We start from the raw sequence: 144,179 nt of genomic DNA, 5'->3' as shown, positions 1-144,179 counted from the left end.
AGTGATTCGAAATTTGACCCAAAACAACTTAAATGGCAAGCCGCTCACACAAGGAGACTTTACGACAGGCCCGACTTCTAAGAAGATTGACTGACCAGAGAGATCTAAGGCTGGACAACTTTCTACTATCAAAGTCACTACAAAACCTATCCAAAAATCAAACCCTAGGTCTAAACTTCGTCGAAATCCACTAAAACACTCAAAGCTCACAAAACAAGTTCAGGTGAAAATTCTTGACAGGGTACTAAAGGATCTGGGCAGAAAACACTAAGGAAAAACAAAATCTAAAAGCAATTTAAAGCAAAAAAGGAATTTTCTTAAGTTTTACAGGAAGACGCAGGCCACCCGTTGTCACAGGTGCGGGCCCGCTCTGTGCAAACGGCAACAGCGCGTCTAAAGACGCACTGTGCAGTACTCAGAGGGTGCGTCCTTCTGGAAAAAGGAAGAAAAACCAAATCTAACTAAATCTAAAGCTAAGCCACCCAAATACTAATTCTCACAGTCAAAAACCAGAAAATAAAAATGATTTTCTCAAAGCAAAGTTCATATAAAGGAAAAGACTCTCTCATTAATGGATTCCCCAGCGGAGTCGCCAATTTGTCACACGGAATTGGTCAAAAGTGCGGACACGGCTGACCTTCCTAGAAGTCTAAGACGTTCTAATGACAAACAAGACAAAATGGAGTGATCTTTCTCTAAATACACCTTTTACAACATGAAAACTACAAGTGTTTAGGCTTACCTTATTCCAAAACGCTATTGTTGAAGTCCGTTCTTGACGATCCGGGTGAGCTCCTCCTTCATGTCAATTCCTGCAACCACAAACAATCAAACAATTACCAAGCACTTGCATTTCATATAATAAAACATATATTCAACATGCAGACCAAGGAACACATGAAATAACTCATTAACACAAGCTATTGAGAAAAATAAACCAGTTTGTATTAATAACGAGACAAAGAAACTCTTACAACCTGGCCTTGGTGTTGTGCAAGTTCCTCCCAGGGTCCATCAAGGGTTTTCCTCTACTTTGACAAAGCTCACCCACTTCCAAGTAGAATCATGTAAAGACAATCTCTCCTCACAAAGGTTCTAATGGAAGACCTAAATCCTGCAGCACTTACCCAAAGAAAATGTATAGCTCCAACCTCTCCTCCTTCTGGCTCAATGTCTTTATTTATAGTGCTGTAAAGAGGTTATTCAGGTCCACCATCAATGGGATCATCCCCCTCTTTGGGTGGGATAGCTCCCTTATTGATGGGATAAGTTCCCTCTTAATAGAGATACATGAACCAACTGGAGGTGCATCCATTTCATCAAACTGACCTCTAGAATGTTCTAGAAGTAACCACAAGTAACTTTTTCAAGATAAAACTTGCGCATTTTGCCTTTTACAGAAGGACGCACCTGTCCCTTTACATACAGAGCGTCCATGGACGCATTTTTTGTGAACATGGTCAGCGTCCCCGCAGGTAAGGCTAAAGAGAACCTGCGACCCCAGAGATAAACATAGTTTTTACAAGACTTTCTCTCTTCTTTGAGTTTGAGATGGATAACAGAGGCATAGACTTGCCTAAGAGGGTAGCATGACTGTTGATTTGAGCCATACTAACTGTAAGTAGTCAAGGTGACATTTTTTAGTGTAACAACCCATCACCATATGTCACCCTGTACCATCTCTTTACACCTCCGTCACCCACCTGGTTATATGTTGTTGTAGGGAAAAGTATCCGACTCGGATGACCCTATCCCACTCTAAGGGTGACAGTTCCTTAGCAACAACTGTAAAACAAACTACTAAAGGTTTACTTCTTTATGAAAGCAAAAGAGAATGGAGAAATGCACTAACCGTTGCCTTGCGCTTAATGTCGAATCCAAACTCTTCTCTTTGGCCGCTTGCTCCTAACTCTTTGTCCTTCTGCTCGCCCAGCTACAATGAGATCCTGCAAAATAACAAAGAAGGGAACTACAAGAGGCATGCAATCATAACTGGTTCATGGATTAGTGTAAACCAAACATGCAATCATCACAATATATAATTGAAACAAGAGCACATAGAAGAACCTCAATAGCTTTTATTAATGTAGAAGAAAATGTTCTGAGAGTATTACAACCATTGAAGGCTCCAACCCAGCAACACCTCCCAGCAGAAAGAATTGCTCTTCTTCACCTCTCTCAAACAATCACCCAATAACTCAAAAGTGAAACCCACAACATATCATTACTTTGCACAAAATTCCAGCCTCCTGAGCTCATAGGAGAGAGCTCAATATATAGATGAATTGAGAAAGGATGAGTCAGCTTGCAACTGATGTGTAGCTGCCTTGTGTCCTCTCTCTCTTCAGTTAATCTTTAGTTGATCTTCAGTTCTTGAGTCCACTTGGAGAACTTTGCTTCCACTTGGAGAAACAGAGCCTCTGACTCATCACAAGGTGAAATACCTGTTCCAAGTGTCATTTTTGGAAGATTCCAAAGAAATGACTCACTGTGCCACTTGTCCCTTTTCGCTCAGCGCAGGTGGCCTTTGTCCCACTTGCTTTGCAACGCAGGTACACCATGGAGCAACTGAGTTTCAGCGCAGAAACCTAGTGGAGCACCTGCTTTGATTTCAGGATTGCTTGTTTTTGAGTGTTTTCCGGTGGAGAACTGATCTGAGAGCTGTTGGTTTGCTGACCTTGTTCCTCTAGGGGTAGGAACATCATGTTTAGGGAACTTTGGATCCCTTGGATTATTGACAATTCATGCTCGTTGCTGTAAGGCACAAAATTGTCTATAACAGATGCCCCCTAAAGTATGAGGTCGTTTATCGGGTGAAATGCTTTATTGAGAGGATCCGAAGTTCATTCAATCTGCTGAGAAGTGTCCTGTAATAAGATACAATACAATACATTATTTTTCATACATTTTTCATGATCTAGCTGAGGCGGGCATTCCCATGCTCAGCTTTATAAATACATTTTGGTACATAGAACAGACGATCGTCTGATTGTAGACTGATAATTCTCTGCTCAAAATTATCATCCTTTGAGAAGGATGATCATCTGCTGTAATGATGTACATATCAAATGTCTTTATGTCCTGAATATATATCACAGCCCGGATGGATGAAACTAGATCCGGGGTCTTCAATCTCTTCCGATCTTCACTCGATGTACAAGTCGATCCATGTGAGAATTTTTTGAAGTCGAACATGGAAAGACATCGCTTGATTACCGGTCAATGATGTAAACCGTTAACAAGCGCGAGAGGAATCACCGATAAGGATGATGACCCTCAAGGTACGACAGTACAATTCACATGGTGGGAATAAAGGACTTGGCGTCGATCACCATGCAAAATCTTCTGGTCGAAGGTCATTGATATATACCTGTCGCCGGAAGTGAGAAACTTGCCATTGAGGCATGCAAGCTTCAAAGTACTGAGGGGGGTGTTCCTAGATCAACTCCTTGGATAATGAGCTGATGTCGACAAGGAGCGATCCGTCAAAGGAGGGCCTTAATGAATCCCACATCAGTGACACAGAACGGAGCTAGTGATTGTGATGAGGTGAAAACAAACTGTGATGTATGATTCAGGGTGGCGGTCATGAAGTGGATGAAGGATAATGTATGGCAGTGAGTGGAACACGGTTGACTCTTTACAGAACCACATCTCTTGAACATATAACGACACTGATGTGATGGATTGGTAGCATTACCCCAATTGCGGATGGTGTGGCGAGGACCATGGTTATGAGACCGGTGAATGAAACAACCCAACTCGATGTGATACAGAGGACAAAGTGTCATGTTCAAGAGTGACTTGCTACCATTAATGCTGTGAGGTTCTCCCAATTTTTCCCAGTCATTGCTGACCAGTACCTCTTTATTTTTGTCAAGCTTGAGGAGGATAACATATGCTTGTTCTATAACCTGCCCTTCGGGCAAGCCCATCGCTATGTTTTAATGAGCCTAGCGATAGGGAAACTCGTTCTCGTCTAAAGACAAGTTTGTCGCTATTTAATCATTTTAACGAGTCTAACGACAAGGAAAACTCGGTCCTTTTCATTTTTATAGAGTCTGAAAAGGTACGAAAAGTTAACTCCACAATTCCTTTTTCGTCTTCTAATCCCTTAAGTCCGAAAAAGTATAAAACCATACAGAAGGGATGAATTTTCGATTTCTTTAACGAGCCGAACAAGACAAGCGCTCGATCTTTTTGTGCAATAATCCCTCAGGTCCAAAAAAGATTAAAATCTAGAGGAGGGATGGCTCTTCTTGTCCTTTAACGAGCTGGAAGGCCAAAAGTCGGCAAACTTTTCATATTTTACGAGTCAGTGAAAAGAGCTCAAAGAAGACTCGTCTTTTGAGGAACGAGTGATGAACAGGGGTAGCACCAGATTCCAGGTACAGGTTGGAATTCTCCAATCACGGCAGTGTCACAAGGATGGCTAAGTGAAATCACTCTTCGCAGCTGTTCCTCAAAATGGGTAAACAAACATATGGAGGTGAATGATTGGCCAAATGAACGGATGGAGGTGATGGCATATAAACACAACCAAGGGCTTTTAATATGGCTTTCAAAGGTTACATTTCTCCAGGTTATTTACCGGTTCATTTTTTCTGGATGAGCTTGAACTGCTAGGGAAAGATTGCTCACAACTTGTGTTTATTTTTTAATGAGCATGAACTCTGTACAAAACTGCTCGATTCTTGCGTTTATTTTTTAACGAGCATGAACATTGCTAAAACTGCTCGATTTTATGCATGCCCCCAGCATCATAATGACGCATGTCAAAGGAGGGTGCCCCCCCAAGCTTCATTGCATTCAACTTGGTGGTTGGAATGAAGGTTTACCTTTGAATTTTGAAAAGGGGATTTGTTTCATTTTTTAATGAGGTTGACATAGTAAAAGAACTATCCTCATGACTCTTTGTTTCATTTTTTAACGAGGTTGACACGAGATAAGAACCATCCTCGGGGCCCATTGTATTTACAGTATTTCCATTAGGGCGACGATCCATGCTGACAAAATATTTAGGAATCTTCTGAATCCGTTGGATATAGAAGATTTCGTATTGTAGGTTTCCATTGTGGCTACTTCCGCCAGATTACTTGCCGGCGGTAGGGCAAAAGTACCCATTAAGGCAGGGTCTTTTAGGAGACCTACTCCGATATTTTGGAGCGATTGATTACTCTCATGGATCATTGTGCTGCTTCCCGTAACTTGAGAACTGTTGGGGAGAAATGTTTGTTGGTCGACGATTGTAATTTCTCCTTGAAAAGGAAATACAATCCTCCTGAAGTAGGTCGACACAACTGCAGCCATGGCATATATCCAAGGCCTTCCCAGTAGGATGTTGTAATCGAGATTTCCGTCGATTACTTCCACATCAACTTCTACTGTTTTGCCCCCTAGTTCAATTTGCAAGTTACTTAAAATCCCGTATGGAGTGTATGATCATCCATCAAATGCTTTTAATGTCGTTGACGATTTCGACAAGGGTGGTGAGCCTACATTTTTCCAGCAACTCATCGACATAAGACATGTAGATGCCCCCTCATCAATAATTGTTCGATGAACAGTTTTGTTGAGGGCTTTCACTTTAATAAGGAAAGCTTGTTGAGCTGGTAACTTAGGGTCATATCCTTTATGATCAAAGGCCACAAGATTGGAATCCATTGGGCCAATCCCACCTATAGCTGATAATAAAGCTTGCTCTTGGGAGGTGCAATTTTGCGCTACCTCAAGTGTCGACATAGCGGATGACGATTGGGCCAGGTCCTCTATTATATTATAATCCTGTGTTATTTTTTCACGAGGATTAAATGTCGATTTGTGTACTACTCCTTTTGGCGAGTTTATTATTGGCTTAGGAACGATGGGTGGCACAACTTCGTTCAAAGTTGTTATCGAACTACTAGGTTGTTTATCAGCCTTGTTATTCGACCGCTGTTGGTTCCGGTAACCTTTATTCCTTGTCAAAGCATTATTCTGCTGCTTTGAGGTGGACAACATAAGCACTTGGGATCGGGAAGCATTTTGATTAGCAACCAGATTTTGGCTTGGATTAGGGAACGGATCAGTCAATACTGCTGGGGTTTTTGAACTCTTGAAGAGTTTCTTAACTTCAGCTATATGTGGACAATCTTTCGTCCAATGATCCTCATCGCATATATGACACCCTGTCGGGGGTCTCCCTTTCCTTTTCTTTATCTTCTTGCCCCCTGGTTGCTTCAGTTGTTTGCCCTTGTCGGTCGACATGGCATTTACTTCTGAGGCAAGAAGTTCCTCATTTGCATTTTGACTAGAAATTTTGCGTTTGCCAGTCACGCCATTACTGGCGTGAGAGTTAGTATTCGATTCAGGAGGGGGAGGAATTGAAAATTCAGGTCTGGGGGCGTCAGGTATTTTGTCGTAGAGCGTGCCAGACTGAGTATATACTAAGTCCAGATATTGAGCACGAGCAATGACCTGCTCCTCAGTTACGGCTCCCCCCTTGGCCACATCTTCCGTTATAGCCGGAAGTAACGACTTTATAAACCATTCAGCTAACAGCTGATCGGGAACGTAAGTTTTCACCATCCTACGACGACGTCGCCACTCATGTATATGATCAGATATGTGAGTGGCCGTTGTCTATTTGAAGTTGGTAAGGAGTTCTGTTCCCGTTTCATACCTTATCGGTAATTGAAAATGGGTTAAGAAAGTCGTGGCTAAGGAGCTGAAATTGTCGAAAGAGGCTCTTGGCAATTCAATGTACCATTTAGCCGCTGGACCTGTCAATGTCCTCTGGAAGAGGCGAAGTCTTATCGAATCATCATTCAGGGTGTTTGATGAACACCACAGATGAAAAGTCATGACGTGATTCGACGGGTCTTCACCTGGATTTCCATTGAATTTAGGAATGTCCGATGGAAGTTTATGCGGAATCGCTGGCCACCAAGGGGCATAAGCAATTGGATCATTCGTCAGCCGGTTTAGATCTGGCAATTCTAGAGTTGCTACAAAGGGCAACTGTTGGTTCAGGTTAGGCGAAGCATATCCAGGATAAGATGGTATCGCCTGAGCAATGGGTCTTTGCAGACCAGCATAATGCTGACAACTTTGACAAAGTTGATGGGCATAACCATTATAGCATGGTTGCCCATTACTTACAAAGACTTGTTGCTCATGTCCTTGATATGATTGTTGGAATGGTGGTTGTTGAGCTTGAACCAGCTCTGGTTGTTGGACCATTTGCTGTTGACCAATACCGGATGATTGACCAAGATGAGGAGTCACAGTACTTGTTTGAGCCTGAGTCGCTCCAAATAAGGAGGCACTACCCTGAGGTTGTGATTGAGCCGCTGAGACAAGAGGTTGTTGTATTACAACAGGTAGCGCTTGTACTTGCGACGCATTCGCCATAGCAGGTATAGTGGTAATATTCAACACAGGGTGGACTGGTTGCATTGAATATGCAACTCTTGGTTGTTGAGGCGGTATTGGTACCCAACCGCTGGATGTAATTCCAGTTTGACCTGAATTTTGTTGTAAACTCCCATATGGTTGTTCTCCAGGGGGGAACAATGAAAAGGCATACTGTCCTCCATATGGTGGCAATCCAGTACTTAAAGGGTAGATTGGCCTTTGAAGACACGTTGGATTGATTTGTTGAGTTTCAACATAAGAAATACCAGATGATAATCCGGACGAAGAAATAGGAACTAACCATGTCATCGTCCCTGATGGGACTCCGGCTTGTTGTTGACAATTTGTCGGGACAGATGGTATACCAACGAACATCGTTGGAGTAGCAGCAGGTAATTCTGCCGTCGCCGTGTCATTTGACACAGTCCTAGATGTCGACGGTTGTTCAGACATTTTTAGTCTATCCAATTGATTGCCTAGTGATTCTACAGGAACTTCCACTGGTTATGGACAAACTTCTGTTGTAGCAGGAAATAGAGTGACCCCTACTCCAAAATGAATTGGAGTGGATACTTGCGGTTCCTCTATAATTTCCTCTATCGCAATCAGACCAGGTGGAAGAGGAAGACCGTCAGGTCCGTAAAAGATTTCCGGTGCCGAAGAAGGGGTTGTATCGACAGCGACAGATGTTTGAGGAACAAAACTCTCTGGACCGGTTACAGATGGAACTGGTTCAGTCATACAAGTATTTGCCCCTAGACTAGGATCAGTATTACTGTCCCTCTGTGGCGGTTGAACTTCTTCTATGGAGGCAGGGTTTCCGGAAATGTTTGGAGTAACCAGAATCTCAGATGTTGTTGGAACACTTGTTCTAACTTTTAAAGGAGATTTTGAACTGGTTCGACGAGTTTGCTTTGCCCGGATTGTTTTCGATTCCGGAGACAAAGACGGTTGACTCGCAAGCCTCCGAGAACGACGGATATTCAATTGACTTTCTTCCACGATTGCGGATTACTCGATCAACTAAAATATAAAGGGGAAAATTTGTGTTTCCGATTTGAATGAATTTTATTAAACGCTTTTAAACATAACTTTGCTTTTTCATATTTTAAGAGTCGAGAAAAAGCTAAAGATGACTCTAGTCTCCTTCGATGTATTAACGAGCCCGAAGTGACAAATGCTCGGTTGGACCTTTTCAGTTATAGAGTTTGAAAAGGGCCAAAAGAAACTGCTCTGGAGATCTAGGCAGAGGGTGTGCCAAACCTTTCGCGAAACCACAGAATACGTTTTACGGTACGGGTGGTCGATCTTCGTGAATGCTGTGTTCACTGCATCGCGATCAGTAGGGCGGCCGACACGGCTTCCTATGGATAAAGGATAATTTCCTATAGGGGTCTCCCAATATATACGCGACGGTACGTGGGAGCACAAGTCCGTATTAGTGCCACCGACTCTCAGGAGGAATCACCCACCTTCGTAGAGATCGACAGTCACTATGTTTAACGACGCCGGAACACGTCTCTACTTAGACCTCTATGTGTTTGCGTTATGTTTCAAATGCGTTGTTAGGTTCATTCAGTATATTTTAAGTTGATCTTTTTAAAGTTTGCCTTTCAAGGTTCACCACGAGATGTATACGACAAATTCCTAAATGCAGCCTAAGATGAGAAGCAAGCTTTTTCAAATCTTTTTGACTGATGAAAATCTTAACTACTTAGGGAGAAGAGAGGAAAATCTTTTCACACAGTTCATACAGCACAAACTAATGCACTTTCTCCTAAATCATCATGCAAACTTTTTCAAATGCAAAATGCACAATGCATGTATTTTCTTTTCCCTTTCTTAATGTTGATGAATTACAAAAAGAAAGTTGTTATATAACTTTGATTTCGATTTAAAGCAAAAACAAACAAGTTTGTCCAAAATCAAAAGACACCTTAAGATTTAATTGTTTAATCACTGGAAATGCATGAAATCAAACCATAATGACGAAAGTAAAATGACTAATCAGCTATGGACAGCAAACAAGCTAACTCTTTAGACCAGCAAAATGCCTAACACAGGTTCAGATCTAAGAGGCCAAAAGCAAGACTAGTTTACTCTTCGTTATGGGAAATTGTAAATGAGTAAGAAATACAAAAGAACAAGTACAATTTCGTTATATAACAGAGGCAGAATGATGGCAAGTAATATTGGTTTCAGAACAGGTGTAAGACTGGTAACTGGCAGCCAAATCAATAATGAAAACAGGCAAGAGAAAGGGAGGAAACCCCAACAGCACTAGGCAAATTTGGGCCAACGCAGGTGCTGCACAGCCAATCTGGCTCTCAGCGCAGGTAGCCCCTTCGGGACCTGCGTTGCAAAGCAGGTAGCCTGTGTACTACCCGCTTTGGAAAATGAGAATTGCGTTTTCATAGTTTCCGGGTCATAATTTTCTCAAAAATGCACGGTTTTTGCTCAAATCAGAAACGATCAGTCAAGCACACTCAAAGGGATGATTAGGAAGGTGCAAAGCTATCACTAAGAGCTTACAAGGATCCTTGTAGATCAGCTCTTCAAATCATGAACTTGCTCAGAAATGAGCTAGAGTAGCTGCCCTCTACTTCACTTTTGATATAGTCAAAAGCTTTTTGATTTAGTACTCTTTTGTTCAGGAAATGAATAGCAAGATACTACAAACACAATCAAACGGATACGATCCCCAGCGGAGTCGCCATTTTGTTGTAGGGAAAAGTATCCGACTCGGATGACCCTATCCCACTCTAAGGGTGACAGTTCCTTAGCAACAACTGTAAAACAAACTACTAAAGGTTTACTTCTTTATGAAAGCAAAAGAGAATGGAGAAATGCACTAACCGTTGCCTTGCGCTTAATGTCGAATCCAAACTCTTCTCTTTGGCCGCTTGCTCCTAACTCTTTGTCCTTCTGCTCGCCCAGCTACAATGAGATCCTGCAACATAACAAAGAAGGGAACTACAAGAGGCATGCAATCATAACTGGTTCATGGATTAGTGTAAACCAAACATGCAATCATCACAATATATAATTGAAACAAGAGCACATAGAAGAACCTCAATAGCTTTTATTAATGTAGAAGAAAAGGTTCTGAGAGTATTACAAACATTGAAGGCTCCAACCCAGCAACACCTCCCAGCAGAAAGAATTGCTCTTCTTCACCTCTCTCAAACAATCACCCAATAACTCAAAAGTGAAACCAACAGCATATCATTACTTTGCACAAAATTCCAGCCTCCTGAGCTCATAGGAGAGAGCTCAATATATAGATGAATTGAGAAAGGATGAGTCAGCTTGCAACTGATGTGTAGCTGCCTTGTGTCCTCTCTCTCTTCAGTTAATCTTTAGTTGATCTTCAGTTCTTGAGTCCACTTGGAGAACTTTGTTTCCACTTGGAGAAACAGAGCCTCTGACTCATCACAAGGTGAAATACCTGATCCAAGTGTCATTTTTGGAAGATTCCAAAGCAATGACTCACTGTGCCACTTGTCCCTTTTCGCTCAGCGCAGGTGGCCTTTGTCCCACTTGCTTTGCAACGCAGGTACACCATGGAGCAACTGAGTTTCAGTGCAGAAACCTAGTGGAGCACCTGCTTTGATTTCAGGATTGCTTGTTTTTGAGTGTTTTCCGGTGGAGAACTGATCTGAGAGCTGTTGGTTTGCTGACCTTGTTCCTCTAGGGGTAGGAACATCATGTTTAGGGAACTTTGGATCCCTTGGATTATTGACAATTCATGCTCGTTGCTGTAAGGCACAAAATTGTCTATAACATATGTTCCTGCATAGTCATCCAAGAAACCCTGTTTTCCTCAGATTGCCAGCAAGATTTTTCTAGCGACAAATCAAACAGCAATGTCTCGCTCACCCTACCTATCAAATCCCATCTGGACTCTTCAGCAACCGAATCCCTCGCCAGTCATAAAACCCTGCTCGTTTAGCTTTCATCCCAGGAGGAGAAGCAGCTACAGGACATCCTACAGGAATCCTGTAGCAGCTGATCCCTATGGAAGACGTGCTCTGGAGACAGGGACAACAGAAACCAACAAAGGGAACATGCAACAGGCTCCTCTTGAACATGAAAACATCCTCAATAGCCAAAACCAGATAGATCCTGTGCATGCAGCGTTATCAATCGAGGACCGAGTTCCAAAACCCGTGCATACAGCATCAACAAATGAAGGAATGGGCTCTAACACCCGTGCACAAGGTAGCAGCAAGCAAAGCAGTGGTTCGAAGACCCGAAGTCTGCATAATGCATCCATGGCCATGCAGGTAAGTGTCTAACCTCATTTCGTCAATTGCATAAACTATATTTCGAAAGCTGCATGCCTATGAGAATGGTTGGAATTGAACGGGATCGGTGGCCAGTCAACTGGCCACCCTCAACTAGTTACAATGCTTCGTGGGATCCGAACAAGCTCAGCTGCGTTCAAATTTGCCGACGAGACTTGTAGTCGACACGTGTGGAGTGTCTAGTCGAGGAAAATCATCGGGACTAGAAGTGGTGGCGGCGGTTAATGGCAGAGGGGAGGTGATGGTGGTCAGAGGCACGCAGAGAAATGATGGCCGTGACGTTGGATCAACGGTTCGGTCCGGCCACCTCACCCCCTCGCCACGAATTGCACCATGGATTAAAAGATGCTCGGCTGAAGACTCTCATCACCCTCAGTTCTATTGCACTTGCAACGTCCTCGGCTGAAGTATGCGTCCTCTGTTCCAAAATCTATTAACCCGTCGTCCTCCTTCGAGTTCTTCGGCCTGTTTCAAAAATCTCCCGGGTACCGGGCTCGTTCAGAGGCGCAGTAACATCCTACAGAAGCCAACAAAGAGTTCTATAGGAAGTACAACAAAGCCTTCCGGAGCAGAGAAGCCTAGACTTTTCCACGTCGAATTTGGAGTTCCGAGAGAGGTAGGCTCAAAAACACTCTTCCATGCATGGCATGTTTCAAAAAGGTGGTAAATTGAACTGTCTTGAATTGGAAAGTCCGAGAAAAGTCTGCCTGTGAGTTAGCGATAGTAGTTCCCTGTGTATTTGCATGAAATTCTCAGTCGTTTCTGTGTCAAAATTTTCCTCCACAGTTCCTATTTAGAAAATCCTTCTATAGGAAAGATACGCAACTGCGAGGGCTAACTTGTGTATACATTTTTTTTTTTTAAATTTGCACGTTTGTATGTATGCTGGAAGTAAAAATTGAAGTGCTGTACCCTGTCTGTGGAAACCAAATTTCTCCCTCCATAAATGGGCAGTTGAGTTTTGGCTAGCAACAGCCGTAGCACCAAGGAATCGGTGCTAATTGATAGTTGAATCCCTTGTCCGAGGAGAAATCCATAAAGGGCATTCCCTTTTCTGAGCAGACCATAAAACATAGCACTCTCACCATGCCAGGGGGGTTTATCAGGAAGGAACCGTCGGATCCCAGTAAGCTGCACGAGAATCTTGAGGTGGTGGACCTCTTCACCTGCACCAATTGGATATCCTTTTGTGACAAACTTCAGGGTTATGACGATGAGATAACGGAGGAATTCTTAATGTCCCTAAAAACTGAATCAAAGACACAGGCCACAGTGAATTTTAGGGGATTGACCCTGGAAGTTACCCCTGAGCTTATCAGTCATGTTACTGGTCTCCCATTAGGGCTCCCGTGGAGCAAAGAAGAAAGGGGATTGGGCCAGGTAGCCAAGAAAGCATTCTTCCTGCCCGAGGAACATCCTGTAGAAGACAAGAACGGGGTCTAGAGAACCAGCTTACCTCCTCTTTGGAGCGAAGTCAGTCTCCAAATCATGAAATACATTACTTGTGAAGGGAGGTTCAGCATTGTCTACGGCTATCATTTCAGGTTGCTAAGTGAACTGAGACATGGACTGGATTTACCTCTAGAAAAGAAGTTAAGCATTCCCTATTTTCTTCTGCAGTCATTAAGTGAATGTGCCACAAAATTGAATGAAGGGACCCCGGATCAGTTAGTCCATCATGAGCTCATCAAAATTTTGGTCGAAGATGCCCTCCACACCTACACTGTCCCCCTCTCTTGGGAGATTTTCCGAAACATGTCCCGAGATGATGATATTGGAATTCTGGCCGAGGAGCTCACCTCATCCAACAGTGAAGAAGGGTAGCACACTGAAGCAGGATAGAAAACCAGTGGTAAAGAAACACAGGCCAAACAAGCACAAGCAGGACAGAAAGAGAAATGGGAAAAGGGCCAAATTGCTGAGACCAAAACAATGAGAGGAAAAACGACACAAATGCCCAGGGAAAATCGATTGCAGAGTAGAGCAGAGAGGGCTGAACAAGTCCAACTGAAGAATGTCATAGCCAAAGAAACCACACAAAAACAAAAGGAGAAAACACAGTCAGCAAAACAGGCAGAAACAGGCACAAGAATTTCTACAGGAAGGGGGGAAAAGGAGCAGCAAGAGGAGAAATCTCCCGAGATATTGGATAGGGAGGCAAAAACTGTGCTTGATTCCTTAAGTACATCCCCAAAACAAAAAGGGAAGTGAAAAAGGGAAACATCTATGTACTTTAAAGCAAGAAGGAGCACATGGATAAAAGTAGGCAGGCCCAAAACACAGTCCAAAGAGCCAATTATCATTGAGGAAGCCACAACTAAACAAAAGGAGGAATCTCCTCCAAAGATAGCCATCACATATGAACGAAGAAGCCTGAAAACATCCACCTAGAGAGAAAGGATCGAAATGATGGACTCAAAGATAGCTCTACAGGAAGCTGGGATGGTTCTCCAGGAAACATTGGCTAAGCTAAAGGAGACGGAGAAAATGGAGGAGAAGGCCGCTAAACCACTACAGGAAGAAGAAAAGGTTGAGAAGATATTGGAACCAAGCCCTCAGCCTAGCTTGGGTTCCTACTATAACCTGTTAGAGGCTGGGAAGATAATTCCCCAGAAATTCGCGGTGCCACTTTTCTTTGCACTAGAGGAAGAAAGAGTGAGGACTCACACTTGGATGAGGATCGCCAAATCCAAGGGTGTGGCAGATATAGGTCCCCTGGAAGAGCAACTCCAGGAATCAAGAAAGGAATTGGCTATGGTAAAGCATGTGGAAAGAAGCCAACGGGCCAAGCTACAGGAAGAGAATGAGCTGCTAAAACAACAGCTATGGCTACAGGGACACTATAAGGAAGACATGCCCCACACCTTGGGAGAACAACAGCAACAGGGAAAGCCTCCAACAGACAAAGAAACCTTTGATGAACAACAGAGGAAGGATGGGCTGCAGGCTGAGGTGGAGGCACTAAGAAAGCAACTGCAGGAGAAAGAATTGCAGACAACAGAGGAGATACAGTCTCTAAGGCAACATATACAAGAAAAGGAAGCCCAACTGGCTTGCATGGCCAGTTGGGCAATAGAGGCCGTGCAGTGTAGGCAGCCTGCCAAGTCATACGCCTTGTACCTTAAGGATCAATGGCTGCAGTTCCAGATTAACACCTTGGCCCAAAGGGGCACCATGCCATTTTAAAATTACCATCAATTCATGACTCTATGTGACAGTAGCTCATCAGAAGACAAGGCCAAATTGTCAGAGTTTTATTTACATAACTTGGCCCTTCCAAACATGAATTCATGGGACCCCAATGCTATGGTAGGAGATCTGCAACTTATGGCCATGGCCTCTTGGTTGAATCATGAGGAGAAGAGGCAGCAGAGATCCGAAATATTATGAGCAGGGAACTCAATGAGCCACTACTGATCAGAGCAGAACCGGAGGATCCCTCAGCATTGATAAGCACCCACCAACACTTGGCCAACAACTCCCAGGCCCTACCAAATTACATTGAACAACAAGCTAAAGCCATTGACCACTTCGAGGATATGGAAAGACTATTGGGAGATAACTGTGTGCATGCTTGCACAAGGAGGTGGAACAGACTGTCCCACAGCCTGAAAATGAGAGAATATCACTCCCCAACAAGGATGAGGGAGGCCTTGGCAAGAGTACCCCTCTACAAACAGGCAATTCAAAATCTCCAGGCCAATTGGATCGGCCTAAAGTTTAGTCCTCCCTTGCTTTTAGGACTGCTAGAAGGAGTTAAAGAAGAAGAGGAACACAGGCAGTGGGAAGAAGTGGAAAGAAAGCCAGGATTTCATGAAAGTGCAGAAGACATCACCTTAGAGGCCTGGGCTGTGAGAGAGGTGGTCAAGTCAATCAAGGATGATGAGCTGGATTAGTTGCTCAGAGGATGAGCAACCCATTTAGCAGGGGGGTGATGATGAGACCCGAAATTGGGTAACTTATTGGGCTCATTGTTCTCCATTAATCCACCATTTTTCATAGTTTATGCATGTTTTTGAGTATATTTATGTTAATTATATGAATGAGGTTAGTCACTTGTCCATGAGGTTTAACACATGATTATTACAGATTTTTTGACAAATTTTGGACCAAGGCCAAGAAATTATGAGCTAGATGATAGCCAAGCATGAAGGAACAAGGGTGAGGATTCGTAGGAAGGGTGTCCCCTGCATTAAATGGCCCCTTCCTCGAATCCTCCACCCTCAGTTCGGAGTACAGCAGGCCACCGAAAGGATTCCCAAGGGCAGCCGAGCAGTTTTGTGTAAAGTGACTTATCACTGGCAGTTTGAGCAGCCGAGCCCCTTGAGTTAAGGAGGGCTGTTGGAGACCCTCGTAGTGCATAAATAGGAAGGCTTCCAGCCTTCGTAGGTTACTTTTTGAACAATTGTATTCTGCACTATAGTGCTGCTAGTTCCTGAGCTCATTTTTGTAGCTACTGCTGTACAACTTTCTTGTGACATGGTTATTTTTGAATAATGGAAAGAAGTTTCATTTGGCATCAGTTCTGAGTTCTTCTTAGGGGCCTATAGCTCTTGGGGTTGGGCCCAACCCAAGTGCCTAGGTCTCCTTCGTGTACTGTTATATGTGTTTGATGTCTTTAGCAAATAATTTCTGTTAAGTAGATTAACATCTTGCTTGGTTACTTAGGTCATGATTGATGTTTAAAAAGGTTTTTATGTCCAGATTGATTTGGTAGGTTGATAACTGAGAAGATCTTCAGAAAAAGGCTACCAAGCACCCCTGATCTCACCTCTCCCTCCGTGGGACCATGAGCTGAGACCAAGGTGTCCTTGCCGCCACCAAAAACACTGTCTTTGCTTCACCATGCAATTGTTAGTATTAGGTTCTCATTCGTGGAAATTGATACCAGTTGTGTTTACATGCTCAGGTTCATGGTTGCTTAGTTTTCATAGCTATTTCACATGATTTTGTTGCAATAAATTTCTGTTCATTCTCTTTGCTGATATTTAGGTCAGATTAGGTTAAAGTAGCTAGGTCTTTGGTTTTCTAAGTCTTTATTTGATCAATTTGAAAAATGACTTGCAGAGCAGCCTGTGATACTTCTTTGCCTACCCCTACCCCATCTATACTGCCTGCTCCATCCTCTAACTCAGATTCTTGCCCCTCACTTGCTATGTTCCCTCACTTTAACTTAATTTCCATATTTTTGTGCAACATTGCTCTACCCCTCCTTGAACAAATCCAACCATCCTTATCACTCCTTAGTTCCATCCACCAAGTCCTAGACCTCCTCACACCCTTATCCAACCTCCATACCCACTTCTTCACCTTTCTTCACCCATCAACCCTCCAAAATCCCCTTTTGGAACATCCTATAGAAACATCCTGTAGAAGACAGAACATCCTGTAGAACCCCTGCAGACTTCCTATAGAAGCTCACGAAAGCAGTTTCTTGAGATCCAATCACTATGAAACTCTCTGGAAGGGTACTAGGGACCCCTTAGGCCCTCTTCTAACCTTCCCAACATCCTACAAGCATTTCCTTTCGCCAATCCACCTATGCACAGTAAAAAACAGTCAAAGCACATGCATATTAATTCTACAAAATCATTCGAAAATAAAAAAAAGATGTTTCCTTTCAGATTTCACTTCAGAAGTAGCTTAGGCACATGAATTTTACCTTTTTAGAATCAATGGCATTCTTTTATGTAGCTGTTGTCTCTTTTCTTGCACCAGTAGGGCTAGTTAGTAAAACTAGGGTTTGCTAGGGTTTGCGTTTCTTTTTGGCTTTCAACTTCTTTCTGCAAGTAGATTAGTCTCTGGTTGAGTTAGATTTCATCCATCACAGTTAAAAGCTTCTTCTAAGAGCTCATAGAAGTTGGCTTAATCTCCTAGCGGACTTGTGCTAGCTGATCAAGTGATAGCCTGCGGCAAGAGCTAGTACTTGTGCATATAGCACCGTCGCTTCCAAGTTTGTTACGAACTACCAAGTTGATAAGAGTAAAGAAGGGAGTCCCAGGAGTTGCAGCATTATTGTTGCAATACTAGAACCCACCAGAAGCATCTGTGTCAACCTCAAATGGTTGTTGCAAGTTTGGCAATGCGAGCACTGGTGTCGAGCAGAGGTGATCTTTTAACTCTGTGAATGCCTTCTGTTGAGATTCAGACCAAGAGAATTTTTATTTCACTCCTCCCTTGGTGACTTGACTCAAGGGCCAAGTGATAGGAGAAAATCCCAACACGAACCTACGGTAGAAGTTGGCAAGACCTAGAAAGATGTGGAGCTCTGTTAGAGTGGTTAGAGAGGGCCAATCCTGAATGACTTGGATCTTGGTTGGATCCACATGCACCCCCTGTTCATCAATAATGTATCCCAGATACTGAACCTGGGTCATGCCAGAAGTTCATTTCTCCAAATTGGCACATAAATTGTGTTGCCGCAGTGTTTGGAGAACCTGTCGGATGTCGTGGAGGTGCTCTTCCCAACTCTAGCTAAAGATCAGGATGTCATCCAAGTATACCACTACAAATGAGTTGGTGAATGGCCACAAGATGTCATCCATTAGCCTCATGAAGGTTACAAGAGAATTCGTCAATCCAAAAGGCATAACCAACCATTCGAAAAGGCCCTCCTTGGCTTTGAAGGCAGTCTTCTACACATTAGAGGGTCCGATTGGTACCTGGTGATATCCTGACTTCAAATCGATCTTGCTAAAATATTCCCCCCCCTTTCAGTTGGTCCAGGAGGTCATCAATCCATGGGATTGGGTATCTATTATGGACAGTGATCTTGTTCAGCGCCCGATAATCAATACAGAGTCTCCAAGTCCCATCCTTCTTCTGTACCAACATGATCGGGCTCCCACAGGGTGATGAACTAGGACGTATGTGACCTTTCTGCAACAGCTCCTGAATCTGCCTCTTGATTTCATCATTCTCCAGAACGGAGCATTGATAGATTGGTCTATTGGGCAGCGGCGCACTTGGGGTCAGATCAATGGAGTGCTTGACCTGACAGTGTAGAGGAACCCCTACGGGGGAGGTGAAGATGTCCTCGTACTCCTCCATGACCTTGTCCATCTGTAGTTGTCGTGCGAAGGGGCCATGTCTGGAGGTCATGGCCATTGTCTTCTTATTTCCTTGAGGGCGTATCATCAAGAAAACAAATTTCCCGGTTTTGGAAATGAGCTTACTACATTGTTTTGCAGTAACTAAAGAGATGGCGGTTGGCGGTGCTACCTCTGGTATCTTGTACAACTTATAACCCAAAGTAATAATAATGGCACGGGGCCTTAATTCATACACAGCATGTCACTTCCAGAAGTATGGTTGTCCTAATAATACATCACAAACTTCAAGGGGAGCAATGTCACACAATACCTCATCCGTGAAGGGCTTGATGTTGTATGGAAGGCGACATTGTTGGCTCACGCGAAGATCCCATCCTTGGTCAAGCCACCCAATTGTGTACGGTTGTGGATGTACTATGGTTGGTAAGCCCAGCCGCTTCACGACCTCTGCCGAAATGAGGTTCTTTTGGCTCCCGTTGTCGACAATGAACTTTAGCAGGGATCGCTTTACCCACACTGGGAGTGGAAGAGACACTCCTCCTCCTCTGGATCTTTGGGTTCCTCCTTCTGGATCTTCGTGGTGGCAATGGTAGCGCTGGGCTCCGCATTGATAATCTTCTTCCATTTTTCATTCCCCTTGTTGGGTTCTGACTCAGAGTTAGAACATGCATCTGATTCTGAAACCTTTAGCTCAACCACCAATGGCTGCTTGGCTTGACACTCACTTGTGTTGTGAGTGGAGCTCTTATGGAACTCACACCATTTTCCCATGTCCTTTTTTGGCTTTGTGATGTTGTTCTTTGCTTGCAACTTTGGCGGGTTATCTTAGGTCGCCCCACCTTAGCTTTGTCCTTTGTTCTACGGTTTGGGGGCACCTTTCCCTTGCTTCAGATTCGCAAATCCAAAGTCTCGCTTCTTCTGTTTAAAATTTTGCTCGACCTTGATGGCATATCAGTATGTCGTGCTGAGAAAGGAGATGTTCAGGAATTCTATTTCTTCCTGGATGTACTTGTGTAGGCAGCCGCGGTATTCGAGTATCAAATTCTACTCTGAATCCTTGATACCCAACTTTGTGCGAAAGGTATGGAAAATATTGGTAAACTCTGGCATGTCTTCGTCCCTTCCTTGCTGCAGTGTGGTCCACTTTATGTATTGATCCTCATAGCTTCCGACAGGGTAGTACTGCCCCCTGATGGCATCCTAGAATGAATTCCAGGTGGGTGCGGCTGAAAATAGTGAACCGATACTTTCATCCTTTTGTTTGCAGTAGGTTTCCCACCAGTCCTTGACGTGGGGGGCTGCTTTAAGAAGAGCGAAAATAATCTTTTCCCGACTGGAAAAATCATGAACAGAAAAATAACCCTCTAGCAGATTTAACCATTTATCAATGACATCTACGTCTATCTGACCCTCGAATATGGGGATTTCAAAATTAACTTGTACCTTAAATGGTGTGGCATTTCCAGAGTAGCTGTTGGAAGCCGATGCGTCGCCCCTGGGTAGCCGCTGAAGGATCTGGGAAAAGTTGTCCATCATCGTGTTCCTTTGTCGCTCGAGGGCTTCTTCAAGTAAGATTTTGATAGGATCTCCTACCCCCTCGTCTTTCTTTTCATCCTCCATGGGAGGTTGTTGGGATTTGCAATGCTGGTCTTGCAAAGGTTCAACCAGTTCAAGCCCTAACTCCTTATATCCCAACCTCGTTGGGGACATGCAAAGAAAAATAGAGAAAAAGTAGACCACTCTGATACCACTGATCCGGATTTAAACAAGAACACAACAAACTACAGAGATAACCATAAACACAAAGATGCAGCGGAAATAATACTTCATTTCATTAATGTAAAATACTCAGATATTCTTACAAATAGAAAATGGAAATAAACAGCTAGGGCAATGGTAGCTTATCTCTGAGAAGAGATGTGGCAGCTACATGCCTCTGAACTCTGTGTTACAATGAGGCTCGAAGGCCTATTTATTGTTGAGAAACAATGGAAAACCCTAAACATCCAAAAACCTAACCCTAGAAGATGAAACACCAAACTGTGGGCCCCGTTTGGGTAAATTGGTACATCAACTTCCCGGGGTCGTAACTTTGGCATACGATCTCCGTTTGATGTGTACAATATCTCATTAGAAAGATCTATCCGAGAACTACAACTTTGGGAAGAGCAACATCGGTCCATGGACCCATGTTGCTCCCAGTTTTCCCAAAAAATGTCGTTTAGGGCCTCAAAACGGCTCCGAAAGTTTAGGACCCGAAAAACTACTAAAAATAGTAAACTATGCTACAATTAAGGAAAATGAAAATCTGAAAGAAACAATGGTGGGGATACAAGTGGACTTGGTGGGTGGCCACCAATATCCACCTGGATCATCCCCCCTGGAAACGAAACGAGCCGATGGACATTGTTTGGAAGGACATTCCTTTCAATCTAGACGAGAACTTGACTAGACTATCAAAGTTCACAAGAGCATATGCATCGACCACTATGGACAAGACTACTTAGGTCTCTACTTTACTAAGGGAAAAAGAGGAAAGGATTGCGCAGCTCGGACAAGAGTTCCAGACAGAGAAAGCAAGCACAAACAGACAAGTGGCTGAGAAGATTGCACAATTGCAGCAAGACATGGAGGTCCAGAAAATAAGCTAAGAAGCCGATATATCGGCCAAAAACATGCAACTCCAAGAAATGCAACAATCCATGGACAGATACAAGGACGTTCCCACTACTGAAGAGTTTATTAAAGATGCCATGGAATTAAATTCCCTTCTGGTGAAACAACATGAGTATTTCTGCTAGAAGATGTCACACATTACTCCCTATCTAACTACTAGCGACCAACTGACAAATAAGAAAATCGACCAGAGAACGGAGTTTAATGATTTAAACACTAGAATCTCGGAGTTCATTGAATGGTAGGAAACAAAAGATGGAAGGAAAGCCAATCTAACCGATATTGAGGAAACTCATAAAGACATTATCTTCACAGATTGGGATGCGAGAATCAAACAGGTCGAGATAGCAATCACAAGGGCAGCTGGGGTATCAAAGAATATCATTAAGGCAGTGAATCACATCATGTTTGCCACCAATCTCATTAAAGAAGGCAATACGAAAGAAATGCCCAATTTAAATGCTATGTATAAAGGCTGGCAAGAAAAGGCGGGGAGTCAAAGAGAGGCAATTACAAAATTGACCATGACCAACTAGGAGTCATATTGGCAGTATCTTGTTAAGCCACATAGCCAGATTATGACTCTCAACTATTCCCTTCATACGACCCAATGGATGTTGCCACCGCTCACTGATGTGATCTTCACGGGACTGCTCAGGACACATTTCGGGGCACCTCCTCAAATTCAACTCATGATCAATATTTGTGATTTAAAGGACAAGCTGGCAGATAGCAGGTCGTCCTCTTAGTTTTTTTTCATTTAGCCTCTGTTTATTTTTGGATTTAGTTACCTAGTTAGGAGGAAGGTTATTTGAAACCTCCTCAAATTTTGTATAATCTATTTTTGCACATTAGTTAGAAAAGTATTTATACCCTTCTCATGCATTTAGAGAAGGGTCCAAAATTTTATCAAAAACATTTGCAAAGAATGCACTATTGTAAGTTTGTGAATGCTTTGGTGAAATTATGGAACATGATCATTTCTTTTAGATATCAGACTACTTTCCTTTTTTGATGCACTTTTGTATTCTTGGGATACAATTTGATTTGAAGAAAGAACTTGGTCTATGTCATTTGTCAAATGAGTAGGACTTCACACGTATGGTACTATTACCTTGTATGATTGATCCTGTTTACATTTAATTAGTGGAAAAACTTTACTTTCATGAATTATATGTGAGATTTATTGTTTCTGTTAAGAGTTAATTGCACTTTTGTATGATGCCTAGCTGAAATTGTGATTTTCATATATAACTCATCATATATGCGATATATTTTATAAATTCCTTTGACTAACTACTTAGTCAAAGGAATTATCTTTTATGTTATCATTTTTGTTTAGTTGTGTTCAATCTTTATTATCACATGTTAAACAGATATCTTTGTAGATCGCATACCACACAGAAATACCCGGGTTTATATTATAATAAGTTAGTTAGAGAAATTGCATCATAGAATAGGTCACTTAGATTATCATTATTCTATTGCAAACACTCATGAACCACCCACTTTCATCTTAAAACCCACACTAGGAAACTCGTCCCATTATCTCTAGTTGGAGCCACCACTTTAAACGGAAAAGGAGTTGTCTTAAGGTCTAGACCAGGTGGTTATCCCTCATGTTTCGGCAGCATAATTTTGAGGCCGCAACACTGTTTAAACCTTCAGCCCTAAAAATGATATACAAAGCTAAATTATCTGCACCTATAGTCAATTTTTTTGAAATTCAAATTTGATGCTGAAAGAGAAAGTTATGATGATTTTACCTAGGTCACATGTTTGAGATGAAATTCTGGAGCCTGCAAAAACCCTATCTTCCTTGGATCATATCTACGAAAATATAGTGAGACAAGATCTGAAATTCATACACAAAGTTTAGCGATATTGTGGCTCCACATGGTTTCAACTTCAGCTTCACAATCCTCTTAGAAACAAATTATAGCGAAAATTCCAAGATGTCCTATTTGGAGAAGAAAAAACCTAGAATCCAAAGCTCTGATACCAAATGTTATGCAACCAACTCAAAAAATAGAAGAAAATATAGATCAATGACTTTAAAATTATCCTCTTCGAGGGTGAAACCTCCTTTACATTACATAAATGAACAATTCTTGGATGATACAAATGATAAGACCTCCTTGGTATATAGGGGTCTAAGGGGTTACAATATAATCAGAGCGTACATAACAATAATAATGTAAGGGCACAACAATAACATTACTGGGGTTCTATGGGGCACAATAATAACAACATGGGGGATACATGAGCACAACAATAACAACAAGGGGAATACACTAGTACTATAGGGACCTAACATGCTCTCATATTTCTCAATTTCCAAAGCCTCTTTAATATATGTTTTGTAGTAATGATAAACTTCAATGCCGATGATATTGATTCATCCTTTCAAATATGGTGCTTAGAAATATGGCAGTACTCTACGACAACAAACTTTTTATCCCTTTCATAAAATATATTAGTGTTATGTTGTTTCAACTTTGTTTATAAAATGACATGTTTCTCCAATGCAAAATTTCTTGCAGGAACATGGATTGCATATACCCTTTTATGAAGTTTGATTCTAACATATTTCTTAGTTCATTTATATGAGAGAAGGATACCCTTATGTTCCTCTTACCTAACATTTTGGAAATCTTATTAATGGTGCCTTGAATGCAAAGAAGAGTAACTCTAGGATCATTGCCAATTGTATTATGTTCTCTTCTTTCTCTGCCATCTTGCACCTTACCAATTCTCTCTCTAATATAATGTGCACTATATCCATTTCTTGTAAGGACATTTCTAAGATCATTAATTTATTGCTCTAGGTGGTTAGGTTATCTAATATCCTTATTGGTCAAGTCACTAATGTGTTAATTACCTCAATATTCTATGTGGGTTGTGATATGAATCCAATACATGCAAGGATTTCTTAATATTTATTTTATTTTCTTGCATACTCAGTGGCATTAGGATCCATCTTGATTTCTCAAGGAAAGAAAAGAAAGAAGGGAAAATATTTTCTCTCCTATTTTTCCATTGTACCTTTTTTGTGTTTAGATTGGTTATTCAAATGATTTGTAAATTATTCCAATTTGTTTCTCCCATGTGAACAATAACTATATGTCTACATCATCCACATATCTAATCCCCTACTTAGGTTTTAGTGGGAAATAATCAATTTGATTCTTCGCAAAATACTCCATAAATAGGTCAAAAATTGAAAGAGGATAACCCATTACCACACTTTTTGTTTTCTCGTAGATTTCCTCTTGAAAACTTATTTTTGTTGATAATAGATATTTCCATTAGACTCAGTTTCTACTCTAAGACATTTATTATGACCTACAATATTTATTTGTTGATTGAAATCTTCGTGAAGAGAGAGGCTACAATAAAACTAATTAATATATCATCCTCCTCAATGTTCTAATCTTCCATCATGTTTACAAGATGAGTAGAATCTCTTATGAATAATGAGGTGTGACCAGTAATAGGTCTACATTTTCCCACCAAGTATGTGTGCTCATAGGTTGGAGGACCAATTTTGTTTATAGTGGCCCTTAGTAGTTTTATATTTTATGGATATTTGATAGAGCTAAAAACATGTGGCATTATCAGGTTGCTACAAGAGTCTCTTTTTAATATTGTCATCCATGAATGAGTTTTCAATTTCCTTAGAAACTTCCAACATAAGTATTCATGTGGATATTTCTCCACCTTTTTGGAGCTTTCACTTATTGATAAGTGCCCATTCATTCATTGATTATAATCTTTAATTTCATTATCACTGACATGTTACATTCATCCATATTCAAGAATTTATTGTTGTCATTGTTCCCCAATTATTTGAGAGTTATGGGACCTTCATATTTGGTCATTTTTCACTCTTGAAGTTGGAAGAATATTTTGTATGTATGTTCAATGATATTATCAAAAAATATTTTGGTTGTGTTTTTGACACAAAGAGAATGTCTTTGAAGGGAATCCTCGTGGAGGCTACATCAAAGTTGAATCATTTCTCCAACAAACCCATGGTAATTCCATTAAACTCAATCTCTACCAAATTTATAATGCAAAATTGTTTTCCCAAATGACCATTGCTGCTTGGAAAGTGATTGAATTTCCTTTCTTTTCTTTTTTTAATGGAAATGAAAAGAATTCTTTCAATGTTAATAAATTCTTTACATCAATGTTAAGCCATAAATGAACACACAATTCCCTAAAAGGAGTTATTCGCATGCCAAAGAGTGTTTATAAGACCCTATTAAACTTATTCCGTTTTTTCATATTTCCCCTCTAATCAAAATGAGTCTTAGATCAAGGAGTGCTAGGAAAAGCCATATTAATCTTAAAATTATCTCTAACCTTTGAGTTAAATATTTCTCAAAAGGTATTTTTTTCAAATTTAAAAGGTTTATGAGTGTTTCCTTATTTTTTTCCGTATTGAATATTATTTCTAATAATTAGAGCTTTGTGCTATTTTATTTTGATAGTTTTTAGGGATTTATATATTCAACATCTTTAATGTTTTTCTTTATTATACGAAGGGAAATGTTAATTCATTTTTCTTTTTGAAAGACATAATAAAAAGTGCTTGTTTATGCTAGTCGAAATATTTAATGTAACAATTAATCAATATTTTTATTATTAAAAGTGACACTGAAATTATTTATTGAATCTTTTAATAAAAGGTTAATTATTTTTTTATAAAAAGAATGGTTGAATTAATTCAATATTAGGATCCTTTTCATTTGGTTTCCCATTTAAGTCTATATTTAAAGTTAAGAATGAATGCTTATGATTTGAATCAATGGTCATGACCTAACTAGACTCCAAATTGATGTATGAGGGCCCCTTGTTTGCAGGACAAGAAACTCCTACCTGTAACAAATAAATTGATTAATCTATAGAAATATGCATAATCTAAAGTGCTTCAAATTTAGATGTATGACTTTTAAGGAAAACATATTTCTTAATCACTAGATCCACTCATGTTATATATGTTATTATATTCAATACAAAAAACATACAACACTTGCCTCAATCAGTTTTGATTAATATCAAGGAAGATTGTTTTTAATTAATGAGATGAAGTACACCTATTTTATGGCTTCATCCTTGTAACTTAGTTTTTAACTAATATAAGAGTTATGTTATGAGGAGAAAGTTATGCTATAACACTTAAGAAAAAAACTAAATTATATATAGTAATGTATTACAAAACATTCTAGAAAGAGAAGTTGAAACTTCATATATGTTTTATGGTTAGCTCATAGTGACCTAGATTTTCATATAATATAAGAATTTCCTTATGAAGAGAAAGTCATAAGTGAGAGAGAAGGCATTAAAGTATATACATATTAATTTATTGAGAAAACATTTTTAGAAAGAGAAATTGAAATTTCAAATAAAAACATTGGGTGTTAAGAAATTGTTTAAATTTCATAAGTGAGAGAGAAGGCATTAAAGTATATACCTATTAATTTATTGAGAAAACATTTTAGAAAGAGAAATTGAAATTTCAAATAAAAGCATTGCGTGTTAAGAAATTGTTTAAATTTCATGATGTATTTTATTCCTTCATTGGAATGCCTCCAATGTTATATGGGGAAAAAATAAATAAAGTGTAATTTTTGTAAAGGTAAAAAGTTTATAAATTTTTCATTTTATAAATGGCTTAATTAATTTGAAAAATAAAAATATTTTTTACTTTTAAAAAAGAAAATTTAAATTTTAAATATGAAATTAAGTTTTAAATAATATTGAAATCCAAATTTATTAATAAAAATAATATTGAAATTTTGTAAAATTTATACCTTTTAAGTGTTAAATTATATAAAGTAAATTTAAACTAAAAAAACAAACTTATCAAAATATCAAATCTAAAATTATTTATTATTAAGTTAAATATTACTTTAATAATTGTAAATAATTTCATTATAAACTTCTCCAAACTAATATCTTTTATATTCTTTACTAACCCATAAGTATAAAATATCGAATTTACATTTTATTTTTATTCAAATATTTTTTTATATTAAGAATAATAAAAATACAATTAAATTTAAAATTAAATATAATTATTTTTTATCTATATTTTAAATAAATAATTGATATTTTTAATAATGATAAATTAATTTTTTTTAATTTATCTTTGCTTTTTTTTTTTCTTACTATAATTATAACCTGCATAAGTTCTTATTATAATTATAACTTACATAAGGAGCAAATACACAATAATATATAAATTCACGCTACAAGCCTGGACATATAAACAATATATTATATTAACCAAAAGATATATAATCTACAAATTTCTCGAAATTATTTCAGTTATATAAAATAAACTTTCTTTACGAAATACATGATTTTAATATTTATTCTTTGTTGAAATATGTTCGAATGAAGTATAGAAAGTTTAATTATATAATTACAATTTGCCTTTTTTACTTATATTTACACTGCTAAATGAACGAGTAAAAATCACACAGTAACACCACAAACACTATTTTTACAATGTATATTCTAACTAATTACACATCTTCCCCACATTTATTTTCAAGTAATGTTTTCATGTTGGGATCCTCCCATTAGATTGCATCCCACCATTCTCTCGAACCGTCTATGGACTCCAAATGATTCAACTTATCCCATCCCTACACAATCTCTTCAATTTCGGACATCCCGTTACCTATAATAAGGAGTTGTCTTTAGTGTGATTTTTTGGACTTTCTGGTGCCAGAATCCGATGGAAAAATTTGAGGTGAAATCTTGATTTGTGTTATTTAAACTAGTTTTTTTTACTGTATATATGGATTCAGCACCATGGAAAACCCCTAGGGCACTTCGATTGCACAAGATTACCCATCAAGCTTGTGATTTCAATAAATTCCTGCCGGATTTTAGAGAAATTTAACCAGAAAAACCCACCGTAAAAGCTTCCAAAAAGTCACACTAAAGACAACTCCCCCATAATAATGCCTTGAGCATGGGGATAACGGTGATGACCCCTCTCCCAACGCTCCACTTCCACTTGTTGTTCCCACTGCCCCCACGGTCCCCACACACTCCAACGACATTAACCACCAAAGAGTCAACCACTCTAGCTATGGAAAACCCATCCCCAACTCTAACACCTCCCACTTATCGCAATTCTTTATGGATAGACATCTCAAACATGGCAACTCTATGGGGAGCTCTTTCAACTGCCTACAGTAAGATAGACAAAGGTAGGAGAGCTTTCAGAATTGAGTAACACAATTTGGCAGCCGGTGCACATGACAAAGTGAAAGAGTCAAACTTTCTAGATCTTTCATCACTTGCATATCCTCTAGAGGGTAATCTGCTTCCCCCAAGTACAGAGACAAATCTCTCATGTTTGACCAATTTCCCATAATCCCCTCCTTAACTAAAGATTTTATATGTGCACTGAAAACCATGAGACGCCTCAAAATTTGTAGGTCCTTTAAACAACCATTCTTTCTTTCTACATTTGCCTCCGCCTCGAAATCCAATGTAATGTTGTTGTCCTCCATCTTCAATGTTTCTAGTGAAACCAATTCTGAGATTTCACGTGGAAGATGCTCCAAACTAGGGCAATCGCTTATGTCCAGGTCCCTCAAAACGTTTGAGTTCACTTATCCTCTCCAAAAGGCGCCGCAAATCACAAGAGCTACGAACAATCAGGAATTGAAGCTCCTTCAGGTTGACAATAGTTTCAGATTTCCGATAGAAGGCGGCGTGTTATAACTGAGATCGAGGACCTTCAATGAGGACAACTCGCACATGAAGCCTTCAGGAACTTCTTTAATACCACGATTCTCTGCTAACAACAAAATTGAGAGGGAGAAGCATGCAAAGGTTTTCAGCGGAGAGTCTAGAGCATTCCTCACCAACGACAATTTTACACAGCTTTGGTTGACGAAATGAAATGAATTGAATGATTTTAATGACGTCCACTAGGTTGAGTAGCTTAAAGGACACAGAGCATAACAATCTTAACTCATCTTCATATTCCTTTCGATGTCGGATCTTTGGCTATGAGTCTTGACTAGAAAGCTAGCAATCTGATTGATGTTATCTTTTTCAAATAGATGGTGCAAGTTGTCAACCTTTAGATTGTTTTCATATCGAATGCAAATATCCTTAGGAAATCTCCACATCTAGGAGTTAAGCACGAGGGTTTTTGAAGATAACGAAGAGAGATACCCGCTCTCCTACTTGTCGGATCTTACCTCAAGATTGTTCTACCTGGCTTTTGATACGAGTTGGTAACCTTAGTTGCTACTCCTAGGGATCTACATAGGTGGCTGTGGAGGGGAATCCCGTGGCACCTGAGGTCGACGTTGTATCACTCTCAACGATACTACTAGAGGGCACCCTTGCGAAGCTTGGGGGCTTGCACCAGTGTAGGTTGTTGTTAGGAGGTCAGCGTAACTTCCTCTATTACCTTCGTTGGTAGGACTGAGCCGTCATTATCCCAGACTATCTTTGGAAGACCCCTTACTTCACTTTCTTGTATTTTGGTGTCCTGTCCTCATTACCCGGAACAGAAATACTTGAAAGTTGTTTGACTGGCTGATATCTTTTAGGGACTTTTTAGTGTGTACTCTATACTCTTAGTTGGCCTAGCTTTCATTTTTTTTGAGTCTTTAATTAGATCTTAATAAAAAATTCAAAGTGGCTAACCGATCACCTAGACAGTCTCGAAGACTTCGTGGTCTTTCACCACCAAGTTTAGAGCCTTCTCCTAGAAGGCACAGAGGTAATATTGCCGATGGGTTTCATCCCGTGGTAGTTGACGCATCGGGGATTGATCCTCCTCTCAGGGGCATTAATGTTCAGCATAGGCCTGGTACTTTCGCAGAATTAGAGAGAAACACTCCAGTTCTTTCTCGAGTTCTCTTTCAATTGGAAGATAACATTGAGGTAGAAGAATTCTCAGAGTCGTTAGCGGCTTCGAATTCTCCACTACCATCTAGCTATCTAGAAGTATTACAATACATTGGGACTCTGACGCATAGATCATCAAGTCCAGGTCATATTACGCACTTACCATTGATGACTACTACTAGAAGCATGGCTTCTACTACAAGTGCTACAACTATGCAGACTCCAACATTAGTACAAGGGGGAGGAACTATTTCCATCCCCTCTGCTTCTTTATTTGGGTCTTTTTCTAGCACATCCTTAGTTGGGTCTACCTCCATTCCTTCTACGAGTGGAAATTCCCAAGCTAATGCTTTTAGTTCTGGATTCTTCCCGTTTGGCACCCATTCACAGGGTATTCCATCAGTTAAATTTAGTGCCTCCACTTCCATGATGGGTGGATTGATTTCAGTTTAGGGTTTTCCTTTTGGAAGTGGTCATATACCACATTCCAACCCAACAATAGAATCTATGCCTTTTTCTTCTACAGGACAAAGCAGCAATTCTTTTCAAGGTTGGACTAACCCTGCAGTTAGTGGCATGGGGATTTAGAATCCATTTTTCGGCCAACAAGGGAATAGGCCGTACTCCACAGTTAGTTCGTTTCGAAGTATTCCTCCCTTAGCTTCTGCTTGGAATCCTTATCAAGGGTTATCGACTCCTTATAATCTTTTAGGAGGGAGCTTCGCTGGTTATAAGGGTCTTTCGGCTGGAGTTAGTCAAACTCCGAGTTTTGCTAGATCACAAGGTTCGCCTTTTGGTTCAGCTGGTTCGGCTGGTTACTTCAGGCAGCCTGGTGCCTTCCAAAATCTAGGCTAGCCTTTTCACAACTTTGGGAACTCCGCCCAGTCTGGGTGGAATCCCCAAGGTCCTCCTAGGCTTCCTTTTATGGAAACTTTGAACTTGCTAGATCTCACAAAATTAACAAACGATCCAATCAAATACAATCTGGCCTGGCCTCCGATTCCAACCAAACTCCCTTCAGACATTCCAAAGTTCGAGGGGAAGGGCGGTGAAGACTCGGGCGACCATGTAACCACATTCCATTTGTGGTGCTCATCAAACTCCCTTATTGATGACTCGATTAGGTTGAGACTTTTTCAACGCACCTTGACTGGTAATGTGGCCAAGTGGTATATAGAGTTGCCAGGGGGTAGCTTTACATCTTTCGCCGACTTAGCTAATATTTTCTTAAATCATTTCCAGTTGCCTGTCTGTTATGATACCAGAACTAAACTTCTGGCCAATTTTCATCAGGATAGGCAACTCACATTTCTGATCACATTCAGGAATGGAGACGAAGAAAGAGGCTCATTAAAGCCAAAATTCTTCCGGAATATCGTCTCGAATGGTTTTTGAAATCTTTACAACCTGAAATCTCTAAAGATGTCTCCCTGTCCGGAGTCTATTATGAGGAGCAAGCTATTTTTAGGGCTCAGCAATTAGAACTGATTTATTCTCAGTCTGGGATTCTACAAAAAATCTTGCCTGATGCTCTCGGGATTAAGGTTGACATAGCCAAGTCGAAGCCAGGTCCCATGTGGATGGTATTGTTGGATCGGTAGACACAAATGCAGTGAACCTGTTGAGCCAATTGCAACAGTTGTCTTTGCAAACTGCTCCTAACAACTAGGTCACATCGTCTAACCCTTCGTCTTCCCAACCCTCTTCGGTTTATGCCGTCGAATCTAACAACCCCAAAGGAAATCAAAATTCCAATGGGAAAAAGAAAGGATGAGGTAAGAAAAAGAGTCAATATGGGAAGGCTGACGCAAATAAATCTAGCAATAATGCTGGCAGTGGTAGAAATGAGTCTAGAAAGAAAGTCAAGTTTCTGTGCAAGTTATGCAGTGGAGACCATTTAACTCATCTCTGCCCAAAGATTCAAGATGCTTAGCGCTTGTTAGGGTAGCAAGGGACTTCTAGCTCTCAAGTTGTCTTAACCAACCCTTTTCCCCAAGGGCAACAAATGCTTACTAGCGCGAGTTCAAATCCTAGTACCTCCACAGGGGGCAACCTGGAAGGGGAGAAATCATCAAATGTTTTCATGATGGGTTCTAATGTCCATGTGGCCACTCGGTCGTGTGATTACGGTGAAGCTGAAACTTCCAAGGACAAAACTACTCCCGGAAATACCGACCTTCATATTGAGCGACCCCCTATCGAGACTATACCACGGATACCGAAAGGTTCCGCTAAACGCGCGACTATTAATCCTAACGCTAGGGCTGCCCAGAATTACTCCATTGTTGAGGATCTGACTCAGAGTCCATGCACCATGTCCACTTTAGAGGTTCTCCAGTCGTGTCCAGCTCAATGAAGTGCTTTACATTCAACGATTGGGGCAGTTGATTCAACTAACTCTTTAGTGCTCACTTTTGACATGTTAAATGTCAAAACCGACTCCCTCATCATATGGATTTTCAGATAAAGTCTACATACCGGAAAATTAACATTTTTTGTACCGTTATTGATGAAGGAGCTTCCACATGTGTCATGTCGATGTCATGCTGGAAGGCCATTGGACCGCCTTCAGCTATTCCTTCACCTACCCTCCTGACTGCATTTGATGGTGTTGTTGGGAAAAGTATCCAATACGGAATGACCCTATCCCACTCTAAGGGTGATAGTACCTCAGCAACAACTGAATGCAAATCTATTCAAGATTACTTCTTTATGAGATGAGAGAGAGAAGAGAAGGATGATCTACTAACCGTTATCTTGTGCTAATAGTCGATCCAATCCTCACTCCTTGCTGCTTGCTCCTAGCTCCTTGCTCTTTCACCGGCCCAGCTACACAAAGATCCTGTAAAAGCACAAGAAATGGAAACTACAAGAAGAATACATCCATAATCGATTCAGGGATTAACATAAATCAAATATACAAGCATCAATTCATCATCAAGACACATGCATATAGAAGAACCTCAAATACTTTATTAATAGAAGAAGTAAAGTTCTGAGAGGGTTACAACCATAATAGGCCCAATCCAGCAACACCTCCCAACAGAAAGAAATCTTCTCTTCACCTCCTTCAAGCAAATCACCCAATAGCTCTATACTCAAACCAACAGCACTTCCTTACTTGCACAACATTCCAGCCTCCCTAGACCTCATGAGAGAGATCTATATATAGGGTTTTGGAGAAAGGATGAGTCATCTTGAGACTGGCATGAAGCTGACTAGTGTCCTTTCCCACTTTAGTTAATCTTCAGTTCTTGAGTCCACTTGGAGATTCTTGCTTCCACTTGGAGACCAAGACCCTCTTACTCATCACAAGGCGAATTCCTTGACCCAAGTGTCAGTTTGGAAGCTTCCTGGGCAGTTGACACCTTGCAGAATGACTGTGCCACTTGGCCAATCTCGCCCAGCGCAGGTAGCCTTCATTAGATTTGACATTCAGCGCAGGTACAGAGTGGAGCAGTTGACATTCAGCGCAGATGCTCAGTGGAGCAGCTGACATGATCCAGAAATAGCCTGTTTTTGAGTGTTTTCAGGTGGAGAACTGATTTTCAGTGCTGTGGTTTGCTGACCTTGTTCCTCTAAGGGTAAGAACAACATGTTTAGGGACTTTGGATCCCTCAGATTATTGACATTTCATGCTCCATGCTGTTAGGCACAAAAATGTCTATAACAGTTGCCCCCTAAAGTATGAGGTCGTTTATCGGGTGAAATGCTTTATCAGGAGGATCCGAAGTTCATTCAATCGCTGAGAGGTGCCCTGCAATAAAATACAATACAATACATTATTTTTCATTCTTCCTTCATGATCTAGCTGAGGCGGGCATTCCCATGCTCAGCTTTATAAATTCATTTTGGTACATATAACAGACGACCGTCTGATGATAGACTGATAATTCTCTGCTGAAATTATCATCCTTTGAGTAGGATGATCATCTGCTGCAATAATGTACATATCAAATGTCTTTATATTTCCTGAATATATATCGCATCCCAGATGGATGAAACTAGATCCGGGGTCTTCAATCTCGTTCGATCTTCACTCTAAGTACAAGTCGATCCATGTGAGAATTGCGCTGAAGTCGAACATGGAAAGACATCGCTTGATTACCGGTCAATAATGTAAACCGTTAACAAGCGCGAGAGGAATCACCAATAATGACAATGACCCTAAAGGTACTGCAGTACAATTCACGTGGTGTGAATGAAGGACTTGGCGTCGAACACCACGCAAAATCTTCTGGTCGAAGGTCATTGATGTATACCTGTCGCCGGAAGTGAGAAACTTGCCATTGAGGCATGCAAGCTTCAAAGTACTGGGGGGGGGTGTTCCTAGATCAACTTCTTAGATAATGAGCTAAAGTCGAAAAGAAGCGATCCGTCAAAGGAGGGCCTTAATGAATCCCACATCAGTGACATGGAATGGAGCTAATGATTTTAGTGGAGGTGAAAACAATCTGTGAGATATGATTCAGGGTGGCGATCATGGGTGGATGAAGGATAATGTATGGCAGTGGATGGGACACGGTTGACTCTTTCTGAACACATCTCTTGAACATATAACGACACTGATGTGATGGATTGGTAGCATTACCCCAAATACGGATGGTTTGGTAAAGACCATGGTGATGAGACCGGTGAATGAAACAACCCAACCCGATGCGATATGAAGGACAAAGTGTCATGTTCAAGAGCGACTTGCTACCATTAAAACTTTGAGGTTCTCCCAATTTTTCCCCAGTCATTTCTGACCAGTACCTCTTTATTTTTGTCAAGCTTGAGGAGGATAACATATGCTTGCTCTATAACCTGCCCTTCGGGAAAGCCCATCGCTATGTTTTAACGAGCCTAGCGATAGGGAAACTCGTTCTCGTCTAAAGACAAGTTTGTCGCTATTTAATCATTTTAACGAGTCTAGCGACAAAGACAACTCGGTCCTTTTCATTTTTAGAGAGTCTGAAAAGGTACAGAAAGTTAACTCCAAAATTCCTTTTTCGTCATCTAATCCATTAAATCCGAAAAAGTATAAAACAATACAAAAGGGATGAGTTTTCGATAACTTTAACGAGCCGAATAAAACAAGCGCTTGACCTTTTTGTGCAATAATCCCTCAGGTCCAAAAAGATTAAAATCTAGAGGAGGGATAGCTCTTCCGGTCCTTTTAACGAGCTGGAAGGCCAAAACTCGGCAAACTTTTCATATTTTACGAGTCAGATGAAAAGAGCTCAAAGAAGACTCGTCTTTTGAGGAACGAGTGATAAACAGGGATAGCAGCAGATTCCAGGTACAGGTTGGAATTTTCCAATTACGGCAGTGTTACAAGGATGGCTAAGTGAAGTCACTCTTCACAGTTGTTCCTCAAAATGGGTAAACAATCATATGGGGGTGAACGATTGGCCAAATGAAATGGAGGTGGCGGGTGTAAACACGACCAAGGCTTTTTATGGCTAATAAATTTATGATCACAGTGGTTATTTACCGAGATGGGTTCATTTTTTAATGAGCTTGAATGCGCCAAAACACTGCTCAATGCTTATGTTTATTTTTTAACGAGCATGAATTCTGCGTTAAAACTGCTCGAACTTGCGTTTATTTTTTAATGAGCATGAACTATGTGCTAAAACTGCTCGATATACCAGTCATAAGATAAGAAATGTCTCTTGTGAGATAGCTATTTTTTATGGAGCTTTATCTCACGAAGCTATGCTCCTAATTTGGCAAATTTTGACCTTTGCCCCACATCCTTTCTTTATGTAAGTTAGGAAACGATCAATCCAAAAACCGGATAAATGATCGCTCTTCGCTTACACTCCAAAAGGTTTGCATGCCCCAAGGTATAAGGTACAATTTCAAGGCTGCCCCTACTTATCCTTCAAAACATCTGTTTTGATGGGTGAGGCTTGCCTCTTTCAGGTTATCCAAAAAATGGTTTTATTTGCTGCCGCAAATGAAACTCTTTCTTCGGCGATGTCTATCATTAGGTTACTCAAATATGGTTACAATTTGTTGCAGCAAAGGAATCTCTTTCTTTGGAGGCTGCCCCTACTTATCCTTCAAAACATTTGTTTTAATGGGTGAGGCTTGCCTTTTTACCCAAAGATGGTTACAATTTGCTGCCGCAAAGGAATCTCTTTCTTTGGTATTGCCTACCTATTTAGACAAAGGTGAATGACAATCATCAAACACATAACTTCAACAAAAGAATCCTATCCCAGAACAACCCCTCTTCCACATACAGATGGGGTACGAATTAGTCATATTATTTCACGGAAATTCTACCCTATACCCAGGGTTTCCTCTGCCCGAAGCAGACCAGGATGCATGCCCCCTGGGTTCCAGCCCCATCTTTCCGAATCACTCGCATTCATCGGGAATGAGGACTGGGGGTGGAGACATTTCTTGAGTGAAAAGACCATTAAGGGTTGGTATTTGACTATTTGCGATGCGTGATCCCGGAAATGAAAGTTGGTCTACGAGCTTGACCACCCTTCCTTCATGTGGAAAACACATTACTCTAAAGAGTGAGGAGACTATAGCTCCCATGCAATATATATAGTCCCGTCCAAGGAGTAGGTTATAATCCAAGGGTCCTTGAACGACCATCACGTTCATTTGAACGATCTTCCCTTTCAATGTAACAGGCATATTGGGAAGGATCCCTAACGGTCGACTGGTTCCTTTATCAAAGCCCGAGAGGTTTCTTATCTCAGGCAAAAGCGCCGGGGAACCTAGTGCTTTCCAAGCAACAGAGGAAAGGATACTCACAGACGCCCCTTCATCAATGATAGTTCCAGCCATCACCATTCTATAAATTTGGACTATGATTCTGAATGGTATACTGGCTGGTAACCGGGGTCTGCCCAGTTGGTTCCAATCAAAGGACACAACCAGGTTGCTTGGTGGTGGGACCGAATACACGGCCGGATAGGATCCTGACGATGTTCCTTCCTGCGATAAAGGAATGGGCGCATTGCCCCGATGCTCATCAGAATCTGTGTTGATGAAAAGAATCTGGACGGTGTCATCCTTATTCTCTTCGGTGGGGGTGTCATTTGAAGATGAATCTTCAGTGACGGTGTCATTTGAGGATGAAACCTCTGAAGGAAGAACTAGGTCAACTGTCGTATCGACCTTTAGACTTTCATCTGGTCTGGATTCAGTAGGTTCATTTTCAATGACTGACGCCTCAGCCGACTACTTGAGCGGGCCAGCTGTGTTTTCAACTAACGAAGGACTTGGCACGAGTTTTTTGTATCGAGGAGGAAGTCTCAACGGTGAAACCGGACGATCTTCCAAAACTCTCTTCGCTTCGTCTAAGAAGGGACAACGGTGGATGGCGTGATCGCCTTCACACAGTCTACAGGGGGATTTTGCTCCCCCCTTTTGTCTTGATCCTTCACTTTCGTTGGTTGATGGTAAGCACTCAACCTGGCTATCAGAGGTTGAAGCTCCCGAATTGTGCAATCGAGGGGACCAGTCCCTTAGTATCCGGGGAATACAGGGACAATCTTTGTGGAAATGGTCTCCTCTACATATGACACATGGCGATTTAGGCCCGGTCTGTGCTGTGTGTGGGTTTTTGTTAGATGTCTTTTGCTTGCCCCCAATCGCCTTAGGCTCCTTCTTCTTCTTCTCTTTCTTCTTCTTTTCCTTCTTCTCCGTGGGAGCTTGGCTTTTTCCGGCTCTACCTTTTGAAGATGAAGGATTGGAGGAAGGGTTAGAGGAAGTAGAAGGTTGGTGGGAGGCTCTAGACTCATCTAACTGTTGACTCGACTGCTCAGGAACCATGGTGTTCTGAACTACACTAGTTGAGAATAGCCAAATAGGCAGGCCAATTGTCAGTCCTGGAAGCGACAATGTGGCCGTGTGGGGCACACCAACTTCTTCCCAAGAGGAGAAAGGACTAGGATTTCCATCATGTGGAGTTCCTTGGTTGGGGCGTTCCATGTTCTCAACTTAAAGATCAACACGGGAATAGGAGGTGATTATGTTCCGTTGAAAATAAATTTTATAACGACGCTTAGACACAACTTGCTTTTTCACTTTTTAAGAGTCGAGAAAAAGCTAAAGATGACTCTAGTCTCCTTTGATGTTTTAACGAGCCCGAAGTGACAAATGCTCGGATGGACTTTTTCAGTTATAGAGTTTGAAAAAGGCCAAAAGAAACTGCTGTGGAGTTCTAGGCAGAGGGTGTGCCAAACCTTTCGCAAAACCACAGAATACGTTTTACGGTACGAGTGGTCGATCTTCGTGAATGCTGTGTTCACTGCATTGCGATCAGTAGGGTGGCGGACACAGTCTCCTATGGATAAAGGCTTTGATCCTATAGGGGTCTCCCAATATATACGCGATGGTACGTGGGAGCACAAGTCTGTATTGATACTTATCGCTTCACCGTGGAGGAATCACCCAACCACTCAACGCTAAGATATCATGTTTAACGACGCCGGAACACGTCTCTAGCTTAGACCTCTATGTGTTTGCGTTATGTTTCAATGCGTTGTTATGTAAATTCAATTTATTTTAAGGTTGATCTTGTTTAGCAGTTTGCCTTTATGGATCACCACGAGATGTATAGTAACACTCCTGAATGCAGTCTAAGATGATAAGCAAGCTTTTCAATCTTTCAACTTTGAAAACCTTAACTACTGAGGGAGAAGGAAGATAACACCTTTTCACACAGATCCTAGAGCACACACTAATGCATTTTCCTAAATCAACATGCAAACCGTCATAATGCACATGCACAATGCAAGTATTTCTTTTCTCTTTGTTAATGTTGATGAATCGCAAAAAGAAAGCTGTTGTATAACTTTGAATTCAATTTCAAGCGAAAGCAAACAAGTTTGTCCAAAATCGAAAGACACCTTAAGATTTACTTGTTTCGACACTAGAAATATAAATTCAAACCATATAACGAAAGCGACAAGCTCAGTCAGCTATGAACAACAAACAAACTAACTCTTAAGATCAAAACGACACTTAATCACAGGTCTAGATCTAAGAGGCCACAGTAAGACTGGTTCACTTTCGTTATGGGAAACTGTAAATGACACAAGAAATACAAAAGAACAAACACAGTTTCTTTATACAACTGAGGCGGAATAGTGACAAAGAAAGTTGGTTTCAGATAGGCACACTGACTGGAAACAAACAGCAAAAACAAGAGTGAAAACAAGGCAAGAAACAGCAGGAAACCCCAGTAGCACAAGGCAAGACTGGTCCAGCACAGGTGGAACACTGCCTGTTTGACCTTCAGCGCAGGTAGCCCTTTCGGGAACTGCGCTGAAATGTAGACAGCCTTTGTACAACCTGCACTGAAGAACGAGACTTTCGTCTCTCTTGGTTTCTGGGTCACAGATTGCTAAAAAATTCACAGTTTTTGCTCAAATCAGAAGCTATCAGTCAAGGACACACTAAGGGATGGAAAGGAGGATGAAAAGCTATCACTAAGAGCTTATTAGAGTCCTTGTGGATCAGCTCTTCAAATCATAAACTTGCCCAAAAAACTGAGCTAGAGTAGCTGCCCTCTACTTTGTATTTGATAGATCCAAATACAGTTCGATTCGGTACTCCCTTTGTTTATGAAATGAATAGCAAAAAACACAAACAACCAACAAGATACGATCCCCAGAGGAGTCGCCAATTTGTTGTTGGGAAAAGTATCCAATATGGAATGACCCTATCCCATTCTAAGGGTGATAGTACCTCAGCAACAACTGAATGCAAAGCTATTCAAGATTACTTCTTTATGAGATGAGAGAGAGAAGAGAAGGATGATCTACTAACCGTTATCTTGCGCTAATAGTCGATCCAATCCTCACTCCTTGCTGCTTGCTCCTAGCTCCTTGCTCTTTCACCGGCCCAGCTACACAAAGATCCTGTAAAAGCACAAGAAAAGGAAACTACAAGAAGCATACATCCATAATCGATTCAGGGATTAGCATAAATCAAATATACAAGCATCAATTCATCATCAAGACACATGCATATAGAAGAACCTCAAATACTTTATTAATAGAAGAAGTAAAGTTCTGAGAGGGTTACAACCATAATAGGCCCAATCCAGCAACACCTCCCAGCAGAAAGAAATCTCCTCTTCACCTCCTTCAAGCAAATCACCCAATAGCTCTATACTCAAACCAACAGCACTTCCTTACTTGCACAACATTCCAGCCTCCCTAGACCTCATGAGAGAGATTTATATATAGGGTTTTGGAGAAAGGATGAGTCATCTTGAGACTGGCATGAAGCTGACTAGTGTCCTTTCCCACTTTAGTTAATCTTCAGTTCTTGAGTCCACTTGGAGATTCTTGCTTCCACTTGGAGACCAAGACCCTCTTACTCATCACAAGGCGAATTCCTTGACCCAAGTGTCAGTTTGGAAGCTTCCTGGGCAGTTGACACCTTGCAGAATGACTGTGCCACTTGGCCAATCTCGCCCAGCGCAGGTAGCCTTCATTAGATTTGACATTCAGCGCAGGTACAGAGTGGAGCAGTTGACATTCAACGCAGATGCTCAGTGGAGCAGCTGACATGATCCAGAAATAGCCTGTTTTTGAGTGTTTTCAGGTGGAGAATTGATTTTTAGTGCTGTGGTTTGCTGACCTTGTTCCTCTAAGGGTAAGAAAAACATGTTTAGGGACTTTGGATCCCTCAGATTATTGACATTTCATGCTCCATGCTGTTAGGCACAAAAATGTCTATAACAGATGGGCATTCTCGTAAGCGCACAGGATTATCTCGGCCTTTCCCATATGTGTTAGGGGGAAAGTCGTCAATATCAAAGTAGAAGTCATTGATGCTGACCTAGACTACAATCTCCTCTTAGGAAGGAACTGGGTATACGAAATGGATGCCGTTGTTTCCACTCTGTTTCGTGTCATTTTCTTTCCTCATGAAGGGAAAATCGTTAAGGTTGATCAATTGGATTATTGTCCAATCGATCCTCAAGCAACTTCTGACTCTACTGTTCCTTTAGTGGATAACCCTCATTTGCCTACTGAGAATCTAGGAGTTGGGATGTATTCTTCATTGATGGGTACCTTTGATTTTCCCTCTCCTATTGCTAGAATCAATGTTGTTTCATGATCTAAGGAGTTTTCACGAGAAAAGTTCTTCCGAACTCATTATTTTTTAGACCCTTGGACCTTGCCTTCACCTATAACCACATTAGATGAAGGACAAGTTAGTGGAATGGCATTCCCTATGTCTGGAGTAGAGCTTAAATATCAGTCTATCGTCAACTCTGCAGACAACCATTCTACTCCTTTCTCTGAGGAGGAGTTAGATGGTGATGTGGCCCCGGCCTGGACCCTTGATTCTACCTCTGCCATGGACTGCTTAGATACGGTTTTACCTTCTGAAGAAGCAATCCTAGAAGTAATGATGGATGTAGATCGACCTTGGGAAGACTTACACCATCATTCATATTTTCTTCCTCCGTTGTAGGAAGTAGAATCTAGGTTCTCCGAGCTCTTTACTAGTGATGTTTATACGGTATCAAATCCTTTGGCTCTAGCACACTTTCGTGCCAAAGGTAATATGTTGGTGATTTCAAAAATGATATCTATAAACATCTCTAGGAACCCTAATGTGATCGAGAATCTCTTCATCGGAGTCGAATGTTCCCCTGAAGAAATTCAAGTTTGCATCGACCTTTTCAAGCAATTTTGAGATGTATTCGCTTGGTCTTATGAAGAAATTCCTGGCATTGATCCTTCTATAGTTCAACATGAGATCAAGACGTATGAAAATGACAAACCAGTTCGTCAAAGGCTTCGACCGGTTAATCCTAGGAAAGCAACAGCCATTAAAGCTGAAGTAGAGAAGCTGCTGTTGAGCCCTGAAACTGCATCTCTCCTACACACTTTCCTAGACTCTTTGCACTCCCCTGGACCTCCTAAGCTATCAAAATCATTGTATACTGATTCTAAAAGAGCATTGAAATGGTTTTCTAACTATGTTTTTGGGTTTGCTGTTTGAACTAGCTTTTGCTCATTCGCTACGGAATCGGGTCACTTTCCGCAGGTGATTCAACTTTCCGCAGTTGTTTTTGTTAAACTCCAGGTTACAAGTGTCATCAGGCAAAAAAAGCCACATGGGCAAGTTGGAAATGACCTGGACATGGATTAGGTCCTATTGGTTCAGCCGGATTCATCAAGGAAAGCCGTGGTCAACGGTGGTCAAGAGGTGGTCAAACAGAGGAGTCCTACGGCAACAGGACTCTGTTTTCAAACACGTGAATGATTCACGGTCATTCCTAGATCCCTGGGGTCATGTTAATAGCTGTCAACTGCCCCACGATGCAAATCCAATAGCCACCTTTGATAGATTTAATAATCTTGACAACCATTATGCTAAATCCATGGACACTGTCTTTTACGTGTCTTCTGTGGACGTAGTTTCACAGGAAAATAGTTATGTAGTTTTAAATAATGTGTTTCCAAACGCATAGTTTTAGTCTTTGGTTGATGTAATTTCTACTGTTAAGTTTATTGTGCCGTGACACTAGTCCCACTGTGGTACGAGATGATTCTTCCTTTGTTTTGATATATAAAGAAGACTTTGTTTCTATATGATTGCGTGAGCATAATTTTGGACTGATAGCCTATTGACCAAGGTCGTGTAGAGGGCCCTTGAACGCTGAGGTTTCGTTTTTCTTATTGTTGTACAATTTTATGTAGTGTTTATTTATTTCCATTACATATACTTCATAGTTATCCACCTGTGTATATTTCATTTTTTATGGTATTTCAATCCTGTTCATGATTTTACAAGCTTTATATATTGCTGTTAACGCTGATCAGTGTGTGTGTGTGTGTTTCAGGATAGAGTAGGCCCGAACATTTTTACACCATTTTTGTAATAACTAGTGACATGAAATTAGCCTTTCTGCTAACTTTGCTTTTCTTAGTTTTAATTCCAGTTCTGTTTTGATTTCAATCTCATTTACTTGCTTTGATTAATTAGTTTAGATATCAACTTACTCATATCATTGACGATTATCTCCGACAACCATAACTTAGACTAACTGGCGAGTTATCGAACTATGGATGTTGTGAATTGATTTTAGTTTTACTCTTCTGCAAATTAGATATCAGATTGCTCATATCATTGACGATTATCTCCGAAAGCCATAGCTTAGACTAACTGGCGAGGTATCAAACTATGGATGTTGTGATTTGATTTTAGCTTTACTCTTCTACAAATTAGATATCAGATTGCTCATCTCATTGACAATTATCTCCGAAAGCCATAGCTTAGACTAACTGGCAAGGTATCGAACTATGGATGTTGTGATTTGATTTTAGTTTTACTTTTCTGCAAATTAGATATCAGATTGCTCATCTCATTGATGATTATCTCCGAAAGCCATAGCTTAGACTAACTGGCGAGGTATCAGACTATGGATGATGTAATTTGATTTTAGTTTTACTTTTCTGCAATTAGATATCAACTTGCTCATATCATTGACGCTATCTCCGAAAGCCATAGCTTTGACTACTTGGCGAGGTACTGGACTATGAATGATGTGAATTGATTTTACTTTATTAGATTGCAATTTTGATTTGTTTGAGTGCAGTAGCTTAATTCATTTTCGGTATTTAGATAAGCAGCAGAGATAATGGTTTAATGATCAGTAGTTCATTATTTGTTTGATTTGAATAGCAACACATTTTGATTCTTGTTCAAGCATTAATTTCATTACTAGTATGTTCTAAGACCTTCTGAAGTGTTAAGTCTGGAAATCATTATAGAGGACATAATTGCCTTAAAATATATATCCATACTTTCCTTCTAGAGACTTAGGAATAGGATTTCCATTCACATTAGAGAGATAAACAAAGATAAAAACCCCCAAAACAACATAAAAATCGGAAACGACAAAAAGTAAGAAAGAGGTTGTCTTGCACATATAGTGCACCAAACTTCACAGTTTACGACTCCCGGATTGATAATTAATGTAGCAAATTAGGACACACTAAATCGACCAAACAACTGCTCAAGGCAGGTTTTATATACCCTGTTCCTCTTACCGATTGGGTTTCTAATCCAGTCCCTGTGGATAAAAAGCAAGGAACAATCCGAGTATGCATTGACTTTAGAGACCTAAACAAGGCTTGTCCCAAAGATAATTACCCCACACCATTCATTGATCAGATTATTGATGAGTGTGTGGGTAATGAGATTTTCTCCTTCATTCTGGTTATAATCAGATCTCTATCCGTCTTGAAGATCAGCATAAGAAAACTTTTATATGTCCCTGGGGTACGTTTGCATACAGAAAGATGCCTTTTGGTCTTAAAAATGCTGGAGCTACTTTCCACCGAGCCATGTCATATTCTTTCCACGACATTAAACATATCATCGAAGCATACTTGGACAATCTAGCTACTCGTTCTCGAAAGAGAACTGATCACCCTAGTAATCTTCAATTGGTTTTTGAGTGATGTCATTTTTACAAGATCCAGTTGAATCCCAATAAGTGTGTTTTCGCAGTTACATCTGGTCGGTTATTAGGGTTCATTGTGTCAAATGAATTAGGGTTGATCCCTTCAAGGTAGAGGCCATAATCCAATTGCCTCCCCCGTCCTCAATTCGGCAACTTCAAAGTCTTCAAGGGAAGGCTAATTTCTTAAGACGGTTTATAGCGAATTATGCTGAAATCACTAAAGGGTTTATGTGTTTGCTATGGAAAGGAGTTCCATTTGTATGGGATGACTTTGCACAGTGGTCGTTCGATGCCTTGAAAAAGGCATTAGTCTCTGCCCCGCTTTTGAGTCCAATGGATTATGGTAGGGACTTCCTTTTATATCTCGCTGCAGCAAAATCAACCATCGGTATGGTTCTCGTTCAGGAAGACGATGCTCTCACAGAGCATGTGATTTATTATTTGAACTGAGGCTTGTTAGGTTCTGAACTTCGCTATTCTCCTATTGAGAAGTTGGCCTTGGCAGCTATCCATGCTGTCCAGCGGCTCCGCCATTATATCTTGCTACGCAAAACTTTTGTCTTAGCAGCGGTCAATCCATTTCAATTTTTCCTTAGTAGGCGAGTGATTGGGGGCAAATATAATCGATGGATAGTAATTTTATAAGAATTTGATCTCGATTTCTTGTTCGCCAAGTCTAAGAAATCTATGGTTTTTGCCGAGCTAATTTCCGAGCTGCCTTGTGGAGAGGATACTATTTATGAGGAAAGTTTTCCCGACGAACATTTATTCCTCATCTCTTCACTCGACCCTTGGTATGGAGATATCATTGTCTATCTCTAGACTTCGAAGTTTCCCTCTACTTTCTCTAAGGATGAACGTTGCAAATTACGTCACCTGGCTAAAAATTATGTTATCATTGGTGATACATTATATCGTCGAGGGGTTGATTTAATCCTTCGGCACTATTTAAATCTAGAGGAAGCAGAGTCAGTGCTCAATGACTGCCACGGTGGAGCTTGTGGTGGTCATCTTTCAGGGCTTGCTACAACTCAATGTATCTTGTGTGCCGACTATTTTTGGCCTTCGCTCTTCAAAGATTGTGTTGAAGCGGTCAAACGTTGTCACCCTTGTCAAATTTATACTTGAAAGATGCACGCACATCCAGCTCCTCTTTTTCCCATTGTCACTGTCGGTCCTTTTACTAAGTGGGGTATTGATTTTACAACTTGTAATCCGCCTTCAGCAGCGAATCACAAGTACATTATCATGGCCGTAGACTACTTCACCAAGTGGGCTGAGGCCATGCTCACTTATAAAAATGATAGTGAAAAAATGGCATTGTTCCTTTTTAATCAAATTATCTCACGGTTCGATATCCCGAGAGAGATTGTCACTGACCATGGAAGTCATTTCCAGAATCAACTAATGTCTGAATTCGCTCTCAAATTGGGTTTCCGGCAGGAACATTCGTCTCCTTATTATCCTCAAGCCTATGGATAGGTTGAGGAAGTGAATAAAACCCTTAAGACGATCCTGCAAAGGACGATCGACAAAAATCGGTCCAATTGGCATCTTATGTTGTATTCGGCTCTTTAGGCATACCGAACCTCCATAAAGATTGCTACAGGTTTTACACCTTTTCAGTTAGTTTATGGGATGGAATCTATCTTTCCTATTGAATGTGAAATTCCATCTCTTAAGTTAGCTGTTGAGCTCCTTCCAGAGACTTCTAGTCTCGAAGAGTGCCTCCTTCATTTGGAACATCTCGATGAGTAGCGTCGAGATGCTGCCACAATCAATGAGGCTCATAAGAAAAGGGTTAAAACTCAGTACGATAAAGCTGTCCGTCCTCGAGTCTTTTCTGAAGGCGACCTTGTCTTGGTCTATGACCAAGATAAAGATGCCTTGGGGGCAGGCAAGTTCAAGCCTATGTGGTACGGTCCCTTCATAATTAAACAAGTTTTAGAAAAAGGGTTGTATGAGTTAATCAATTTTGAAGGAAACAAGTTGGTGGAGCCCCGAAACGGGCTCTACCTCAAGAAGTACTTTTCTTAAGTAGCAGCTAGGCAATGGCTTCTTTGTACATTTTGTATATTTGTAAATATCTCATTGAGAGTTTGTTGATATCAAATGGTGAAAATGGTGAGTCCAAAAAATATTTTATAGGCTTTGAAAATGAAATTTTTTTCAAAACTTGATTTTGTTTGGTCTCATGTAACTTTTAACTTGAGAGCTTGGAATGTCAAGAATGGTTTGATTTTCAGGACATTTTGGACGTTTTTTCGACAGTTTCGAGACAATTTCATGAATGTTGACCCATCATGGTAGGTATCGTTTTTTCACTGGCATATAGGTTAGGGAAGCCATTTTTCTGTTGCATTATGCATACTAGCATCCATTTGTCGATACACTTGCCATAGGGTTGATCCCATCATGTTATGGTTTGTAAACCACCTTCACTCACTGATTTTTAAATCATGACATGATGGTAGAGCCATCCTTTTCATGGGCATCGTACTTAGCACCTCACTGACATTTGTCGCCCATGCTGCGTCGATCTGAGTAGGTTCGGGAGTCCTTTGTAGTCCCACCATGACTTATGTGATGAAGACTCATTCCTCCTTGCTTTTTCGCTTCATTCTGGCCTTATACCCTAGAGGCTCCTTTGTGTTGAGTTGTACTACTGCATTGCATTTTTACCATTTGCACCTTTTGGCCTTGAGTCGGCTTCACTTGGACTCGTGTTTAAGCCAACTTTTGACCATGACGACTGCAAAATTAAACTTGCATGCCCTTGAATTCTATGACTTGACACACCTTGACCTGTGGAAGGAACACACCTTTGAGAGTCTTTGACCAGTTTTCACCTCCCTACATTGAGCATAGGAATGTTCCAATCCCAGGAACTAGATCATCTATTTCACCGGCACTCGTTCTTTCCACTGTACTATAGCATTCTTTTATTCTTTTTCTAGCTTAAAGAAAAATACAAAAAAAAAATTATATTCCAAAAAAGAGCGGTAACGGGACAATAATTCCACTTATTTTTGGCAGCTAGAGTCAGTCGTGTTGCCCTTGAACAAAGCACTCAAAACAAAGTCTCCTCCATTTGGGAGGGATTTAGTTTGACTTAGGTATGCCTTAACCTTGTTATTGAGTCAGTTCTCCCCCGATTGGTTATCTCTTCCAATCATATGGAGGGTTCGTTCGTGCCTCCTGCACGATGAACGTATACATAGTCATCATATGCTACCACATAGTCACATTGAGTCGTGCTTTTGTTCAAGGGAAGTTAGCCTGAGTCGGTCTCTCTGCAGTGTCTCTTGACTCATTGTTCAGTTGACCATCCCTGCTTGTCAGTGTCTTGTCTATCATTACATCAGCTATATTGGTCCTTTACTCATGCCAGTTTGAGAAAGTCCCCATTGACTTCTTGCTGGTGGGTCTTGTCCTTATCGACGACGACATCTTTCTCTGAGGACAAGCCTAGAGCTGCACCCTGGCCCTATTTTCATTATTGATAGGTCACCTTGTGCTCAGCATCGATCAGTATCATGGGTCTTTGACTGAGTGGTTTCCCTTGTGTTCAACATCAGCTTACATTATCACACATTGGGATTCGTGCAGTACCTTGGTTTCCATTTGACCCTATTGGTGGATAGCTCACCTTTGTGTTAGCTTTCATTATTGGTTGGTTCAGAGGGTTTCTGTCGTGTGCTAGCCACATCTTGTGTACATCAGAAACGTGCTTCGATCGGGTTACTACATCTTTTTCATCTGATTCCTTCCACATTATTGGCCTACAAGTTACACTCGTGCTAGATTAATGAAGGATGCCTTAATGCCTTCCTTCTAGTGGATCTTTCCCTATCGACTACGACTCATTGCTCTGGGGCAAAGATCTAGAGTCCATTTGGCAGTACCTTGGGGTTTGCAGTCATTAGGGGTAGATCCTTTGCTATCAATAGTGGGAAACCATCATTGTCTCCTGATTGATAGATTCTTACAGGTGTTCGACTTCAGCTCATCTATTCACACTTGTTAGATTGTACTAGGTACCTTGACGCTCATTATCATTATTGGTGAGTAGTCTCGCATTTGTTAATAGTATACATCAATGACTGGTAATCAAACGATTTCTCACATGGTCGACTTCAGATCATTTATTCCCATGGTGTAGAAATGTACCATGGTGGTCGGTGAAGACATCAGGTTGTATCAGCATTCATTGGTTCACTTGGAAGTTGCTCCAGTTGCTGCTAGTTGATACCACTCCACCTTATATGTTGTAGTCATTCATGGCGACATTTTGTATGTTGGCACCTGAGTTTGCAGTGTAGTACCATCTTACTCCATCATGTTCATTTGGTACTTTTTTGGATCAGCATTTGATATCAGTGATCCGCTTCATCCTTCAGTGTCATTGACATCCTTATATGTGATATTTAGACATGTACTTGTTCGATCATGATCAGATGATCCATTATGTATTTTCCAGTCTTTTATACTTGTATACTTAGTGTATCTTCTTGTACTTGAAATGTGAACATGCTTTACTTTCTCTGAGCATGGGTATGCCAGCATCAGATAATGTTACTTTCTAATCTCCTTTTGTGGCTTGGTAGGTTGAACTCTGGTGAAGTCCTTCTCAGTTTTTGACAGATTTCCTTTCCATGTACTTACATAATATATTTCGGCCATCATGTACCCCTTTTGACCTCATATATTAGGGGCATCTATTATAGCTCCAAATCTCACTCTTGATATTTGTGATGCTGCACTCATGGCCTAGGCCAACCCCTCCTTCCAGACCTGGTCCAAATACTTAAAAAATAGTGTTTTATTCCCTATACGCGACATTTCCCTGAGCTAAACGCGTGTGTACGTGGGTCTGTGTATACCCAACCCTCGTATATGTCTTAAAACACTAAAAAAAAATTAAATCTCCTTAATTTCGGGCGGAGATCATGGGTTCTACCTGTTGATTACCTATTAGTGCCCGTGGCCCAACTATTCCAAATGAATTCCCAACTAAAAAACTACTTTCAGAGAAGTATAAAGAGGCTTCAATGGGAAGGCCTAAAGGAGGAGAGAAGAGAGAGGAAGATCACTCTACTGAGATTATCCCTGACCAGGTCTGAAGATCCTTGTGCTTCCAACACTTCCCCCATTTACAGGAAACCCTTGTTTCCTTGTGTTATGATGTCTTTCTACTACTTGAGATATCATGGAGTAAGTCATGGAAGGAGTTTGTTGAAGGCTTGAGACTGGACGAACCTGGAGTACAGTTCCGCTTGGAGCCTGCGAAAGGAAGACTCAGGTGAAATAATTCCTTTCTGTAATTTATTTATCTATAATAAAAGAAACACTTGTCTTGTTCCTGATATAAATCTTCTTCATGTTTATGATATCAATGTTATGATTCACATATGAATGGTTGTTTTAATTATGTAACTAACTACCTTTTAATATGCTATGAAGATGATTTCTTTATGATGCTTGGTCCATATACTGCTGTGCTTTCTTGAATTGATCATTTTGTAGGTTGAAGGAGCAAAAGGAACTCCAAGAGGATTTGGACACTAATTGGATCTTCCCAAACGAAGGAGACCGAGGTGCACCTCTCTTCATTTAGTTTGTTTATATCAGCATCATGGCTATGTGGAATGTGTGTTTCTCTGTGTAGATAACCTCCGATCTGCTAAGGTATCAATCCAAGACCCCAGGGGAATTTATCCCTTAACACAAAGAATCACTTTACTATGTTTCAAAACCTTAGCCTTCCCTTATTCCTTCCTCTCTAGATCCCCCCCCCCCCCCCCCCCTGTTACACAGTATTTTGTCAGACCTCTTGTTCACTTCCTATTCCATATCCCAAAGTACCAAAATGTTGGCAACTATGAAGTGTATCAATCATGATACAGAGACAAAAACATCCTTGAGGAACCAAAGGAAAACTAGCCTGAGTAAATTTTGAAGAAGGTTGACTAAAACCCTAAGTTTCAAGACCAGTGCTCTTTTCTCCACTTCCCACCTATGTTGATGGAATTTTTTTACCTAGCACTGCCAACATGGTTTTTTATATGAAAACCCACGTAGAACCTCTTTTGGCAGGTTTTCCCAAAATGGAGGAGAAGTTTCGTATGCTAGAAAATTCGAGAAACAATGAATTGGATGTTGTTGGTTGCAAATATGGTCAAGCTCTCCCATTTGAAGCACTTGATCTTACCTTTAAGGGCCTTCCCCTTGATATGTGGACCTTCCTCCCTATTTTGTGGATCCCTAACTCCCTCTCCCTTCCTATAAATAAACTCCCTTCCATCCCCAAATGGTTGGTCATTGATTGCCTCCATTCCTATATTGGGATTATGCCCAAATGCTGCCCATTCTAACCTAGAGAAGGAGTTCTTGAAGAGTCTTGGCTTGGACTTGGACATTCACTAAATAAGGTCTCCAACATCAAGGCATAGGTTGTATGCTTCCTTTTTTAGTTTATTAATATATACATATGATGTTCACTTTCCATAAATGTGTAAATGTTTATGCATTTAACTTAATACTCCTTCATCTATTAAGTAGTTTATGTTTGATATATGCCATGTATGCTCTTGTATCTTGTATTTCCTTTTGATCCCTTTTGCAGATACTCGAACGCGAAGAACAAGCAAGGAGTGAGCCTGGAAGTGAAGAGATCGAGGTCATCATCAAAGGATTGAGTGATCAACATCAGAGTGAGGTAGGTCTCTCTCTCTCTCTACATTGTTAAACATAAGATATGAAAGTTTTCATTAGTTTATTTAGTTTGTTGCTATACCCACTCATTGGTTTAGAGAGATCACCTCTATTTGTAGAGGGGATTTATCTTCACAGAAAAATGGAAACTCCACTAGGGAGCCTATAGCATCTTGAAACTTCTTTCTCTAATTTGGTATTTGATCAATTTGACCGACCATTGAATTCTCAGTTAGTTTGATCTTGTACATGTCTGCACATTGAATAATTGTTGCCTTAGAGTGTTGAGTCTGGATTTTTTTTTTTTTTTTTACATTTTCCTCACTTAGCGTGCTTTTGATATTGAAAATCTCAATTCCAGCGTGTATTTACTTAAAATAGTCACGTTGAAACCCCTTTGGATTTGGCTATTACAACCACATAGATCTCAAATATTTGGAAAAAATTAGGGTTTCTGCCTTAGAATCTAGTGTGTCTTGGCCCTATGGTATATGTCCTATGTGACTGGATTTACCAATGTTTTGTCTGATTATCTTCATTAATTGGAAAATTTATCTCTTTTGGCTTTCAAATTCTTGAAGTGAAATTGGATTGAGTTATATGGTTTTTAGGTCAATTGGTTCTCACTTTCTACTTGTTCATGTCGCTGAGATATTGATTTTCTAGTTGACTGCATCTTATTTTCTGTGGAAATCATTCAAAACATCTATTTGCATTTGTTTTAGCTTGTATTTTACAAAGTTTCTTTTCGATTGCATTAGGTCATCTTGCATTTGGAATTCATCTTTGTTATTCATCAAGCATATATTACATTATTTGGTTTACAAGCTGAAAAGAGTGCAATGTTTATTTGTTCAAAAGGGAAAAAGTGAAAGGTATTTTCATTTTAGTTCTTTTGAATTAGATTTGGTGTTGCTTTGGTTGATGCATTAGTTACATTAGAAGAATTTGAATAAAATTATTCATTTTGTTTTGGTTGATGATTTAGTTGCATTAGAGCATTCAAGAATCAAAATAAAAACGACATTCATAAAAGTGCATCTTAGTAGAAGTAAAAATCATTTTACTTTTGAAACGTTTCATTTAGGATGGTGAAAAGTGAAGATCGATTTTACTTTTGGGTATTTCATTTGGAAAGTGAAAGTGAAAGTTAGTGGAAGGCATTTTGTTTGATGCATCTTTTGTAGAAAAACCTGTAGATTCACAAACTCATGTAATATACTAAAACAAGAGACAAGAATCTACTTCTACTCTTTACAGTGGAAGCCCATAAACATCGATCAAACAATAATCAATAGAGGAAGAGAATCAAAGGCACATAACACAATAAATATCCTAGGAAAGCCACAACTCAAAATGCCACTATCTGTTTTGTATTAATCCAAAAAATAAAGATGAAACTACAATGCTTGCTCTCTCTAGAACAATCCCAACACTCATCAAATTCAATCTCCAACTCATAAGCAATCTCAAGGCCAAATCTTAGCCTCTTCACAATCTCTCCAAGTCTTTATTCCAATGTGTAATTCCTATGAAGGTGTTGATGCCTCTAAAATCGCTGCATCAACATCGGGGAAAACCACCCGGTCTGGACCTTAGTGCAGCTCCTTTTCTGTTTGGTGTGGTGGCTCCGACTGGATATAATGGGACCAGTTTCCCAGTGATATATGAGTTGATGGGTGATTGGTTTGTAGTGTATAATGAAGGTGATAAGTGTTTTATCCTATAATGCAAAAACATACAAAGATAACTAATCTAACCTCGGTATTCTTTTAACAACACGATTTTTGATTGTTTCTATTAAACAAATAACCATAAAGATGACTTATTCATCAAATAAAAATATGCATTCGTACGATGATTAATTTGTTTAAGTAGTTAAACAAAGTAATAACAAAAAAATTATCACATTAATCATAATATATATCACTGACATATATATCCAAATGATAGCAATTCTAAAACATTCAGAAGTGACAAGCTAAAGAATTTCTTGAAAAACATATATATATCAATAATAGCAATGTTGAGAAATGTTCATTCACATAGAGAAATAAGACAAAAACAGTGATAATAGTATCGTATGCATTTGAATTCTCCCGATGTAAACAACATTCAAATTCTGCTTTCCTATTTGAGAACACCTTCAAAAGATGCAAAAGTGCAAATCTTATAAAAGCCTCTTCCACAAAAATGCAGAACTTTGGTCCAGTTTTTGATAAAAAAATATTAGAAGTACAGTAGTGCAACTCCCAAGTCAAGTTTTAATACAAATTGTGGACCCTTTCTAAATACATGAAAAGGTCTTAAATACTAAAAATAACAACTAATTATCAATAAAAATCGCTATGCACTGGTCTAACTGTAGACATGAAAATCTGGGATTCATTATGAAAATAGCAGTGTAGAAGCGGTTGAATGAGTTCATTGTATCGACTTCTTTTCCTGTGATTGTAGCTGGCAGATTACGAGCATAGGCTAGATTTTTGGAGACTGACTCATCCTGGAGTGTAGATGGGTTATATAGCTGGCATCGAAGAGTTCGGAGATCATGCAGTTGATTGCATCTAAAAAACATTTCATGGCCATCTGCTAGCTATGTGGCTTGACTAGGAAAAACCAAAATGTTTCCCATGTCAAGCTTTAGATTCCTCCAATCTGTTTTCCTCTGTGCGCCAGCTCTTGTTTCCAATGTTGTTCCAATGACTTTGCTTTTGTGAGTTTATTTAGAGAGCAATCAATGATCAAATTAGAAATATGAAAACTGCTATTTGTCAATTAGATTAGACCATTCATTATAGTCCTACATCTAGAAGTTTCTCTTTCATCTTTGCTTAGCTGGGACTGTTATGAAACCAGCTCAAGAAAAGATAGAAAAGAAAGATCAACACCTTAGAGTTCAGCCTCTTCGAGGGGGCAACCTCCTTTACATTACATAAATGAACAATTCTTGGATGATACAAATGAAAATACCTCCTTTCTATATATAGGAGTCTAAGTGGTCCCAATACAATCAGAGCCTACATAACAATAATATTGTAGGGCACAACAATAACAATAGTGGGCTTCTATGTGGCACAATAGTAACAATATGGGCACTACATGGGTACAACAATATAAATAAGGGGTATAACTACAATAGTAATGGGGTAATCACTAGTATTATAGGGACCCAACATGCCCCTCTCCTTCAAAAAAGTGTTGTCCTCAACGCTTGAGTAGTTCAGGATACTTCTGCATAAAATTCTCATCCTCCCATGTGGAATCTTCAGCGGATAAGTTCTTCCACTTGATAAGATACTCTGAAATTGATCGATTTCGTAGCTGTCGAGTTCTTGTTTCTATAACTGCTTCCGGTTCCAATATAATTTTTCCTTCTTCGTCAAGTTCTGGCAATATTGTTTGAACTGGGAGCTTGTCGCCTATAACCTTCTTTAAGCATGAAACATGGAAAACTGGGTGCAATCGAGAAGCTGCAGGAAGCTCCAATTTGTATGCCATAGTACCAATCTTTTGCAACACCTTGTACGGACCATAATACTTTGGTGATAATTTATTATCCTTCTTAGCTTGCTTTAGGGACATTTGCTTATATGGTTGTAGCCGTAGGAATACCCAATCACCTACATCAAAACTTCTTTCACTGCGATGTTGATCTGCCTGTTGTTTCATTCTATTCTGTGCCAACACGAGGTTATCCTTTAAGAGTTGGAGGACTTGTTGTTGATGTTCGATGTGATGTTCCACTGCCTGAACCTTAGAATTTTCTCTTAAATATGATGTGATGGATGGTGGTTGATACCCATAAAGTGCCATAAATGGGGTCATTTTTGTTGCTGTATGGAAGGAAGTGTTATACCACCATTCAGCCAGAGGCAACCATTTGACCCATTGTGTCTGTTTATCAGATACAAAGCAACGAAGATATCCTTCCAAACATTTGTTTACTATCTCAGTTTGCCCATCAGATTGAGGATGATAAGATGAGCTATGAGCTAACTGAGTACCAAGACAAGAAAATAATTCTGTCCAAAAATTTCCAGTGAAAATGGGATCTCTGTCACTTACAATAATCTTTGGGTTTCCATGTAGCTTTTGAACTGTTTCCATAAATGCAGTAGAAACTGTACTGGCTTTAAATGGATGTGATAATGCACAAAAGTGTGCATACTTGGTAAGTCTGTCAACTACCACCATGATGACACTCTTTCCCTCAGACTTGGGTAAACCTGTGATAAAATCCATTGAAACCTCCTCCCAACGTTGGCTTGGAATGGATAAAGGTTGTAATAGACCCGGTGTCTTAATTGTTTCAACTTTATTTTGCTGGCAAACCAAACATTTCGCCACAAACTTTTGAATATCTGATTTAAGGCCATCCCAAAAAAATTCCTTCTTAACCCTGTGGTAAGTTTTTAAAAATCCTGAGTGCCCTCCTAAGGGAGAAGTGTGCAATTCCATAAGAATCTTTTGTTTTAGCTGGGAATTCTTACAGAGGTATAAGCGATCTTTGTACCATAACGAATCATTTTTCCAGCTAAATGTATCAGAAGTACTGGAATCTTGTTGTAGCTTTTGAATAAGTGCCCACACTTCTTCGTCATTCTTCCATTCCTCCCTTGCTTCGTTTATCCAATCTGGTTGGATAATAGAAATGGCACACAACAATGCTTCCACATCCTCATCCTTTCTTGAGAGTGCATCTGCCACCACATTTTGCTTCCCTTTTTTGTAGATGATTTCAAAGTCATAACCCAACATCTTTGTGACCCACTTTTGTTGCTCTTCAGAGGATAATCTTTGTTCTAAAAAGTATTTAAGGCTATCATGATCCGTTTTTACCTTGAAGTGTCTTCCCATTAGGTAGGGTCGCCATTTCTTAAGTGCATGGAGTATTGCCAACATTTCCTTCTCATAAATAGCTTTTCTTAAAAACTTTCCCTTGATTGGACGACTTTCAAAAGCAATGGGTCTTTCATCTTGCATTAGAACAGCACCAATTCCATTTCCTGAAGCATCACATTCCACAATAAAGGTTTTTGTGAAGTCCGGTGTAGCTAAGACCGGTGCTTGGCACATTGCCTCTTTAAGATGTTCAAAGGCCTTTGTTGCTTCCGAAGTCCATGAAAATGAATCTTTCTTCAATAATGTTGTTAGAGGTGCTGCTATTCTCCCATAATTCTTAACAAACTTGCGATAATACCCTGTCAACCCAAGAAATCCTCGCAGATGCTTTATGGATGTGGGGATTTTCCATTCCTTAATGGCTTTAATTTTGCTAGGGTCTACCTTAACTCCTTCATGAGATACAATATGACCCAAATATTCCACCTCCTGGACTCCAAAGAAACATTTGGATCTTTTTGCATATAATTGTTTCTCCTCCAATAGTTGTAGCACCCTGTCAACATGTTCAACATGATCCTTCCAAGACTTGCTGTAGATTAGTATATCATCAAAAAATACTAACACAAATTTTCTAAGGAATGGTTTGAAAATTGAATTCATCAAACCTTGAAATGTTGAAGGTGCATTGGTAAGGCCAAAAGGCATGACCAAAAATTCATAATGACCCTCATGAGTTCTAAATGCTGTTTTCGGAATGTCTTCAATCTTCATTCTGATTTGATGATATCCCGAACGAAGATCCAACTTGGTGAAGTAAATTGATCCATGCAATTCATCCAGTAATTCATCAATAACAGGAATGGGGAACTTATCTTTAATAGTGAGCTTGTTGAGCTCCCTATAATCTGGACACATGCGCCATGATCCATCCTTCTTGTGCACCAATACTACTGGAGCTGAGAAAGAACTTTGACTCGGTTGAATTATACCAGCCTCTAGCATTTCTGCAACCATACGTTCAATTTCACTTTTTTGGACATATGGATATCTGTACGGCCTGATGTTTGGAGGAACACTTCCTGGAATCAGATGAATAGCATGATCATGATCACGCATAGGTGGGAGACCTTTGGGAGTCTCAAATACCTTGGAATGATTGTCCAAGACTTTTTGGAGATCTGGAGAAATAGATGATTCCAATGTGGAAACATCTAGCGAACATAATTGTGCAATTACACCTCTTTGCTCCTTTTTTAGAAGCTTTGTCATTCCATTAGAGCTGATTATCTTTCCTGGTTTCCCTGCAATACCCCTTAATTCAACTTCCTTTCCTTCCACAGAAAATTTCATGAAAAGTTCTTGAAAATTAAAAGCTATTGTACCCAAGGATTGTAGCCATTGGACTCCTAGTACAACATCAGCACCTCCCATTGGAATGGAAAGCATTGGGCTAGTCAATACATATTCTCCCATGGATAGCTTGATATTATGGCACTTTCCAGAACAATTTATTGTTCCTCCATTTGCAATCATCACTTGACACTCTGGTGCTGGATATAGGAAGCAATTCAATTCTTTTGCTACCCTACAATGAATAAAATTGTGGGTGCTTCCTGAATCAATCAACACTATTACCTTTTTCTTCTTGATTTGTCCTTCTATCTTGATGGTTTGAGGAGTGGTAATTCCCGCCAATGCATTACAAGATATGGTTGGATTTATTTGTTCTTCATCTAGGCTTTGTTCCTGGAATATATCCTCTTCTTTTGACCTTTCTTGCTCCTTTTCTTCTTCCTCTTCACAATCTATGTAGAATAATTTCTTCTCAGCACACTTATGACCTTTTGTGTATTTGCTATCACAATTGTAACAAAGCCCTTTTGCTCTTTTTTCTTCCAATTGTTGTGGTGTCAACCTTGTAGGTTGTGGAAGACTATGGGCAACAACACTTCCTTCTTTATAGTTGTGAATGGTATGCTTCCTAGTTGCCATAATTTTGCTTTCCATTTTTCTTGCTAACCTGAATGCCTTCTCTAATGAATCAGGTTCCCAAAGGCGCACATCATGTTGGATATTATCCTTTAAAGACCCTATGAACACATCAATCCTATGCTCCTCTGGAATATCTTTTACCCTTATGTTCAATTTTTGGAACTCCTCAATGTGCTCCATTATTGAACCCTTTTGTTTGAGACTTATCAATTGGCTAAAAAAAGTGTTGCTTTTTGTATCCTCATAATGTGCTATCAATTCTTCCGTAAAAATTGCCCAAGTGATAAATTGTTTACGAGAACAAAGCCATTGATACCATACAAACTGATTTGGTTCCAAATATAAAGTTGCCATACGTACCTTTTGTGTGTTTTGCACATTATTGAGATCGAAAAATTGCTCCATTTGTAATATCCATGTGGCGGGATCCTTGCCATCAAACTTCCTCATATCGATTTTTGGAACATGGTGAGTCTTTGATCCAACATTAGAGTCTATGGAATCATGATTAACATTTCTTTTGTTCTCATCATGAGTTTCCTTTACTACCTTTTCACCATTAGTGACCCTTTCTTGTAGCAACTTCTTCAATTCTTCCATGTTTGTATTCAAATCTATCTTCAAATTTTCCATAGAATTCTCCATCTTAGCTTCCATGCCCTTTATCTTAGATTCCACGCCATTTACCTTAGATTCCACGCCACTTATCTTAGCTTCTGTTAGCTTTTGTGAGCGTGACATTTGTTGCACTTGTTCTTGTAATTTTGATATATCATGTAGCATTTCTTCCTCTTCTTCATGAGTCATGCTAGAGCTTTCAGGTTCCTTACTAGGTGTTTGCATTTTCTTTCCTCGGGGCATCAGTTACCGATAATAATGCTTTACTATTCCCTTTGAATTCCGTTAAACCAAGCTTACACAAAAATTAAAAAAAAAAATACACACCTTTTTTCACTTTATAGAAGCCTGATATTGAATCTGATGTATCTTTGTAATTTCGGATCATCCAATTCTGAAATTCCTACCTGTAGTATCCTTCTGCGTCCTCTTTCCAATGCCACAAGTCTGAGCCAAATTGGATTCTCCAAGGAAGAGTTATGTGAAATCTCCCACGGTGACTTGCTTTTAGACTGGTTCAGTAGAGCGAAGTTGTACGACATGCCACGAGTCACTGTTTCAACCTTTGGATCTGAAAAACACCCACACGAAACTACAGTCCGTCCTCTTTCTGTACCTTCTTACGAAACTTCAATCCGATGCTCAGAAAGAAAGTTATGACTATTTTCCCAACTTCCTGAGATCATATCTCCGAAAATATCTCGCTAAAAGCTCTGAAATTCAGACCCAAGGTTCAGCGCGATGTCTTCTCAAATGGGTTTTCCTTGCGACTTTTGAAACGTCACAGAAAAAAAGTTATAGCGAAAATGCCACAATGACCTGTTTGGAGCAGCGAAACCCTAGAATCCAAAGCTCTGATACCAAATGTTATGAAACCAGCTCAAGAAAAGATAGAAAAGAAAGATCAACGCCTTAGAGTTCAGCCTCTTCGAGGGGGCAACCTCCTTTACATTACATAAATGAACAATTCTTGGATGATACAAATGAAAATACCTCCTTTCTATATATAGGAGTCTAAGTGGTCCCAATACAATCAGAGCCTACATAACAATAATATTGTAGGGCACAACAATAACAATAGTGGGCTTCTATGTGGCACAATAGTAACAATATGGGCACTACATGTGTACATCAATATAAATAAGGGGTATAACTACAATAGTAATGGGGTAATCACTAGTATTATAGGGACCCAACAGGGACTCCCATGCGGAAAATAGGATTTCCTTGTGCGATTCTTGTATTCTTGGCAAGGTGGCAGCCATTCCTTCTGTGGAATCTTGCCAAGACAAAAAATTGGTTAACCTTTAATCTGCCTTTTCCAATTCAAGTCTGGCATCCACTGCCTTCTCAATCAATGATGCAGAGATATCGGATAAAGGATTGGCCAATGATATGTTGTGGCAAAGAATATCCAACTATTGGGACAAGGCTTTAGTTATTTCCAAGGCTTCTATTTTGAATTTTCTAACCTTTGGATAACCCTTGTACCTTTCTATTTGTTATTTCATTTGTGCAATTTGATCTTCCTTTGCCTTCTTTTCTTGCTTACTTAACATCTGAAGCCTACTCAATTCTTCAGACAACTCTTGTTGTTTATGGAGAGTCTGCTCATCAATCCTCTGTTTTTCTAGTTTCAACTACTCTTTTAATCGCTCATTTTGCTGCCTCTGCTCTATTAACTGTTGTTCAAGATGATTTATCTTTTGTTGTTGCTCTACTGATTACACCTCAAGTTGGGCAATCGTCCGATCATTTTCCCTCATCAGATGGTTGACTTTTAAGGCTTTATCCATTGTGATTGCTGTGTAAGCTCCTGCATACTGAGATAGCTTTGTTAAATCCTTAGAGGGATTGACTTCTACTTTCCATACCATGTTCATCATTTCTGCCTGAGGAGTTAAAAGAGGACTTTGATCAATTTTCCTCTTCTTCCTCTGTCTTTTAACTACATCCCTATGCTTCGGACTGTAGAAGACATCGAGAGGTGGTATTTCTTCAGTTTGTAGTACAATCTCTTCAGTAGGATTCTCGAGAATGATCTCTATGTCCTGGTGAATTATGGGTAGGCCATTTGTCCCTTCAATTAGAACAGTAATAACTTCTGGCTTTTGCACCGTAGGAATTTTCAGTGTAGTGAGCTCTTGTGATCTATTTGGGTTATTGATGATTAGGTTGAACTGCTCATATTCCTTGAGTAAAGTAAGATCAATATGGATATTCATATCAAGGGTCTCACTAGTTCCTTCCTGTGTCTGCTCCCTTTCTAGGGTCTTTTCCTTTTGAGGAGTGCTTTCAATAATTTTCTCTTCACAGTTACCTTCTGGTTGCACCATAGAGGTAGTATTTAACAAGTCCAGAGGAAAATTTTTCAATCTCTGTGTCTTGAACTTGCAAAATTCCTCTAGTCCCTCTGCTCCCAATTTGATTTTTGCTAGTTGTTTAACTTGAGAAAATAACTCGGCTGAAGGAAAAAAATCATCATAACTATCCTTCTCATGTTCAAACTTAGTGATTTTGGCTTGAGAAGTGACATTGTAGGCAACACATTTAGGATCATACGGCCTTTTTGGGATGACTGCTAACTTTAACATTTTTATTTTCTCGGCTTCCTTCTCTGCATGTTTGAAGTCATGCAGCATGAAAGCACCACATCGGAGGGGGAATGAAGGCCACATATGCTTTTTGGACTCCTTTAGATTCCTTGACATCCCTTCTACTGTTATCTGATATGCTAACTCTCTGGCAAGTAACTTATCAGGGATGTATAAGGGAAGGACATGTGGGTCAGTAGTGCTATCAAAATGTCTGATATAGGTGAACTTTTATTCACTAAACCAGCTACCAATTGAATTGAGGTCGGCGCAGGCTTTCTTGGACAACCTAGGAGCAGGTTTATTGAATATGGTATAATGCACGGGGAGGATAAAACCATGACAGATTCTATAAAGATGATTTTTGTAATGGGCTTTCCACAATTCCTTATGATAGATATGAATGGGGTTCGGGTCCTGTGGAGTCCATTTCCATCCTAGAATGGGATATTCAGAATTGAAATAGATAGTGTCCACAATATAAGCACTCATATAAAACGGGGGTATTACCCGAGTAGTCACAAACCTATTTTTTCTATAATCAAGTATTTGGTTGGCCATTTTATCAGAAAAAATGGTCGCCCAATCCATGATATAAGAATTAACTGCAACCTCCATTAAAGTTACCATCTCTATAGAAAATTTGGCAAAATCATGGACTTTAAAGAGTTTGCACATCATAGCATCAGCATAATAGTAAGGAGATGCTAATGAGTCTACGGAGTACATACCCGATGATTCATGCTTGTGTTTGCTCGGAAAATTCCTCCACTGTCTGATAGGGTCCGATTCGATGGCATTTTCTTTGGAAAAAGCCTCCAAAAATGCTTTGTTATATCGCTTCTACGGTTTAGGCAAATGGTACATTCTTTTGATATCTTCTGCTCTGAACGACCCGAACATTCTTCCATCAGCCGTAAAGAAAGTTTTGTTTGTGATATTGATGCTTTCAATAACCCATCTAACCAAGTCATTATAGGGTAAAACTTTGGGTTGCTATTCTGTGAAGATAGGAGCTGGCCAAATCCTTAAGAGTATTCTCTGACTTGTCTGTGGAATCTGCTGTTGCCACTTCTTCTTCGATCTCTTCTGGATCCTCAGCTTCCAGTAAATTGTAAATACTTTCCCATGAAGCCTTGCCTAGACCGAGGTAGGTAGTATCAGATATCAAGACCTTCTTCACTGGTTCCTCTTTGGCTATGATGGGGGCCTTTGGTTTCTTTATTTCTTCGTAATTTTTGGTGGATTCATCAACTTAGACTTGCTCTATAAAAGAAAAAAAAGAACGTAACAGAGAAAAACCCATTCAAAGACAACATAGTATAAAAATATTAATGGTAATTCAAGCGTGATAAGCAATATGAACTCAAATATTACCACGAATGAAATCCTTGAAGGATTCAACCTTAAATTCTCTATTAATGACTTCTGTAACCGCCAATCATGATACTTAAATGTCATAATGATATGTCGCATCGCACATATTAGTAACAGTCCTTTAAAGTGGATCTCTTGGCTTTCCCGATCAGCGATTAGTGAAAATCGCATATCGCAGATCGGGAGGTACAAAGGTTAAGCTTTAGCTATTTCCATACATAGCTCTGATTGTGATAAAAGTGAGTTATCATGGGAAGGTGGGATAATCAATAAATCCTTTGTTTTTCGTTTATAATTGATTTAAGGTTTAAACCTGCAAACATTCATTTAACAACCTTTTATCGAAAAGTGCGCTTTTAATGAAATCGCATCGGCGATTGCCAATAGATAGTTATGTGTCTCATGCCTTCAGCGATGGCTGATTGTGATTGGATTATCACATCGGGAGATTTGAGTGGACTATTGGAATGCTTCTTTGATGACTTGCGATTTGCGCTTTCCGATAGCATTATCACATCAGAGATTTGCCAATGAGAGCCTTTTAAGTCTATCCTTTAAATAAAGGATGCGACATATTATTTTACATTTGTTTTAAAAAAAGGTCTTGGTTGATATTTATATCGGATCAGACCTTTTCATAAGGACTTTCATGTGTTATGTGGTTAAATCAAAGTTTGTGATTATTATTGAATTATTGATTTTAACTAAGTCTTAAAAAGGGGACCCATTTCTTGTTAAAGTTTTGGATAAAATTTTTGAAATGGGGAGGGTTGTTGTATAGCACAACAATTGGCGATTCACTGGGAGAAACAGTTATCTCTGAGAAAGTAATGTAATATCTATAACTTTCTTAATTTGGAAACCATTGAGGATAAAGAAAACAAATCTAAGAATAGTTAGATAAAGATTAACTCTGAATATAATAATAAAAAAGTTGTAATTCCTTTTCCAATATTAAAAATAAAAACATTCTGGGCTTATTCAAGCTTTGATTGGTTGGTATAGATAAAGCAGGGTGTTTCTCAAAATTATCTTTTAAGTTTACTTTGTTGTCACAGGTAGTGCCTCTGCTGCCAGTGGAAATTTATAGTCTCGACAGGGTTACCTTTTAACCATTTGATCATTCATTGTCGCATCCATCTAAGAGTATAACTTTTGAGAGATAATTCAAAAAGATATGTTTACACATATTTTTTCCTTTTTGTATTTTCTATTCTTTTTATTTCTTTAAAAGATAAAAGCCATTGTCCTGGTTTGGTGGCCAGCTGTTGACAGTGCCATTCATTGGTTGTAATTGAGCTGAAAAAGCTGGCTCGTGATGAGACCCCTTGTCTTATGATTATAAGCCATTACCCTATTTTGATATGTAGTATTGGTAATTTCAGTTTAATTAGTTCCCTATGATCATGGTAAGCAGGCTCATGATGAGACCTCTTATCTTTTATATCAAACATATTTTAGAATTACACTCTGAAAAATCACAAACTTAATGGATGGGGTGAATGACTTTCTCCTTAAGAGTCTATGGATGACAATTTAAGAGTTGTAGATGCTAAGTTTGGAAAAGTCTTTACTTTTTACAAATAACCTCTCTTGGCTCTTTAAAACTTGGAATGATTTACAATATTTTCAAGGCTTGTGAAGATTTTACAAATTTAGAGGTGGTTCTCAGAGTTTTATATTTATCAAACCTTCTAAAATTTTTGTCATTTCCTTAAATGTTTCCATCTATCGAAAGTAAGTATTTACAATATTTCACTAAATAATTTTCAAATAGTAAAAGGTCAATGGAAGACTATTTACAACCTTATTTCTTACAGATAAAAATTTAAACAACCAAAACTACATATTGAATATTTACAAGTAAGAAGGGGTTACCTCCTTAAGTAAAGAATTTTTTCAAGATAAGCCAATTGACATGAAGAGAATCTCTCTTTCCTGATAGATCTTGCAATATGAACGTTGATGAGCCTATCTTCTCAATGATTTGAAATGGTCCAAGCCACATCTTTTGAAATTTAGTATGTTTTGCGCTTTGTCCCATTTCAAAATAAGATCACCAATTTGTAAAACATTTGGGCCAGAAGAATTTGTATCAAAAGAAAAATTTAATAATCTGTTGATGTTTTGCATGTGTAATTCTGGCTTTTTCCCTTTCCTCTTCTAATTTAAGGATTTGATCATATCTTAATTGAATAGAAGAGGAGGGATTTTCTTCAATAAATTGCACTAGGGCTAGAGATGGGAGTGCTAAGTTTGTTGGTATCACAACTTCTTTCCCATACACTAAGTTGAATGGAGAAGTACCTATTGAGGCCTTCTGTGTTATGCAGTCTGCCCATAATGCAAATATCAAAGACTTGTGCCAATTCTTTTGATTCTGGTCAACAGTTCTCTTAATAATCTTGATAAGATTTTTGTTGGTTGATTTTGCTAAACCATTACCTTAAGGATAATAGTTTGCAGAATATTTCAATTTAAATCCTTTGTTAATAGCAAATTCAAGTATGGTATTTCTAGAGAAACAAGATGCATTATAAAAAATGAGAGCATTAGGCATGCCAAACCTGGTAACAGTGAATTGATCGATGAATTCAATGATTGCATCAGAGTTGGCTATCTTCAAAGGAATTGCTTATACCCACTTTGTGAAGTAATCCGTGGCTATAAGGATATATTTGTGCTACTTGGAAGAATGTGGGACAATCTCTCCTATGTATCCAGTCCCTATTGTTCAAATGGTTGTTCAATGTTGACTGGTTGCAAAGGAAAGGCTAGTTTCCTTTATCTTCCACTGACAATTTGGCATGTTTTTCATTTCCTTACATAGTCATGGGTGTCTTTGAATAAAGTGGGCCAATAATATCCAGCATGTATTATCTTGTGATCTGGTGTATCACCTCCAAAATATCCACCTATTGGACCATCATGTAATTCTTGCAACACCTTTTGGACTTCAATTTTTTCAAGGCATCTTAACAAAATCGAATCATAATTCCTTCTAAATAACACATCATCAATGATTTCGAAGTGTTTTTCTTTCAATCTCAAGGAACATTTGTTTTTGTAAGAGAGATTAGGAGGAACATATCCATTTTTTAAATAAAAGACCAAATCTGCATATTGAGATTTAGAGTTCATGATACTTATCTCATTTATTTGAAAAGCATTGTGTGAGTCTTCATGTTCTGGTATATTAGAAGCTCCTGCTAGCAACCTGCAAAAACCTTGACCTCTTACAATTTTCGCTGGTTTAATATCTAAATCATATTCTTGTAATGTTGTAACCCAGTTGGCTTTCTTCTCTACTACTTCCCTTTGGACTAGTAATTGTCTCATTGCCGAGAATGGGACTATTACTTTTGTATGAGTCTTTAGGAGGAATGGCCTAAAGTGTTTAATAGATTGAACACATCGAAAACTTGTTTTTCTACTTCGGAATAACTAAGTTCAACACCTTGTAGATTAGAACTAAAGAAGGATATGGGTGCTTCAACTTGTTGATCATTGATTTGTGATAACACAACTGCATAATATGTTTCGGATGCTAAAGTATACAAAATAAAATGATTAGAAAAATTTGGAGTATTTAATGCAGGAGCATTAATGATCGCCTGTTTGATTGAATCAAAGGCTTCCTTTTCGTTATGCCCCCATTTGAAAACTGAATTTTTCTTAATCATGGTCTGTAAAGGTAAAACAATCTGCAAAAAATTAGGAACAAATCTTTTTACAAAATTTATTTGACCTAAAAATGATTACATTGATTTTTTATTGAGTGGTAGTGGAATATCAGAAATCTCCTTGATTCTTTCTGGATCAATGTATATTCCATTTTTAGATATGATAAACCCTAAGAGTTTACCCTCATCAAGAGCGAAGAATGATTTCTTGGGGTTTAATGAAATTCCATACTTTTTACAACGTTCAAAGATTTGTTTCAAATCACGTAAATGATTTGCTCTTTTCTTGGAGAAGGCAGTTATGTCATCTAGGTAGACAACAACTGAATTATTAATCAAACACTTGAATGCTATATCCATTTCTCTTTGGAAGGTAGCTCCAGCATTAATCAAACCGAAAGGCATTTTCTGGTAGGCATATATTCCCCATTTGGTTCTGAATGTAGTCTTCAGTCTGTCATCTGGATGCACCAGTATTTGGTTATATCCAGAAAAACCATCCAGAAAAGACATTAATTCAGAACCAGCAACTGAATGAAGAGTCTGTTCCATTGTTGGTAATGGGAAATTATCTTTTTGGCATGCCTTATTGAGATTTCTGAAATCAATGCAAATCCTAATATCACAGTTCTTCTATCTAACAGGTACTAAGTCAGAAACCCATTTCGAATGTCTGACTGGAAAAAATATCTTAGCTTTCAAGAGTTTATTCAACTCTGCTTTGATCTGGCTCTCCAGATTCGAATAAATTTTCCTCAATTTTTGCTGCACAGGTTTCTCCTCAGAAATCATAGGAATTGTATGCTGTATGATAAAAGTATCATACGTTTCTAGATCGTCATAATTCCAAGCGAAGACATTTTTATATTTATTCAAAAATCTGATAAAGGAAAATCTTTCTTTTGAAGTAAGCCCTAGTCCCAGATTAATGTTTTGAGGTTTGGCTTCAGTGCCAAGATTTATTAATTCAAACCTCAAAGTAGAACTTTGAAGTTTTGAAATAGTAACTTGTTTAAACCTATCCTTGATATCATAAAGATCTTCAACTTTGACCACGGATTTAGGTATGGGATTCTCCTCTGGTCTTTTTTTTTTTGAAGATCATGGTCATTCTCATCAATAATCTGGTCGTCATAGGATTTCTCAGAAGTTAAGAAATTAAAAATTTCTTCTTTATGATTAAATACCCGCCAATTGGTGACGTTGTCTGGAACAAATGGTCTAAAAAGTAATTTGACTGAAAACCTATCAGGGCTGTAATTCTCCAATGGAAGGAGCTTAGAAGCAACATTGGGTAATAAATCAGCTGTTGCATTCTGAGATCTAGGAATGGGAGAAATATTAAATGCTAGAAAATGAGATATGAGGTTTTGAACCAATGACTGATAATGCTTGAGGTGTCTAAAAAGGCAATGGATAGTATTCCTTACCTGTTTGATGGTAATATCAGAATCACCAAATAATTTTAGATGTTGAATCTTCAGGCATATCGCTTTATAAAGCCCTTAAATCAATGCCTCATATTCAGTAGTATTATTTGTACACTCAAATTCTAGTCGGCATGATAGTATAGTTTTTTCCCCTTCAGGATTAATTAAAATACATCCTGCTCTTGCACCATCATTGGATTTTGACCCATCAAAATATAAGGACCAAAATATAGGATTATCTACATGTTTATTTACAATTTCTTCAGCAATAGTCACACACCTAGATGTATCTGTATGAGAAAAAATTTCTATCTGTGATGTAAAACTATTAATAGAGAAAGGTGATGATTGAGCGTTAAAATTACCAAATAATGATTCAGCTAAGTAATTTACGAGAATGTTATTATTGAAAGATATGGGTTGATTGTACTACACAAACTCTGTTACAGTATGGGTCATGTGCTTCTCCCGATCGATCTTAATTTGATTTGGTTTCCCTTTATAGGGAAGCCACATATGAGACCAATCAGTAGAAATGTAAGCATAGAGTTCTTTAGACCAGTCCCTGCTTAAAATTAATCCATAAAACTCAGGGATGTTAGCAATCATATATCAATCCTCTGGACTACCCTAGGATCAACTGATAACCTAATGGTGACTGAATTAATCTCCCCCATGACTTGAACCTTTGTTCAATCTAGTTGAACAATATGTACTGCAGATTTCTGGGGTTCAATGTTTAATTTGAGCATACCGAGGCTGGCATTATGTTTGATGAAGGTCCAGAATCTATTAAGCAATTGTGTAGATTTCTATTGTAGATCTCATAGGTCAAGAGACAAGGAGGAGTATGGGAATTAGATCTATCTCCAATGAAAACAACATCAGTAGCATCTACTTTATCTGATGGTGGCTTACCTATTCCTTTAGCTGCCTTGGATAATACAACATTTGGAAGAGTGGAAGAGTGTACTGCATTTAACTCTTTGAGTAGCAATTTCTGTTGATGTTTGAGCTTGCTAAGCTCAAACAAAGAGATATTCGCTCTAGTCTTCTTCATGTCTTCAATAATGTTGTAATCCATAGAGTCAGAGACTACTAATGTCTTAGATGATGAGGGTGGATTGGAAGATGATGGTTGATTTTGAGTTGGCAACACTAAAGATTTCTTCATGGGAGCCTTATCTTTGGTAGTAGGGCTTGCATTTTTCTTCTTTTGAGTTGGTTGAACAGGCTCTGCAGTGACTTTACTTCTAGTATTTACTAGGAGAGCTTCCTGTTCATTTTCAGTATCAGAATTAGGCAAAATGAAATCCCACATACCGTGACATTCAACTATCTCATCTTCTTATGCTTCCTCGGATGACAAGACTGTGCCCTCATCTTCATCATTATCTGGATCTGATTCTACATTAGATATGGAATTAGGTGGTTTTGATTCAACTCTTTTGAAGTTACTAGATGGCTTTTTAGTGGAGGTTTCAGCTACCTGTTTTTTAATCTCTACCATTTCATTGGACATGGTATTTAAAACCTTTTGCAAGCCCTCCATATCGTATGGATCTTTAGTTGCTTTTTTTTTTCGAATCATTTTTAAAAGTAACTTTTTTGTACTTTCTTTCCTCAATAGTGGTTTTCTTTTCTATAGCAATAATGCATTTCTCAACGGTGATCGCTTCTTTCATATTCTCTGCTAAGGTGGGCTTTGCAGCCCTATCAACGAAGATTTCTATATTCGAAGGTAAAGAAAATATATACCATTCGCTTCGAACTTCTTCGCTGGGTTTAGATGTAGCAGGAATTTTATTTAAGAGTTTATTAAATCACGAGTTGAAATCTTTGATGGGTTCTTTTGATTCAGTTTTAAGATTGGAGAGATCATTGATTAATGTCACTGTGGATCTATCATCTTCGAACTTAGTCAAAAACTGCTCTTGAAAAGCATTCCAACTATTAATGGATCCTGGTGGTAGCGAAAAATACCATGATCCAGTTGCTCCCTGTAAGGTGTATGGGAAGAGCCTCACAACAACATCTTCTTCAGTCACTCCATTTAGGTTTATTGACAACATAAAGTTGTTTATGTGTTCTTCTGCTAGTATGCCGATATCTGGGTTAAACTTTGGCAACCACTTTTCAGGGTGGGCCAGTAACTGACTCAAGGGTGCAGGCATTGCGACTACCCCTGGATTTGTCCATGGCCTTGGTTGTGGTTGATTATGTGCCATTGTTGCACTAACAACAGAGGAAGTTGAGGATGTAGATGTAAGTGATTGGGTAGGAGATGTTGGAGTACCTGTACCTTGTTGAACTATGATATGAAGTTGAGGAGTGGATGGTTGAATTTGTAATGGATTGGATGAAATGGATGTTGATGATGAAAGAGTCTCGCTGTGAGACTCTAAAGGTGTCTTCCTAGATCTTTTCCGACTAGGTAGAGGAAATTCTATTGGTTCAATACCAAGATTTTCACTCTGTAATCTTGTAAGAGGCTGAGAAGAAATGTATTGTGAAGTCACACTGCCTTGGGATAACTCAGACTGATCTTGAGATATTGAAAAACCTTGAAGTTTATGAATTAAAGACTAAACTTCAGGGGGTTCAAGAGCGGATTGGTCAGATATGTTCAAGTTTTCAGTAGTGGGTGTTGTCTTTTCAACTTCTCATTTAAAAATTGGAGATTTAGAATGCGAGGGAGAAGTTGGAGGAGATGGCGAGGGAGATTTACTCTCAGAATGGGCTATATATTTTGATTTTCTTGCCATTCACAGTTCATGCCTCCTAGCACCAAAAATGTTGGTGCCTCTAAAATCGTTGCATCAACATCGGGGAAAACCACCCAGTCCAGACCTTAGTGCAGCTCCTTTTCCGTTTGGTGTGGTGGCTCCGACTGGATGTAATGGGACCAGTTTCCCAGTGATATATGAGTTGATGGGTGATTGGTTTGTAGTGTATAATGAAGGTGATAAGTGTTTTATCCTATAATGCAAAAATATACAAATATAACTAATCTATCCCGGGTATTCTTTTAACAACACGATTTTTTATTGTTTCTATTAAACAAATAACCATAAAGATGACTTATTCATAAAATAGAAATATGCATTCATATGATGATTACTTTGTTTAAGTAGTTAAACAAAGTAATAATAAAAATATTATCGCATTGATCATAATATATATCACTGACATATATATCCAAATGATAACAATTCTAAAACATTCAGAAATGACAAGCTAAAGAATTTCTTGAAAAACATATATATATATCTATATATATATATATATATATATATATATATATATATATATATATATATATATATATATATATATATATATATATATATATATATATCAATAATAGCAATGTTGAGAAATGTTCATTCACATAGAGAAATAAGACAAAAACAGTGATAATAGTACCGTATGAATTTGAATTCTCCCGATGTAAACAACATTCAAATTCTGCTTTCCTATTTGAGAACACCTTCAAACGATGCAAAAGTGCAAATCCTATAAAAGCCTCTTCCACAAAAATGAAAAACTTTGGTCCAGCTTTTGATAAAAGAATATTAGAAGTACAATAGTGAAACTCCCAAGTCAAGTTTTAATACAAATTGCGGACCCTTTCTAAATACATGAAAGGGTTTTAAATACTAAAAATAACAAATAATTATCAATAAAAATTGCTATGTGCTGGTCTAACTGTAGACATGAAAATTTGGGATTCATTATGAAAATAGCAGTGTAGAAGCAGTTGAATGAGTTCATTGTATCGACTTCTTTTCCTGTGATTGTAGCTGGCAGATTGTGAGCATGAGCTAGATTTCTGGAGGTTGACTCATCCTGGAGTGTAGCTAGGCTGTATAGGTGGCATCAGAGAGTTCGGAGATCATGCAGTTGACTGCATCCGAAAGACATTTCATGGCTATCTGCTGGCTATGTGGCTTGACTAGGAAAAATCATAATGTTTCCCATTTCAAGCTTTGGATTCCTCCAATCTATTTTTCCCTGTGCGCTAGCTCCTGTTTCCAATGCTGGTCCAATGACTTTGCTTTTGGGAGTTTACCTGGAGAGAAATCAGTGATCAAATTAGACATGAAAACTGTTATTTATCAATTTGATCAGACCATTCATTGCAGTTCTACATCTAGAAGTTTCTCTTTCGGCTTTTCTTAGCTGGGACTCCCATTCGGAAAACATGATTTCCTTGTGTGATTCTTGTATTCTTGACAAGTTGGCAACCATTCCTTCTTTGGAATCTTCCCAAGATAGAAAATTGGTTAACCTTTCATATGCCTTTTCCAATTCAAGTATGGAGTCCACTGCCTTCTCAATCAATGATGCAGAGATATCGCATAAGGGATTGGCCAATGATATGTTGTGGCAAAGAATATCCAACTGTCGAGACAAGGCTTTAGTTATTTCTAAGGCTTCTGTTCTGAATTCGCTAACCTGTGGATAACCCTTGTACCTTTCTATTTTTTCTTTCATTTGTGCAATTTGATCTTCCTTTTCCTTCTTTTCTTTCTTACTTAACATCTGAAGCCTGCTCAATTCCTAAGACAAATCCTATTGTTTATGGAGAGTCTGCTTATCAATCCTCTGTTTTTCTAGTTTCAACTGCTCTTTTAATCGCTCATTTTGCTGCCTCTGCTCTATTAACTGCTGTTCAAGCTGATTTATCTTTTGTTGTTGCTCTGCTGATTGCACCTCAAGTTGGGTAATCATCTTATCCTTTTCCCTCATCAGATGGTTGACTTTTGAGGCTTTATCCATTGTCGCTGCTGTGTAAGCTCATGCATACTAAGATAGCTTTATTAAATCCTTGGAGGGATTGACATCTGCTTTCCCTGCCACGTTCATCATTTCTGCTTGACGAGTTAAAAGAGGACTTTGATCAATTTTCCTCTTCTTCCTCTGTCTTTTAACTATAGCCCTGTGCTTCAGACTGTAGAAGACATTGAGAGGTGGTATTTCTTCAGTTTGTAGTACAATCTCCTCAGTAGGATTCTTGGGAATGATCTCTATGTCCTGGTGAATTTTGGGTAGGCCGCTTGTCCTTTCAATCGGAATAGTAATAACTTCTGGCTTTTGCACCGTAGGCATTTTTAGTGTAGTGAGCTCTTGTGATCTATTCGAGTTATTGATGATTAGGTTGAACTGCTCATATTCCTTGAGGAAAGTAAGATCAATATTGATATTCGTATCGAGAGGCTCACTAGTTCTTTTCTGTGTCTGCTCCCTTTCTGGGGTCTTTTCCTTTTGAGGAGTTCTTTCAATAATTTTCTCTTCACAGTGGCCTTCTAGTTGCACCATAGAGGTAGTATTTAACAAGTCCAGAGGCAATGTTTGCAATCTTTGTGTCCTGAACTTGTAAAATTCCTCTAGTCCCTCTGCTCCCAATTTGATTTTTGCTAGTTGTTTCACTTGAGAAAATAACTTGGTTGAAGCAAACAAATCATCATAACTATCCTTCTCATGTTCAAACTTAGCGATTTTGGCCTGAGAAGTGACATTGTAGGCAACAGATTTAGGATCATACTGCCTTTTTGGGATGACTGTTAACTTTAACATTTTTATTTTCTCGGCTTCCTTCTTTGCATGTTTGAAGTCATGCAGTGTGAAAGCACCACATCAAAGGGGGAATGAAGGCCACATATTCTTTTTAGACTCCTTTAGGTTCCTTGACATCCCTTCTACTGTTATCTGATATGCTAACTCTCTGGCAAGTAACTTATCAAGGATGTATAAGGGAAGGACATGTGGGTCAGTAGTGCTACCAAAAAATCTGATATTGGTGAACTTTTATTCATCAAACTAGCTACTAATTGAAGTGAGGTCGACACAGGCTTCCTCGAACAACCTAGGAGCAGGTTTATTGAATATGGCATAATACACAGGGAGGATAAAACCATGACAAATTCTATAAAGATGATTTTTGTAATGGGCTTTCCACAATTCCTTATGATAGATATGAATGGGGTTCAGGTCCTGTGGAGTCCATTTCCATCCTAGAATGGGATATTCAGAATTGAAACAGATAGTGTCCACAATATAAGCACTCATATAAAACGGGGGTATTACCCAGGTAGTCACGAACCTGTTTTTCCTATAATCAAGTATTTGGTTGGCCATTTTATTAGACAAAATGGTCGCCCAATCCATGATATAAGAATTAACTGCAGCCTCCATTAAAGGTACCATCTCTATAGAAAATTTGGCAGAATCATGGACTCCAAAGAGTCTACACATCATAGCACCAGCATAATAGTAAGGAGATGCTAATGAATCTACGGAGTACATACTCGATGATTCATGCTTGTGTTTGGTTAGAAAATGCCTCCACTGTCTGATAGGGTCCAATTCGATGGCATTTTATTTGGCAAAAGCCTCCAAAAATCCTTTGTTATATCGCTTCTACGGTTCAGGAAAATGGTACATTCTTTTGATGTCTTCTGCTATGAATGACCTGAACATTCTTCCATCAGCTGTAAAGAAAGTTTTGTTTGTGATATTGATGCTTTTAATAACCCATCTGACCAAGTCATTATAGGGTAAAACTTTGGCGCGGGCTGCTATTCTATGAAGATAGGAGTTGGCCAAATCCTTAAGAGTATTCTCTGACTTGTCTGTGGAATCTGTTGTTGCCACTTCTTCTATCTCTTCCGGATCCTCGACTTCCAGTAAATTATAAATACTTTCCCATGAAGCCTTGCCTAGACCGAGGCAAGTAGTATCAGATATCAAGACCTTCTTCACTGGTTCCTCTTTGGCTATGATGGGGGCCTTTGGTTTCTTTGATTTCTTTGTCATTTTTGCTGGATTCATCAACTCAAACTTGCTTTGTAAAAGAAACAAAAGAACGTAATAGAGAAAAACTTGTTCAAAGACAACGTAGAATAAAAATATTAATGGTAATTCAAGCGTGCTAAGCAATATGAACTTAACTATTACCATAGATGAAATCCTCAAAGGATTCAACCTTAACATCTCTATTAATGGCTTCCATAACCGCCAATCGTGATACTTAAATGTCATAATTATATGTCGCATCACACATATTAGTAAAAATCCTTTAAAGTGGATCTCTTGTCTTTCTCGATCAGCGATTAGCGAAAATCGCATATCGCAGATCGGGAGGCACAAAGGTTAAGCTTTAGCTGTTTCCATACATAGCTTTGATTGCGATAAAAGTGAGTTATCATGGGAAGGCGGGATAATCAATAAATCCTTTGTTTTTCATTTATAATTGATTTAAGGTTTCAACCCGCAAACATTCGTTTAGCAACCTTTTATCTAAAAGTGCGCTTTTAATGAAATTGCATCGGCGAATGCCAATAGATAGTTATGTGTCTGATGCATTCAATGATGGCCGATTGCGATTATATTATCGCATTGGGAGATTTGAGTGGACTATTGGAATGCTTCTTTGATGACTTGTGATTTGTGCTTTTCGATAGCATTATCGCATCGGAGATTTGCCAATGAGAGCCTTTTAAGTCTATCCTTTAAATAAAGGATGCAACATATTATTTTACATTTGTTTTACAAAAAGTTCTTGGTTGATATTTATGTCGGATCGGACCTTTTCATAAGGACTTTCATGTGTTAAGTGGTTAAATCAAAGTTTGTGATTATTATTGAATTATTGATTTTAACTAAGTCTTAAAAAGGGGACCCATTTCTTGTTAAAGTTTTGGATAAAAATTTTGAAATGGGGAGGGTTGCTGTATAGCAAAACAAAAGGATACTTTTATTTAAATGGAAATAAAACCTCTAAAAATAGTGCAATCCCTCAAGGATTACTTCCTGATTTCATCCACTATCAGTGCAACTTAGAAAAATATAAAGCAATTAGAACATTGTCCTTGCACTCTAGTCTCAATTGGGTCTTTCTTAGAATCAACATGCATGAGTTTCTGATGGTGGAACCTTTAGTTAACTAGAGTAGCACAAATTAGGTCACTAGTATCCCAACTAACTATTTACTCGCTATTAGTTCCTGAAACTGATTGGAACTAATTTAATTGGGCTTAACTCAATAAACTGAGTTAACTAATTACAACTCATTCATATCTCATCCTTAACTCCTATAAGTTAGGGAGAGCATATACACGTCTTCTAAAAGACTTCCAATTTGAATTTCCTAAATAAATTAAGTTAATCAATCTTAATTAACTATTTTAAATTTTTTATGAGAAAATAAGTCTATTTTAATTCACACTTTAATTCAAAGACAAATTAAACTAGAATTTCTTGTTTCCATTTCTCAACACTCCCTCTCAATAAGAAAGGGATTGTCCACTACCCTAATCTCGTCTCTATGAAACTTGAATTTACATCTTGGCAATGCCTTTGTCAAGATGTCAGCATCTTACTCCTCCTTGGGAATGTAATATAACAATAAGATATGCCTCAATACACAATTTCTGAGATGATGATACTAGATATCTATATGCTTGGACCGGTCATGTAAAACTAGATTTTCAGAGAGTTTGATACAACTCTGATCATCATAATAAATAATTGCCGTATCCATCTACTAACCAAAAAAACCAACCATTATCTTCCTCATCCAGATATCCTCACATGCTTCTTGACTTGTAGCCATGTACTCTGCCTCTGCCAAATTGAGTGCAACCGATATTTGTTTCTTGCTGTACAAAGAAACTGTCGCTGACCCAATACTAAAGATCCCTTTTGATGTGCTCTTCCTGTTAGATGGAATCCCTCTGCAATCTACATCAGTGAAGCCTTGAAGCTTCACTCCCTATGTCCATCTGTACCATAACCCAAACTGAGTAGTGCCTCTGAGGTAGCTCAATACATGCTTTTTCACCTTCTAATATAGCTTGGTAGGCCTAACCATCGCTTGACTAAGCTGGTTAACTGCATAACACATATCTGGTTGTGTGTTCACCAAATACATGAGTGAACCTACAAGCTACCTGTAAACAATAGCTTCCACTACTTCTCCTGAAGTGGCATCCTCCTTCCTCCAGTTAGCAGCTAGAGGAGTCTCCATGGGTTTAGTTCTCTCCATGTGGAATCTCCTGAGTATCTCATTGGCATACTTCCCTTGAGAAACAAACAACTCCCCATCTCCCTGCCATACCTCCATGCCAAGTAAGTAATGCATGAGCCCCATGTCCTTCATCTCAAACTCTCTTACAAGGTCCTCCTTGCAAGATTTGATGAGCTTCTCATCACCTGTCAATATGAGATCATGTAGAAAAGGTATAATGATCAAAATATTACCTTCCACCAGTATGTGATATAGGTTTGCATCTCCTTCTCTCTTTGTGAAGCCCAACCCAATAAAGTAGCTATCTATCCTGGTGTACCAAGCATGGGGTGCTGGCTTCAGCCCATACAACACTTTCTTGAGTCGGCACACATGCGACTCATAGTCCAAGATTTCAAAACCTTCGGGTTGGTCTATGTACACGTCCTCCTAAGTAATTCCATTGATGAAGGTAGTCTTCACATCCATCTAATGGATCTTCCAACCCATCTGTATTGATAGTGCTAATATAGATCTGATTGACGAGTACCTTGCAACAAGAGCAAAGGTATTATCATAGTCAATCCCCTCTACCTGTGAAAAGCCGTGAGCCACAAATATGGCCTTATTATTCTCCACAATACCATCTGCATCTTGCTTTACCTTGTAAAGCCAACGGGAGCTCACAACTGACTTTTCCTCTGATCTCGATACCACATCTCAACAACTGTTTCGAACTATGGAGTCATACTCCTCCACCACCGCATCAACCCAAAATGGCTATTGCACTGCTTCTTGAAAGGAAGATGACTCTGTCACAACACATGCACCCATAAGTGCCATGTATCCAGTGTACCTATCTAGTGGCCTCCTCTGTCTATGCTGAGAAGATGGTGTTCCCACATTCTCTCATGGATCATCCAACAATCTGTCAGCCTCTCTAGTGTGCTTTCTTCCCTCTCTAGAAGACTCTGCTTGAGTGGATGTCTCCACTTCAGGAACCTCTGCATGTGGCTACTCCACATCCATCTAAGGCTCCTAAAACTTACGAACCAAAAGTTACCCCTTCGCATGTAGCTCAAGATCCCTCTCAAGGGATATTTGCATGGCCTTTTCCTCGTCAAACTTGACATCCCTATGAACCACTATCATCTGAATGGTTTGCATGTACACTCGATAATTGTAGGGAGTATCAGTGTACCCCACAAAGATCCCCAACTCAGTTGTTGACTCAAGCTTCTTCCGTGCATCTTAGGTCACATGGCAATAAACTGATGACCCAAAAATCCTGAAGTGACCAACATCTGGTCTCTTACCATAATAAGCTTCCTTTGGTGTTTTACTCTCAAGTATCCGATGTGGGATATGGTTTTGAACATAAACTGCTGTGTTGCATGCCTCTGAACACAAGTGTAGTATTATGCCTTGATCATGCAACATTACCCTTGCTACCCCTACTATGCTTCTATGCTTGCTCTCAGCAACCCCATTCCATTGAGGGTTATGAGGTGTTGTCAACTCTCATTTAATCCCTTCTGATGCACATAATTTCTTAAATTCATTGGAGACATATTCTCCATCCTTATCAATTCGTAGAGCTTTAACCTTCTCTCATGACTCTTTCTCGACCAATACTTTGAATTCACAAAACTTTGTGAATGCATGATCCTTTGTCTGCATGAAAAATATCCAACATTTATGAGAATAGTCATCTACAAATATAACATAATATATCTGTTTGTTCGTCGATGCTGTCAAGAATAGTCCACACACATTTGAATGGACTCTCTCGAGAATAGACTCTGCTCGACTGTCTCTGTCTTCAAAGGAATACTTGGTGTATTTTACCAAAGTACAACCCTTGCATGTATCAACTTGCTTAAGGGTACCTTTGGGAAGACTGGTAGAGATTTGCTACAATATCATCAAAGCCCCATGATGTAAGTGGTCCAATCGCTTGTGCCACAACTCACCGACATCTCGACTCAACATCTTTTCTGCTTTTGAACTCAAAGTAGCACAATCCTCTACCTCTATCTTATAAAGATTTTGAACTCTAATCCCTATCTTCTTTCCATGACCCATGGCTATGTGTCGAAGGAACGCCTTTCTTTTCAAAAAAATCACATCATGGCCTCTATCCTCATGCATGGAAATGGATACTAGGTTCTTCATCAGTCTGGGTACATGAATAACATTCTTCAAGGTGAGTGGAACAACATGTTCCCTCTGAAAATTAATAGTTCCCACACGAGTAACACTATACTTACCATCATCAACCATCTCAATATGCATCTTGAGATATTTCTTCTCCAGTTCATTGAATAATTCTTTGTTTCTAGTCATGCGGAAAGAAGCTCCATTGTCTAAGTACCAAACACTTCCCATCATTGAAGACACCATGCATGAAATGAGGGAAAAGTCCAATTCAAATTAGGAGGCCATAGCCTCACTCATCGCTCCTCCTAAGGATTTCTCCTTGGACTTCTTCAATGGATAATTTGTAGCAAAGTGACCCATCTTGTGGCAGTGAAAGCATTTAAATTTCATCATGTCCTACTTCTTATCTCCATGATAAGAATCTGATTTGGAACGAGAAATTTTAACTTTCCCCTTCCTTGCCTTAATCACTAAGACACAATTCTCTTCATCATCAGTCTTTGATGAAGAGCCATCCCTAGTGTTCCTCCTGATCTCATCCTGCATCAAATATGACCATAGTCATTCCCAATCTAGTAGCTTCTCCCAACCATTGACAGAGTCCTGATAACTATGCCAACTCTTTGGGAGTCCAAGAAGAACAAGGCTCAACATATCCTCCTCCGCAACTATGATAACAACACTTCCAAGTTCATCTCGACATTGAGTGAACTTGGTCAAGTACTTTGGAATCGTCTCACCTTTCTCCATCTTGATTTTACGAAGTTTATCCTTCAGTGCCAACTTCCTTTGATCACTGCTATTCTGATACAAGTCTATCAATGTTTTCCACATGGCATGAAGATTTTCCTTGCCATGGAGACTTGAGACAATGTGGTATTGAACTCCCTCAAGGATTATCCACCTTGCCTTCTCCACACACTTCTGCCATTTGACCAAGTTTTGTGCATCCGTAGCTGCTAGCTTGGGGACTTCTTGATCAATGAATTCCTTCAAGTGAGTATCTTCTAGCACAGCCTCCATCCTGTCCCTCGAGGCTATAAAATTCGAGTTTCCTTACAAGGCATACTCAAGAATTAACCCATGGAATGCCATCACCCGATCCTAAAGTATGTATGCAAATTTGACTTTCACCTATAACCCAGAAACTCAAAACTTCGAAATATCCTCTAGAGAGCTAGTTTTAAATCAGTGATATCTCCCTCATCCGAACTCTGATTCGGCCGATTTGTTTTTTTAATTTGGGTATATTTTCCCATGGAATCCAAATCCACAATTTGTTTATGAAAATTTTGCACAAAAATTCTCAGAAAATCTCTACAAACTCTTGGCCCAAAAGAAACAATCTTTCTCTGATACCATGTAGAAAAACATGTAGATTCACAAGTTCATGTAATCTACTAAAACAAGAGACAAGAATCTACTTCTACTCTTTATAGCAGAAGCCCATAAACATCGAAAAAACAATAACCAATAGAGGAAGAGAATCAAAGGCACATAACACAATAAATATCCGGGGAAAGCCACAATTCAAAACCCCACTATTTGTTTTGTATTAATCCGAAAAATCAAGATGAAATTACAAAGCTTGTTCTCTCTAGAAGAATCCCAACACTCAAAAAAATCAATCTCCAACTCATAATCAAGATCAAGGCCAAATCCTAGCCTCTTCATAAGCTCTCCAAGGCTCTATTCCAATGTGTAATTCATATGAAGGATAGCTTGTATTTAAAGGGAAATAAAACATCTAAAAATGGCGCAATCCATCAAGGATCAGTTCATGCAATATCAATGCAACTTAGAAAAATCTAAAACAATTAGTAATTTGTCCCTGCACTCTAGTCTCAACTGGGTCTTTGTCAGAATCAACATTCATGAGTTTCTGATGGTGGAATCTTTAGTTAACTAGAGTAGCACTAATTAGGTCACTAGTGTCCCAATTGACTATTTACTAACTATTAGTTCCTGAAACTGATTGGATCTAATTTAACTGGAATTAACTCATTAAACTAAGTTAACTAATTACAACTCATTCATATCTCATCCTTAACTCCTATAAGTTAGGGAGAAAATATACATGTCTTCTAAAAGATTTCCAATTCAAATTTCCTAAATTAATTAAGTTAATTAATTATTTTCAAATTGCTATGAGAAAAGAATTCTATTTTAATTCATAGTTTAATTCAAGGACAAATTAAACTAGAATTTTGTGTTGCCATTTCTCAACATTATTGATTGAATTTTCTTCCCTTGATTAGTCTAGATTTCATTGAAACGAAGTGCATATTAGGGATTCAGGCGACATCGTTTTGAGCCCAAAATTGAAACATAATTCAAGAAAAACATCAAAAGTTACTCAATTAACCTAAGGATCATTTGGAACTTAATGAAAACATTTGGAGATCTAGTCTAGAGACATTTTCTAGCGTCTATAAACCTAGCAGTTGTCATTATATTCTAACATTGTATCCTTAGGGTGAAATCTCATTCCATGTATGAAAGTATATAGGATCGTTCTCCATTACTCTTGGGTATATCAAATGCGCTCCATGTATGGAAAGTATATGGGAATGCTCTCATCGAATGATTATGCATTAGATAGCGCTAACATGGACTTGTGTTCCCCATACTGTCACATATATATTGGGAGACCCTACTAGGTTGCTATCACTTAGCCATAGGTAATCGTCAGCTACCTTGTAGACATGATACACCGAACATAACATTCGGGGAGACTTGTCGTCGTATGTTAAGTCATTGGTTTCAGATAAGGTGTATATAGCGGTTCACGGATACTTGGCAAATTCTCTTGCCTAGCTTGCCCCTTTTTTTATTTTGTTTTTTTATTTTCTAAAATCAATTAATTGACTGTGGAAAAATATCCTTCCTATGGAAATACTCCTTAGTATATCTTAGGTTGATATCAATGGCAACATTTCCCAAGTCTACTAACCAAGGAAACCCCCCTAAAGGGAATCCTAGTCCTTTTCCTTCATTTGGAAATGTTGGTGCTCCCTATATGGCAACGTTGTCCCTTCCTGATTTTACCATTATATAGCCAATTTGGTTATTTTCAGCCTCGGTGATTCTGAGTGTCAAAAATAATTTTCAACCATTTTCTCCTCCACCTTAACAACATCAACCTCATGTTGATCCTAAATTTGACCCTTCGCCTTTTTTGCATGTTTCTTCACCCCGTTCTTCCTCTTCACCTAGTGAAAGTCTGGATTCTAGTAACCAGTAAGCTAAGAAGAAGAAGCAAAATAAGCAAGGGGGAAACCAAACAACTATTGTTACTGATACAACTAATGAAGAAAAATATTTCAATCAGCCCTAGAAAGTGAAATTCCCTTGCACGCTATATAAGGGTGATCACCTTCTTAGGAATTGTCCTGGCATTCCCAATGTCTTAGAAGTGTGGTCCATATCTTCACATCGAACTTTGTCATAATCCTCTGGGGTTCATGTTGGTGAAAAACCCTCAACTAGTAATAGTAAAGCCCATGGGAAAAACGGAAAAGTCAAATTTCCCTGTAGTTGTGTGAAGGTAATCATCCCATTCACCTTTGTCCTCTTATGGATAAATATTCCATAGAGTTGGAAAACCTTACAGATTATCAGCTTCATCTTTTGGATGGTTATCAAACACGTTCCCCTACTCCTCTACTAGTTGATCAAGTGATTGATCAAAATTCATCTTTGGTCAAACCCACTCTCTCTGAAGGTGAGTCTCGTGAGTTTGTTCTCGACTAACCATTAGTTGAGAAAATGGTAGACCTAGCTCGACCTTCAATTAACCGTACCTATCAGGGAAAGAGTGAACCCCATATGCCTAAGGTTCTTCTGGTTTCTTCAGTTTAGAATGAACTGGAGGGAAATCCTCTCATTCCTGAGGTGCATGAGAGAATTTCTCATGTTCCCATAACACAAGAGGGTAGCTCTGCCATTCCTATGACACCCCTTCAATGTAGTTTAGTCACTTCTTTGATTGGAGTCAACTGGCAGGATATCATCTTCCATCTTATGTAGCTTTCCAGATTACACTACATGCTTATAATATGGTCGTACCTAGCATAATTGTAGACGAGGGTGAATCTATTAGTATTATGTCCTCAACTGCTTGGCAAGATTTAGGTTTTTTAGAATGAACACTCGGATATTCCACAATTTTCATTTTTGCATTGTCAACGTTTCGAGTCTAGACCAAGGCTCATCATCAGGACTTGATTTACAAAGGAGAGAGACAGTAGAGATAAATACGGTTAGGGTTGAGATGTCAAGTATGTGAGCCAACCAGCCTACTAATTTGAATTAACTGGATTTATAATATTTTTATAATTTCTGATATGAATTAATTAGATTTTATAATATTTTTATAATTTTTGATATATTAAAGTTTATTATACATGGATAATTCTTATAGTTTTTTATTAATTACATTTAGATGATTTATTTATTTATATATATATATATATATATATATATATATATATTTTTAAATAATTTATCATAATGCTTTAGTTTTAATTAATTGTAGCATTATAGTAATTTTGTTTATGTTTTAGTTTAAGTTTTACAAGTTTTTTTTTAGTTACTAAGGAGGTTAATGTATTATAAAAGTTTTTTATGGTTAGGATAATTTTTAATGTTTTGATATTCTATAATAATTTAATTTAATTAATTTATTTTTATTTATTTATTTTGATATATTAAAGTTCTTTTTAGTTTTATTTATTATACTTGTATCTTATTATAGTTGTTTATTAATTGTTTGAGTTAAATTGTTTATGTATTAAGTTTTTTATTGTATTCTATTTAATAAAATGATTAATCATAATGATTTTGTTTTAACTAATTGTAAATTTATAATAATTATGTTTATTTTATTCAATTCTTGCAAGTTTTTAATTACTCCGGAGGTTAATGAATTGTTAATGATGTGTTTCAAAGCTTATAAGCTAGCTAGTCTGTTATACAAAGCTATTTGGTTAGGAGAGGAGCCGATTTGATCTAAAGAAGGGAGGGTAGGAAGAGAAAGAGAGGGTCAATTTAATCCATGGGTGAGGAGTGAGGTCCAATTCCTACTAATTTCCAAGCCTCCATCCCTGTTGAGGTTATGTGGGTGTTTTATGATCTCAAGAGCTTCTCGGACTTTTCGATTGAAATAGTGTTTTTCATTAGCAATGACTTTTGTGTTTTCAAGGCATATACGGTGGTTTGTCTCACCTACATTTTCCGCCAAGGCTGAGGAATGGGTTCTTTCCCTACGGATATCTACACTATGTTCTTTTAGCCTGATACTAACTGATCTACCTGTTTCCCCGATATATTGTTCTCCACAGGAACAATTAATAATATAAACACCTTTCTGCTGGAGATGTTCTGGGTTGTCTTTAATAGATTTCATTCTTTGTCTAATAGTTGTCAAGGGTTTGAATGAGGTTTTGATATTCTTTTTTAAGAGAATTTTGGCTAGTTTGTCAGTTACACCATGAATATATGGAAGGTAGGCGTTAATGCTTGGGGAATTGTTTGTTTTGTTTTTATTGTTTCCAGATTTGGCTTTTTGAAAGGATCTGAAGATATCTTTATTATTGTATCCAAGTTTGGAAAAAGCTCTTTTTAAGTATGTGATTTCTTCCTCGGTGTGGCTTTCATCAGAAATTCTACAAGCTCTAGTGAAGAGGGTTTGATGAACTCCCATTTTTTGGGCTAGGTGGTGGTGAGAATTTGCGTGGAGATAGTTATCAGTATGCGCCTTTTTCCTGAATACTTTGTGACCTATAGAACCATCCTTGTTTCTAATGAGGAGGGTGTCCAGGAAAGAGATGCAATTATTCTCTTCAGTTTCCATAGTAAATTTGATGTCTTTGGAAAACTATTGAGATGGTTTAAAAAGTTTTTAAGTTCGTCTTCCCCATGGGGCCAATCCACACTGGTGTCGTCCACAAACCTGATCCAAAATTTCGGTTTTAAAGGGTAGGTGTCAAGAGACTTCTTTTCAAACTTTTCCATGAAGAGATTGGCTACAATAGGTGAAAGGGGTGATCCCATAGCCACTCCTGACGTTTGCTCAAAAATCTCCCCTTGGAAGGTGAAGAAGGTGGACCGCAGACAGATTTCAGCTAATCTTGCAGTTTGTGGGTCAGCTACCTCTTTCACTACTTGAACTGCTTCATCTAAGGGAATTTTAGTGAACAACTAGACAACATCAAAACTGATGAATTTATCACCCGGATCTATCTTAGTATTTTTAATGAATTTAACATATTGGTTGGAATCTTTTATGTAAGAATTGGTCTTACCAACTGTTAACACCCAAGTTGTTCCCTATGACTCCCAAGGGAATACGGCCGGGGTAACCACTAACCAATCTTTGGATCACAGTTTCTAGCCAAACTGTAATCAGAGAGGGCTCTCTCTTTATGATTTGTCTTTGTTATGATGGTGTTTTAGGCTAGCTATTATGCTCAGGTTTTGGTTTATGTTTTGGTTGAAGGATTTCTTTCAGGTCTTAAGATGTAGTGTTTAGAGAGTAAAATATCATTGGGCAATGGAGTCTGGAGCTATGAAATGCTTTGAAATGCAGGATTGGTGGTGTTCAAACTGCAGGGCCAATTGTGTATCTCAGACAAACAAATTTAACTTGTATGGTGAGGCATATCAGCCAACAGAAAGCAATTAAGAATTCTCTATTAAGCTGGTGAGGTGAAAGTGAAACACGTTGCACAGGAGCAAACTTGAATTTCTGTGACAAAGGTCACTGTGAAAGATGTATTCTGAAAGTGCAGCAATTAAGAATTACACTTATCAAGATTACAGCTGAAGAAAACATTCATTAACAACACAGATTGAACTCAGGGTATTCATTGAATAAATCCTAAAAGTTATTCTTTTTCCTTGTTGCTAAATATTCAAAGTTAGAAAACATATATGGATTTTAACAAATCAAAATACATAACAGAGAGAGTTACAGAGACTTATTGTATGGTGTAATACACAGGAATCCAGCAGTTTTCAACAGACACCAGAACGCATTCAACACTTCAGAAATCCGAGAAATTCCATCACTTTCTTTATTAAACTTCTGAAAGGATTACAACATAAGAACTTCTTCAGGAGAAATCCACAACCCCCTTGCAAACTCATGCGAAGGGGACTTTATAGGAATGCTTATAAAAAATATCTCAGGCATTGAGTCATCTGAGAGAGAAAATATCTTCATTACTTCGTACAGAAAGTAGAAAAGAAGTTATTACAGCTTTGAATGCAGCATAAATGCTCTTAAAGTCTGTCAGAGAATAATTTGACCTTTGGAGGTCATTGAGTCGGTTGAACCGCTTTGCTTTGATGCTGGAAAAAGTGTCTCTATTTTTTTCTACGCTGTATCTTCTCGGCTCTGCCAGCTGTGGTTTCTTGTTCTTTCTTTGTTGGCCAAAATTTTTGCTGAGTTGGCTCAGCTTTAATCTTTAATGCATGTTGATTTTGTTAAACTGTGCTTTGCATAATAATTCATATAAAAAACAAAATTTTAGTGAATGGCTCACTGTTTACAAAATTTTCTGTATTGTATTCACCCACCAGTCTTGTGTAGGGAGTTGATGCCTGAGAATTGCATCCATAGTCTCCTCTGCCTCTGTATACTTGTAAAAATTGGGTGCCACCTCAAACAGGTGATTGATTTCATTCATTATGAAGAATAGACTTTCTACCTTGTTGTAGATAGTCTGTCCTGTAGCTGGTCCTGCTTCTTCTGAACTTCTGGGCTTCTCATGGATTTCATTTGTGGCAAATGCATTCACTCTTTTGGCATACTGCTCATGAATGAGCAGTCTCCCTGTGATGTTCAGTAAGCTAGGGAGTCCTCTGTTTTGCAGCACCAGGAATTTATCCATGAATCTTTTTACCTCGGTCTGCATGTCCTGGGTCCTTCTCTCCAATGTCTGCACCAAATTTCTCAATGTGAGAACCCTTTTGATTAACTGAATGGCCTCAGTCCTATTGGGAATTCCCATGTTTGCCAGCTGAGTACTTGTTCTATTATTCAGCACATTGATCATCCTGGTGGCAACTTCAGGCATGTTGCCTAGAGCAGCCCTTGATTTGTGAATTTCATCTTGTGCTTTTGGGATGAGCTCTAGCTGCTCATGGATTGTCTCTATATACTGCCATTGGTCAGTAATAGACTGGCCAATGTTGGCCCATAGCATTGCCTTAAGCCCAGCTATAACTTTGTCTAATTTGAGCTCATTTTCTAGCTCTTTTATCCTGTCTTTGAGGGCTTTCACCTCCCTGCCCTTCTCTGCCACAACTTGTTTGGATTTGTCATACCTGTCATTTACCTTGGCCAATTTATCCCTGGTCTCATTCAGTTCTGCCATTTGAGCTTCCAGGGCTTGAATCTCATTTTTTAGCTTTTGCATGTCCAAGCTAGCGGCCTGCTCTGTTGGTGGAGGTGCTGAAGTAGGTGGTGTAGCTTGATCAGTCTGTTGGGGGGGAGGAACAGTAGTTGGGAAAGTTTCCTCAAGGTTTATGATTTGAGGAGGAGGCTGAGAGGTCTGCCCTTCTTCTCTTTGTTTTAAGGCTGCCTGCAGTGCTATTTTTGCAGCCTCCGATTCTCCCAGCTGTTCCTGAGTTTGGATTAGCTGCTTATACAGAGATAACAACAAGGTTGTGGCCTGCTGATCCTGTCTTTGTTGGGCCACATCATCTGTTTGAGGGTGAATTGTGGCTGGGAGTTTGATCTTTCTCCTCAAGGCTGCCATGTATGCATCCCTCAATTTTAATATCTCTTGTATGCCCTTGATATCTTTGGGATCATGCCCCATCTCTATGATGATGTCCTCCAAGGACCTTATTCTGTTGTCCTTTGCCTGGGATGATGCTCTCTCCAACTCTAGCTGAGAGGCTGTATTGTTAAGGCTATTTTGTAGCCTGTAGTTGTCCAATGTTTGGTCTGCCAAGGAAGCATAGACCATCTCACCCGTTTGCTTGTGCAATTCTATCTTATCCATTGGGTGGATATCCTTGGCAAGGACTTCCAGGTTAGTCCTGAAATAGTCAGAGGCAGATTGGGGCTGCACTCTTGTTGGCATAAAATGACTCATGATCATTTTGCCTTCCTGCACATCATATGCAGACATGAGTCTTTGTTGATTGGTGGGAGCCATGTTCAGCAGATGGTTATATAGCTGTATCTTGATGGGCTCATTTCTCCTCTTAATATCTATGAATTGCTGCTTAATGCTGGGTCCACCTTCCCTTTGCTGATTGGAGGAACTGACTTCTCCTCCCATTGCTCTATCCTGCTCCTGTTGAAAGGAGGTTGCTGATGCTTCCCTGTTGGGTATGCCAAAGGACTGTCCTATTGGCATTTCTTCCTCTGAGAAGGGGTTAATTCTCTGTCTTTTCTCCCCATGAGATGCTGATGTTGTAATGGGAGTCTCTCTGTCCCTTTTCCTGCTTGTATCCTCCTTTTGTGGAGTTTGGAGGATTGATGCCTCAGCTGAAGTTTCTTGCCTTGGAGGCACAATTTGTTCAGTGGATTTAGGGGCTTCCACTGTTTTCTCTTGCTGGACAGGCTGTTCCTGCCTTTGTTCTTCCCTTTGTTGCTGTTCTTCTTGCTGCTGCCCTTCTCCCTGCTGCTCCATTTCTTCTTGTTGCTGCACTAGTGTTTCCATTTGTTCCTCGGTCATAGGAGGTGGCTGTTCCACCTGCTTTTCTTTGCCTTTGCTGGTTGTCTGTGGAGTATTCATGGCAGCTTGCTGATGTGTTGTTGAAGCTGAAGAAGCTGCTCCAAGTTGTCTTTTGTATGAGAGGGGGACCTGTCCACAAGTTTCTAAGTCAGTTTCCTTTTGAATATTTCTGGCCTCTCTTTCTAGCAGCTCTTCACTAGTGATTTCCTCTTCTAGGGTGCCCTCCTCCCAGCTTAATGCATTGGCATACTGCTCAATCTCAGGTTGCCTCACATGTGAATAGGTACCCAATTTGTATCTTATCCTCTTGAGGGAAACAAAATGATTGGGGTCACAGGGTATCCACTCAAAGCTAGTTTGCAGTTTGAGGGCCTCTAGGATACTGTTTGCCTCTTTCCATCCCTCCTCTTTTCTGTTATATAGGAAAGGGCCCAGCTGGCTCCTTACCTTCAACTGTTCCTTCTTGTTCCTACTTTGGAAGTGGAGGTACTCGGCATTCCCAAATTGTCTGAAGTATTCGAGGGCAAAAAGCCTCATGGGGACATACCTTGGCAGCCTAAAAGGCTTCAACTCACAGCCATATACTCTGATGACCGTGTGGTTTTGGTAAAAGTACCTATTACCAATGCTGTAGGTTTTTTTTAGATGGAGAATTCTCCTCATGTCATCAATTAGCCTTGGAGGAGGAACACCATACAATAATGTCATAGCTGGATGTATGAATAAGTCTATAAACTCACAGTATGTGTATGGTGACACAGAGGTGCAGTGAAAGACAGAGGTCCAAAACACAACTGATCTTGGATTCCCCTGGGCATTAACTTGTTTCAGGGGAATGGAGAAGCTGTCTGGTTGATTAAACAAGAATAGATGGTAAATGAAGGAAGTATATCTGAACAGTCTTTCCCTCTACAGATTCATCAGCTGGTCATGGATCCTATCTGCAATATATGTGGCATAATCATAATGTACAGCTGGAGGCTTTCCAGGAGAGAATATAGACAGCATTGCCATTATGATTTCATCCACATCTTCCATTCCCTTGAACCCTAGGACATAGCTGATCAAATCCACTAGCATTCTGCCCAATTCATTTAAGTAAACATATCCAATGGGGGGAGCTCTGATGGTTTCAGAGCCTGATTGTACAAACAGCTGGTTGATTTTGATGACCTGGTCATTTGACAACTTATTCCCCTTCTTTATCAAGTTCTGCATGTGGAGGGGGGTCAATGGTTTTGCAGTGTGGAAATGCAGCATCTCATTTATGCTCTCTGGGGTGATATGGAACAGAATTGAGCCTGTAGGGCTGAGGACAGCTCTTTGGCATGGACCATAGCACTCCTGGCATCTGTGGATCAACTCTGGCATAGAATTCACCTGGGGGAGGTTGTAGATGGGCAAGTTTGAATCCCAAATCCCTAGGATATCAGCTCCACTCAGGTGCTGGGCTTTCAACTCATTTAGCATCTGAATATTGTATTTGGAGCCTAATGGAAACCAGTCTATCATTTGATAATCCATGTCTCCCAGAGCTTTCCATTCCAACTCCCTATGAGGGGCATTGAGAGGCTTGACGTTCAGTGCAATTGGAGTTTCCATGGTCTATTAAGCTTCTGTCTTGCAGGTGAACTGGTTGAAGTAGGCAGAACAATACTGAAGTAATTACTTGCAAAAAGTGTGAATTTCAGGGACCAGAGGGTGAAGAGGGCACACAACAGTTGAAATACTGTCTGAATTATGAATAAGACCAATGTCTGGTCTCACTTTGTCTTCTGTGGTAGGTTTTTAATGGATTAACCAACTGTTTCACGATTGCGCGAATAGTTCACAGTTTTTTATAAGAACTCGGGAAATCAAGGCTCAGCTGGTGGTTTTCGAGCTTGCAGTGGTAAATGGGGGCTAGGCATCAAGTTTCACCGGTGAATTTTGATAGTTTCACGTCGCTTGAACTCTTTCGAGGGAAATCACAAACAGAGTAGGTATATGAAGGTTTTTAATGGAGAATACCTGGTTAAGAGCGAGCAATGGTCACGAATGACTGTGGAAATGGTGCGCTGGACGTCTCCAAGTTGGCTTCAACAAAGGTGGTGTAACTTGGACGTAACAGTCATGCAGAGAAAGCAACAGTTCTGGTAGCAAAAGTACGAAAAAATGCAAAAATTGGCCTAAATATGGACTTTTGGCATTTTGGCGCGTTTTCTCGGATGATGTCAGCATGACATCATAGGGTGGGGTCAAGCTCGGATTACGTCAGCATGACGTCATCGGGTGAGGTGGCGAGCTATTATTGGTTCATGGGGATGGTGCGGTGGCAGACACGCTGGCACAGGGGCGGACGAGAATACTGATGCGATGGCAGGGTGGCGATGACGTGGGTCTGACGCGGGACCAGCGAACCGGGCGGTGAGTGACACAGCGGTTACGGTTAAGTGCCATAGCGGTTACGGTTTCTCGGAGCGGTTAGGATACGGCCCAGGTTTTGTCAGAGACCGCTCCGAGAGACCCTAGAGGGTGACGCGTGGCCGCGCCATGCTGTATCCCTTCGTCATTTTCTCGGGCGCTAAATGCCTGTCGTGGGGGCCGTTCCGATATTAATGAGGGCCGTCGGATCACATGGGTCCGATCCGACAGTGGACGGGAGGACGATGTGATCGGTGGATACGGAAGCGGGCGGGTATAATTTTATATTTGTTTTTGAAAGCAGTGCCCGGCGGAAAACCTTAGGGTATGGGTTTTTGCGAGGTTTTTCAATGTATTTGGAAAATCACATATATGCGCCAACTTTGGTTTAAGCGGCGGGAGTGGGTTTTTTTGAGTTTCTTCATAATTTCAAAGGGTTTGAGGGGTAGGAAGGGGTTTTTATAGGTTTTTTCTTTGCAAATGATGGTTTGATGAGTGAAATGACTTGAAGCAAGGGGGAGAGATGAGGTATAGGTTCATCAAAGTGACCAGATGTCATTTTGATTCCTTTTTTAGAGAACATATGGCTATAATGCCAAGGGGAGGGATATTTATACAAAATTTGGGGTTTATACACCATGGTGTTAATATTAGTAGGGGAAAGGTGATATAGGGGATTTATATAGTAAAGTTAAAGTTAATATGGATGAAAGAAGTGGATTAGGGGAGACAAAGCTAAGTTTATTTGAAAAACACTTAGCTTAGGGAGTAGATCAAAATGAAAAGATTTTTACACAAGAAATGTGGCTTTTGTAGGAACAAGAACCACCAAGAAACCATAATCTCTTCCATGAATCTCATCTGATGAGGGAGTGTTAGTAATGAAATGGAGAGGGGAGGAAGGGAGATTAGACATGCTTCCTGCTTGCTGCAACTTGATGAAGAATGACAGCTTCTCTACTCATTGATTTTGCTTTGGTCAATAAAATTGGCACACATGCAACTGATAAGAAATGGCCCTTCTGCAACCTCAACTGCCTACCCATCTATTTGCCTAGCATTTTTTATTTCTTCTTGGAGGGTGCACTTGGACTTGCAGACCCTTACTTGCCTTTTCTTTTCTTTGGATTTTCTTTTGTTTTTCTATCTACTTCTACCCTTATTTCTTCCAAGGTCCCAGATTAAGCTGTTGGGAGCCTTTTTTCTCTACCTAAACTACTTGTCTGCCAAGATTAAACAGTTTGGACAGACTCCTTTCTCTAATCTACAACTGAAAATTTAAACATGACATGGTCCAGATTAGACTGTTGGATCATCCATCAAAATTAAGTTCTTACCAAGCTAAAAGCAAAGCTTGGGTTCTCTTGAAAATATGTGATCTTTGAATCATCAAAGTAGATCATATTTGGACCTTTTCATAGCCAATCATGAAATATGAAACCTATTGGTATAGGTAGCTAACAGTGGCTCCACATGGGGATGGTGTTTCATTATAAAGACCAAGAACAGCAGGTCAGATTGCCTTGCCCCTTGACTGCTCTTGCCAATCTTGAAGTTTGCTGCTTTGAGGTGCCAAAATTGTGTGCTCCTCTTCTTGGTAGAGCTCTTATTATATTTACCTTTTGCTGACAGTCAATAAACTAGGAAAACTGCATTCTTACAATCTAAACAGAAAATAATATATACATCTGCATATGTACAAGGGAATCTCATGCTCTACTTATGGGTGGTAGTCAAAATAGTGCTTCAGCATTCTACCATTCACAGGACCTTCATCCAAGTCAGTTTCAGTTAGACTTTTAAGGAAATAGGTATTGTTTCCTTGCACTGCTTGGATAGCAAATGGTCCTCTCCAAAGGGAATCAAATTTTCCATGTTTTCCTTTATCCTCTCTTCTTACATCCCACTTGAGGACTTTGTAACCAATGTTAAAATCTTCTGCCTTAGTTCTTCTATCAAAGGCCTTCTTTAATTTTTCTTGTAGAACTTGAATTCTGCTGAAAACTTGATCTCTAGTTTGCTGCAGACATATGATTTGATTGATTCTTCTTTGCATATCATTTGGTTCAGCTTGGCTTTCTTGAAGAAGCTTCATAACAGGCACTCCTAGTGATTAGGGGAACTTGGCCTCTAATCCATAAACCAACTCATATGGGCTGGTCCCAATTGATCTTTTGGTTATTAGCCTATCTGCCCATAGGGCATTCACAAGCTTCTTATGCCAATTATTTTTGTTCTCTTCTAGAACTTTCTTTATGATGTTTACCAGACTTTTATTTGATGACTCAGCAAGGCCATTTCCTTGGGGATAGTATGCAGTGGAATGGCCCAGGGTGATGTGAAATTTATGGCAGAAGTTCACCATTTTCTTGGATCTGAAAGCAGCAGCATTGTCTGTTATTATCTTGTCAGGACAGCCAAATCTAGCCAATATGTTGTTCTCCAAGAACTGAATAATTATTGAATCATTTGCTTGTCTGCATGGGGCAGCTTCAATCCACTTAGTGAAGTAGTCTGTTGCTGTTAAAATCCATCTGTGTTGGCCTGAAGATGAGGGATGAATTTCCCCAATGAAGTCCAATCCCCATTGTTGAAAAGGTCTCTCTGTTGCAATAGGCCTTAAAGGAAGTGGCAGCAACTGTCTCTTTCCCCCAAACACTTGACATTTATGACATGAGGTGATGAATTTCTTGACATCAGAGAACATGGTGGGCCAGTAATATCCAGCCATTAGTATTTTATCCACAGTGGACTTCCAGTACAAGTGTCCACCACAGTCACCTGCATGAAATTCTTTTATGATATTGTCAGCTTCATTTTCAATTAAACAGTGCAACAATATACCTTCATGGTTTTTCCAAAGCAGATTGCCATCCATCACACAAAATCTTGAGGTTTTCATTTTTAAGAATCTACACTTAGTTCTGGACAGTCCTGGGGGAGCACACAGGTTTTGTAACACATAACAGATATCAGAATACCAGGGGGATTGTTCAAAGGCTACATTGATCTTTGGAGTCGCCAGCTCCGGTTCACTGTCCAGCTGGTTAATGTCTAAGGCTTGAAAATTTGTTTCTGTCATTAATTTGGCCAAGCCTTGCCCTTTTATTAGTTTTGTAGGTTTGATCTCAATGTCAAATTCCAATATGTTGGCAATCCATTTTCCTCTTCTGCCCTCTAAATTTTCTTGGGTGAGAATGTCTTTGACAATAGGACTTGGCACATATGCTATAACATGGGAATAAAGGATATAAATCCTAAAGTCTTTAATGGATTTGACTAAAGCATAAGCTTGCTTTTCCATGATTTGATACTTTAAAGGTGCATCTCTAAGAGATTTGCTAAAGAAAGCAATTGGCTTCTCATTTCCTTGGTCATCTTTTTGCAATAAAACAGCAACAATAGTATGCTGGGAGGCAAAAGAGAAAATGATAAATTCTCTGTCAAACTGAGGATTGGTCAACACTGGGGTTTGGGTAAGGGCCAATTTTATACCTTCAAAGGCTTGATTGGCTTCAACAATCCATTTTACTTTTGAATCTTTCTTTAGCATGTTATTTAATAATATGATTAGTTCTGCTAAGTTTGGGATAAACCTTCTCAAGAAATTGATTTTTCCCAAGAATCCTTGCAACTCTTTGACATTTCTTGGGTGGGGCATTTGTAGGATAGCCTGTATCCTATCTGGGTCAATTCTAATGCCATCTTTAGAAATGATGTGGCCCAATAGCTTACCTTCCTCTAAACCAAACAGGGATTTCTTGGGATTTAAGGAAATTCCATATTTTCTGCATTTTAGGAAGATCTGTCTCAGATGTTTTATATGTTCTTGGTCTGATTTTGAGAAAGGTGTAAGGTCGTCTAGGTAAATGACTAAATAGTCATGAATCTCCTTGGCAAAGGCAATATCCATGGCTCTTTGAAAAGTTGCCCCTGCATTTTTCAATCCAAAAGGCATCTTTACATATTTGAAAGTTCCCCATGGGGTTGTAAATGCTGTTTTGTCCTGATCATCAGGGTGAACTAAGATCTGGTTAAAACCTGAGAATCCATCAAGTAGAGAAATTCTGGAAGCCCCCACTACTCTTTGTAAAATGTGATCCATCTTGGGTAAGGGGTAATTGTCTTTGAGGGACACTTGGTTCAGATTCCTCAAATCCACACACAGCCTAATTTCACCAGTCTTCTTTCTTGTAGGGACTAGGTTGGAGATCCATTCAGAGAATCTGATTGGTGCTATGATGCCTGCCTTAAACATTTTCTGTACTTCTTGTTCCATTGCTGGGAGAAGCATAGGATGGATTCTCCTCAATTTTTTTTTAAAGGGCTTTTGATCAGGCTTGAGAGGGATAGTGTGCTGGATTACAGAGGTGTCATAGGATTTTAGGTCCTCATAACTCCATGCAAAGACATCCTGGAACTCTTTAAAGAGGTCAATGTATTTAGGCTTTTGGTCAGGAGGTAAAGAAGAAGACAATTTTATTATTTTGGGTTTATCAATTGTGCCTATGTTACATTCTTCAATGGCTGCATTTAAGGGCTGCATTTTTGGTTTTCTGGGAATATCATTTGAGTCAAAGATGTCTTCTAGGGGAGTTAGGCCTATTGGAAGAAAATTGTCTTTGAGCTCAATGATTTCAGTTTCAGCATTGGACACTTCCTCTTCACAGTTAATTTGTTGAATTTGCTGGATGTTTTCTATATTGAAAATAGTTGGATTCAGCATTTGTTTTGCAGTTCTAGGTGATATTGGGTGAGTAATCTGTTGAAACTGTATTTGTGATGGACATGCTCCACCAAATATTTGTGATTGACTTGCTGTCTCAAGTATTTGTGATTGACTTGCTGTCTCATTGTCAATATTTAGTCCTGCAAATTCTTGCTGCAGAGTTAAAAAATGGTTTATTTGCTTGTCATCCTCAAATACTTGCCAATCATTAACATTGTTTGAAATGGAGGGTCTGTGTTTTACCTCAGCTGTAAAATGGTGATAGGCCTCAAAAGGCAGCTTGCAGGTACTTGCGAAGGTGGCTAAACTATGAGCATGTAGATTGTGGGTTCTAGGAATTTTAGTGATTTGAAATTCAGAGAAAAAGTTTAGTACTTCAGCAACAACAGACCTATAAGTCCTTAGTCTTTTGTCATTGGTGACAAAGTTTCCCTTCACTTGTTGGATAACTAAATCTGAATCACCCATGATTGAAACCCTGGCAGCTTGTAAGAACTTTACTAACTTGAGGCCTAGTAAAAGAGCTTCATATTCTACCATGTTGTTAGTACATCTGAAATTCAATCTATAGGCTCTGCCTTCTGCATGACTATTTTCTTTATTATGTACCCAAACTCCAGCTCCTTCTCCTAATTTGTTGACTGAGCCATCAAATTCAAGGAACCATAGAATATCCTGTTGGGAAGGAGATTTGATGATCTGTTCATGGGCTGGCAATGTGAGTAGCAGTTGTGGTTTTTTCTCTAGCTTGTCTTCTAGGACAGTCTCATCGTTTGATTGGGTGTTCTTGACATTTAGAACAGCAGCAACATCTAGTGTTTGATTGACTGTTGTCTCATAGGTGATAATTCTTTCATTTGAGTCTTCCTCTTGTATGAGTATCTTGGAGTCCACCTTACCCTTTGGGGGAGTTGTGGTGTTATTAAAGAGAATGTATGAGTCTATGTCTGAATGGACAGCATATATAGGAAAGTTTTGAGGCTTTTCTTCACTGCTGACCATGTATTTCATTAGTGTTTCTCTGTACAGTATTTTTGGTTGCCCAAAAACAGAGATGGTGGCATATGACATGTCTAATTGTAGGGAACCTTGGAGTTTAGCTCCCCATGATCTTGATAAAAACATCCCGTACTTAGGTGGAATATCAGCAACTACCACATCCATTAGGATTGTCTTGTTTGGGTATTGGACCAGGGACACACATAAGTCTTTTATAAGACCTAGACACTTGACTTGGCTGGAGTCAAAGGAAAACAGGTCCTTGTATGGTCTTGTTATGTCTAGATTCAATCTTTCCATGACTGCTTTTGGCATGAGGTTGTGAGAGGCACCTGAGTCAAAGATTGCATTATGTAATATTTTATCATGAATATGTAAACTGACATAGAAAGGTAATACCCCTGTGACTACTATTTTTCCATCCACCTCTGGGCCAAACAGGAGTTCTGGGGTGTCATCCAGCACATTGACATCATCTTTGTTGCTAGTGAGTTGAAGGGACTTTTTGATCTGTAATTTATAGATGTCATGTTTGGCTAGTTCCAAGAGAGGAATAACTATCTTTATTTTTCCAATTTCTGTTTCTAGATCAAAAGGTTTTTCAGATTGGGTCTTGGCGTTATAGGTGACAGTCCTTTCCTTGTTCATTGAATTTTCTTCTTGATTTTTATCTTGACTTTGGGACTTATCCTTTTTACTCATCTCTTGAGGAGAAATAGTTGAATAAGTATGAGAAGGGAGAGTGACCATAGGCTGCTGTTTTAAGGAGAGTGGTTCAGTGATCTCCTCAACAATCATTTCTTCTGTATGTGAATTCATTTTGTCATTAGGTTCTGTGACTATAACTCTTTCAGGCTGCTGATTATCTTTTTTCTTCTCAGGCTGGTTAACATTCACAGTTCTGCTCCTCAGCTTGTATTGTTTATGGACTTCATAAACAACAGTGTCATAGCCTTGTTTGAAGTCAAAGGATTCACCTGATTTAGTTTGGAACAGTTTGATTTCATCATCCTCATGATCTTCTTGTGTTAAGAAAACTTGACTTTCACCATCTAGACCCATCAAGTTAATCTCAGGATCTTCATTGGGCTCTATTGATGTAGAAGTTTCTGCATAATTTTCTTGGAAAGGGGGTCTTATGTCTTGGTCAGCACTGGTCTTGCCAACATTTGGGTTTTGAGTTCTCCTAAAATTTGGATTCCTAGGAGGGTTATTTTGTGGTGCTTCCCATGATGATTTTGTTTCAACTGATTCCACTCTATCACCCAATCTTTTCATTCCACTAAGGATTGCATCTAGCTTCTGATCAAAGGTAGAGGGTTTCTCTTTGAAAGCAGTCCTCTTTTCCAACCTTGCCCTGTTCCTTTTGGCAATTAGGTTGGCTTCCACTGTGACAGCAACCCTTTGGGCCTCTGCAAGGGATTGAGGATCTCTTTCCTTCAATTGATAGGCCATGTCAGGGTCAAAGCCATCAGGGAATTTATACAAGGCTAAATCAGGAGGAGGTCTCAAATTTTGTGGAATTGCATTATATACATTGTTAAATCTTGCACAATACTCCAAAACAGTCTCTTGGGGACCTCTTTTGATAGTTTCATATTCTCCAAGTATGTGCAGCGGATCTTTCTTCTCCCATCTACTAGTAAAGGCTTGGTACAGTTCATCAGGAGTTGTGATGGAGTTTGCATTCAAGGATCTGAACCAAGTTCTAACATCCCCAGTTAGGCTTTGTACAAACATCCTCATTCTGACACTGTCATCATCTATTTCATAGGTCTCAAAATGGTCTTGCATCCTTTTAGCATGCTAGACAGCTGTCAGAGGACCATTGGAGTCAAAATATGAGATTTTGGTTTGGTAATCTTGGGGTAGGGCTGCAGCATTAGCTGGTATCTGCAAAGGTGCATATCTGTTAGCCATATTTACAGGGTTTAGAGGATTTACAGGGGCAGCTGGGATAATAGGAACAGTGGGTACCATAGGGGTGACAAGTAGGGGTGAACCTAGAGTGTTGGTCAAGGGGATATGTGCAATGGATGAAGATGTGAGAGGAGGACTTTGAGTTGTGGATGGTGAACTAGGGGAATTAGGGGTAGACCGAAAAAGGACCTTGCATGGGGTAGAGAGAAGGCTAGGATGATCTGAATCTGAGGTTAAATCAGCAGGCTGCTCCTGCTTTTGCTGCCTTCTGATGTTTCTTGGGATAGTATTTGGATTATCAACAATGATGGGTGGATTAGGGTCAGTATTTGCCCTAGTGTGCCGTGGATTTTTCTTAGGAGCTAGTTTCTAACTGTTTTTTAAGATTTTACAGGAAGTTTTTATATCTGCAAGGACTGAATGAAGATTTTTGGAATGGCTATATATATTTCAAAGCTAAGATGAAGATTCCCTAAGTAAGCTCCTCCCTAAAGCTGTGAATGTGATACAGAAACAGTTTAAAGGCCTCTTGACTGATTTCAGGCTTGATAATAGCTATGGAATATAGATAGTAATTGAAAAGATCTAAAGCACTCCCCAGTGGAGTCGCCAATTATGTTAACACCCAGGTTGTTCCCTATGACTCCCAAGGGAATACGGCCGGGGTAACCACTAACCAATCTTTGGATCACAGTTTCTAGCCAAACTGTAATCAGAGAGGGCTCTCTCTTTATGATTTGTCTCTGTTATGATGGTGTTTTAGGCTAGCTATTATGCTCAGGTTTTGGTTTATGTTTTGGTTGAAGGATTTCTTTCAGGTCTTAAGATGTAGTGTTTAGAGAGTAAAATATCATTGGGCAATGGAGTCTGGAGCTATGAAATGCTTTGAAATGCAGGATTGGTGGTGTTCAAATTGCAGGGCCAATTGTGTATCTCAGACAAACAAATTTAATGTGTATGGTGAGGCATATCAGCCAACAGAAAGCAATTAAGAATTCTCTATTAAGCTGGTGAGGTGAAAGTGAAACACGTTGCATAGGAGAAAACTTGAATTTCTGTGACAAAGGTCACTGTGAAAGATGTATTCTGAAAGTGCAGCAATTAAGAATTACACTTATCAAGATTACAGCTGAAGAAAACATTCATTAACAACACAGATTGAACTCAGGGTATTCGTTGAATAAATCCTAAAAGTTATTCTTTTTCCTTGTTGCTAAATATTCAAAGTTACAAAACATATATGGATTTTAACAAATCAAAATACATAACAGAGAGAGTTACAGAGACTTATTGTATGGTGTAATACACAGGAATCCAGCAGTTTTCAACAGACACCAGAACGCATTCAACACTTCAGAAATCCGAGAAATTCCATCACTTTCTTTATTAAAATTCTGAAAGGATTACAGCATAAGAACTTCTTCAGAAGAAATCCACAACCCCCTTGCAAACTCATTCGAAGGGACTTTATAGGAATGCTTATACAAAATATCTCAGGCATTGAGTCATCTGAGAGAGAAAATATCTTCATTACTTCGTACAGAAAGTAGAAAAGAAGTTATTACAGCTTTGAATGCAGCATAAATGCTCTTAAAGTCTGTCAGAGAATAATTTGACCTTTGGAGGTCATTGAGTCGGTTGAACCGCTTTGCTTTGATGCTGGAAAAAGTGTCTCTATTTTTTGCTGCGCTGTATCTTCTCGGCTCTGCCAGCTGTGGTTTCCTGTTCTTGCTTTGTTGGCCAAAATTTTTGCTGAGTTGGCTCAGCTTTAATGTTTAATGCATGCTGATTTTGTTAAACTGTGCTTTGCATAATAATTCATATAAAAAACAAAATTTTAGTGAATGGCTCACTGTTTACAAAATTTTCTGTATTGTATTCGCCCACCAGTCTTATGTAGGGAGTTGATGCCTGAGAATTGCATCCATAGTCTCCTCTGCCTCTGTATACTTGTAAAAATTGGGTGCCACCTCAAACAGGTGATTGATTTCATTCATTATGAAGAATAGACTTTCTACCTTGTTGTAGATAGTTTGTCCTGTAGCTGGTCCTGCTTCTTCTGAATTGTTGGGCTTCTCATGGATTTCATTTGTGGCAAATGCATTCACTCTTTTGGCATACTGCTCATGAATGAGCAGTCTCCCTGCGTTGTTCAGTAAGCTAGGGAGTCCTCTGTTTTGCAGCACCAGGAATTTATCCATGAATCTTTTTACCTCGGTCCGCATGTCTTGGGTCCTTCTCTCCAATGTCTGCACCAAATTTCTCAATGTGAGAACCCTTTTGATTAACTGAATGGCCTCAGTCCTATTGGGAATTCCCATGTTTGCCAGCTGAGTACTTGTTCTATTATTCAACACATTGATCATCCTGGTGGCAACTTCAGGCATGTTTCCTAGAGCAGCCCTTGATTTGTGAATTTCAGCTTGTGCTTTTGGGATGAGCTCTAGCTGCTCATGGATTGTCTCTATATACTGCCATTGGTCAGTAATAGACTTGCCAATATTGGCCCATAGCAATGCCTTAAGCCCAGCTATAACTTTGTCTAATTTGAGCTCATTTTCTAGCTCTTTTATCCTGTCTTTCAGGGCTTTCACCTCCCTGCCCTTCTCTGCCACAGCTTGTTTGGATTTGTCATACCTCTCATTTACCTTGGCCAATTTATCCCTGGTCTCATTCAGTTCTGCCATTTGAGCTTCCAGGGCTTGAATCTCATTTTTTAGCTTTTGCATGTCCAAGCTAGGGGCCTGCTCTGTTGGTGGAGGTGCTGAAGTAGGTGGTGTAGCTTGATCAGTCTGTTGGGGGGGAGGAACAGTAGTTGGGGAAGTTTCCTCAAGGTTTATGATTTGAGGAGGAGGCTGAGAGGTTTGCCCTTCTTCTCTTTGTTTTAAGGCTGCCTGCAGTGCTGTTTTTGCAGCCTCCGATTCTCCCAGCTGTTCCTGAGTTTGGATTAGCTACTTATACAAAGATATCAACAAGGTTGTGGCCTGCTGATCATGTCTTTGTTGGGCCACATCATCTGTTTGAGGGTGAATTGTGGCTGGGAGTTTGATCTTTCTCCTCAAGGCTGCCATGTCTGCATCCCTCAATTTTAATATCTCTTGTATGCCCTTGATATCTTTGGGATCATGCCCCATCTCTATGATGATGTCCTCCAAGGACCTTATTCTGTTGTCCTTTGCCTGGGATGATGCTCTCTCCAACTCTAGCTGAGAGGCTGTATTGTTAAGGCTATTTTGTAGCCTGTAGTTGTCCAATGTTTGGTATGCCAAGGAAGCATAGATCATCTCACCCGTTTTCTTGTGCAATTCTATCTTATCCATTGGGTGGATATCCTTGGCAAGGACTTCTAGGTTAGTCCTCAAATAGTCAGAGGCAGATTGGGGCTGCACTGTTGTTGGCATAAAATGACTCATGATCATTTTGCCTTCCTGCACATCATATGCAGACATGAGTCTTTGTTGATTGGTGGGAGCCATGTTCCGCAGATGGTTATATAGCTGTATCTTGATGGGCTCATTTCTCCTCTTAATATCTATGAATTGCTGCTTAATGCTGGGTCCACCTTCCCTTTGCTGATTGGAGGAACTGACTTCTCCTCCCATTGCTCTATCCTGCTCCTGTTGAAAGGAGGTTGTTGATGCTTCCCTGCTGGGTATGCCAAAGGACTTTCCTATTGGCATTTCTTCCTCTGAGAAGTGGTTAATTCTCTATCTTTTCTCCCCATGAGATGCTGATGTTGTAATGGGAGTCTCTCTATCCCTTTTCCTGCTTGTATCCTCCTTTTGTGGAGTTTGGAGGATTGATGCCTCAGGTGAAGTTTCTTGCCTTGGAGGCACAGTTTGTTCAGTGGATTTAGGGTCTTCCACTGTTTGCTCTTGCTGGACAGGCTGTTCCTGCCTTTGTTATTCCCTTTGTTGCTGTTCTTCTTGCTGCTGCCCTTCTCCCTGCTGCTCCATTTCTTCTTGTTGTTGCACTAGTGTTTCCATTTGTTCCTCGGTCATAGGAGGTGGCTGTTCCACCTGCTTTTCTTTGCCTTTGTTGGTTGTCTGTGGAGTATTCATGGCAGCTTGCTGATGTGTTGTTGAAGCTGAAGAAGCTGATCCAAGTTGTCTTTTGTATGAGAGGGGGACCTGTCTGCAAGTTTCTAAGTTAGTTTCCTTTTGAATATTTCTGGCCTCTCTTTCTAGCATCTCTTCACTAGTGATTTCCTCTTCTAGGGTGCCCTCCTCCCAACTTAATGCATTGGCATACTGCTCAATCTCAGGCTGCCTCACATGTGAATAGGTACCCAATTTGTATCTTATCTTCCTGAGGGAAACAAAATGATTGGGGTCATAGGGTATCCACTCAAAGCTAGTTTTCAGTTTGAGGGCCTCTAGGATACTGTTTGCCTCTTTCCATCCCTCCTCTTTTCTGTTATATAGGAAAGGGCCCAGCTGGCTCCTTACCTTCAACTGTGCCTTCTTGTTCCTACTTTGGAAGTGGAGGTAGTTGGCATTCCCAAATTGTCTGAAGTATTCGAGGGCAGAAAGCCTCATGGGGACATACCTTGGCAGCCTAAAAGGCTTCAACTCACAGCCATATACTCTAATGACTGTGTGGTTTTGGTAAAAGTACCAATTACCAATGCTGTAGGTTTTGTTTAGATGGAGAATTCTCCTCATGTCATCAGTTAGCCTTGGAGGAGGAACACCATACAATAATGTCATAGCTGGATGTATGAATAAGTCTATAAACTCACAGTATGTGTATGGTGACACAGAGGTGCAGTGAAAGACAGAGGTCCAAAACACAACTGATCTTGGATTCCCCTGGGCATTAACTTGTTTCAGGGGAATGGAGAAGCTGCCTAGTTGATTAAACAAGAATAGATGGTAAATGAAGGAAGTATATCTGAACAGTCTTTCCCTCTACAGATTCATCAGCTGGTCATGGATCCTATCTGCAATATATGTGGCATAATCATAATGTACAGCTGGAGGCTTTCCAGGAGAGAATATAGACAACATTTCCATTATGATTTCATCCACATCTTCCATTCCCTTGAACCCTAGGACATAGTTGATCAAATCCACTAGTATTCTGCCCAATTCATTTAAGTAAACATATCCAATGGGAGGAGCTCTGATGGTTTCAGAGCCTGATTTTACAAACAGCTGGTTGATTTTGATGACCTGGTCATTTGACAACTTATTCCCCTTCTTTATCAAGTTCTGCATGTGGAGGGGGGTCAATGGTTTTGCAGTGTGGAAATGCAGCATCTCATTTATGCTCTCTGGGGTGATATGGAACAGAATTGAGCCTCTAGGGCTAAGGACAGCTCTTTGGCATGGATCATAGCACTCCTGGCATCTGTGGATTAACTCTGGCATAGAATTCACCTGGGGGAGGTTGTAGATGGGCAAGTTTGAATCCCAAATCCCTAGGATATCAGCTCCACTCAGGTGTCGGGCTTTCAACTCATTTAGCATCTAAATATTGCATTTGGAGCCTAATGGAAACCAGTCTATCATTTGATAATCCATGTCTCCCAGAGCTTTCCATTCCAACTCTCTATGAGGGGCATTGAGAGGCTTGACGTTCAGTGCAATTGGAGTTTCCATGGTCTATTAAGCTTCTGTCTTGCAGGTGAACTGGTTGAAGTAGGCAGAACAATACTGAAGTAATTACTTGCAAAAAGTGTGAATTTCAGGGACCAGAGGGTGAAGAGGGCACACAGCAGTTGAAATATTGTCTGAATTATGAATAAGACCAATGTCTAGTCTCACTTTGTCTTCTGTGGTAGGTTTTTAATGGATTAACCAACTGTTTCACGATTGCGCGAACAGTTCACAGTTTTTTATAAGAACTCGGGAAATCAAGGCTCAGCTGGTGGTTTTCGAGCTTGCAGTGGTAAATGGGGGCTAGGCATCAAGTTTCACCGGTGAATTTTGAGAGTTTCACGTCGCTTGAACTCTTTCGAGGGAAATCACAAACAGAGTAGGTATATGAAGGTTTTTAATGGAGAATACCTGGTTAAGAGCGAGCAATGGTCACGAATGACTGTGGAAATGGTGTAACTTGGACGTAACAGTCACGCAGAGAAAGCAACAGTTCTGGTAGCAAAAGTACGAAAAAACGCAAAAATTGGCCTAAATATGGACTTTTGGCATTTTGGCGCGTTTTCTCGGATGACGTCAGCATGACGTCATAAGGTGGGGTCAAGCTCAGATGACGTCAGCATGACGTCATCGGGTGAGGTGGCGAGCTATTATTGGTTCATGGGGATGGTGCGGTGGCAGAAACGCTGGCACAGGGGCGGACGAGAATACTGATGCGATGGCAGGGTGGCGATGATGTGGGTCTGACGCGGGACCAGCGAACCGGGCGGTGAGTGACACAGCGGTTACGGTTAAGTGCCGTAGCGGTTACGATTTCTTGGAGCGGTTAGGATACGGCCCAGGTTTTGTCAGAGGCCGCTCCGAGATACCCTAGAGGGTGATGCGTGGCTGCGCCATGACGTATTCCTTCGTCATTTTCTCGGGCGCTAAATGCCTGTCGTGGGGGCCGTTCTGATATTAATGAGGGCCGTCAGATCGCATGGGTCCGATCCGACGGTGGACGGGAGGACGATGTGATCGGTGGATACAGAAGCGGGCGGGTATAATTTTATATTTGTTTTTGAAAGCAGTGCCCGGCGGAAAACCTTAGGGTATGGGTTTTTGCGAGGTTTTTCAATGTATTTGGAAAATCACATATATGTGCCAACTTTGGTTTAAGCGGCGGGAGTGGGTTTTTTTGAGTTTCTTCATAATTTCAAAGGGTTTGAGGGGTAGGAAGGGGTTTTTATAGGTTTTTTCTTTGAAAATGATGGTTTGATGAGTGAAATGACTTGAAGCAAGGGGGAGAGATGAGGTATAGGTTCATCAAAGTGACCAGATGTCATTTTGATTCCTTTTTTAGAGAACATATGGCTATAATGCCAAGGGGAGGGATATTTATACAAAATTTGGGGTTTATACACCATGGTGTTAATATTAGTAGGGGAAAGGTGATATAGGGGATTTATATAGTAAAGTTAAAGTTAATATGGATGAAAGAAGTGGATTAGGGGAGACAAAGCCAAGTTTATTTGAAAAACACTTAGCTTAGGGAGTAGATCAAAATGAAAAGATTTTTACACAAGAAATGTGGCTTTTGTAGGAACAAGAACCACCAAGAAACCATAATCTCTTCCATGAATCTCATCTGATGAGGGAGTGTTAGTAATGAAATGGAGAGGGGAGGAAGGGAGATTAGACATGCTTCCTGCTTGCTGCAACTTGATGAAGAATGACAGCTTCTCTACTCATTGATTTTTCTTTGGTCAATAAAATTGGCACACATGCAACTGATAAGAAATGGCCCTTCTGCAACCTCAACTACGTACCCATCTATTTTCCTAGCATTTTTTATTTCTTCTTGGAGGGTGCACTTGGACTTGCAGACCCTTACTTGCCTTTTCTTTTCTTTGGCTTTTCTTTTGTTTTTCTATCTACTTCTACCCTTAGTTCTTCCAAGGTCCCAGATTAAGCTGTTGGGAGCCTTTTTTCTCTACCTAAACTACTTGTCTACCAAGATTAAACAGTTTGGACAGACTCCTTTCTCTAATCTACAACTGAAAATTTAAACATGACATGGTCCAGATTAGACTGTTGGATCATCCATCAAAATTAAGTTCTTACCAAGCTAAAAGCACAGCTTGGGTTCTCTTGGAAATATGTGATCTTTGAATCATCAAAGCAGAGCATATTTGGACCTTTTCATAGCCAATCATGAAATATGAAACCTATTGGTATAGGTAGCTAACACCAACTAGCGGAGCTAATTTTCTAGTGAAATATTTTGCTAATTCGTATGTGGGTGATCCTATAGTATTGACTATAGGTCTCAAGAGGACATATGTTTTGTGAATTTTGGGGGCTCCATAAATACGAGGTGTAATTTCACTATCAGGAGTGAGGTGTATTTTCAGTTTTTCATCTAGATTAGTTTCTTTTATAGCTTTTTTGACAAGTCTTGTGATTTTCGAAATGGGGTTCTTCTCTAGCTTTTTGTAGATACCACTATTGTATAAGTGGTATTTCATTTTTTTTTATGTAATCTTCATGATTCATTACAACAGTGGCACCTCCCTTGTCAACTTTTAGAATGACAATGCCATTGTTATTCCTTAGATTTTTTAGGGCTCTGAGTTGTTCTTGGTTCAAATTCTTTTTAGGTGGTCTAGCTTTCCTAAGGATAACCACACATTCTTGTCTAAGAAGTTCTTTGTCTTCATCCTTGAGCATCTTGATTCCATCCTCCAAGCTACAGATAATTTCTTCATTTGGGATTTGTTTAGGGGCTAAGACGAAATTGAGCCCTTTCTCTAGGACCTCAATTTCTTCTTTTTTAAGCTCATAAGTAGAAATATTTATAACTTTCTTGTTAATTGGGTTATTGTGGTTTTCAGATACACTATTTTTATTCTTTATATTATTATCTAACCTATTAATATTATTGTGTTTACCTATGTTTTTTATGTTACATTTGTTATCCTTACCCTCATTACTAGTTTTATTGTTTTTATTTAAGTTATAATCTATGTTGATTGAGTTATTGTTATTTAAACTTACCTCACTAATGTTGTTGCTGTTATGAAGATTTACGCACAAATATTGGCTGGAGTTGAATGAGATTTCTTCACTGTACAATGTTTCATTACAACGAGGTTCTCTATTTCTCTGGTCCCAGCATCACTATCTAATGTTTCTTTGCTGCGCGGTTTTCTATTATCTCCAGTTCTGGTATCCTTCGATTCGTTCCAACCATGGTTATAATCCAATTTGCTGCATGTTTTGTTTACTGCTTTTGACCTGGGTTTCCATGCCAGTGTTCTACTATTTTCCACTGAGGAGTTGCATCCTGTACCTACGCTGTTCATGTTTGATGTGTTTATGCACCGATTTTCTGCTTCTATCCCTTCGCTGACCAGTGTTTCTCTGCGTGGTTCATTTTCTCCAGTCCTGGTATCACTGTTCAACGGTTCCTTGTCGCGCTGTTCTCTATTATCTACACAAAGTCCTGATTCGTTCAAGATGGGTGTCCAAGCCAATGTTGCCTGGAGTTGCATTCTGATTTAATGCTGTCCATGTCTGATGGGTTTATGCAATGATTTCTTGATTCGGTTCCTACACTATCCATTATTATCTGTTTAGATTCATGTACAGTGTTCTTTTTCTTGACAGCGTGTTTTATTAGTGTATTCTTTGACTGCGTGTTTTCTTTACTAGGTGGTTTAGTTCCTTCATTTTTATTCGTGCGCAGCCATTCCAGCTTCTGTAGTTTTTTTTTATGTTCACTGCAACTTATCCCCATCACCAAGAATCTGTTAGCTTTTAACAAAGGAACCAATCAACTGTTAGGAATCCTTCCTAAGTTACCTATTACTTTGGGAGTAAATATTTTCTATATAGAAGTGATGGTTGTCTAAGGCCCGTTGGATTTTAATCTAATCCTTGGACGTGACTATGTCTATGTGTTTCCGGCATGAAGGAAGCATTGTGATCATTGATCAGCTTATATTCATTGGTCCTAAATCAACTCCAAATTAACCATCATCCCTAAATGGTTCTTATGTGCAAGCAGTATCACGATTGCCACAAGTTAATAACATGGCCATCTGTTCCATGCCCACATCTATTAATGATCTAGTAGGTGATGTAGTACACTATGTACTGAGGGCATTGGAGCCCAATTTTTTAATTAGATCCCTGGACATGTATCCCTTCCAGAGTGTTGTTCTGCCATTTGATGAGAACTTCTTGGAAGCCATGGCCTCTTTTGGTCTATGATGAAGGATTTCCTTTCTTGTGTCAAGCTCATTAAAAATGAAACAAGGGCCACGAGGATAGTTCTTTTACTATATCAACCTCGTTAAAAAATGAAATAGGTCTCCATGAGTAGATTTATTTTACTTGTGTCAAGATCGTTAAAAAATGAAACAATGTGTCATGAGCATGGTTTTTTTCCTGTGTCAAGATCTTTAAAAAATGAAACAATGTGTCATGAGCATGGTTCTTTTCCTGTGTCAAACTCTTTAAAAAATGAAACAAAACCCCTTTCAATTCGAGCCTTTGGTTAGATCTCGTAAAATCCCAGTCAAGTATTTCACTTGATCTCGTAAATGAACCTTCCTTCCATCCACCTGTTAGTAACCAATAGTCTACATAGGTGAATGAAATGAAGCTTGGGGGTCATGTACCTCTTATTGAGTCATTATGATAGGGGCATGCAAACTTATCTCAAGCATAGTTTATCTTTGTTTCAAGTTTGTGTAAAAATGAAACCAAACCCAAGCATAGTTTGTTTCCATTTCAATCTTGTGTAAAAATAAAACCAAATCCAAGCATACTTTTTTCCCATGTTTCAAGCTTCTGAAAAAATGAGACCATCTTCAAGTATACTCAAGCATAGTTTCTCATGTTTCAGTATTGTGTAAAAATGAAACCATTCCTACTTTACCTTTCATGATTGTTGTTTTTATGAACCTATTTTTACCAGATAAGCCTTAGTTTTTCCATTCCATCACCACCATTGCTTTGGTTGATCATTCATTTTCACTTGGTTTTTTTACCCTTGTCTAGGGAACATCTACAATGAGTGGTATTATTAGCTAGCCTCTTGACCTTTACATGTTTTGAGCAGTTCCATCATGACTGGAACCACTTGCTATCCTTTTATACCACTTGTTCCTTTAGGAGGAGTCATTTTCCATCTCTTTTCTGACTCTCTAAATATGAAAATATTACTAAGAACTTGCCTTTTCGAAATCGTAAAAGTAAATGAAAAGAGGCCTATTGAGTATAAGTTTAATCCTTTTCCTGACTAAGATAGATTATTATATGAAAAAGGAATACCTTAGTTGAACATGGTTAAGAGGATCTCTTAGATATTGTTTTCTAGCTTTTCGGGTTCAAGAGATGATTTACAAAAAGGGACCTTTGGAGTTTTCGTTTCCGCTTATTTTTCAAAATATCTAAACATGAAAAAGAATCCAAGTTACACCTCTGTTAGACTCATAAAAATTAAATGACGCAGGACCTGTCACCATGACGAGATCGAGCTACTCTTTCTTAAGGCCCGTTAAACTTACTAGGATGGATTCATTTGAAGGATGAACTTATATAACAATTATATGGTATACTCTTCAAGATTCTGTAAAAATGAAGAGGTACTCTGATCCAGGTGGATGTTGGTAGCCACCCATCTATCCCACTTGGACCCCACAACTGTCTCTTTCAGTTTTCCAGTTTCCTTATTTGTAGCACAATTTACTATTTTTAGTAGTTTTTCGGGTCTTGAACTTCCGGAGCTGTTTTGAGGCCCTAAACGATGTTTTTTGGGAAATCTAGGAGAAACATGGGCCTATGGACCAATTTTTCTTTTCCAAAACTTGTAGTTCTTGGAGAGCTTTCTAACGAGATATTGTGCACGTTAAACATAGATCATATGCCAAAGTTACGACCCCGGGAAGTTGATGTACCAATTTACCCAAACGTGGCCCACAATTTGGCGTTTCATCTTCTAGGGTTAGGTTTGTGGATGTTTAGGGCTTTCCATTGTTCTCAACAATAAATAGGCCTTCGAGCCTCATTGTAACAAAGTGCAGAGGCATGTAGCCACCACATCTCTTCTTAGAGATAAGCTACCATCGCCCTAGCTAGTTTATTTCCATTTCTATTTGTAAGCATATTTTAGTATTTTAGATTAATGAAATGAAGTATTATTTCCACTGCATATATGTATTTATGGTTATCTCTCTAATTTTTTGCATTCCTGTTTAAATCTGGATCAGTGGTATCAGAGCCGCCTGCTTTTTCTCTGTTTTCCTTTGCATGTCCCCAACGAGGTCGAGATATAAGGAGTTAGGGCTTGAACTAGTCGAACCTTTGCAAGACCAACCTCGCAAATCTTGACGGCCTCCCATGGAAGATGAAAAGAAAGACGAGGGGGCAGGAGATCCTATCAAAATATTTCTCGAAGAAGCCCTCGAGCGGCAAAGGAATGCGATGATGGACAGCTTTGCCCGAATCCTTCAGCGGCTAACCAAAGGTGATGCATCAGCTTCCAACAGCTACTCTGGAAATGCCACACCCTTTAAGTTACAAGTTAATTTTGAAATCCCCATCTTCAAGGGTCAAATAGACGCAGATGTCATAGATATATGGTTAAATCTGCTAGATGGGTATTTTTCTGTTCATGATTTTTCTAGTTGGGAAAAGATTACTTTCGCTCTTCTCAAAGTAGCCCCCCATGTCAAGGACTAGTGCGAAACCTACTACGAGTAGAAGGATGAAATTACGGGCTCACTATTTTCAGCCGTACCCACTTGGAATTCATTCCAAGATGCCATCAAGGAGCAGTACTACCCTGTCAAAATCTATGAGGACCAAGATGTGCCAGAGTTCACAAACATTTTTCGTACCCTTCGCACACAGTTGGGTATCAAGGATTCTGAGATACATTTGGTACTTAAATACCATGGATGCCTACGTAGTTACATCCAGGAAGAGATGGAATTCCTGAACATCTCCTCACTCAGCACGACGTACCGATATGCTGTCAAAATCAAGCAGAAGTTTAAACAGAAGAAGCGAGACTTTGGATCTGCGAATCCGAAGACCAAAGGATAAAGCCAAGGTGGGGTGACCCAAGACAACCCGTCAAAGCTGCAAGAAAATAAAAACACTACGAAGTCGAAGAAGGACACAAGAAAGTGGTGTGAGTTCCACAATAGCCCCACTCACAGCACAAGTGAGTGTCAGACCAAGCAGTCGCTGGTGGCTGTGTTGAAGGCTTCTGAATCAGATGCATGTTTCGACCTTGAGTCAGAACCCGACAAGGGAAATGGAAAAAGGGAAGAAAATCATTGATGCAGAGCCCAGTGTCACTGTCGCCACCACCAAGATTAAGAAGAATGACACCTAAGATCCAGAGGAGGGGGAGCGACTTTTCCACTCACAAATGTGGGTGAAGGGTTCACCGCTGCAATTCATTGTTGACAGTGGGAGCCAAAAGAACCTAATTTCAGCAGAGGTCGTGAAGCTTTTGGGCCTACAAACTACACCACACCCGCAGCCGTATAGTATCAGGTGGATTCACGAAGGATGAGATCTCCGAGTTCGCCAACAGTTCCGCCTTACCTACAACATCAAGCCCTTCATAGATGAGGTATTGTATGATGTTGCACCTCTTGATGTTTGTGATGTACTTTTATGCCAACCATACTTATGGAGGTGACATGTTGTGTATGAGTCAAGGCCTCGAGTTGTTACTATTACTTTTGGTAATTCATTATATAAGATACTAGAGGTAGCCCCACTTACCGCCACCTCTTTGATCACTGCTAAGAAAGGCAACATGCTCATCTCCCAGACTAGGAAATTCATTTTCTATTTGGTTCACTCCCAAAGTCAGGGGAAGATCATCACCACATCCATGGTCTTCGTGAAGGGTTCCTCCATGCAGCAGCAATAGCAAAGGGATACGGTCATGAAAGAACATGGGAACAACTTCTCCTCACCCATAGGGGTACAAAACAAGGTTCAGGTGGGCAACAAAGTCTGGTTGCATTTGTAGAAAGAACGTCTTACAAGAGCCTATCAGAAGTTCTGACCACTCCGAGATGGTCCTTATAGCATTACCAAGGCCGTGGGAAACAATGCTTTGGGGCACAACATTCCTCCATTCCTTCGCTTGCACCAAGTGTTCAATGTGGAACGCCCTCGACCATGCTTCCCATCATTATTGGATACATCAGAGATTGAAGAATAGCTCACTAGGGACCAAGTTTAGTAGATGGAGGAGCTCAACGCAATGGGGACCATTGCCTCCTAAGGGGGGAGGAATGATCTAGGTGGATGTTGGTGGCCACCTACCTATCCCACTTGGACCCCCAAGACTATCTCTTTCAATTTTTCAGTTTCCTTATTTGTAGAACAATTTACTATTTTTAGCAATTTTTCAGGTCCTGAACTTCCAGAGCTATTTTGAGGCCCTAAACGATGTTTTTTGGGAAATCTGGGAGCAACATGGGTCCCCCATGTTTCTCTTCTCAAAGTTGTATTTCTTGGATAGATCTTTCTAATGAGATAATTTTGCGTGTCAAACGGAGATCGTATGCCAAAGTTATGACCCTAGGAAGTTGATGTACCAATTTACTCAAACGGGGCCCACAATTTGGTGTTTCATCTTCTAGGGTTAGGTTTTTGGATGTTTAGGGTTTTCCATTGTTTCTCAACAATAAATAGGCCTTCGAGCCTCATTGTAAGACAGTTCAAAGGCATGTAGCTACCACATCTCTTCTCAGAGATAAGCTACCATTGCCCTAGCTGGTTTATTTCCATTTCTGTTTGTAAGCATATTTCAGTATTTTACATTAATGAAATGAAGTAATATTTCCACTACATATCTGTATTGATGGTTATCTCTGTAATTTATTGTGTTCCTGTTTAAATCCAGATCATACTCGCTAGCAATATTGGGGAAAAATGAAAGTGAACATTTCTTGTGTAAAGGAAACATGTCGCTCTTGAACATGACACTTATTTGTTGCTCATGTCGGGTTTTGGTTATCCTCACTCTACCACCTTCCTTCCTAGGTTTTGGGAAATCTGTTTGCCTCTCATTTGATTATATTATCACCATGAACTGTGATCATATTTTGAGTCAAATGCTTCCAAACTATGGAGTCGTTTCACCGATATGTTCAAGAGAAGTCCCATTTGCATTTTTTTTTACCGCTTATACATTGTCTTAATTTTCCACCAGAATCCTAAATGACTCCTGTCATTTTGAGATATCCTATGTTTCGTGTTGATGATGTGGGAAACATTATGGCCCTCCTTCAATGGACCACTTCCTTTCGACTTCAACTCATTATAAAGGAAGTTGATTTAAAAATTCCCTTTCAGTACCTTGTAGCTTCCATGCGTCAATGGCAAGTTGTTTAAATTCAACGATAGGTTCACATCATTGGCCTTCGATCAAGTGATTATGCTTTTGTTCAAATTTATCTTCATTATTCACACTCGTGGATTGTGTTGATTATACCTTCAGATCCATTATCATTATTTGTAGTTTCTTTTTCTTGTTAATGGTTTACATTATTGACCGGTAATCAGGTGGTTTCTACCATGTTCAATGTCAGAACATCTATTCACATGGTTAGATTCATACTTTGGTGGAGATAGAGATGAAGACCCTGGATCTCATCTCTTAAAATCTAGGCTGCGAGGAGTTATTGAGTATTCATGATTGCATACATGATCCTTTTCATACGGATGGTTGCGTCCATGCCATGGATCCATACATATGATCCTTTCTAGTCGGATGGTTGCCTCAATGTCGTGTGTCCATACACATGATCCTTTCTAGTCAGATGGTTGTGCCCATGCCATGGATTAATGTATTGTTAGATGCCTATTCAGAGATGAATCATTAGGCATATTTGTATCAGAGATTTCAAATATATACATTGTATCATACTTGATTTTTAGGTCCCTTGATGGTGTTGTTCTGGTCCTTACCTTGACTTGTAAAGCATTTTTAACCATCACTCCCTATTATTCCTTCATGCTTTAGGGGGCATATATTACACTGTATTTTGTCACACCTTCTATTCACTTCATGTTCCATATCTTGAAGTGCCAAAATGTTGACAACTATGAAGTGTATTCATCATGATAAACAGACAAAAACATCCTTGAAGAACCAAAGGAAAACTGCCCTGAGTCAATTGTGAAGAAGGTTGACTGAAACCCTAAGTTTTAGGACGAACGTTGTTTTCTCCATTGCCTAGCCTTGTTGATGGAAAGTTGCAGCTATTTGACCTAGCACTTACACCATGGGTTTTCATATGAAAATCCACGTTGAACCTCTTAAGACAGGTTTTCCCAAAATGGAGGAGAAGCTTCATATGCTAGAAACTTCGAGAAATAATAAGTTGGATGTTGTTGGTTGCAGATATGGTCGAGCTATCCCATTTGGAGCTCTTTATCCTACCTTTAAGGTCCTTCCTCTTAATATTTGGACCTTTCTCCCTCTTTTGTGGATCCCTAACTCCCTCTCCCTTCCTATAAATCAACTCCCTTCCATCCCCAAATGGTTGTTCATTGATTGCCTGCATTCCTATACTAAGATTATGCCCAAATGTTGCCCATTCAAACTTAAAGAAGGAGTGCTTGAAGAATCTTGGCTTGGACTTGGAAATTCACTAAAATAAGGTCTCCAACATCAAGGCATAGGTTGTATGCTTCCCTTTTTACTTTATTAATATATACATATGATGCTCACTTTGCATAAATTTGTAAATGTTTATGGATTTAGCTTAATACTCATTGATCTATTAAGTAGTTTATGTTTGATATATGCCATGTATTCTCTTGTATCTTTTATTTCATTTTGATCCCTCTTGCAGTTACTCAAAGGTGAAGAAGAAGTAAGGAGCGAGCCTAGAAGCAAAGATATCAAGATCACCATCAAAGGATTGAGTGATTTGCATCAGAGCGAGGTAGGTCTCTCTCTCTCTCTCCATTGTTAAACATAAGCTAGGAAAGTTTGCATTAGTTTGTTCAGTTTGTTGCTAGACCAACTCATTTGGCTAGAGAGATTGCCTTTGTCTATAGAGGGTATTTATCTTCATAACAAACCCTAATTAGATTATAGTCTCTTACAGTAAGACACTCCTAGATTTACTCAACTGGAAGTAGGTATATCTGAAGAGTCTCAGATTCCTTTCTCTTCTCCTATCCTTGTTGGAATTGCAACTTTACAACCCCCTCTTAGTTAGAATCCCTCAGTGAACGATGCAACAAAATTTCCCTTGGATCACACCCCCACTAGTCAAGAATGATGGGATTTTCATTGGAATTTCTTCCTATTTTTGGTTATCACTTACATGGTCATAGTCTTACTGGATTGATTCATTGTATAAATTTTGGTAAATCTCTACTGGCATATTAAAACATGTAGCCAACATCTCTTCTCCCCTTCCACTCTCCTTTTTCACCCTCTCTCACCCCTCCATGTTGCTTCCCCCTCCCTCTATCTTGGCTTTTGTATTTCTCCACCCGCGCCTGATCCCACTTTCCATCCATCTCCTCCTTTACCACATTACAATCTATTTTCTCTAGGGTATTCAACCCCCACCCCTCTCTCAGCATCTTCTAACCTATCAACTTTAAATCCTAGTGGGATTTTAAGTTCCTAGTGGAACCCTCCTAACTAATTTGTTCAAGAGGACATAAATCCATTCTCTCTAAATATTAGCACCAGACCTCCATCAAAATCCGACTAGGCAATCAATATTGAATTCAAAGGGAACTTAGCGATTCAAGAACTATCTCAATTTTCAAATAAATATTATTTTGCTAAATTACAAGGGAATTTTCAACCCCTCAAAAAGAATGGAGATTAAAAGACTCACAGATATCCACTCCCCTCACATCCTCTTTCTCCAAGAAACAATGCAATAATGGGATAAGTCCATTAATATCATTAAATCTCTCCTCCCATATTGGGATTTTTTGGAAACATAGGTAGATAAAACATTAGGATGTCTTATCTTTGGTTGTAATACCCCTCATATTCATATCTCCACTACTTGGTCTATTAAGTTAGGATTATTTTTGTATCTCCATGCATCTGATTTGGATATGTCTTTTTTATTAATTTATATGACACTTATGTAGAGAGGAGGGATTGTTGGTCCTACTTTTATTCTCTTCCTATATTCAAGTTTAGGCATTTTCTTATAGGAGGTGACTTAAATTTCATGTTGTGGAACTCTAAATTCTAGGGACCCTCTTCTAGACCAGGTCCTCTTTTGGACTTCCATATTGAGCTCCTTGATGACCTAAGTCTTTATGACATCCTTCCTCCCAAAAATTATTCTAACCTGGAAAAATAAGAACATGAGTTGAGATAGAATCACCAAATGTTTGGATTGATTCCTTAGCTTAGATTCCCTTCTTGACACTGACCTCAACATTATATGGTAAACCACGGAGCGGGGTGACACAGATCATTCTCCTATTTTTCTAGAATTATAGCCATTTATATATAAACCTTTGTGGCCTTTTAAATTAATTCTATTTGAATATCCCTCCCTTTTGGATCAACTTAAAAAATTAGTCACACTTCTCATTGGATCTCCTAGAATCCCTAGCTATTCAGTTCCGATGTAACCTCAGGAGATATAAGGATATCATTATCAGCTAAGTGAAACAAAATAGGGAGGTTGTTTCTAAATCCATTTCTCACATTGAAACAAATCTAAAATCCATTTTTTATCCACAAAGATCTCCTAAGGTTCTTGAGAAGTTGAAGGAAATAATTTTAGACCTTCAAAAATCTAGAAGGAATATCCTTCTTGACAATGAGAAAAAATGGAAGATGGAAAGTAGGGCCCATTGGATGCAAGAAAGCGATGATAATATAAGTTTGTTTCATCTGGTGGCTAATCATGGGAAATAACAAGGGTGGGTTTTCTTGAGGAAAGGGGATTTTGGATGGCGTTATGCATTATGTGTAAGGAAATCAAGAGAGATAACAGGAAGGATCACACTAAGAAAATAAACAAGAGCTTAGATTTGGTAGTGGACATGGATCTTATTGGAAGTTTATCCTTTCTCTAAGTTTTTGTTTTGCACTTATGGGATTGATTCCGTGTGTTTTATTAAGGCTTGTGTTTGTGCTTGTGTTTTGTTTTTATGAGGCTTGTGTGAGCCTGTGTGTTGTGTCCCAAAGAGAGTTTAGCGGAATGGTGATGCTCTAGCATTAGCTAGATTAACAAACATGTGAATCTTAATTATTAATCATCATCTAAGCAGTGGATTTCCTTGGGGATGATAAACCATTGGGGATATTTTTGGATTAAGAAACTATTGGGTAGGTTGGGGCATTTTTAGGTAAACTTGACTTGGGAATAGGGTCAAAGTTGACCAAGTCTAACAATGGATATTTTGGGCACATGGTATAGTGTACCCATTGTTTATGTTCCCATGGTAATTCATGTAATGTGGCCTTTAAAAGTCTTGGAGGAATTCATTGTAATGGATGTCAGGGAGGTGAGCGATGAAGGCTCACTTGGCCAGGTTGGCTAGGGTTTTTTCAACGCTAATGAAATTGCATTGGGTTAGGTTTTTCCCTCAAGTTGGGGTTTCCCTAGGACAAATATTTGTGAATTATGTGTATGTTTTATTATTATTATTTTGTTAATGTTTTTCTCTTAGTATTTTTTGATTACTCTCTAGTAAATTTATAACATGTGGTATCAGAGGCATGGTGCACGGTTTTATCTTTATAGGGATGCCTTTGTGGCCAAGGTTAACCTAGACTCTCTAATGAGATAAAATTTGATAATGTATTTTATATTGAAATGGTGGACCTATAATAAAAATTTAATGGTGGGAATCAATCGATTTGTCGAATCAAAGTATGTGTAGGCTGCATGGGATCGTCATGAGGATTCGAAGTTACTTATGGTGTGTTCTGACAAGATTAGGAATAACCCGGAACAACAAGACATCATGACATAATGTGAATTAATTGAATGTACGTGGAAAACCAATCCAATGGCATTAGACAAGATGGATCTATTTATAGGGAAGTGGTGGATAAAAAGATAAATGCATACTCTATTCACAGATATGAAGTAGCATGGTTGTGTGGTTGTTGGATGAGTTGGCATGGAGTCTCCTTGTATGCATTAGAGAGATGCGTTGAAGGTTGAAGTTATATGGAGTAATATGTGAGTTGAAGCTACTATTGCCAAAATGAGGTTTATGTTACTGGTGACAAATCCCAACGACCATGTAGCGGTATATTTTCAAGGCATATATTTCTTCTATGTTTAGGAGGGTGTTTCAAATGTTTCTGAGGATATTATTGAATCTTGACATTACAGCAGTGCCTTTTTGAAGGTCTGGGGTAGATCTAGGTATTGCAGTGGTTACTTTGTGAAGGTATGGGGTGGTTGTTGTTGCTTTGATAGATAATGGTGATTATTACCAAGAGGAATATTTTTCATCATTATTCATTGTGATATAAGTCAGTGGCCATGTGATTGGTAAGGGATCTCAACAGATTTTGATTGAAAGTTACAACATGGGGAAGAGCTCCCATGCTAGTAAAGTTTCCAAGATTTTTTTGGATGTGCCTCTTATATCCATGGTAAATCTTGTCGAAGTGGGTTTTCTTTCAACATAAAGATCACAATGAGTTATGGAGGAGAAATATATTTTTTTATTTTACTTTTAGTGTGCATTTTTCTCTTAAAGATTATGGGAATATAAAAAAATTAAAAAATTGAAGCTCATGGATGATGGAAATCAAGGGGATGAGCCACATGGTAAGGAGAGAGGATGGAAATCATGATAGCAACAAAGAAAAGAAAAAATTATAATGGATTAAATTATTATATGTAAATGGGCATACCATTGTAGGACTTGGTAAGGCATGAGTACCCCTAGAACAATTTCCATTAAAGTCAGGGTTAGGACCTAGATGAGAGGGTAATTTCCAGGAGGATTGATACCCCAAGTATAAACTTTGAGGGGGGTAAGGGCCAAGTGAGCAGCACTGACTCACTTGGAAAGTTTGGCTGGATTTAGTCAAAGAGACCCGAAGTCAAGGTTTAAGCGGGGGAATGTTTGGTAAAATTGGCTGAGGAATAGAGTCAAAGTTGACCAAGTCTAATAGTGGATGTTTTTGGCACATGGTATAATGTACCCAAGGTTTATTTATCCATGGTATTTCATGTAATGTAGCCTTTGAAATGTTGGGAGGACTTCATTGTAATGGAGGCTAGGGAGGTGAGTGTTGAAGGCTCACTTGCTTGGGTTGGCCAGGGTTTTGGCCAAGGCTAACGAAATTTCATTAGGTTGGGATTTTCCTTAGAGTTGGGGTTTTCCTAGTACAAATATTTGTGCATTATGTGTATGACTTATTATTTTTACTGTGTTAATGTTTTTGTATCTGTAATCTTTAATTATCTCGGTGGTAAATTGCTAATAGGCACCTGGTACTGGTTGGAATTGATAAAATCCAAGTGTAGCCTTGAGGTTGATAGCACTTGCACTAGCACCCACTAAGAACCTACTATATAGGTGTTCTCTTGTCCCTACAATAGCTAATCAAACTAATAGACCTCCCATTATACATAAACATCCTTCTCCAAAAGTAAATTGAGTCTCTCTATGGCCTTCTCGAACCCATGGGTTTGTTGTGTTTATTTCTTAAGAGTCAGTGTGGTGTTACAACTAGGAGTTCTTGAGAGATCACTTGAGAAATGGACTTTGCCTCTTATTATTTATTGGTTGGTTGAGAAATCTTAAGAAATTACCTCCTTACACTCTAAATCCATCTTGGGGGTGGTTGGATCCAAGAAAAAATAATAATGTAGTCAGCCTATGGTTGGGTGGAGAGTTGAGGTCCCACTCCGAGTCACTGGTCATCTATTTCATAAGATAACTTGCTTTCTTATGTCACTATGTATATTAACACAATGTGAATGTATAATGCAATTGAATATATGTGGCATGCCTTGTTAATGAGGAATGTATGGTTCATGTGTATTGAAATTAATTACGTTCATGTTTAACCTTATGACACAAGGGGATTGAGGATCTGCGTTTAACTATTATGCTCTTACTAATTTCATGATTTTTTTTATTAATAATGTGTAATCTTGATGAACTATTAGTTTTTTCCTGGAGAAGAAGGCTTGTGATGGTCTATGAGTAATGACAAGGGAGATTGGCTTAATGTCCCCTTGGAACTGACTGAGTGTGAATTTTGTGACTAGAAGCCCATGGAATTAGAGTGCAAGGCTATGAGACATAGTAGGACTCTTTACTTTTTCCATAGAAAATGAGAGGAAGAGGTGGACATGGAAGGATTCTAAGTGTTCAAAGGAACTTAACAGGAAGTCTCTTGTTATTTAATTGTTAAAAATTCCTATCCCATTATATCCATTTCGTAGTGTGGCCATTGGATTTAAATGTAATGGAGACAGAGGCAGGAAATGGGGAGTTACTCATCAACTGAAAATTATTTTCCCATCATGTCCTAAGAGCTAAGAAAGTGTGTCATTTTTCTACAGTTTAGGGAGACAAGAGTCACGAGATGGAGAGCCTCTCCATTAGTATATGGAGAAATTCATGTTGTGGACTCAGGTCCCAACAAAGGAATTGAGCTACAACATTGGGTCAAGGCATAAGGACATGGATGCTCCAACAAATGTGTGACGAACCCTAGTATTACAATAAGAATGTTACAACTCCCAAGGCTACCAACTTTAATTATAATTTTGAAGTTCATACAAACTTAAGAGGTGTCGACATTGTGTGTGCAACATGAAATGTGTCGTTATTTTGCTGACCTGATGCAATGAAGTTAATTGAAATGCACAAACACCACTTTGGAAAATCGATAAAAATGAAAAAAATACCTAAATTATATTTTCAAGATATTACTAAATCATAGCTTGTTCTATTCAATGAAAGGAACCCTATTCTATGAAAGAAAATTCCTGAAAATAGATCTTGACATTTCTTGAAAAAAATAAATGGCAGAAAAGGAATCCCAATCTATCATGCATAAAGAAAATGGAAGAAAGGAACTCTAATCTATATTGTAGGAAAGAAATTGTTTTTACTTCTACAACTCCATCTAAAATTTTGGCCTGCACCCAAATTTCAGAGCCTACCTTGACCTTCATATTGGCGTCGCAAATATTGAGACTCATTGCATGTGTTTTATCTAAGTGGTTTTCTCCCATTTGCAAGAAAATATAAGTGTCGTCTTTTCGCATGTTAAGTGTCGCAAGATGTATTTAATATTTTTTTGGTGGTTTCAAAGGGGTTATCTTTGTGTAAATGAGCTTTTCTTACTATGTAAACATCTTTCACACTCATTTCCAAAGTTTGAAGCATTGTCACACAAGTGTCGTCACAGTTTTCACAAAGTGTTTTTTCGGTGTCACACTCGTCATCAAAATTTTGTTGCACTAAGGGAAGTTTTTGTTTCATGTGTTATGGATGATATATGTTATGTATTTAAGAGTTTTAATTGTGTGATAACAATCAAGTCTTATCATTGTTCACATCAAATTCATAAATCCAATACTTAGCGAAATTTAGAAAAACGCCAAACCAAGCAACTTAGCCTCATCCATCCATACTGGACGATGTATTGTTGTTATAGACATTTTTGTGCCTTACAACATTGAGCATGAAATGTCCATAATCTAAGGGATCCAAAGTCCCTAAACATGTTGTTCCCACCCCTAGAGGAACAAGGCTAACAAACCACAACAATTCACAGAAGTTCTCCACCTGAAACTGCTCAAAAACAAGTCAATTCAGGATCATGTCAACTGCTCCATTGACCATCTGCACTGAATGTCAGTGGCTCCACTGTCTACCTGCGTTGAATGTCAACTCCAACACTAGCTACCTGCGCTGAGCGAGTTTGGACAAGTGGCAGGCTCATTCCTCAAGGTGTCAATGCCCAGGAAGCTTCCAAAATGACACTTGCCTCAGGGAATTCGACTGGTGATGAGTAAGAGGTTCCAAATCTCCAAGTGGAAGCAAGAATCTCCAAGTGGACTCAAGAACTGATAGAGGGAGAGGACACTAGTCAGATCTCAAGCTGACTCATCCTCTCTACAAACATCTATATATGGATCTCTCCTCCATGAGATCTAGAGGCTGGAATTTTATTATTGCAAATAATTGTTGTTGGTTTGAGACTGGGATCATTGGGTGTTTAATGCTTTGAAGGGGCTGAAGATAGGAATTCCATTTGCTGGGAAGGAGATGCTGGATTGGAGCCCTCTCGGTTGTATCTCTTCCTGAACCTTGTTATTCATCAATAAAGCTATCTTGGTTTTCTCCTATATACTGGTGTATTTGGATGATTGCATTAGTGTATTTGATTTACTTCTAATCCTGAATCATTTATGAATATGAATATTCGCTTTTGTGTTGTGTTCTTCTCTTGTCGCAAGTAGTTGTTCTCTTGTGATCTCGCAGGAATGAAGTAGCTGTTCTCTTGAGCGAGCGAGGAGGCAAGTAGCTGTGAACACCCAAAGAGAAGAGGATCTAGATCAAGGGACAAACGGAAGACACCAATAAGTCTATTGATCTCTCTTCTTTCACATTTCATAAAGGAAGAAACCAATATAGCTGTACTCGTTTGTTGCTAAGGCACTGTCACACCTTAGGTGGATAGGATCGTCCTGCATAGGCATTTTTCCCCACAAAAATTGGTGACTCCGCTGGGGAGAATTTGTTTAGTCATTTTGTTTGTGTTTCTATCGTTTGTTTGCATCATAGACTTGACAGCAACAGTCGAACTGCATCTTTCCCGGATGCAAAGTAGAAAGTTGCTGCTTTGATCCAGTTGCTGGACTTGTCTATGATCTGAACAGTGGATTAACAAATGATTTGATGATCCTTGTGATAGATCTTAGTAGCTTTCAAAGCATCCCTTTGATTATACCTTGCTTGTGTTTCTGATTTGGCCTGAAACTGTTGATTTTTGAGCAATTTGTGACCGAGAACCCCAGAGAAACGAGAGTTTCTCCTTCAACGCAACTGCTATGAAGGCAGTCTGCATTTCAACGCAGGTCCCGTGAGGGCTACCTGCGCTGAATGTCAAATCCTCAGTGTTGAGGTTGCGCTGAACCAGTTTGGCCTTGTGCAGCTGGGGTTCTCTGCTCTCTCTTGCCCTGTTTTGATCTCTATTTTTTGCAGCCTTTAACCAGCATAGGTACCAGTCAGATAACTCCTTTTCTTTGCTTAAATTCTGCCTCCTTTTGTACAAAAAGACTGTGAGTGTTTTTATGTGTTTGTGGCGTCATTTACAGTTTTCCTTTGCATGAGTAAAGTAGTCATCCTGTAGCCTTTGATTCAGATCTGATTGATTGTGATCTTATAAGAGAGTTCATTGGCTGTTTGCAGATTGATTATATATTTACTTTTGCTTATTGGTTTGAATTTGTCTCTTTTAAATGTCAAAACAAGTCTTTATTTCGAAAATCGTTAAGTAGTGTAATCTCTTCTATCTTCTCTGATTTCGAAAAAGTGAACTTGTTTGTATTGATCATTTAAAAGCAAATTCAAAGTTGTACAAAAAGCTTTCTTTGTAGTCATCAATACTAAGAAAGCGGAAAACAAACACCTGCATTGTGCATTTTGCATTTGATAGTTTGCATGTTGGATTTAGGAAAAGTGCATTAGAGTGTGCTGATTTCTCTTTGAGAAAAGATGGTGTCTTTCTTTTCCCTTAGTAGCTAGGATTTTCAAAGTTGAAAAGATATAAAGCTTGCTTATCATCTTTAGACTGCATTTAGGAATTTGTATCATACATCTCATGGTGAACCTTGAAAGACAAACTTTAAAAATATCAACCTAAAATAAACTGAATGAACCTAACAACGCTTTGTAACATAACGCACAACATAGAGGTCTAGGCTAGAGACATGTTCCGGCGTCGTTAAGCCTAGTGACTGTCGATCTCGTGGAAGGTGGGTGATTCCTCCTGAGGGACGATAGCGCTAGTACGGATTGTGATCCCACGTACCGTCGCATATATATTGGGAGACCCCTATAGGAATATATCCTTTATCCTTAGGAAGTCGTGTTGGCCGCCCTACTGATCGCAATGCAGTGAACACAACATTCACGAAGATCGACCGCCCGTACCTTAAAAAGTATTCTGCGGTTTTGCGAAAAGTTTGGCACACCCTCTGCCTAGAACTCCAGAGCAGTTTCTTTTGGCCTTTTTCAGACTCTATAACAGAAAACGTCCATACGAGCATTTGTCACTTTGGGCTCGTTAAAACATCGAAGGAGACTAGAGTCATCTTTAGCTTTTTCTCGACTCTTTAAAAATGAAAAATCAAGTTGTGTATAAAGCGTCGTTAAAATTTATTTTAAACAGAACAATCACCCTTTAATTCCTGCGTTGATCTTTAGGTTGAAAGATGGAGCAAACCAACCAAGGAATTCCCCTTGGTGGAAATCCTAGTCCCTTCTCCTCTTGGGGAGATGTTGGTGTACCCCACATGGACACATTGTCGCTTCCAGGACTGACAATTGGCCTACCAGTCTGGCTCTTTTCAACCAATGTCATTCAGAACGTCACCATTCCTGAACAATCGAGTCAACAGTCAGACCAGACCAGATTCGCCCACCAGCCTTCTACTTCATCTTCCTCTCCTCCTTCCTCTTCGCTTGACGGAACTGGTAAAACCAAAAGCCAGGCCCCTAAGGAGAAGAAGGAGAAGAAGAAGAAAGAAAAGAAGAAGAAGGAGCCAAAGGCGACTAGGGGAAAACGAGAGTCGTCTGACAAAAATCCACACACAGCACTGACCAGGCCTAAATCGCCATGCGTCATATGCAAGGGAGACCACTTCCATAGAGATTGTCCCTGTATCCCTCGAATACTAAAGAACTGGTCTCCCCGTTTGCACAATTCGGTAGCATCAACCTCTGATAGCCATGTTGATTGCTCACCGTCAACTAGTGGGAGTGAAGCCCCAGGACAGAGAGGGAAAGCTAAATTTCCCTGTTGACTGTGTGAAGGCGATCATGCCATCCACCGTTGTCCCTTCTTAGACGAGGCAAAAAGAGTTCTGGAAGATCGCCCGATTTTACAAGCGCAACTTCCTCCTGGATATCAAAGACTCCTGCCAAGTCCTTTGCTAGTTGAGAACCCGGTTGATCCACCCAGATGGTCAGCCGAAGCACCTATCATTGAAGATGAACCGTCTGGATCCATGCCTGACGAAAGTCAAAAGGTTGATACGGCAGTTGACCCGGTTTTTCCTTCAGAGGCTCTATCTTCGAATGATACCATCACAGAGGAGAATAAAGATGACACCGTCCAAATTCTCTTCATCAGCACTGACTCTGATGAACAAGGGGGCAATGCCACTGTTCCTTTATCGCAGGAAGGAAGTTCATCAGAGCGATATCTAGCCGTCTACTCGGTCCCACCACCAAGAAACCTGGTTGTGTCCTATGACTGGAACCAACTAGGCAGACCCCGGTTGCCAGCCAGTATACCATTCAGAATTATTGTCCAAATATACAGAATGGTAATGGCTGGCACTATCATTGATGAGGGGGCATCTGTGAGTATCCTTTCCTCTATTGCTTGGAAAGCGCTTGGTTCACCAACGCTTTTACCTGAAATGAAAAATGTATCAGGTTTTGATAAAGGAACCAGTCGACCTTTAGGAATCCTCCCCAATGTGCCTATAACATTGAAAGGGAAGACCATTCAAATGAACGTGATGGTCGTTCAAGGACCCTTGGATTATAACCTACTCCTTGGACGAGACTATATATATTGCATGAGAGCTATAGTCTCCTCACTCTTTAGAGTAATGTGTTTTCCGCATGAAGGAAGAATGGTCAAGCTCGTGGACCAACTTTCATTTCCCGGATCACGCATCGCAAATAGTCACATACCATCCCTAAATGATCTATTCATGCAAGAAGTGTCTCAACCCACGGTCCGTCCTCCTGATGAGCGCGAGTAATCCGGGAGAATATGACTGGAACCCAGGGGGCATGCGTCCCGGTCTGCTTTGGCAGGAAAACTTTGGGTATAGAGTAGGTTTCCGCGGGAGAATATGACTAGTCTGTACCCCATCCGTGATTGGAAGAGGGGTTTTTCTAGAATAGGATTCTTTTGTCAAAGTTACTTGTTTGGCACCAGAGTCATTCACCCTTGTCTATTTCGGTAGGCATTTCCAAGGAAGTGTTTTGTTTAAAAGAGTAACGAGACAATCTTTGGGTAACCTGAAAGAGGTAAACCTCTCTCGTTAAAACAAATGTTTTGGCGGAAGAGAAGTAGAGGTAACCTTGAAACTCTGCTTTATACCTGGGGGCATGTAAACCTTTTGGAGTGCAAGCAAGGGGAAACTATTTATTTTTTTTAAATTTTTAGGACCTCTAACCCTTTAAACTCGTAGGATTAGTCGTTTCCAAACTTGCATAAAGAAAGGATCCGGAGCAAAGCTTAGTGAGATGAAGCTCCATAAAAAATAGAATCTTGATGAGACACTCTTATCATATGACTGGTATAATCGAGCAATTTTAGCATAAAGTTCATGCTTGTTAAAAAATAAACGCAAGATCCGAGCAGTTTTAACGCGGACTTCATGCTCGTTAAAAAATAAACATAAGCAATGAGCAAGAGTTTCCTCCAGTGTTTAAGCTCATTTTAAAATAAAAAATGAACCTACCCGGTAAATAACCACCGTGAATGTAATATCATCAGCCATTAAAGCCTTGGTTGTGTTTGCACTTGTCACCTCCACTTTTCATTTGGCCGATCGTTCACCTCCATATGATTGTTTACCCATTTTGAGGAACAACTGCGAAGAGTGATTTCACCTAGACATCCTTGTGACACTGTCATGATTGGAAAATTCCAACCTGTACCTGGAATCTGCTGCTAACCCTGTTTATCACTTGTTCCTCAAAAGACGAGTCTTCTTTAAGATCTTTTCAACTGACTCGTAAAATATGAAAAGATTGCCGAGTTTTGGCCTTCCAGCTCGTTAAAGGACAGGAAGAGTTATCCCTCCTCTAGATTTTAATATTTTTGGACCTGAGGGATTATTGCACAAAAAGATCGAGCGCTTGTTTTGTTCGGCTCGTTAAAACTATCGAAAACTCATCCCTTCTGTATTGTTTTATACTTTTTTGGACTTAAGGGATTAGATGACGAAAAATGAATTTTGGAGTTGACTTTATGTACCTTTTCAGACTCTCTAAAAATGAAAAGGACCGAGTTATCCTTGTCGTTAGACTCGTTAAAATCATTAAATAGCGACAAACTTGTCTTTAGACGAGAACGAGTTAGGCTCGTTAAAACATAGCGATGGGCTTGCCCGAAGGGCAGGTTATAGAACAAGCATATGTTATCCTCCTCAAGCTTGACAAAAATAAAGAGGTACTGGTCAGCAATGACTAGGGAAAAATTGGGAGAAACTAAAGAAAACTTTGATGGTAGCAAGTCGCTCTTGAACAAGACAATTTTCCTCCGTACCACAATCGGGTTGGGTTGTTTCATTCACCGGTCACATCCATGGTCTCGCCATACCATCCATATTTGGGGTAATGCTACCGATCCATCGCATCAGTGTCGCCATATGTTCAAGAGAAGTCGTTCAGAAAGAGTCAACCGTGTCCCATCCACTGCCGTACATTATCCTTCATCCATTCATGACCGCCACCCTGAATCATATGTCACAGATCGTTTTCACCTCCATTAAAATCATTAGCTCCGTTCCGTGTCACTGATGTGGGATTCATTAAGGCCCTCCTGTGACGGATCGCTTCTTGTCGACATCAGCTCATTATCCAAGAAGTTGATCTAGGAACAACCCCTTCGGTACTTTGAAGCTTGCATGCCACAATGGCAAGTTTCTCACTTCCGGCGACAGGTATACATCAATGACCTTCGACCAAAAGATTTTGCGTGGTGTTCGACGCCAAGTCCTTTATTCACACCACGTGAATTTTACTGCAGTACCTTGAGGGTCATTATCATTATCGGTGATTCCTCTCGCGCTTGTTAACGGTTTACATCATTGACCGATAATCAAGCGATGTCTTTCCATGTTCGACTTCAGAATAATTCTCACATGGATCGACTTGTACTTAGAGTGAAGATCGAACGAGTTTGAAGACCCCGGATCTAGTTTCATCCATCCGGGCTGCGATATATATTCAGGAAAGATAAAGACATTGACATGTACATCATTGCAGCAGATAATCATCCTACTCAAAGGATGATAATTTCATCAAAATCATCAGTCTACCATCAGACGATTGTCTGTTCTATGTACAGAAAAATGTATTTATAAAGCTGAGCATGGGAATGCCCGCCTCAGCTAGATCATGAAATCAGTATGAAAAATAATGTATTGTATTGTATTGTATTATAGGTCTCCCTCCCAGCATTGGATGAACTTCGGATCCCCCTGATAAAGCATTTCGCCCGATAAACAGCCTCATACTTTAGGGGGCAACTGTTATAGAAATTTTTGTGCCTTACAACATTGAGCATGAAATGTCCATAATATAAGGGATCCAAAGTCCCTAAACATGTTGTTGCTACCCCTAGAGGAACAAGGCTAACAAACCACAACAATTCACATAAGTTCTCCACCTGGAACTGCTCAAAAACAAGTCAATTCAGGATCATGTCAACTGCTCCATTGACCATATGCGCTGAATGTCAGTGGCTCCACTGTCTACCTGCATTGAATGTCAACTCCAACACTAGCTACCTGCGCTGAGCGAGTTTGGACAAGTGGCAGACTCATTCCTCAAGGTGTCAATGCCCAGGAAGCTTCCAAAATGACACTTGCCTCAGGGAATTCGACTCGTGATGAGTAAGAGGTTCCAAATCTCCAAGTGGAAGCAAGAACCTCCAAGTGGACTCAAGAACTGATAGAGGGAGAGGACACTAGTCAGATCTCAAGCTGACTCATCCTCTCTCCAAACATCTATATATGGATCTCTCCTCCATGAGATCTAGAGGCTGGAATTTTATTATTGCAAAGAATTGTTGTTGGTTTGAGACTGGGATCATTGGGTGTTTAATGCTTTGAAGGGGCTGAAGATAGGAATTCCATTTGCTGGGAAGGAGATGCTGGATTGGAGCCCTCTCGGTTGTATCTCTTCCTGAACCTTGTTATTCATCAATAAAGCTATCTTGGTTTTCTCCTATATACTAGTGTATTTGTATGATTGCATTAGTGTATTTGATTTACTTCTAATCCTGAATCATTTATGAATATGAATATTCGCTTTTGTGTTGTGTTCTTCTCTTGTCGCAAGTAGTTGTTCTCTTGTGATCTCGCAGGAATCAAGTAGCTGTTCTCTTGAGCGAGCGAGGAGGCAAGTAGCTGTGAACACCCAAAGAGAAGAGGATCTAGATCGAGGGACAAACGGAAGACACCGGTAAGTCTATTGATCTCTCTTCTTTCACATTTCATAAAGGAAGAAACCAGTATAGTTGTACTCGTTTGTTGCTAAGGCACTGTCACACCTTAGGTGGATAGGATTGTCCTGCATAGGCATTTTTCCCCACAACAATTGCATTGTCTCAGACCTAAATCTACAACCCTTCCTCTTGGAACTACGTAATTCATAGTTCCTGCCTCCCATAATTGTTCAATGCACAATCACAATGCTCAATCTCAGCCTCTGACCCCAAAAACTACGCAATTTCTCTCTCTTGCCTAGTCAATAATGCGCACTGTGAAATCACAGGGCTCAAGCCCCATCATTGATCTCTTGAACTGTGAAACTACGCAATCATATGGCCTCCTCTACCTTCTAAAACTGTGCAGTGGGAAAAATCAATGCTCAAGCCATCAGTTTGGCTCCCTGAGCTCCCCAACCACACAAGATTCTTTCTCAGTCTAGCCTAAACTATGCATTGCATAGTATCAAGGCTCAAGCCTAACCCTTGAATGCCTGAGTTGTGAAATTTCACAATCACTAAGACTCTCCCTTAGCTTTCCACCTAGTTCTATGTCAATCATTTGATTTTCATTCGGCATGTTAGGTTAGGGCTTTATCGAATTGATGTCGCCTTGTCATGAGTGAATTACAAATGGAGGTACTTTATAATACTGTGACAGGATGATGAAAAAGTATATGGATAAGGGGATCATGCATGAAGACACCTATGTAGTAGAATATGCAAGCTCATCAATTAGAATAAAGAAAAGGGACACAAGTTTGCGACTGCTTCTCAAGATATGATATCACTGACGACTCCTCATCTCTAATCCATATGGAGGTGGATAGAAGAACATTCTCAAGAAGACATATAGCAAGAAGAAGTAATATTGACTTGAGATTTCCATGTCATCAATTTCATGTTATGAGTCACCATATGCCACATCACTTTTGTGGATTATGTAAATTCCTGTTCAAAATGTATTGTAAAGTGGAAGTCGAAAGGAAATGTACAAAGTATGAAGAGTCATGTAAAGTTGAAAATTCATAGGAAGTCAAACAACCATGAGGGTAGTCAAAGAGTCACAAGGGAGGTGAAGCATCACTCTATTGGTTATATATACACCCTCATTGTATGAGTAAAGGACTTTTCACCTTGGCTCCTCCCATAAGGCATCACAGAGACAATATAGTTCTTTTTGGGAGAAAGTAGTGGCTCCAATGCTCCACTATTTGAGCTAGTGGTGTTCGTTGTATACATGTGTCCTTTTACATTTACTTAATATACGAGGCTTGATGGCTATAATGTTCTTCATGCATGGATTATGAATTTTTGTAACATTTTTCTATGAATGTTTATGATTCGTGTTTTTTTTCACCTATACTAAAGTAGTTGAACTATTTTAGCTAATTTAGTGCTTATCATATTGAGAATGTGTTGTAATGGTTAAAATTCCTGTCGCATGTTTGTGAGATATTCCACTGGATGTTAGATATATATCTCTTGTTTGTGTGTGTTTCTACTATAGTGGTACTACTACCTCTCTCTTAGAGGCTCACTTTATTTTCCCTCTATAGTAGAAGAACCTTAACACACCTACAACTGAACACTCACTAGCCACACTTACATGATTTTATAAGGCACACATGCATTCCTCTCTCTTATTGATAGTTATATTCTAGATGGGGCTCTTATCCCAAACTGTGTGATGACTAATTGGGACCACATATCAGGGAGACCCTGTGAATGTTAGAAGGTCCAACACTGTCAATGTTTCTAGTGCTAGAAGGAGGGAAAACAAATTTTTATGGTTGATAACCTCACCCACCCTCATCATACTTCTTATGATCAAGGAAAAAATATTCCCAACACTTCACCTACTCATATTCCTGAAATTGGAAGATCTTCTGAGCCCGGTCTTGAAAAAACTTGTGAAATGTCTTAAAAGAATATCCACGACATCTGGCCTATAACTTGTACGTTTGCAAAGGCCATTGGATTGATTCCTCGACTACACAATCTTTACTATTTTCCAAAGAAGAATGCAACACTCCTACTCGGATAGTGGTTTCAACAGATGAAGATATGGTTCTTGCGACCCTTGAAGAGTTAGCAGAGACTGCAAAAAGAGTATATAAACTAGAGCAAACCCATATTTTAACATAGGTGATGAATAAAACATTGTACTCTTAGACAACACTTTCCATGTGTTAGGAGGTGAAGAAGAAGAGTAAGAAGATCCTTTAGGTTCCGAAGAAGAAGAGGGAGATCCATCAGATTTTGATGAAGAGGAGGAGCACAAAGATGAAGATATGGCTGACTAAGGTCTAGATTGGATCATTCAGGGTCCACTTTCTCCACCGGGTGTTTTACACAAGATGCTGAGCCATTCAAAAAAGTTGTTAAAAAAGTATGACCCTGACAAAGTAGTGAAAGTGTATGACTACTTGAACAACTTCTACTTGCATCTACAAATGATTGAGGTATGCTACGATCATGTTACATGTAGAATTTTCCTTTGTACCTTAAATGACAGAGCAACTGTATGGTACCACATTATGCCTCCAAACTCAATCCAAAATTGGAAGGGGTTTAATAAGTTTCTCCTTGAAAAAATTGCCAATGACAAAACCCCTGCCATGTTATTGAAAGAGCTGGGTAATCTGAAGATTGAGTAAAAAGAGAAGGTTAAATATTTTAATCATAGGTTCAATCAAATATTGAATATATTTTCTACAAACACGAAACATCAAAACTCCACCATTATTGATTATTATACTTCTACCCTACTAACGAGCATTGCACAGTTCATGAAGAGAAATCCAAAAGAAACTCATGTATAAAATTACTAAGAAGCTATTGTAGTTGAGAAGTACTTGCAACCAATTAGAGTCATCATGGATGATGAATCATTGAAGGACTCCAAAGACATAGGAAAAAGGTATGACGCCTCCTTAAGTAAGGACAAAGATAAAGAACCAACCGCTCTTGAGAGCTTGACCCATACCATCAAGTATTTTTCCAATGAGTTAGAAACGTTGAATCAAAGGTCAAGTGAGACCACCGTAAGCAAAAATCCCCCTAAATTCAACTTCTTGAGAAGGGATACCAAGTCCAAAATAAGAAACAATCAACCATCCTAGTATGCACAAAGCGCGAACTTTGTGTTGAATGTTGAGAGCATGGGCATGGATCAATATTGTTCATTTCATCAAGAATAACATTTAGAAAAAACATGCCGATAATGGAACCACATACTGAATGCTCTAGCTGTACATTTCATCGACGTGGTTCTCTTAGATGAGTAGGCTAAGCCCATGGAAGAAAATGAAGAAGCCGTTGCAACGTAAGAAACTGTGAGTGTTTGTAATGTAGTAAATACACTTAGTTGTGTGTACACAACTGAAAATGAAATTATAAAAAAACAACCACTGAGTGAGAACTCGGTTCAGAAGTAGAACGATCTATATAACTTGAGAATTCAAGGTTTAGTTTATGAACCAGTGTTGACAAGGCAGAATGATCTAGGTGGATATTGGTTTCCACTTACCTATTCCACTTGGACCCCCACCATTGTTTCTTTCATTTTTTCAGTTTCCTTAATTTTAGCACAGTTTATTAGTTTTTCGGGTCCTAAACTTCTGGAGCCATTTTAAGGCTCTAAATGATGTTTTTTGGCAATATTCCTCTAAGTGATTTATTTTAGTTCACCTTTTCAGTTGTAGTCCTCAGAGAGATCTTTCCAACGAGGTATCATGTGTGTCAAATGAAGATAATATGACCAAGTTACGACCCCGGGAAGTTGGTTGCCCAACTAACCCCAACGTGGCCCATAAACCCTTGGTGTTACATCTCCTCAGGTTAGGTTTTTGGTTGTTTAGGGTTTTCTATTATTTTTATATAATAAGAAGGCCCTTGAGCCTCATTGTAACTCAATTAAGAGGAATGTAGCCACCACATCTCTTCTCAGAGATAAGCTACCATCACCTGAGGTAGTCTCATTTCCATTCTGTTTGTAAGCATATTTCATTATTTGATATTAATGAAGGAAGTGTTATTTATGCCACATCTATATATTTATGGTTATATATGAAATTTGTTGTGTTCTTGTTTAAATTCGGATCACAAAAACTGAAAGAACATTTGTTAAGGAAGATCACACTGCATGTCAACTCAGCTCAAAGAAATTAGATCAAGTCTAGAGACACTACTACAATGAAGAGTACTTCCTCCAATGGTAAAAGCAAGTCCATCACTCTAGAAGTATCATATCAAGTTACTCCTCCAAACACTTCAATGATGCATACTGCGCTTGATTATAATATAGTCAAAGACATGAAGAAAATTCATGCTAGTATTTCACTCTTCGAACTTCAAGGATCATGATCCAGTAGGAACTGCTCGTCTACGCTTTTGAAAATCCTGCCTCAGGTAACAATTTTTCTTCGCAGAATGGAAAGGGTAAGTCTTCTGGTCCCCTAGAATATGTACTTAATGTATTAACATTAGATGTTAACAACTTAACACACTCTATCGTCCATTTTCATTAACGTTCAAAATTTTTAATTACAATGTACACAATTTCTTAGTTGATTTTAGTGCATATGTAAATGTAATGCCATGATTTGTAGCTAAGAGAATCAATGCAAAATGGGATAAAATAGATGCACATCATTCAGCTTGACAAGACTCTTGTCCATGCGATTGGTGAACTTAGAAATGTGGTTATTCGAATATCATCCAATCAATGAGTTCATAAGTGTATAAATATAGTAAGTGGACATTCCAGAAGCATGCGGTGTATTGTTAAATAGAGACAGGTCCAAAAAATTATAGGGGTATTTTTCTACTAATTGGTCACATTTATGGATTCTGTACAAAAGTGGAAATAACAAAATCAAGGTGAACTCAGAACCTTACATGAAGCATATTGTCACACAATTCAAGGGGGAAAATGAACCGGTTCCTTTCGCACATCTAATATTTGGAAATTTCTTCTTGGAGACTAAACTAGAGTGCTACCTTGCTCATACTTTCATAGTCCAACTAGACATACAGTTGGAACTCCTTCCTAGTCCAACTAGCACAAATGACCTTTGTACGGTAGATAGTAGTAGTAGTATTACTAGTGTAGGGTGTAACTCCTGTACATATGATGTTTGGACTTGGTTTTTTGACAGTTCCAAGACACTGGAGGGCTCTAGATATAGTTGTGTTTTAGTAGACCCACGCCTAAGAAAGCACCTGTTATCAAGAAACTTGGAATTCGAGTGCACTAATAATATAGTGGAATATGAAGCACTCATCCTGGGATTACAATAGGCCATTTAACTCAATCTTAGGGTTCTTAAAGTAGTAGGTGTCTTAGATATTGTCAAGTGGTATGTATGAAATACTATACACTATGTGTCGCTTAATTTGAAAATTTATCAACAAGAGGTATGTGATTTAATTTCTCAATTTCAAGCTTTTAATATTATATTTGTTCCTATAATGCATAACACAGTTGTAGATGCATTAGAAAATGTTGTTGCTAGGTTGTCACTGCTTAGGGACGGTTTTTTTGTTGAAATCCTTTATAAACCATTCATTCGTAATAATATTACTAATTTATGTGTTTTTAATGATGACCAACAGATACTGCATTTAATTGCCAATGTTGATGTATTTAAAGATGCAGTTATTAATGAAGATGAGCATGAAAAAGCATTGCAAGATGCAGCTCATACGAACAAGGAGAACCCCATGTCTAATGCCGTGGTACCATTAGGAAAGTTGTATCTTGCAGAATCGCTTAGGAGGGCCAATCAATGCCAAAAACCATAGTTCAACGTTGTCTCATGAACAGATTAATTGTGGAACGAGAAAGATCCGAAGTTTTTAAATCTCGGTACTTGTTTCACACCATAAGAGTTGCAATCTTTCATCCACTTATTCAATTAGTACCAAGATGTATTCCTGTGGACATATGATGACCTCAAAACTTACAACACGTAAATAATCCAACACGTTATCCCAATCAAGGAAGGGGCCAAGCCTTTTCAGCAAAAGTTGTGAAAGGTACATCCAATGCTTGAGCCCCTGATTCAGAAAGAGCTAAGGAAAATATTGGATGCTTGGATCATTTACAAGGTTATAAATTCAACCTGGGTGTCAAATCAGGTCCCAATAAGGAAGAAGTTCGGGGAAATATGCGTATGCATAGATTTCTAACATCTTAATCGCACCTCAGAAAAAAAAAAAAAACTGCCCTATGCTATCTATGGAACAAATATTGTAGACAATATCAAGGTAAAAAATGTTCTTTGTTATTGATGGCTATTCTAGATACAATTATTTACGTTCTTAGATTCTAATAGACTAAAGACTACTTTTTGAACAAAGTGGGGCACGTTCACATTCAAAAGAATGCCATTTGGGCTAGTTAACATCGGTGCAACCTTTCAACATGCAATGTACATCACATTTCACAAATGATCAGATAGAGCATGGTGTTCTATCTTGATGATGTCATGGTTTTTTCGAAGAAGAGATCACACCACCTACACCACTTGAATAAAACCTTCGAGCAATGTCGAAAGTATGGGATATTGCTTAATCCCAAGGAGAGTATTTTTGCAGTGCCTGAGGGAAACCTCTTGGGCCATATTATCACGAAAATGGGATTAAAGTGGACCCTAAAAGGGTCAGAACCATTACGAATATTCCCTTTCTAGTGAACAAGAAAACCATGTAGTCTTTCCTGGGGAAATTTACTTTCTTTGAAATTTCATCTCTGATTACACTCAAATTGTCAAACCTATGTAGGAGATGGTAAAAAGGATGAAATATACAAATGGTATAAAATGGAAATGGATGCAATTTCACATACAAGCAAGTGATCACAGAAGCACCAACCTTATAAAACCCAGATTTCAAAAAATATTTTCTTCTTTATGCCTTTTCTTCTAACACATCTCTTGCTGCCATACTTACGCATAAAGAATCAAGATGATCAAAACAATGAGCATCCAATATTTTTTATGCTTCCATCCTACAAGGAGCTGAGCTTAATTATCCCACCATTAATAAACATGCATATGTAGTCTATAAGGTAGTAAAGAACTTATGTCCCTATCTCTTGAAGAATCATTGCATTATCTTTGTTCTGCACCCAGCAGTCGGATCATTTTCTGCCGAACAAGACAAAGGTGAGAGAAGAGCGAACTGGATAATTGGTTTGTAGTAGTATGAAATAAAATTCAAACCAATTCACACCATCATGGGCCATGGTTTATGTCGGGTAGTATCAAAATTAGTGGATGCAAAATAAGATGATCCATCTGATTGGGAGCAACAAATTAAGATGTATAATTTTGAGCGATCCACCCCCACTTCTATATATAACTATTGGTATGTGGATGTGGACCAATATATAGAGCATGGCACTTTTCCCTCTCACTTATCCACAAGGAAAAAGAGGGAAGCCAGATTAAAAACATTATCTTACTAGTTCGTGCATGGGGTTGTTTTCAAAAAGAACCATAATGGAGTATTGCTAAAATTCATGGAAGCACATGATTCAGAGAAAATGTTGTGTGATCTCCATGATGGACCAAACAGGGGACACTTGGTGGGTGACACAAAAATGCACAAAGTTATGCAATACAATTTTTATTCACCCACATTATTCAAACATGCTCACACATATGCCTGCAAGTGTCCGACCTGTCAGAAATGTGTCGTTAGAGGAAAGAAGTCATCCACCCCGTTGCAGCCTATTCCTATGGAAGAACCATTTCAAAAATGGGGTGCATATGTTATTGGTGATACTTTTATTCACTCAACAAAGAAGCACCGCTATAGATTACTTCATGCGGTGGGAAGAAGTGGTTCCACTCAAGTAGGTGAATGATTAGGAAACTTTTAATTTCCTTAGGTAGAATATCATCTCCAGGTTTCGTGTTTCGACTTCATTTTTTTTGACAAAGCAACATACTTTTCATCAATAATATTATATGATTTTTCATTAGATAATGACATTGTATTCAAACATTCTACTCATTATTATCCACAGGAAAATGTTCTTACTGGGTCCACTAATAATAACCTTATCCATATTATCAAGAAGATTGTTTTCTTTTATCAGAGGAACTGGCACTCCACTTTAGTAATGCCTTATGGGCTAACCGAGTCACACCAAAACCTTCTCTGAATATGTCTCCTTACTTCCTAATGTATGAAAAAGAATTCTTCCTACCCTCGAACATCTATTTTCCTGTTGTTGTAGTGTTTTCTTCTCAAAGATGTATGAAAAGAATCCACTTAAGATTGTGGATGACAAACAATATCAACAATATAAATGGCTACTAAACATTGTATATTTACAACAACTGATAGAAACAAAACATGCCAAAGCCCTGATCTATGCCACAATCATAGCTAAACAACAAAAATAAACAATAACAACTCCAATCATCTAATGGAAATGAGATATACAAAGAATATATTTTATTATAACACCTGTGAAGCGAATGAATAAATATTACCAGTCCCCCTCTATGGGATGGGTTCTTGGCTATCCTCAAATGTATTTAGCTTGTGCAGAGTCTCCTCTATAATGTGTAAACCCAACAAATAATGGTGTGCGACAATGAAAATAATCAGAGTTACAATGGTGAGTGCAAAAATGAAAATAATCAAAAGTGAATAATGAATGGAAAACCCTTCTATTTATAACAAAAAAATTGATTTATCCTCGAATAGTGAGCAATAATAATATATTATTAAACCCATTCTTGGAATAACCACTTGGAATATTTTATTATATTTGGTTATGAGGGAAAACGTATTTAAAATTTTGTTCAGAAATAATAAATAAATAAATGATTTATTTATCATCTCAAGGAATTGGTTAAGGAATAATAAATAAATAAGGATTTATTTAATTACTCCTAAGGGATTTAGTCAAATTTGACAAAGAATAATAATTCATTAGTGATTAAGTAATTATTCTTAGAGAAAAATAAGATAATTAATGATTTATCTGTTTATTCTTCATGATTGGGTCAAATATGACGAGGAATAATAATTGAACAATGGTTTAACTAATTATTCCTAGAATAAGTTCAAATAAATAGTGATTTATTTAATTATTCTTCATGAGTTTAACTATAAATTACTTAACAAAGGTGGTTTATGAAGTAATTTCTCATAGTGAAAGCAATTTTACTATGGTAAAATTGGCTTTCCATGGTATACTTAGATACATCTAGTAAATTAGGCTAGATGATCAATTTTTTGGTGATAACAAATTGCCCCCCAACATACGAGTGTTAGGAGCAAAACATATGACCGAATTACGTTGTAAAGACACAATCACTAGGCAACATAGGGGAGTCAGAGAGAAAGAGAGAGAGAGAGAGAGACCAATAAAGCTGAAGTGAAAGAGGATATGGATAGAGGGGATGAGACTAATGCAAGTCTCCTTTTATGTTGTGGTATCAGACCTTAATGAGGCGAGAGAGGCATACCCATACATGCCGAGATAACTTAGTACAAAAATAATGGTGTGCCCAGAAGCATAAAACTGAGCAATGAAGTACATGTTGAATGGTACATGACATGCTAGCATAACAGAGCCAGAAAATAATACAATGTGCCCCATATACATAATGCACCTGGAAAAACATGAGCCATGACTGAATACAATAATATCTGATTACATGAGATATAATGACCCTTCCCTCAAAAAAAGGGTGGGAGGGAGGGTAGAAAAACTGAAGAAGCCATGTTGAATAGGGATGGGCTCTATAAAACTGAATGGATCATATGAAGGAGACGTGCATGCTATGAACACTGCAATCGGTAGGAACCAAACCCAAAAAATATGTGGAACTGCATCTGAGGCTGTAGCATAATAGGAATGCATCCAGCCATGCGGGGGGCTACTTGAAGGGCCATCTCCTCATGAGATCTGAAACATTTCACACACACCCGGGAATCACTGGTACAATCTATGGCATCACTAGAGCATCAAGTGTATGTATCACGAGCATGAAACAACTAGGTCAAAGGGCAATGGATAGTCCCTTTGCTTGATCTGAGGCACCGAAAAAGAATGGAAGCTGGAACCAAGATACACTACCCTCTAGGTTGTTCTTTTGGAAAAAATGAGCTGATGTCGACAAAATAGGGCCCGTGATAGGTGAGGTAATGAGGATCCTCAACTAAGGCATGAGGGAAAATAGTAATGTGACTAATGGACCAACACTAGGGATAATGGAAAAAGTGCTACTGAGAGACAAACAGACAACTTCCCTTGTCAGAGTATAAAGTGCATGGTTGACTTGACAGCGACTGACTCAACTTCGAAGGGGATGGGGCCAGTATGACTGGAGGCCAAAATGGGCAACACAGGATGAACATTATGCAAATATGGATGGAATACTGTGACATGATATAATGGGACGTGAAACAAACTCCATGGATGCAAGGGTGACTCATTGCGGATGCTCTGAACAAGGGTGACTCGATGATGCGGCAAAACATAATAGGCCTAGGGGGGGGGGCATGAAAGCATGAGTAAATGATGGTTACTCATGATAAAAATTGACACGTGAGATTCCAAGTGCCAAGGGAAGGTGGTCCCAAAAGTACAAGTGTCGCATTTGAAGAAATTCGATTTTGAGAGGCAACAAAGTGACACTTCTTGGAAAAATGACTTCCTCGTGAAGTGTCAAATCATCAAAAACTGAGGAAGACCCATTATATTACTCGAGGAGGTATTTCCAATGGTGTTGATGGTTCCTCAAGTTGAGCTATGGCTTGGTCGCAATGGGTGATAAAAAAATTGTGGATTTTTCTATGAAAGGACGGTTTCCCTCCAATTTGGATTCATTTTCTAAGTGAGATGTGGTGAATTTGGAGAGGAGGAAAAGGCCCTAAATCTTATGGAGATCATATCAGACAAAATAAATGTTGAAATTAGGATCTGTGACTTTCAGATAGGTTTGCTTACTCATCTCTTCAATTTCAGTGGTTTATTTCCTGATTTTTGGCACCTGGAAACTCCCTGAGAGACCCCTACTCTTGCTCATGGTTGCATCACACTTTTTAGGACCAGAAGTGAAGTCTAGCTCATAGGAAACAACTGGAAACGTGTGAGTGCACCTTTTCTAGGCAGAAAACTGTGATTTGGGGTTGAAGAGAGGGTTGATCTACTGGCCTAGTAGGGGTTGTAGGCTGATCAGTGTAGATGAGTGTTTTCTTCTTTGAACTGACAAGACATGTGGTGTTTTGCAGGCATGGAAGGGCTGAAAATCAACTAGCATGAACAAGATGTAGATACCCTTCAGGCTAATATTCAAAGGGATCAAGGGGTTTGAGGGGTATTGTCTCGTTATGGGGTTCTCAAGTTGGTGGAGAACCCATTGATGAGGGCAGGTGAACTCTTGCTGTCGAGAATTGTGAGAAATTAGGATCCAGACCAGGATATCTTCGTTATGTAGGGGCACAAGATTGAGCTCACATTAAAGGATATTTACTTCTTGACCGGACCCTGCCCCCCCCGGAGTGGTGGGGGATATTCATCCGGTGTTGCCTCGTGAGAGGAACATTACTAAGTTTGTGGAGCGCCATTTTCCATGAGATGTATGTGTCAAGGGAATGACTATCCCGATTGATGATTTAGAGCAGCTAGAGACACGGGCTATTTCCACACCTGTGCTATGGGTCTTGGGCATCCAGGAATTCCACCACATCACTGGTGGGTAGATGATACTGGTTGAGAGTGTTTTGGCTGAGACCTTCTATGGGTGGGCCCAGATGATGTTTTCGTCAGGGAAACAACAATTAAGTCGATGTAGGAGGTAGGTGAATCATGCTTGTGCTTTGGTACAATATTGTGCGAATTCTTCTTTGAGAATACACCCACCATCCTGCCTCATGTACAGATCCGAGATGGGGGTCCACATGAGCCCAGGATGCATCGCTGGGGGTAGCTACTACGAGTAGGAGGAGGGGGAATCAGATAGGTGTTCTGACCCAATTTTTTCGTACATTGAGATCAGATTCCCCTCTACATTGATGATTACCCTTATAGTGGGATGAACTATCAGGGAGATCCTGACTTTCCATTTCCACTCTGGCGAGAATGGGGATCAGATAATAAGTATTGAGTTGCTATTTTTATGGTGCATTTCATATTTTTATGACATGTATATGGTACTGAGTGTAAAATATGTTGTATGCCGACATAGCACCGTAAACCTGACATGATATGTAGGACAAGCTGCAGCACCTAGGGCTGTAGATCAAGGAACATCGTCATCACGTCAGGGTCCAGAGGAGAGTGCGCTACTAATTGATCTATGTTGTAGATTTGAGGTACTCTTGATTAGACTTTCAGAGTGTATATGGAATGATTTGGATGACCCATACATAGATGAGTGTACCAACCTACCCTCATAGTGGCGACATATCACGCAGCACATGGCGATGGCTAGTCAGTTATACGTGATCTACGTACAGGTGTAGTAGGTCCTTTGGCGTGGGATCTACTTGATAGTGGCTAGATGTAGGGAAATTTCAGTCCCTCTGATTTTGATTTTGTAACATACTATGGGCATGTCGAATTTATTTAGAGTTATTGGCTCCAAACACTTATAAGATACATAATATGATTATGCATTTTTATATGACGATGATGGTTCACTATGTGTTATCTTTATGGTTGTCTTCTATTATATGCATGTGATAAATTCCAATCTAGAATTTTATTTGCAATGGTATATACATAGATATTTTGGGCTCTAGGAACATTACTGAAGGTAATGGCTTCAAACTCACGTACGAATAGTTTAACTGGTAGATATTTTCTAAACAGGACTTGGTTATGCACATGATACACACCATTCAATTGCATGACAAGTAGCAAGGAATCTAAATGAACATGAATATGAAGGATGCGATGAGAAAGGGAATCAAATAAAAAACCTATCACTGCATCATATTGAACCTGCTTATTGGTGGCAAATCCAATGCACACACCATTCGAAAGGACTAACATATGCAAGGGGTAAAAATTGTCGAGGCTAGATTTTGAGAGAAGCGAATCGCACAGTCTGTGTGACCGATATATGGTGTGGATGATGGATACATCTGAAAGGTGAGAAATAAAACATATGAGATGATGCAATTTACCTAACTTCATGGCAGAAATAAAGACATGGAAATCAAAGGGATGTGCTATGAGTGACATTTCTGGAGGTAAAGTGCACTAGATGAATTAGGAAGGGAATGGCCTTCAAAATCCTCCTAAAATATGCCCCCTTACCTAAGTGTAAGGGTAATCAAGGGTAGACATAGCTTCCATTATGTCCTTATCAAACTGGGATATGGGCAGATGGGAGGAAGACTAACTACATGATGCAGCGACATTACCTGTTGCATCAACCTGAGAAAGAAGGTTCACATACACATCATCTTGAATGGTAGACGCCATGCTAGTAGATGTAGGATCTATGAATGTTGAGACTTGGGATTATATCAAAAGAGATTCGAATAGAAGCGTGCACACAAACCTCAGAAAGGTTTGCCTGCAAGGAACTCAAGGATGACAACAGGTAAAGGATGTGGCCTATGGTGTTCTTCATCTCGACATTAGGGGGAGGGATCACGATGGTGGTACCAGAGTCTCCCTATTCTAGTTTATTATCGATACCAGAATCCATGGGTAGAGGAGTAGGGGTTCCACTACAAGTGGTCTTGTATTTGTGAAGTGCTTTTATGAGATCATTATATTCATCGAGACAAGGGAAACAATGGGAATAGTGGCCATGATGATCATACAAGGCAAAAGGGTGTTTTGTGCATAACCTTCTGTTGAGGCCCCGAAAATCGGGTCGACAACAAGGGGGATACCCGCCCGGTCCGGACCTTGGTTGGCAGCTCCTTATCCGTTTCGTATAGCGGGTCCAACTGGGAATAATGGGACCAGTTTCCCAATCTATGGGTGTGTGTGTGTAGAATTGGATGTTGTTGATCTAACGGTTCCTATCTAAGCTATTCTAATTCAAACTTTAATCTAATTCTATGCTATTGTAATCTAATAAAAACAACACATCTAATTTATGCTAACCTGGGATGTCATTCTTCTATTATGCGATCTAAAGAGATTTCAAATAATA

This window comes from Pinus tabuliformis, chromosome 5_2 (genome assembly GCF_031772625.1).
Source record: "Pinus tabuliformis cultivar Carrire ecotype Pingquan chromosome 5_2, CPIR1, whole genome shotgun sequence".
Classification (NCBI taxonomy): Eukaryota; Viridiplantae; Streptophyta; class Pinopsida; order Pinales; family Pinaceae; genus Pinus; species Pinus tabuliformis.
Note: the sequence above shows the minus strand (reverse complement) of the source record.